Genomic DNA, 139094 nt, shown 5'->3' on the forward strand with positions numbered 1-139094 from the left:
AAAAGAGACTAGGAGAATTAAGAGGTTGGGTCAGGAAAGGAGAAAAAATAGTCCGGATAGTGGGTCTATATTCTAAGGTTTTCTGGTGGGCCCCTGAGGTCCCAGTCCAACACCGCCTGCAACCAAGGGCAACGTTGAATTTCTTATTACGGTGGCCTTGGGCCATGCAACAAATCCGGGCCTGACCGATGGGTCTGTTTCCTCTGTTGTTACACCACTGCCAAGGGGGCATATCACTATTGCAGAGAGCGCAATAACTTTTTGCCACCCCTGGTTACTTCAGGAGTGCTGCCACCTGAGGCAAGTTTCCCATGGCAGTAGCGCCCCTTAAGTAGGTGGGCAGTAAAACACTCCAAATTGCCCACTCATTGACCCAAATGGCAATTGCCTGGGCCCTGAAAGTGCCCCAGCGATGGTCCAGGCAGGGGTGCTGCTGCCATGGGGCGAGTTGAGAAACTGGCCTCAGGCAACTTACATGGGGCGGCAAAAAGCCACTCCTGGTAACTTAAAGAGTCGAAATTCAGATTTTTAAATGCGGGGACAGACCCATGTGCCACAGCCAGGGCCGGATTTGTTTTCCGGGCGCCCCGAGGCTGCCCCCTCTCTGTCACGCCCCCCCCCCCCTGCGCATGCGCGAAGGGCGAACCTCCCCCTGCGCATGCGCGAACTCGCGATCGCGCATGCGCGGGCCTTTTCAATCACATACGGAGCAGTGGGGGAGAGGTCCCCATTGCTCCGTATGCGCGAAAAACTTTAATATTTTGGTGCGGTGGGGCAGCATGCCGCCCCCCAATTTTTGCCGCCCTAGGCCAGGCCCTTTGTGGCCTTTCCACAAATCCGGGCCTGGCCACAGCTCTTTTTCTCACTGACTTGGAGAAATAATAAACAAGGATATATGGAGCAAATCAGAAATAAATTCCTGTCACAAAGTGCTTTGATATCTACCGAAGCCATTTTTAAAACAGCTTGAATTTTGCTGTGTCTGTGACAGGGCCACCATTTTGTCCTGCTTGTGTTTTAAGTTTATTTTTAATGTATCTTTGTTTCTGTATAAAACAGACCGAGGCACAGGGGGTGTGGGGGGCGTTCTTGTCCAACAACATCTGGAGAGTCAGAGCGTTTATCGCTCCGACCTGTGACAGCTCGCCCCCCACCCACCTCAAGCTGTAGCCCAGACTCTGCCCGCTGAGGGGCATGCTGGGAGTTGTAGTTTGCCCGCAGCTGGAGGGCCACAGGTTGGGAAGTTGTAGGTAGAGTAGGGAAGGAGAAAGAGGGAGGAGTGCGGGGGAGGGAGGAGGCAGTTACAGGGAGGTGCCGCCTTCTCCCACTCACCGGGCTTGGGACGTAGAACCTTAGTGTTGGGGGCTTCCTGAGTTCGAGCCCATGGATTAGCCGCAGGGGGAAGCGCCGGTTCCGAGTTGGTTCTGTGGCAGTGCGGGCACGGCACCAGGCACCATGAAGAAGCAGTTCAATCGCATGAAGGTTCTGGCGAACCAGACCGTAGGGAGGTGAGTGCGCGGCCGCAGCGGGACTTGGGCTCCGGCGGGGTAACTTACCGGCTGCTGTGCCTGCTGGGCACGTCGGGGGGGTCGCAGCGCAGGCCTGGGGCAACATGGACTCCCGGGACACTGAGTCTGGGGCAAGTTGGGGGCTTGGGGCACTGACTCTGGGGCAAGTTGGGGGCTTGGGGCACTGACTCTGGGGCAAGTTGGGGGCTTGAGGCACTGAGTCTGGGGCAAGTTGGGGGCTTGAGGCACTGAGTCTGGGGCAAGTTGGGGGCTTGAGGCACGGAGTCTGGGGCAAGTTGGGGGCTTGAGGCACTGACTTGGGAACAAGCCGGGGAGGGACCCTGACTCTGGGGGACTTTGAGGGGTTTGCCTGACTTACTTTGGGCCAAATGTGGGACCTGGGGGACTAAGTCCTGGGGCAAGTTTGAGTTCTAGGCTGGCCCCCGAACTCTGGGGCATGCTGGGGTCCCGAACCACGAACTCTGGAATATTTCAGGGTTCTAGGTCGCTGGTAATAAAGCAAATTGGGGGGCTTGGGATACTGCCTCTTGGGCATGCAGGGGCGTGTCTCCTTGGGCCCCTGGGCATGCAGGGGCGTGTCTCCTTGGGCCCCTGGGCATGTTGGGGCACAGTCTAGTTCCTAATTTGATAGCAAGGGGGGCTGTTTATTTTGAGGTGGGGATTAGTAGAGAGTGTAAAGCAGCAGGTATATGTTAGGGGTAGGGTGTCTGGGAGGCAGTACTGTGACTGTTTGCATGGGGCGGGGGGGTAACTGAATATAATGGGCCAGGCGGGAGTACACTGTATACTGCTGGAGGGGTGGGGCTAGTGCAAAGTATACTGTTTGGGGGGGGGGGGTATTAGGGTTCAGGTGTGGTGACTTTGATGTGGATGTATTGGAGTTGGAGATTGGACTCTAATGGGACCAAGGCCCATTAACTGAGTGTATAGGACCATTCAGGGCTCCGCACAGTATGTAGGGATGGTTAGGGCAGGGGCACAGACTGGGGCTTAGTGCTGGGATTTGGCCCACAGTATACAGGGCCTGGTGGGTTTCAGGCACAGAATTACAAGTGGGCTCTATATTTCTATCTTTAGAGCGATAATGAGATTTAATAGGGGCCTTGGTCAGTGTGTATATTACACACCGAGGCCCTCCCTTCATTCAGTTGCTGCCACATCTTCCTCATACCTCTATTAAGCTGAGGTCTTATGTTTGCTTTGTACCATCATTCTCTCTACATTGTATTAACATTTACCCATATGGCACCATCTCTACAGAGGGCAGCTCCTGGTCTTATGTGTTTAAAGTTCTGTATTCCTGCAATATTGCCCTGTCTGTGTATATTGGCTGCAACCTTTTAGCACTTTAGCTCTTTTTGATCATTTGCACTGTTTTGGCTTCTCTTGGTATTGATGCCCTGAGGGCTCATTGAGGGTCGTATACCTGTGAGCTGGCTTGCAGGCCATTCCTGCCTAAGGCAACGCTCGTCATTCCTAAACATTTGGGGAATGCTGCTGTCCAACTGTTTGCCTTTAGTGGTACAACCACAGCCCCCGGCATGCCCCTGTACAGAGGAACATCGGCCTCCAGCAGAATAAAGCTCAGCCAACCTCCGTGACCATTTGTAAATACCAAGAAACCCTGAGACTCTCATTAATGCTCCTGCCAGAATTCCAAGTAATAGCTGTATCCATAGAACTCAGACTGCATATTCCAAATATTTGGCTGGGCAGATCTACAGTGTTTTGAATTTTGTTGGTCATTTTTTTTAATGAGTTTGGCCTGTCATAGCTGCTGTTTTCATACCAAACATTAGGAAAAAGTTTAGTTCCCTAGCATTTTCTGCTGAGTTCCTAAAGATCCGGGATTTACTTCTTGCCAGAGTTTAGAAAAAAGTTTTATTCTAAAAAGTCCCAACATATCGAGCACAAACAGTACTCTTCCTCAGGGACAAACATAATATCTAATATATATAATGTGTGTATGTGTATAGATGGATCATATTCTGCGCTGTACACCTCAAACTATTGAATATAGAGATGATACAGTATCACATGGGCCCTGGCTATTTTGGATACAGAACAGAATTATTCCCAAGCAGTCTATGGCAAGACCAGGGGCAAAGAGGCAGTCAGAAATTGCGTCCACTCACTTGTGTCGAAGTCAGATGCTATTTGTGGTTGAGTGATTGGGAGTGTTTCTAGTTGGGTCAGTGGGCATTTACAGTGGGGATCCTGCTCCGATGTGTCATTACTTATCCAGTGGGCTGGTCCGATTGGCCTTTTGAAGTTATAAAACATTAAAGTTGATAGGTTTAAAAAAAGACAAGTCTATCTGCTATGTACAGGTTTGGGATCCGTTATCCAGAAACCTGCTATTCTGAAAGCTCTGAATTACGGGAAGGCCATCTCCCATGTAGTCCATTTTAAACAAATAATTCAAATTTTTAAAAATGATTTCCTGTTTCTCTGTAGTAAAACGGTGCCTTGAACTTGAGCCCAGCTAAGATATAATTAATCCTTATTGAAGGAAAAGCAATACTATTGTGTTTATTTAATGCTTAAGTTATATTTAGGAGACTTAAAGTATGGTCATCCAAATTATGGAAAGACCCCTTATCCAGTAAGCCCCATGTCCCGAGAGATTCTGGATAACCGGTCCAGTTTCTGTATTGTGTAACTCTTAAAGACAAGTATACCAGAGCTAGCAGATAATTCACCCTAATATATTTAGACTAGTGGGCCATCTTTGGTTTGGTTGTACACTGCCATCAGTAGTATGAATTGGATGTAGCCGCATAGGTTGATACTGGATAAAGTGTTCCTTTTTCTTTTATTGATGGTTTACTGATCAGGGTATATGACTGGACGGGCTCTTACCCGTGTCTGTCTCCTAGGGCTCCCCTGAGAGCCTGACACCCTGGGCCCACTCTTTTACAACAAATGGAGTAGATAGTGCAAGATATGGCATACACTTTATTTAGAGGGCAAAGCTTTTGGATGTGCCTGAACCCGGAGCCCCTGTGTCAGATGGGTGTTGGCACATTGGAGTGCATTTTGACGCTGAAATACACAAGTATGTAATTACAAGTATTTTGTCAATTGCACCGTATTGCTGAAGGCGTTCCGCAGGCGTAACGCTACACTTTGTACAGCTCTGTTGTTTATACCGCTTAGAGAGTGGCTTCCATGGAATCTGTGTGGGTTGCATTATTACATATTGCCTTTACCAGAATTGTTAAGGAATAGCCACCCGTAGTAACGTCTGTGCTCCAGCAGCTGCCCATGTACCACATGCCATTCTGGCAGCTGGAGAGTTAACTGGGCTTTCTATTGCACTTAAAGCTCATAAAAAAGGGCGTAAATATATATCTTCTCAGGCCTCTCCCTATTAACCCCAGAAGCACCTTCCTTATGGCAAGTGTTTTTAGGGCTGCAACCAATTTTCATTCTCCCATTCAGTTTAATAACCAATGAGTCTTAAGATCTCATTTAATTGGACACCTCAGTCCTGCCAGTAATTAATTAAAGAGCAACTATGCTATTGCTTTTTTTAAAAATTTTACATGTGTCTGGAAGCATTACAAAGGCAAATTGCTACCTGCCATTTGCTAAGGCAATGGGTTCTTGGTGGCACTCTCGGGTGGCCTCGAGTATATGCCCCCAATAACCTTTAATATACATATTTATCTGTGAAATAAAAGTTTGTTTAGACCCAGCCTTATGCCAGGCAGGCTTAAGCTGCTTATATGGCCCCTCAGACTTGAGTTGGCAGTTTTCTTGCCTGTGTGTGTGGGCCCTCCCTGAATAGTTATGTGGCCAGAAATCTATCAAGCAGGTTTAAAAATCTGGTCAGGTAAAGAATGCATTGTCAAGGTTATGTGATTATCGTCTGACTGCCTTCATTGGCGCTGACTATCATCCAGTTATTGACTCAGCCAAATGATCAGATTTGCCAGATATGGCCCAATACATAGGTTGCCACATCAGGCAAAGATCGTACAGTCAAAGATCACCTGACCACGCATGTCTTCGGGTACTATATTTGCGTATAAGTTGTATCTGCGTTGGAAAAGCTGTTTTGGGGCATCAGGTGGCTTTATATACTCTAAATAGTGTCTATAATGGGCAGCACATTGGCTTAGGGGTTATAGCAGCCTTGCAGCACTGAGGTCCTAGATTCATTCATAAAGTTAAGAATCCGTTAAATAATAAGGCACCGGGGGCATGTTGCAAACAAGGAAGGGAACGGTCTGTGTTGCCCTATCTATATACCCCTCTCAGGGTTTCTCTTCTGCACTGGAATGCAGGCTGCCTCATTAGCACTGGTATCTCCTCTGTCCGTGCCGGCCTGCCATCTGGTCACCACCATGTGAGGAATGTATGGATCCCCTCCCAGCAATTGGGATTTCTCGGAGTGGTTTCTAATACGATTCACATGACAGTGCAGGGTTAGGCACATGGCTTGCGCTCCAGATGATGCACAACTACAGCTGTCAGAAATCTTTTTTAACACAAACTTTAACAGTGCTTATAGTTTTGCACCATAGGTTTAGATTCCATGTTCATTTTAAAAGTTATGTGGCCTTATTTGCTTTACTTCCACTCACATAGTGGAAGGGAACGTCTATCCCATGTGAATAAGCCTTTCGGATAAAGGAAATTACGTGTGCAAAGGTGGCTTACACAGATCTTAACACTACTTGGCTGCAAACAGGATAAATGAAATCGAGAGGATCCAATAGTTTGGCCCCAAGCCAACAATCAGATCTTAATGGGGGCCTACAATGACCCGCCGCTCAAGTACCGGAAACAGTGTGCCGTTGCTGTCCTTGCCAGATGGGATTTTCAAATCTGCATGACACGTATGATATCGATCAGGCAGCAGCCAACGTCGACCTGTGCATGGCCAGTTTAATAGAGGAATATGCCGCATACCAGATCGATTCAGCTGCTTATCTGCCCATGTATGGGGCCCAGGGCTTATTCCATCAGACAGGTTTTGATTTTCCCGTAGCAGTTGGTGATGCAGTCCTCGCTCCGACGGCCTGTACCCCCCTAGGGCCAAATGATCCAATCAGCCCACTATCGGCTACCTTAGGTGAGCATATCGGGTTTTCCATGCTCGCCAAACAAGCAGATCTTATAAGGTATGGCAACCTTAAGCTGTTGGGGCTTTAGAAAGGATAATATTAATATAGAGTTTGATTATAAAGACACACGTTTCTCTGATCTTTTGCCTTCCAGATGGGTAAAGTATTGTGTGCCCATGAAGTTCCAGCAGCCTCGAAGTTAACCTTTGCACCACCACAGCTGCTGTGTCTGCAGTCTCTTTTCTAAAGGAATGTGCAGCATCCTAGAAAATATTCCAAATCTTTCCTCCCAAAAGGCTCATATAGCTGGGAGAACATATTGTTTTAACATTCAGAGATGAAACCATAAATTGCCAGTGAACATGGAAGCTTGCTTCCAAGCCTATAAAGTAGAAACTCCCTGCCAGTGGCTCACAAGCATTGTGGTTGTAGCTGCCTCTTTAAGTGTTGCACTTTTGGTAAGAAGAATGATTCCGGTTGTAGGCAAAGAAGAAAGTGATATCCGCCTGCGCCCGGGCCGATTCGATGATTCCGCGTACAGGCAGGAGAAGACTGATGACAGTGCAGGTGCTGATTCTTGGACTATGTTTTTCTGCAGGCCAAGAATCAGCCCCAGGTACTGTCAGCCTTACTGATGATGTCTTTATTCATTCCATTGTAGTCAGATGGTTAAAAAAAAAAAAAAAAGGTTACCTTCACAAAAAGTTGGCTAGATCCAAACCTTAATTTGTATATTAAAATTTGAGCAAAATCAAAAATTTGCATCAGCTGTTAATAAGAACATTGTCTCTTTTGGTTAGTTGCAGGTTTCAGATTCAGTTCCTTCAGGCCCTTATGATCTGAATACTGGCTGTGGTCGACCAGTACGAATTCATTTTCCTTGAGCCCTAGAAGGTTTTTACAGAATCCCAAGTCAGCACGCCATCTGCGAGGGCTAGGGTGGCCGGAGAAGTTGCAAACAGTTTGCTACCCAGAAATAAGTTTGGCTAGCTTTCTGTAGCTACAATCCTTGGGTGTCAAGTTGAACTGTGCACCCCTACATACTTCCCACAAGGGCTCTACAAGCATTCATACTGATTATGGATACAGTGAATCCAAACTGCTTGTGTATTTTGATTTCTAGAAAAAAAATTGGCTGTACCCCATCATTTTACTGCAATGAATGCCTACAGTAACATGACAGTTGGCACTGGCATCCTCATCGTCGCTGAATGCCAAAAATTTGCTTTGTTATTGTTATACGAGTAGAATAATTTGAAGACAATGCCGTCACACAGTGGCCACTACGAGCCTGCCCTATTAATAATACCAGCCTATCGCAGTCATTTCAAAAACTTACCGGCACGCATACACTTCCACTTCCTGCTGTTGCTGAACTTGAATAACAAGTTGTTAAGCAGTAACTAGATAGTCACAGTTTCGCAGACTCATGGCCTAAGGGCTTATTCACACTAGTGACAATATAGCTGCCCCCAGTGAGGCGTACTACACTGAGGGTTATGGCAAAACAGCATTGGAGCGGTTTCTTGGCCTGCGTTTTCTTGGTCTGTTCTCGCACCTACTGTGTTTCTCCGAAAATAAGACCTACCCAAAAAATAAGCCCTAGCAGGATTTCTATGCATTTGTTAAATATAAGCCCTACCCCAAAAATAAGACCTAGTGATGGACGTGGCTATGCAGCGTATCTGCCCCACCAACAAGGTCGGCTCCCCCTGTCAGGTCCCGGCCATCCTGTGCACGCTGAGGCTTCAGGTGAAGACGGATACATAGAGACTGGAGGTCTCCACAGTGAAATGAGGAGCAGGACGCTTTGCTTTTTTACCATATTGTGTGTTCCCAGGGGGAAGAAGGAAAGCTGTGGCTGCTATTTTACCCAGCACCAGTCCAGCAACAGTGTGTGGGCCTCTCTCACCCCCCCCCCCCCCCCCACAAACACTTCTTAATAAAAATAAGACATACCCTGAAAATAAGCCCTAGTGTGGCTTCTTAAGAAAAAATAAATATAAGACAGTGTCTTATTTTTGGGGAAACACGGTACATTCTTTCATTGTCAGGGCAGACTGGCTCTACACAATAGTTACAAAATTGCACCTATCCATGTGTTTGGCCCTGTGCCTTAAAGATGGTTGGTTTCAAATGAAGTATAGTTTTTAGAAACTGGTTGCTTCTTTTTAAACCACTATTCAAGTCCATTATCAAAATGTAACTTAACGCTACATATTAAAAGGTCTGCAAGAGGATCATAACATTAGGCAACATTTTGTAACCATTTATTGTCCATTAATAGAATTGCTGTACTCACTAGTATCCTGGTCAGGTAGACTTGTGCCCAACCGGGACCCACCAACCTATATATCCCCAGACCTGCTAGCTAACCCCGACAGCAAATAGGTAGCTTACCTTCCGACCCATTACCCGTGAAACCGGAAGTAACATCACATCCAGTCAATGGTCAGATCAAAAGGGTAATGGAAAAAAAACTTGCTGTATCCTCAGTGGAGGTTGGGAGGGATCACTCCCGCACCGTAGCTGGGTACCCAAGTGGATTACCCACAGACTGCCCACACAGTCAAGAGAAACACGGACTTTCTGCCCCATAGGCCCACATGTCATTCATGTCCCCAATTCTGCACCATGTTACCTGTATCGCCAATATATTAGGGAAGGTTTTACACCTATTCAATAACAGCCTTAAAATAAACATGGGTGCAAATTAAGGGAAGTTAAAGTCTGCAGTCTGGGTGACTCCTGAAACAGGAGAGTGAACGTGTCTGCCCATATGTGGCCCGAGATTGAGCGACACTTACTTATTAGCCTGGGGACCCTGCCAAATTCCACAGACACCTTTCTCACATACCTACTGGCCCTGCCTTTAAAACCTTCTCTCTGGCTTCCTCCTCCATAGGGTAATATCATTCCTTTCTATCTGTGGTGCAAATCCTCCTTATCTGTAATCAGATGAGTGCAAACATGGTGGTTTGTTTGACTGTTGCAGGTTTTGCCTGCTTAAAACAACACATTCTGGCTGCAACTGCTCTCGGCTGAAGTCAGCATGAAAGTGTCAGCACGGGCAAATTTTCACAAGATTCTCTCCTAAAAATACACTCTCGCCCGTGCTGCCATTCACGGTGGCTTCAATGGGAGCCACTTTGTGAGTTTTCTAGCCAGCAGTGATCTAAAATGCAATTTTGATGAAATACCTGGAAACCTTGTTTGCGACTAAAGGTGGCCATACACGGACCGATTTTTTACTTACAAACGACCGATTCCCGAACGATCCGATGCTATCGTTAAGTTATCGTATAGTTGGTGGTGTACGAACGATCGTCGGCCCACTAAACGAGCCGACATTATCGTCCCCAAAATCGATCGGCCAGGTTTAAAAATTTTGGTCGTTTAACGATAAAATCTGCCAGTTGGTGTGAGTGTCAGACATTTATCTTTCAACGATTGTTCTCTGCGCATGTCACGATTGCCAGCAGCAAAAGTCAACGACATCGATCGTACGTAGATGTACGATCGTAGGTATTTTACGATAATGATGCGACAAAATCTTTCCCGAATTATCGTTGCCCGTGGATGGCATATCGTATGGGAACTCGATCGCCATACGATCGTTTGTCGATATAATCGTTCATCGCACAACGAGCGAAATCGCCTCGTGTATGGCCACCTTAAGATACAATAATTTCCTTGCAAAAGACTAAATATTTACAGATGCACAGCTGGCCATTACCAAAGTCAGTAAATATATCTTGACCAATATGCTAAAAATATTCGTGATACATAAGGGCTCTAACTATACTATTAAATGAAGCTATTTTCTGTCATTTGAGGTATTAGTACATTTATACCTGTAATTGCAGCACCTTGAACACGCAGTCAGCGAGAAGGCTTTTCCTGAATGGGATGCACTTTGACCAGATTGTAGCCACAGCATAAACACTGGATAGGAGACGTACACACTCGGATGTGGAAGATTTTGTGTGCGTTTAAGGCGGTTTTGTAAAGTTTTTAAATAAATATAAAGGGCACATATTAGAGGAAAATGTTTTTCCCCTTCTCGAAGTGCAGGCTCGTAGAGACTGTGCTCTGGTTGGGGGAAACAATACTACTTATAATAGTAGGGCTGTTCTGGGGGAAGAAGATGAGGTCTCCTTTGTGCCATTGGGGAAGGGCAAGTGGGACTCTGTATGATTATAAGGATTCAGAGTCACCTTGGGGCTCTCCTTGATCTGTATTGAAAGATCTATTGCCATATAGTTGTACAGAGATGATACATCAGGCCCTGTCCCAATGGAGCTTACACTCCCAATCACATTCCTACTAAGAAGCCTGGTGACCTGCCTGTGGGTTTTTTTGAAGTGTGGAGAGGAAACCCAAACAGGTACAGGTGTTGCCTATGACGGCTGGAGAGCCACAGTGTTGGAAAATTGCTCTAGATCAGCGGTTCTCAACCTGTGGGTCAGGACCCCTTTGGGGGTCGAATAACCCTTTTACAGGGGTCACCTAAGACCAGCGGAAAACACATTTCCGATGGTCTTAGGAATAATTGTATGGTTGGGGGACACCACAACATGAGGAACTGTATTAAAGGGTCGCAGCATTAGGAAGGTTGAGAACAACTGCTCTAGATCATATCGTATGTGGCTGCCATACTGTTGCTTTATTAGGGATGGTTTAACAGCAAGAAGCTGTCGCACTTCCTTGGAAACCTCAGGGACCCCAGTGTTACTGCAGATGTACTACTTTTTGGAAAAGTCTGAAATCACAAAGTACCCCTCCCTCTGAACTTGCTCTCTCTGCTACTTTCACTTTTGCTTTCCTGTAAGTCACCTTGGTTCCATTGAATTATCTGAATATTTTTTTCTGGTGATGACCATTTTTAAACAATGGGAGAGCTGTATGGCTCCATGCCTGGCATTTCCAGGGTGGCTTTTAAGCACATGCCAGGGACCAGCGCCATTTGAAGTGCAATGTGTACACTAATTGGCTTCAAGCCTTGATTAACATTTTGTGTATTAGGCACTGTGATTACCTATTTGGTGACTGAAGCAACAAGGGAGTTGGAGTGACCTCTAGGCTCCCAAATGGGTAACATGGGAATTGAACACAGCCCTGAATCTTGGCCACAGATAGCCACTTGAGGAAACCAGCTGCGCTCCAGCTGCTTTTAGACTATCACTCCAGTTATCCTGTGGCAGGTGGGGCGGCCCAAGGACTCCAAGAAATTTATAGAATTAGAATAGCTTTCTAACACTTCAGGGAATACTGGGGCCTTCTAAGAATCCTACATCTGTATGGCTTGTTATGGGTATAGCAGGGCCTGATAACTATTAAAGCTGTATTTTCACAGCCACAAAATGCCTGTGTGCCGTGACTCTTAGAAAATGCTTGATAGTGGCCAAAAACTTCGGCCTAGAGCTTTGCCTTCTCTGTGACCTGCAGAGTGTCAGGGTGTGGGGCTTTCTCTGGACACTGAACTCTGGCAGCAAATAATCATCACTGTAGGTGGCATTTACTGTATAATCTTCCAATATAGTGTAGGGGGACTGATGTAAATGTATGTGTTTTCGGTCAGATCAAGGCACAAATATGTATGTTGTAAATATGCAAGATTTTAGTAATTTGGTTAGGAAAAAATAATGCCATCGCTTGGTGATAAAGCATTACACCGTAAGCCCAAAATTCTCCCCGAGGCTGCGGCTTTATGATGCTTAGTCACAGAACCCTCTTGAATGCCCAACAGCGTTTTTGTTTTTTTATTCTAATACAAAAGGACTCTTTAATGGACAAACAAGCTCGGCCTGTGTTTGTTGCCATTTCGGGAAAGTGCTGACTCGAGAAATTTTCTTCTAAAACAGTAACCAGAGAAGAGCTCCAGTCTATAGAGCTTGTTCCTGTTTCATCCCTCCGAGAAATGGGCCGCCCCGTGTTTTACCAAAGGGATGGGGGATATTTAGATTTAGCATTACCCATAATCCCTAGGAATTATTTTTTGCTAAAGAATTGCTTTTTATCCCATCAGAACTATGAATTATTGAGAGTGCTTCTAGTCATTTTTGAGAGTGATTGAATTCAGTGAAAACTTACTGTATATTGCTTTTTTCATTTATATGTAAGTGACTGACTTGTAGATGGGGCTCAGATGCAGCCAGATTAGTGCATTTTTGCTTAATTTTACCACCCAGTGGGCAGGGGGTCAAATTGGGCAGATCTGATCCTTTGGCCCTGTCACAATAAGCAAATGCAGACCTGTCGGAAAAGGACTGTATCAATGGCCAGATGCCACCTACTCAATAGATATCTAGGGGATCCCAGACAGGAAAGACATTTTTTAGCTTAAATGGCATTTATTGTTTTTGCTTGGGTGGGAATTTTATTTGCTTCTAGTGGAATTAGAGCTGGGCGGTATGACCAAAAATTTATATCGCGGTATTTTTCAAAATTATATCGGTATCACGGTATTTGACGGTATATAAATAAAAAATAAATAATAAATATTGGTGGCCAGGGCCCCCCCAACCCCAACCCCCCCCCCAACCAGAACTTCAGCAGAACTTACCCAACTTGTGGTTCCTCCAGCTCCAGTGATGCGTCCTAGCGACGTCGCGTGCGCGCTGACGGCACGTACGCACGTGTGCTGACATCACGTACACACGCGCGCAACCCGGAAATACTTAGAAAAATTGCCAGGAGGCGCGCACACCGGTATGGCGGTATGTTAAAAATTTATATCATTTTTTTAAAAAAAAAAAACGGTGTTCGGTTTTTATCGGTATACCGCCCAGCACTAAGTGGAATTATGGTAAAGCACCAAATGGCTCACTTAGGTGATAATGGGGCCCTGGCATTTAAAGTACACAGAGGCCCAAACAGTCCTAATAAATTCTGACTGTCTATGGCAGGGCTATCCAACCCACGGGCCAGATGTGGCCCTCCAAAGGATTTTTATGTCCCCCAGTCTGCTATAGGACTCCACAGACTTCATTTTAATATAATCTGTCCCTCAAACATGAGAATTAATCTGCCCCCTACATGTAATAAATTGGACAGCACAGATCTTATGGTATCTTAAAGCAACCCCTCTGGCATTTGCCACAATCTAGAGATTGCCAGATGAACCAGTAAGCGGCTTGTTCAATAAATGACCATTTTCTTCGCTTTGCAAGACCTGTGAGTGCAGTCTTATATGATCAGTTTGGTATCTATAATCTTTATAATGTGTGTGATTTAGAAGGCAGGGCAAAGAAAGGCAGAAACAAGCAGTTACTTCTGGCCCATAAATAACTGCTGAGCATACTATGTTCCGCCAAGTTATTTATACAGGGATATATACATATATATATATAAGCTTATTTTAAAGCAGGCCACTTAATGTTTGGCAATGAATGGCGGGACATGCTCAGTGATTTTAGAGAGAGGAATTTTATGTTAGTGCTTGTATTTAGTTACAGCCTAGCTTCCCAAACCCTAGAGGTGGCTCCCATGGGGGGGCTCAGGTTTGGCTCAATGACTTATTCCCTGTCCCGGATATTCCTGGATACAAATTCTGGGGTCTCTGATTTTTTTGTCCCCTTCGCAGTTGTCATAATAGTAACAGTGCTGGATATGGAAACTAGAATTCATATTGCTTATTTCCTGGCGTTGATTGCAGTGGAAAATACCGGAGCTTTGTTTAAAATAAAAATAAATACAATTACTGAGGAGGAAATAAGGAAAATCTGCAGAATGAAGTTTTGCTTAATATTATATTGAACTCACTCTCAGTGGGTGTTAGTTAAAGGAGTTGTTCACCTTCAAATGAACTTTTAATATGATGTAGAGCAGGGGTGGCCAATACGTCGATCGCGGTCCACCAGTTGATCCTGGTCCACCAGTCGATCCCCCGTGGATCACTGGTGGACCGTGATGAAGCCGGGGATGCAGAAGTGCTGCGTGAATGTGTACGTACGCTGAGCCGCGCTGCATACGTACACATTCATGCCGCATTTCCGCATTCCACATTGGTCACGGACGAAAAAAGTCTGCTCACCCCTGATGTAGAGGGTGATATTCTGAGACATTTTGCAGTTGGTCTTTATTTTTTATTTGTGATTTTTTAATTATTAAGCCTTTTGTTCAGCAGCTTTTCAATTTGAAATTTCAGCATGGCCCACCACTATGTATGTATAATCTCTCCATGGCCCACCACTATGTATGTATAATCTCCCCATGGCCCACCACTATGTATGTATAATCTCCCCATGGCCCACCACTATGTATGTATAATCTCCCCATGGCCCACCACTATGTATGTATAATCTCCCCATGGCCCACCACTATGTATGTATAATCTCCCCATGGCCCACCACTATGTATGTATAATCTCCCCATGGCCCACCACTATGTATGTATAATCTCCCCATGGCCCACCACTATGTATGTATAATCTCCCCATGGCCCACCACTATGTATGTATAATCTATCCATGGCCCACCACTATGTATGTATGTATGTATATCTTAATTTATAAAGCGCTACTTATGTACGCAGCGCTGTACAGTAGAATACATTAATAATACAAACGGGGTTATTAAGATAATAGATAAATACAAAGTATTACAACAAAGACAAATAAATAAAAGATACATTTGCAATAAGAGTCATAACACAAGAGGATGGAGGTCCCTGCCCCGTAGAGCTTACAGTCCCTGTGGGGGACTGAAACGTTGAGGTCTGTAATGTTCCTTTTTCATATTCTGTAATAAAATTTACCTTTTTTCAAATAATTTAAATCCTGTGAGTGCTTACCCTTTTTTTGTTTTATTGTACTATGTTTGCTCTTGCACCCAGGTGTGTATATATATATATATATATATATATATATATATATATATATATATATATATATATATATATATATATATATATATATATATATATATATATATATATATATATATATATATATATAATATAATCTCTCCATGGCCCACCACTTTTTCTGCAGAGAACAATGCATCTGTCAGGGCCGATTCTTCGCTCACTGCTTCAAGTCAACTTTTTAAGTTTCGTTATAGAATGGCCAGTTCTTAGCAACTTTTCAATTGGTCTTCATGTTTCTTTCTTTATTGTTTATTTAATTATTTGCTTTCCTCTTCCCACTTTTTCCAGCTTTATAAATAAACAATTTCATTGTTATTGTTACCTTTTATTACAGGTATGAGAACCCTTATCCAGAAACCTATTATCCAGAAAGTTCCAAATTAAGGAAAGGCCATCTCCCATACACTCCATTATAAGCAAATAATTCTATTTTTTAAAAATGATTTCCCTTTTCTCTGTAATAATAAAACAGAACCTTGTACTTGATCCCAACTGAGATATAATTACCCCTTATTGGGGGCAGAACAGCCCTATTGGGTTTATTTAATGGTTAAATGATTCCCTTTTCTCTGTAATAATAAAACATTACCTGTACTTGATCCCAACTAAGATATAATTACCCCTTATTGGGGGCAGAACAGCCCTATTGGGTTTATTTAATGGTTAAATGATTCCCTTTTCTCTGTAATAATAAAACAGTACCTGTACTTGATCCCAACTAAGATATAATTACCCCTTATTGGGGGCAGAACAGCCCTATTGGGTTTATTTAATGGTTAAATGATTCCCTTTTCTCTGTAATAATAAAACAGTACCTGTACTTGATCCCAACTAAGATATAATTACCCCTTATTGGGGGCAGAACAGCCCTATTGGGTTTATTTAATGGTTAAATGATTCCCTTTTCTCTGTAATAATAAAACAGTACCTGTACTTGATCCCAACTAAGATATAATTACCCCTTATTGGAGACAAAACACTATTGGGGTTATTCAATATTTAAATGATTTTTAGCAGACTTAAGTTTTTGGAAATCCAAATTACGTAAAGATTCCTTATTCGAAAAACCCCAGGTCCCGTGCATTCTGGATAACAGGTCCCATACCTGTACTTATCTTTCTAGTCAGACACACTCCTATTCATATTCCGGTTTCTCATTCAAACCACTGACCAGTTGCTGGCGTAATTTGGACCCTAGCAACAATATAGCCGCTAAAATGTCATTGTTTATAAATATGGTTGAAGGTTGCTTTGCATGCTAGCATCCGTTCATGTCATCTCCCCATTACTGGTTCCATTGTGTGCTGGCACCCGTTCATATCATCTCCCCATTATTGGTTCCATTGTGTGCTGGCACCCGTTCATATCACCCCTCTGTCACTGGTTCATGTCACTGTTCCATAACTCGTGCTTTATCAGTAGGGAAGGGGGCAGGCTCCACCGGCCCAGGATAAATGATGTGTGGGCTTCAGGAAAGGAAAGTAGCACTAAAGGAAAGGGTGTCAGTTCCTGGCCTTGTTGTACAGAGATTTCTAGGCTGTTGGCAAAAGAACATTGCTGAGCTTTATTGTACTTAAATACCTTGGAAATTAGAAATTTTAAGGGTAGGGAATTCTGAGAAAGGTCTTGTATTTTATATTGGTTCTCTGCATAGATTTAGGGTCTTTCCAATATTGTAGCTTATGATGTGTTTGGGGGTGTCTCTATAGAGGAAGCAGACCCTGTGTCTGACGCCTATTTCTTAAGCCTAAATTTAAGGTGGGCCCTAAAATGATTTTGCCAGGGGGTAGAGGGGTCCCTTGATGTGCTAGTAGCTTTCTGTCCAAGATGTTTACAGAGCTTGAGTAGTTTGTATGATTTCTATGTGTTGGAGTAATCAGACGGAGTTTTAAAAGGGGAATTTACTTGCACTCTATTTTTCAATTATAACACAAGAGGTAACATGAAGGTGTAACCATAGTTCATATAGACAAAAATACATCTTCAGCATATATTAAAGGCTATAATTAAAGCACACCTATCATAGAAAATTGGTTCCACCACTGAAAACCATACTATATTGGGCAGAAAATGCCCCTAGCGTGCGCAAATACTGTCCACACCAGGAGGATACTTCCAGGGCAGGAGGCCATGTTAAGTCACATGTATGTATATAAATCAGGGGAGGAGTCCCTACCGGCCCTACATCAAAAAATGTACATAATGAGACATCTGCTAAAAATGCTTTCATTATAGTGCCCAAAGTGCCCTAAAGTAAGGGAGAATAAGTAATAAGCATGATACAGTGATGTTTTGGTAAAAGATACTAGTTATTGCTGTCCATTAGAGAGAGGACTAGTTGCCCTGCTGGCTTTTAGGAGTGGGCAATCAGGTCTGGACTGGGATTCAAATAAGTCCTGGCATTTTAGGTAAACAGAGACCCAAACAACCACCCCCGCGCCGCCCAATAATAGTGACTGTCTATGGCATCTTACAGCAGCCCCTCTGGCATTTGCCAGAATCCACAGATTAGATTGTCAGTCCAGGCCTGATCCTATTCAATATAGGCAAAATGTAACTTGGCACCTTTACACAGCAATACATACATAATTGTGCCATTGGCTATATTACATATAGTAGCCTGTTTTTGTAAGAAATCTTATCTCCCTTCCCTTGCGCCATCCCAGCAGGGGATTTTATATCTGCAATGTTACAGTGGCTCTGTAACTCACTCGGCTGTGTTTATTTTAAGTGATCATGTGAATGGTTTTGCTTCCTCCTCCTGAAATAAACGGTTTTAAAATGGTGCATGGCAGATGTTTGCTCTGTTTAAAGGGGCAGTTACACCACAATAAGAAACGGCTTATCCCCTCATTGCCAAAGTCTTATATCCACACTTTAAATTTCAGGCTAATCCCCAAAAAAGTGCAGCATTTAGTTGTCCGGTGCTTTAAAGTATTTAGCTGAATAGGAATCCTGGAAAAAAATGCTGTGATTTGGGCAGATTCCAAAATTCTGAATTCTAAGCATTGCAGCATATAAGGCTGATGGCAAACAGGGCCTTACAGTGACAAATGCCCCAATTCACCATAACCCTAAGGAATGCAAAACAAACACTGAGGACTGTTAAAGGTTTAATGACACACTTCTACATTCATCAGGAACATGTCACTATCCCTGCAGAACTCATGCTATGTACCTTTGTGTATCACCGGCACGGCCTCTGTGCTTGGTCTTAGTAGTTAATGTTGCAATAGGCTGGGGACTGGCCTGTAACCAGCATCTGCAGAGAGACTAGGGTCCTGGGCCGTATTTTATATATGAGCACCCGAGGGTCTGTCCCTAGAGCGACAGCCTTAAGGGGGTGGCACTTGGGTGCCTATATAATCAATAACATTAAAAAAAATCTATATAAAAACACTCCCCAGCCGCTGTCAGACCTACAAGTGGCAAGGGGTCTGGCACATTCTCCCCCCCCACCTCCCCCAGTGACATCACCGTAAATGCTGTCACGTGCGTCACCTCAGCCTTTATGCTTAATTAAAAAAGAAAAAGTGGGCTTTCTCCTGGCATGTTGATCATGAGGCCTACAGAGGGCAATGTTTTGTGTTGTCTTTGGCTTTTCATTTCCAATCGCGGCACCCAGTTAAACCCTCCCTACGAGCCAGGGTGCGCCAAGGAGGTTGCAGTCACGAAGCCAGGATCAAGCTACTGGCTCTTGGTGAAAAACCTCAGTTTGAGGACATTTCGACATTGTTCACCTTAGACTTTAATTTCCTAAAGGTTCTGGATTCCGCAGCTTTTTTCGTTCCATAGGAGAGTCTAATTAATGGCCCATGACGGTAATGTGAACCATGTGGCTGTGTCCTTTTGGCATGTTTTTTAGGGAATCCCATTTTCCACTATGTGCTCAAGCAAACAGTAATACCATATTAGGCATTATAGTTTTCTCTAGTTATCCTCCTTGCAGATGTTCTCTATCCTGCAGAACAGGCCGTAGGGCACTCCCACCCCATTAAATCCCTGCCTTCTCCGCCATTCAAGGTCAGGCCATGTACTTGAGTTCCTTATGAACACCAAAGCCTGTAAACGCTCTAAAAGAGTTAGGAGCCCCAGGGCCAAGGGCTCTGACGTGCTTTGTGCTTTTTTTTCTTTCTTCCACCAAATATCTGAACTATGAGAGTAAAGAAGCCTTGAGAGGCCTGAGAATAACACACATGCTTGTGGTTGATGTTTCACTTTAGTAGAGGCAAATGTAATAATAAAAAAGCTCATAAAAGGGAGTATCTGCATGCTTCACTGAGATAATGACTTAAAGGGGAGGTAGGCATGGGGCAGATATTACTGGAGATATTTTTAGGTCTGCCCTTGGTAACTGGCCCCTTAAAACTCAGAGTTACAGATTTAGTTTAATACGTTTTTAGACTTTTTTTTGCCCCTTGCAAAGCCTGTGCCCACATTTGATGTTTTGGGTCTGTCACATAGTATGGAAAACTATAAAGCTGTTTGCTCACACAGTCTCTTGTATGTGATCCAGTGCTTAAATTAAATTCACATGGAAAGGGATGACTGCCGCAGTTTAACTTAACGGGAGATGTTTGGGCTGTGGAAGTAGTCCCTGGCTCGAGGCTCTGCACCAGTCCTCTCATAGGATAGGTCCTCTCACACGTTCACTAGTTCAGACTAGACCAGTTCAGTAGTGACCAGGAAAAACTTAACACACACTCAACCCTAACCCACAAAATGTTGCTATTATAGGACCTGCACCCAATCCATACCCATGTCTTTACACTCTGTAGGCTTTTTCTACGCATTAGGTTCCAAGAAAAACTTCAGGAGCAGAGGAAGAGTGCCCTTCCCCAGTCTGACTCGCGCCCAACCAGGATCTGCAATAGTTGCCCAATTTCCAACCCTAACACACCTAACCTAAGGGTAAACCCACGGGTTTCTGGTCAACCCGCTAATCTATTTACCATTATTCATCAGTTGGGCAATACACTGGGTCAGTCAGTGTGTGGCTGACCCAGTGGTGGCATCTCCTCTTCCTTGCTGCTTTTTTAGTAGTTTGGGCTGTAGAACATTGGAAGGTGGCCAAGCGCGTAGGGTATCTGTCCATTCAATCCATGTGCAATTGGTTGGATATTAAATGGTACTGGACAGTTTAGGGCCACCTTTAGTGTATATATTTTTTTTTTTTTTTTTTTTAAATAAAGTTAAATATTAATCATGGGACTTCCTAACCCCTGCTTCATGGCAGCCTGTATACAGAAAGCAGGATTTATCAGAGATGCTGTAGGAAAGCTAATAAACTTAGGGATCATTTATAAACACTGGGCAGTAACCCATAAAAATCAATCAGTGACTGGCTTTTTCAGGAAACTGCAGCTCGAACACTTGACGGATTGCCGTGGCCAGGTGCAAATTTGCCCAGTGTTTTATAAATGAGCCCCACTAGTGTATTTAAAATAGCACACTATAAAATATTCTAAGCCATACCTGGTAAGGGCCTTAAGGGGAGTTGGCTCATGAATTGTCAAATATTAACCTTTGTTCACAGTGTGAGGAAACTCACTTTTACAGTAGTTATAGGTTAGAAGAGGTAATGCAATAAAAGGTGCAAAGTTTGCAACTGCTCTGTAAATCAAGTCACATTCACTGGTCACCTGTTTTGAAACCAAACATCTGATAGGTTGCTATGGGTTACTAGACCTATGAAAACTATTACATTACCCTGTGAAAATGCTACAGCGTTATAAGTTGATATCAAGATTTCCTCCTATTAGACTTCATTAAACTGGATGCATGCTTTTATATGGTTTTGCTTTTGTCCCTGTGCTGGGGGTTAATGGTTGACCTACGCGGCAGAGTAGATTGCCAACACAAATACGCTACAGCTGTGACCTGTCGAACCTCAAACAAAATGTCTGTGCTGGAAGTGTCCTGCAAGATACAGTTAAAAATTCTTATCCTCCCTGTCTGTAGTATAGTTAGAATTAATGTAATGTGATGTTACCTCCTTTGGCTAAATTCCAGTAAAATATTTAGTGAATTAAGTACCCCCTGTTGTAAAACATAAGGATATTTCAAGTCACCAAGGACTTCATTGACCCTATAAAAGCATGAAAGGCCTTATACTGTATGATCATGGCAATGTAGCCCCTGCTTTCTGCCCCTCTCACTACTGCAGTTCATCCAGTGAAATACATAAAGCCCACAGAGACTTAGTAGCTGACTTTTAGTTGCGGTATCAGTTCCTCCAAGATATAGGGGCCCTGTAGGAAGCCTGTGTCCCTGCTTCATTGCTTTTGGTTACGGCTTTGGTTAGACAGACACTGTGAGAATTTTCAGCTTCTCCTTTCTTATTATGACTTTCTTGGTCCAAATCAGGAAATGCCTTGGAACTGAAAGCGCCCTAATCAGCTCCGAGGCTTTCCCATCAGCTGACTCATATATTAGCTGCTGGCGAGTGGAGTGGAAAATAGCCAGGGGAAACAAGCCTGTTTCAGAATACCAGTGCGGTTTGTCTGCCATACTGATTGCCGACCTCTTGTGTGGTCCTTGAAAGTGGAACTCCTGCTCTGACTGCGACACAAGACTTATTTCAGGGAACCCCAACCTTTTTTTTTTTTTTTTTTTTTAACCAGTGAGTCACATTGGTGCACAAGCATAAAAATGTCCCTGGGTGTGCAAAATAAAGGGCTATTTGGTAGCATATATTTGGACTGATGGCCTACAGGAGGGTCTGTTTGGCAGTACACCTGTGTTTATGCAAACAAAACTTGCTTCCAAGCCAGGTATTCCAAAATCAGTATCTCTTTAGGGTGAAGACACACGGAGCTACTAGTAGCAGCTACTTGTCATGGCTACAAAAATAGACAATGCTGATCGTTTACCGATCATTCTGGATAACAGGTCCCATACCTGTATCATAAATCATGAGCTGCTCTTGAAAGTGCAAAAAAGAGGATTTGTGGGGGAATGTAAATGTAGCCATTGAAAAAGTCATAACGACAACCGCAGCGGCCCATTTCTGGGCCAAGCGGTTACCGGGACATAGGGAGGTTAAGTGACTTCTGTCCAGGGGTCACAAGGGCGTAACCTGTGGTGAGACATATTTCTGGCTATGGGGGGATTAGAACTACTGGCTGGCTGGCTTAAGGCGGGTGTCTTGACCACTAGGCTACGCTTGCTCCTCCCGCTTGTAGGCTGTTTCTTTCGTCCTCTTGTCAGCGTCATATTGGCGGTTGGCCTATCCTAACCGCTCAATGGGGTAATACACAAAAGTGGAGATGGCCCTTTTTTTGGAGTAAAAGTGGTGGGAAAAAACTTTCTCCATATTCCCAAACAGAAATCCGCATAAATTCCATCTCATCTGCCACTTTTCTGTTTTTGGTGAAAGAAAGAAAGTTTACAGACACTGTTGTGAATTTGTCTTTTAAATGACATTTACACCACATTTTAACAAAATTTTCCCCCGCCATTTTCAAAATGGAGCAAAGCTCAGTGTAACTCTCTCTCAATTCTAAGCTCTGCTGTTTTGCTTTGTTTCACCCAGTCTCCATTTCACACCTATGGTAGGGGCCCCATTGGGGGATCATGAACATGTTAATGGGGATTAGCAGACTCATTGTTAGGGGACAAGTCTCTGTCTAACCCTGGAATATTAGGTGCAAAAAGCCCCATTAACATTTTCTAAACAAGTAAAACACTGATTAAAAAAAGTTTTAAAGTGAATATATTGTATACATTTTTATTTAAAGGAAAAGTAAAGCCTCCCAGGCAAATTTTTAGTTTCCCTGGGCAAACTAAAATTACCAAAATTAAAATTATTCAGGAAATACCCCCAAAGTGAAATGAGAAATGAAATGCTGGTAAAATCCTTATTTCGAGGCTCATGTAGATGTGGGGCCGGGTTTGATGGCACACTGACAGGTTTACTAAGAGCTAAAGGCAAATTCATTAAAAAAAAAAGTGGAGATAGGGGTTTGTGAATAAGGTGGAAAATCCAACAAATTTATCTCCACTTTTATTTTGTCTCAATATCAGCACTTTTGTGAATTCCCCCCTTTGTGACACTGCCTCTTCGCTAACATAACAGTGGTGTGTGTGTGGGGAGGATTGCCCAGCTATGCTGCCCAGACAGGATTGGCATGCCTTGGTTTCTCGGTTGCAACATGAGTCTCCTTCATTTCATCCCTCCTATTCCTTGACTAGAGTTGGCAGTGAGTCTGTACAAATATTTAACATACAGTCTTCCTTGGTTTGGTTCCAGTATCACATTAGGTCAGTGATATGGGCATCTCTAAGCAACCTCCTCAGACAGTTTTGTTCAGAATTATGGAACAGCCTGGTTGACATGCCGTTAAGTACTTTGGACTTTTTTTTTTGTTTTTTGTGCAGTCATCCGGTGCTAATGTTGTGTGCAAACGCGTTTTATGCATACCTGCTTGTAGGCTGCAACAGTGTTATTTGCAGTAATTGAGGTCAGCAGTGGAGACATGCCGGTAACATGTGAATAGCACAGCATTTTTTTCCCCTTTGGTGATGACTGATAGCAAGGCTTATATGAACAAAAATAGCCGTACACAAAACCCAGACTGGAGGAAGGGCCACGCTTAGAGCTTTTCACACAAAGAATATAATAGGGCCGGTGGAAAATGCGCTACTGGCTTTCAGGGATTTTTGCTTTGTAGACATTTACTGAAGGATCGATCTCTGTCTACACTGATGCAAGTTGCTAAACCAATTTTAAAACACATTAAGGATTATATTTTCTATCCGCATACAAGGACATTGGATTGTGTGCAGAGTGAATGTATGTTGGCTAATTAGACTGGATATTTGTAGGGCAGGGGTCCCCAACCTTTTTTTTTTTTTTTGAGCCACACTCAGATGTAAAATGTGTTGGGGAGCCACAAAATCATGAAAAATGTTATTTGGGGTGCCAAATATGGAATGTGATTGGCTATGTGGTAGCCGATATTGGCCTGTGCATGGATAATACCCTCTCAACAAGCAGGGGTTAAAAGGGATCCCTACACTAAGGATCTGTTCTGTGCCTTCCTAATGAACATGTTGAAGTCCAGCAGGGTTGGCCAACTGATGTACTTGGAGAAGACCTGGTGAACTCTGAGCACATTGGTGGCCTATCTGCTGCATTGCTTTATGTTTGGGGAGTAGTGCAGACCTGTTGTAGTGTGCTGGGGGCTAGAACGAGGTCTTTTGGAGGGCCCCATGTATGCCAGTCTGATACACCAGTACCACGCGTGTATACTGTTATAGAAGGATATGAATAAAGTGTTAGGGGTGTTTAGAGGCCTTGGGCCTGGGCTTGGGCTTATGATGAAATTCAGTAATTCTTTGTCTTTGCAAATATTATAGCAATATGGTTTGTAGAAATAGGTTAAACAATACATCTGCCATATTTATTCCCTAAAATAGACACAAGAACCTATAAAATACATCCAGCCAAGAAGAGGTCTGTACCTTTCATAGGTCCCAAAGTATATTTCCTTTATATTTGGCTTTTGTGTGGCCTGTGCCATTGCTCACAGACAGGCAAAGCAGTTAGAGACCATGTATATGAATAACTGCGGCCTGGCTACAAGCTGCTGCCTATATTTAGCATAATCCCCTTGGGTTGCTAGCAGAGATCATGGCTGAGAGCCTGAATCACAGCACACTACATGGATGGATCCAGGCGTGCCCTTAACAGCAGTTCCTCAAAACAAAAACATTACATCTGAGCACAGCTGCCCCTGCCTGAACGTTTTCGGCTACACACACATTTAGGATTTACATGAATTTTTGACTTCTCTGTGCCCCTTACAGCAGCTTATACACTATGGGCTAGAGATTAGTTTAACTGGCTCATAAAGTTCATAGTATACCTCTTACTGTACAACCATCTGAGTTTGTAATCAGCTGAGGCTCTGTGTGGTGTAATGGCAGGTGAAGTGAAGCCACCACCATTGGCCTGAATTATGGGACAATAGGAAGGTGACCATGACCATGGCTTTTGGCACACAGCCCAAGATACTGGTTAGAACTGGCAATTGTATTAGCCACCTTTAACCTTTATAAGCCTAACGATGCAGACTACTTCTTTTTCTGTAAAGTTGCTGGGTAATTTGCACCTTTTAACTGTTTTTCTCTATCAAGTAGTGATGCACCAAATCCAGGATTCGGTTTGGGATTTGGCAAAGATTCTGCCTTTTTCAGCTGGATTCGGATTTGGCTTTGCACGTGCTTTTATATAACCCTTCTGTATCCTCATTTGCACAGGCAAATTAGTATTTGGATTTGGTTCGATATTTGGCTGAATCTTTCATGAAGGATTTGGGGTTCGGCAGCAAATATAATGGTTTTGGTGCAACCCCTGCTATCAAGTGAGAGGGGCTTCTCAGTCTCCGCATTTCTGATATAGAAAGGAATGGAACCATGTGTCCAAAGCCTAGCCTGGCTCTCCAAGTCCCTTGCTGCCTGGCATTTACTCTATACTCTTTCGGGGGCATTGGGAAACAATGGCATTCTCACCATAATGCTTGATCTAAGTGCGAGATCTTCACTAGCGAAGCCCTCCACAATTTCTGTGAACAAATTTACTTTACTGATTCTTTTTGGGTGCTTGGGTCTAGTGCACCCCCAGGATATTGGCAGGGTCACTTTTACACTTGTTTTGCTATCGATTTCTGTTTTGGGCCTGTGCAGCCTCTTGTCAGGCCTCAGCAGTAAGCAAAAATAAAAACGTGTTTTTCCATAGGACTCTGAGATTTCTGCACCGTTGGTAGAGAAGAGTTCAGTACAAGGTGAACATTGCAAATTCAGGATCTCTGAAAGTAATCTTTCAAATCCAGACTCTCCTAAGTGTCAAGCAACTTCCTCCCAGGTCTGGCCAAAAGGGCCCGGCAACTTCACACACAAAATGAAAAAGGAAATATGTGTTTTGTTTCACATCCCCATTTTTTTTTTTTTTTTTTTTTTTTTCTAAGTGGGGGGAAAAAAGGATATTTATATTTTGTTTCAAAGTCTTGGTCCCAAGATTAAAGGATTCATAGCATTAAATGTGGCCAATCCAACGCACCAAGTGCTTTGAGCATATTTCCAGCAGATGTACAATATGGTTCATGTGTACAGTAATATACTATATGTCTCAAAAGTGTAGTTATGTGCAGATGTACAGAGATATACAGTATGGCTCAGATTTACAGGCATGTACAGATATATATATATATATATATATATATATATATATATATATGGCTCAGATGTACAATAATATACATAAATATACAGTCTTGGTGTACTGTAAATAGTATACAGTATGTCTGTCTCAGTTGTATAGTAATGAACAGATGTACAGAGATAAACAGTATGGCTCAGATGTGCAATATACAGATTTACAGTATGGATGTGTGTGTGTGTATATATATACACACACACACAGACACAGTATGGCTCTGATGTACTGTAATGTGCTAATATACTGTATGTTTTAGTTGTAAAGTAAAATACAGAAACAGTAATTATTATTATTATTATTATTAACATTTATTTATAAAGCGCCAACATATTCCACAGCGCTGTACAATAAGTGGGTTTCATACATTGGACATACAGAGTAACATATAAAGCAATCAATAACCGATAAAAGAGGTGAAGAGAGCTCTGCCCAAAAGAGCTTACAATCTACAAGGTATGTGCTGTTATATACAGATGTACAGTATGGCTCAGATGTATACTAATGTGCACTTGTACAGTAATATATAGTATGGTTCAGATGTACAACAAAATACAGAAAAATAATGTGCAGTTTACAGTTATATACAGATATACACTATTGCTCAGATAAGCAATGATTTAAAGTGTGGCTCAGATGTACAGTAATAGACAATAGTATGGCTCAGATAAAAACGATTTACAGTATGGCTCAGTAATGTGCAGATAAACAGTTATATACTGATACAGTATGACACAGATGAGCAATGATTTACTGTGTGGCTCATATCTAAAGATTTTTAGTAATATACATATATACAGTGTGGCACAGATGAGCAATGATTTACAGTATGGCTCAGATCTACAGATTTACAGTAATATACAGATATATAGTATGGACCATAAAAAATGACTGGCTCAGATATGCAGTAATATACAGATATACAGTATGGCCTATATAAATGACTTACTGTATGGTTTACATGTGCAGTATTATACAGATATACAGTATGGCCTATAGAAATGACTTACTGTATGGTTTACATGTGCAGTAATATACAGATATACAGTATGGCCTATATAAATGACTTACTGTATGGTTTAGATATGCAGTAATATACAGATATACAGTATGGCCTATATAAATGACTTACTGTATGGTTTAGATATGCAGTAATATACAGATATACAGTATGGCCTATATAAATGACTTACTGTATGGTTTAGATATGCAGTAATATACAGATATACAGTATGGCCTATATAAATGACTTACTGTATGGTTTAGATATGCAGTAATATACAGATATACAGTATGGCTCAGATGTGCAGTAATGTGCAGATGTGGTTTCATTTTGAGTAGGTAATGGGGCAATTTGCCACAATTTAATGCCCCCGCCACCAAAAAAGAATGGTTGGGCCAGAGCAAAATAAACAGTGGGGTATGCAGCATCCCTGGACAAGCTTTGGTAGTTGATGTAATGTAAATAGTCCCCAGTTGGAGACTGCAGGTTGAACCGCCCTTGTATAAAATGTTCCTGCAACACCATGTTGCAGCTGTGCGATCCAATGATGTTCCTTTACATTCCCTCGGGGGGCTAATGCTTCTTGGTGGGGCCCCATATTGAAATCGGATGCGAGTGCGACTGTGCACTTCAGTAATCTCAAACGGGCAGTTTAGTCAGTATTTATATGTTATCTACAATGTGTGGGCCCTTCTTTTGGGCAGCGCCACAACGTACAGTATGTTGGTGCTTTATAAATGTTTGTTAATAGTGATAACCAGTCGGAGTCTGTTTCCACTAGATCACATAGTCCAAACTGATGTTGCACATACTCCATTTGCTGTACGTCTTTGTACTTGACTGCCTGTATTCCATTGATAATAAATGGCAGCAAAAGCCTGCTTATAAAAAGGATACATTTTTCCCTTTAAGCAGCCATACAGAAGGTAGCTTTGAATGGGTAGCGGTGTCAGATTAAATTAAATACCAGAGACTAATTGGAAATGTAACAGAATCTAAGGCCTTGGCCTGAATGCGGCGCTTGTTCCTGACCTTGTACAGTGTTGACATACCGCTCTATAAACCTTTGCCCTATTAACCCTTCATGGTTCCTTCTGTGGGCATTTCCCTCTGTATATGTGTATGGGCATTCCTAGCCATTGCAAATGGGTTAAGTTTTCAGGGGTTGATGTTTTCACCTCTTAACTCTTTCCTTGGATTGTGATTTTAAACAACTTGGCATGTTGCCGCCTCACCTGTTTATTTAATCAGCTGCGTTAAAGGATTGGGTGACTGCCTGCCAAATGCCTGGTATTCCAGCAGAAAAGTATCAACACCTTAATGGGGTACTGCCGCTATTAAATCAGCTAAACTGGTATTTGACCGGCCAAGCCAACAAATAGCAGGCTGGTGCTGGTAGTTTTGTAAGGCCGGCAAACCTACCAATAGATCTCTTCCTTCCCTGACCCTCTCCATGGCAATTACCCCCTTGTAAGTAGAGGCCTGTCCCTGCCCCGCCCATTTCCCCACCCTATTGTGTCATCAACCTGCACCAAGTGACAGCACTGCCTGCCCCCTGACCCAAAGACATTGAATTAGAGCAGGTGAATTCTGCCAGAGACTCACAACAAGTTAGGCTGAGGAACTTAGCAAATAAATAGTTATATAAACATCTCTAAGAAAGAAATAATTCAGACAATACAGTAAGCATCCAGTGTATTGTTTGTTATACCGACAGATCCCCTTTAATTAAAACAGTAGGCATGGTCCTAATGGGTATTTGTGTTTACCTTTTCTTTGAGTTACTTGCATTTTTGCTGTTAAGGAACAGCCATGCAACTTGGGACCCACAGGGACCCCCAACCAGAGATACATGTAAATATGGCGGGCTGTTGGGAACAAGTCCTGACCAGGCTGCCTCTGAACAGTCCTCCACACTTGTGTACTGCCAATAAAAAAGTGTACCTTCTTGTAAAATCATGGTATTTACCTGGACTGACATGTCAACTCACAGATCTTCTTCAGGTGTCATCCTGATTTTCCCCCAACTACCCATTACCTGCAAGAACAGTTGCCCATTCCCTGTGACTTGCACTTGTATTTATTGGTGACTGGGGAATGTGTCCAGGGGTATAATTGGCTTGGACAAGACACACCTGAAATGGTTCAGGTTGGCATCTTTGCCTGCATGCAAATGTGACATTTATTAAGGCTAGCGAGCTGGCACCATATAGACGCTCAAGGCGCCAGGCTGAGAGAGTGGTTTTGCATAGGTCATGGAACTTTTTAATTAAAGTAGTGTGCACACTGTTTATTATACACAAGAATAAGTGGACCGTATTACCTGCTCTACATAAGCAGTGCTATAAATGTATACATACGTGCAAGTGAGGTCATGAAGTGTTATTTTTAACTGATGACTTTTTAACTGAGTATTTAAAAGAGAAGGAAAGGTAAAATCACTGAGGGGTGCCAAGATGTTAGGCAACCCCCAGTAATTGTAATCTCTTACTTTTCTTTCAGCTCTCTAACCTCTTAGTCAGTGGTTTTAGGGGGGCCACATGGGACATAACTGTTCAGTTAGTTTGTGAGCACACAGGTCAGATTCAATAGCAAACTAACTAAACAGTTATGTCCCATATGCTCCCCCCTCAAGTTACTGACTGGTAACAGCTTGGAAAGCTGTAAAGGAGGAAGTTGTGTTCAGGCCATTATGTTAGACATCTCCCCACTCCAGCCTTTATAGAACACATTTTTGGCTAACTAACTATATTGAAAACATATTTTATTTTGCGCAGTCTATCTATTGTACCCGGTTTCATTTTTACACTGAACTATTCTTTTAAAGGAACAGTAACACCAAAAAATGAAAGTGTATAAAAGTAATTACAATATAATGTACTGTTGCCCTGCATTGCTACAACTGGTGTGTTTGCCTCAGAAAGACTACTATAGTTTATATAAGTAAGCTGCTGTGTAGCCATAGGGGCAGCCATTCAAAGGAGAAAAGGCACAGGTAACTTAGCAGATAACAGATAAAGCCCCTGTATATGGGGCTTATCTACTAGTTATCTGCTATGTAACCTGTGCCTTTTCTCCTTTTTTCCTGCTTGAATGGCTGCCCCCATGGCTACACAGCAGCTTATTTATATAGTAGCTTTTCTATAGCAAAAACACCATTTTTTTGAAGAGCAACAGCACATTATATTTTAATTACTTTAAAACACTTTAATTTTTTGATGTTACTGTTCCTTTAAGGGTCCTGATTTGGCAGCATCAGGGGGCCCACAAAGGAAGACATGCACAAACCAGTCACTGCATTCACAACCTACCCAAAAGCATTTCTCATAAATGATGTATTTGCTTTGTCCAAAACTTTCCCAGATAGAAGAGATAATGTAGTCCTGGCAGGTAAATACTTGAATTACATCTTCCGGCGGTGGAAGGGGAAATGTTTGTTTTGGGAGGCAACCAACAGAAGGCTTTCCACTGGAGAACTTTTATATAGGGAAAAAAGTTTGTCCATGTGTAGAATATAAGGATATTAGAAGTCACCAAGCACATACTATGACTATTAAGGTACAAGGCCACAGACCATTTTACAGAACATTGTCTCCCTGGGTACCGGGTATTGAGGGGGGGGATTGCTAGTAAGGGTTGAAGTTAAGGATATTAATAAAGACCACCCCCATTCATTGGGTTTATTACATTACAAAGCCACAGACCATTTGTCTATACAGGCCATAGAACTCAGAGGTGACTTGTGATATCCTCATATTTTACTACAGGTAGTACATTATATATGACATTTTTTAACCATACAAGTTTCAGGGTTTTTTTGTGTGTTTTAGAATGTCCTATTATCAACTTCTATTTTTTTGTAAACCATGGCTGTGTAATTGGAGGACCATGGGCCGATGTGACCCCCCGAAAGGATTTGTATGGCCCCCCAGTCTGTTTAATGGCTCCTTAGATTTCACTGTATGACATAATCATTTTAATTGAATCTGACCCACCAGCATGCTGTATGAGAAATAACTTGCTCTCTGTTTGTAATAAGTTGGACAGCACTGCTTTTAAACTATTTGCCAATGCTTTCTACCTCTTTCCAAGTTTCAAATGGGGGAGTCACTGAAATGATTGCTGTTACTGTTAACTGTTAATTTTTATTACTTACCTTTCTATTTAGGTCCTCTGATATTCATCATCCAGTCTTTAATAACTGCTGCCTGGTTGCTAGAGTAAATTGAACCCTTTAATTTAAAGCTTGAGAGCTCCTGAACAAAAAACGAAATAATTAAAAATGCCTTAAAAAAAAAAAAGGTCCAGTTGCAAATTGCCTTAGCATATGACGGTTTATAACTGTAATTAAAATATATAGAATAATTGCTGATATAAAATACATGTCTGTATCTGCCTGCCATTGCTACGTATGCCCAGGGCCAGAAGAAGGGGGTGGCAGAGGAGAGTGCAATGGTGGGGATGGGGGCACTAGGCACATACATCTTGTCACCCTACCCCTAGTCCAGGCCCTCCAGTTCCACTCACAATCCCTGTGTTGCCCACTTGCCTGCTGGGTTGCCTATGGCAAGTGTCTATGCCCATGACCTGCTGTATGTGCACAAAGGTATATCAGAATGACTAGAAATCCCTCCCATAATCTCTGCTTCCCCCTCCCTCAGATCCTGCCCCCGATGTTATGACTTGTTATGACAGTGGCCTGAAATAGCTTTGAAACAGAGGAGGTACCATTGCCCTTATTTGCTTTGCTTTGTTGCTATGGTTACCTGCACGAGTTGCGGCCTAGTGCTACTCATGAAGCCTGAAAGCATTTCTCCACCCTTTATGTCAACATTTAGGAACACTGATGTCATTCTGGCTCATACCTTCTAAGGTGGAGCAGGGGGAAATGAAAGCTGAGGAGAGAGAAGCATGTTTGTATTTTGGGTATGTGCTGGATTGTTGTGTTCCAGTCTGTGGCATATCCTGCGCTACGGTATAATGTGAGTCACAGATTAATAAAATGACATCAATAGAAACATACCATACTTTGTATGTTTTCCTGGTTAGCCCATATTTTACTGTGTCCACCCTTGTTCTATTACCAAGCAGAGTAAGACATAATTTACTGAGGAAAAAAACATGTTTATCAGGGATAGACGATGACACCCATGGTGAGCAAAAGTACTTATCCAGTCATACAGTTGCTGGCTTCAGGAGTCACCCTGCTTCCCTCTCTTCCAACCAGTCACCCACTTCCTTTGATTTCTACCAGGGCTGTATCTACCACATAGGCACCCATGGGTGTCAGGCTGCACCTAGGGAGGCATTTTAAGGGGGGCTGACAGGTATTTATTAAAAAGAAATGACCCAACTTGTGAGAGAGGTGGGTGGCAACATGCGCAGAACAGATGGGCCTGCATGTGCCCCAATCAAAGAAAGCTAGGGTTAAAAGGGTAGGGGGGGTCACCTTTAAGTTAACTTTTAGTATGTTATGTATTGCCCAATTCTAAGCAACTTTTCAATTGGTCTTCATTATTTATTTGTTTGAATTATTTGCCTTTTTCCAACTCTTTGCAGGCTTTAAATGGGGGTCACTGACCCCAGCAGCCAAAAAACGATCTCCGCGAGGCTACAGTGTTATTGTTGTTCTTACTTTTTGTAACTTACTTTACTATTCAGGCCCTCTCCTATTCATATACCAGTCTCTCATACAAACCATTCCTTGGTTGCTAATGTAACTTGGACCCTAGCAACCAAATAGCTCCAATCTGGAGACTTGCTGAACTGAAAATGAAAAAACTAAAAAGTTATAAACAAATCGCAAATTTTACTCTCTACATCATACTAAAAATGAATTTAAACTTGAACAACACCTATAACACCCCCTAATTGAAAGGCACTAGAAAAGCACCCAAGTGTAGCGAGACCAGGGCCTGAATAGGCCGCGCTCAAGATACACCCAAAATTCAAAAACACTGTCATAGCATTCCTGCATCTTTTTTGCTGAAACACAAGCCTATGTTGTTCAGTGGTGGCTCTCATACACACGGTAAATCTGATCCTCTGTTGTTGTTTTTGTTTTGGGAAATCAAAGCTGACGGCATTCTAATGGAATCTGATGAGCCAGATCATTATGAGATTTTCCTAATCATACAGCCATTTCACAAATTTGTCAGCAGGATGCAGGTATATAATAAACAAAGAACATTAACAACCTGGCAGAGATCTCCTTTATAAATTGTGCTGAGTGATGTATACTAATCTATAATTAGTAGGTATTGGTATATATAGTTTATAGTTGTGAGCATATAGATAGGTTGGATGTATATATGAGTGGATGTATATATGTGCTCTGGGGTTCGGTTGGAGGGGTTGAACTTGATGGATTTTGGTCTTTTTTTTCAACCTAACTTAACTAACTATATGAGTTACAATTGGTGCTTAGTAATATCCTGCCTGCCATGAACTGCTGGAAATTGTGTATAATACTTATTCTTATGGAGAATATGTAATTATGAAAAGTTACCCTAGAGTTTTATAACCTGTGTATTGGTACTCGCCCTGCAGCCATGTGTTTTTTTATGTTTTGGAACTCCTCAGTGATTTTTTAATATCCTTATAGTGTACAAATGGGGTTTATTATTCCTTGTATATGTTTTGTGTACACCTAATCTGTAGTGTTTCCTTTCTGCCCAAACAGCTTTGAAAAGGAGGGTATTAAGCACTAGAAAGTATTAATTCCTGTGTAGGTCACTAAAAAAAGATGCTCTACTCCATGATCTACTTAAAGTAGACATATAGCATAAGTGAACCCCACTAATCTTTTGGGCAATAATGCATAATATATGGTGCTGGTTTCACTCTGGGTTAAAAATTATCATAATGGACGGGCATGTTCTAAAGGTACCTGCCAGAAGCACAGTAGGAAGGAGATAGCCAATCGCAGTCTAGCAATCATACAAGCAAAGGCAGGCTTCAGTTCCCTATCAGGTCAGCCTACCTGCTGATTGCTTCCTGTCCTACAGTGCTGACAGCCTTCTTGCACATCCTGGGAAAGGAGGCAGCAGAAAGTGGAACAGATGAGTGGGTTTTGTAAGGTATTTGGAGAAATTTTCAACAAATCAGCCCAAGACACAAAGACAAAACTTTCTAACGACATTCCTATATTTAAGTATAATGCACAGTATTTCTGCTTTAATGTTTTTGGGAAACTCTTGTATCTTACTAGAAGTGTAATGGGGGGGGTGGCTTGTGTTAATTCATGCTACAACTTTTGAGCTAACAGGGTGACATTTACACTCCCCACATACGTGTACATTTCTTATGCCAAGCTCACACCTCAGTGGCAGGTTTCGTTCTAGGGGGGTCATACATAAACCTTGGTTCTGCGGCTCTAGAACTACATAGTCATGTGACCAAAGCTACTTGATTTGTACAACCCAGCATAAGAAAAGATGCTGACGAGCCTTCAACCTCATTGAGCTTTCCCCATTCCCCCACACTCATTAGTGCAGGCATTTCAATAGGAATATGAATTTTTAAAGAGCTCCGATGCCAGCATAGCCTGCTGAATAGCAAGGCAGGGAAAATACAGGAACAATAGTCAGCAAGGCAGTGCGTAAACAGAAACAAAAGTGTCTTAAAGAGGTAATACACATCTAGATACATCAATTTTAAAAATATAGAAAGACAAGTCATAAAAAGTAAAATTGTAGGCTTATTAAGGTTGCCAGGGTCAGTGACCCTCATCTAAAAGCTGGAAAAAGCAAAGTGAGGAAATTTAATAATTCAATAATGATATCAAATGAAGATCAGTTGATTGGTTGATTAATAAGAACAGGCACAGACTGGAATATGAATAGGCCCTGGCGTTCCACACAGAGGCCCCAGCAGCCCAATAAGTAGTGACTGTCTATGGGGTCTTACAGCAGCCCCTCTGGCATTTGTCAGAACCCACAGATTGCCAGTCCGGGCCTAAGAACAGGCCCCCCCCCCCCTTTTTTTTTTCTTAAAAAAAGTGATTTTTGCCAGTTCAGATTGTGTTTATGTACCTTATTTTCCATAAACCCAACTGAATGAGCTTATGTAAAAAAGGGGGAATTTTTCCCTTAAGTCTGGGAACTAGGCATCTATATGAAATGATGAAAACAAGAATTTTTTTTAATTCTCATGTTGTGTGCTGGGAAAATGTGCTATTATTAATCTTTATAAGCATGGATTAGAGCCCTGCTCCCGTTTTTTTATTTTGTTTCCAAATGAATCATTGTAAAATAAAGATGATTAAAATGGATTAAGAAATTATGTAATATATGAAGAATGTCAGAAGGTATGGCAGTGAACCCCCCAGCACCCCGGTATCGTTTAAAAACTGCAAGCTGGAAAGAGGCCGAAGAGGAAGTTAAGACTTAACAAAATGAAGATCTATTGAAAAGCAGGACATTCTATAGCATATTAACAGTTAATTTAAAGGCAAATTGCACCTTTATGGGCAGTTAGATCCTGTTGAGTTGTACATATGCTCACAGTTGTGACATTTCAGGTTTTGAGCTAATTTTGACAGTGATGATCACATACCCCACGATAATCTAAAAAGAGTAGAGGGGATCCCCGATACCCTGGCTTCTGCTATTGCCTGTATTCTTGTAAGGAGATTTTGACACTACAGGATCTATGGTTATAAGGAAGTTTGTGGTCAGAAAACTATCAATAGTGGAGTTTTATGCAGAGCTGAAAGTGCAGGTGAAATTGGTAATGTTTTCCAGTGTTGTTGACACATTCCATCAAAATAGGGATTATTCTAGTATCCAGATACTGTAGCATTGTCATATTTTACTACTGCAGCCTGTGAAAGCATTGCAGAATCCCACCCAGGTCATTGTGATGGGGAGAAGTGGAGCTTCAGCAAATAGATACCCATTGTGTTGGGATGACAAAGTTATCTCAGGGGCTGGGGGGGGCAATAGCAAGGTAAGCATTGCCATTACCTCTTGTATTTCAATATCTTAATGAGCTTGACGCTCCATGTTAGAGACCCATTTTCTTCCTATTCCTCTAAATGGATAATGCGTGGTTCTGCAGCAGAAACTGGCAAATAATAAACTATGTTGGCAAATAAGGGGTTAAAGAGCAGTTATTAAACCATATGTAACCAAGGGTAAGTGATGTAGGGATTCCCTAGGGGACCTGGGACCTGTTGCTGAACTACAAGTCTCCCAGGGCTGGTGAATTCAACAAGCAACTGATAGACATGTCATCTATATGCTGCTAACGCTGCTTCATAGCACAATCTATAACCAGTCTGTTAAAGCTATTGCTGAACTACAGCTTTCAGCATCTTCCCACAATTGTTGCTTTGTTTAATGCATTTTTATTTTATTTATTTTGTTTTGCTTTTGTATAGCAGCAGGCACTGAAACAGCTCTTGTTCATATACAGTAATGCAGGAATCATTAGGGCCTGTGGGTAATACACAAAGCTCCCAGCTAGATACCCAAGCTGTAACATAGGAGGGTGTCAAGGGGTGTAACAGTAGGATACTTGGCTAATGGTGTTCCCAGGGGTACACGGTGGCATAGTTGTTAGCAATGAAGCCTCTGACGTGGGCTCAACTATGCATGTTCTACCTGTGATCCTAGTGTGTGTGAAATGGACCTTAGACTGTAAGCTCTGCAGGGGCAGTGACTGGTGTCAATGATGTATGGTTTCTGTAAAGCCCTATGGACTATGTTAGCTATGGACATGTCAGTTGATTCTAAATTGCACATTTTCCTAATAACCATAATTATCCTGCCAATTATATCCATATAAATGGACCTTAATGATGTCATCAATTAAGATTAGCACTTAGTGATGTAATTTGTATCCGATGACTCATTAAAATTTGTGTAGTCTATACCCCATCTTGTAAAATACGAGTCTGTTAAGTCACCTTGAAGTTCCATGACATGCAGGTCATCACATGACTTATACACTTGTACTTAGCACTGATTATAACTGATGGCATCATTAAGGTCTGTTTTATATGGATATAATTTGCAGAATAGTTATGGCTATCAGGACAGTATGGAATTTAAAATAAAAGCTTCTGGAAATCACCATGAATGCCCTTGCGTTAAGGGACTGTATATTACTAACGTCCCAACTGACGTTGGTGGCACCGTGATACCAATAACCTAAATTAGTGTTATTTATTGAGAAAACAATAGTCAGAAATCCCATTATGGATCCATTGTACTATGATTATTTAGGAAAAGAATACTGGTACTGTGCAAGTTTGACCATTTAATACTGTTTATTTGACTTCTTTGTGCTATGCAAGGCACAGACTAAACACGTATCCTTCCTCCTTCTAATCCAATAAGGATATACTCAATGTCTCGCCTTCAGTGCAATCAGATAAAGCAGTATAGTAACCTAATAACGCCTGGAGATGTCTCATCCCGAAAATGGCTTTGCCTTTCCATTTCATTAAGATGTTTATGCATTAAACATCTTGTGTTGTGATTTTATTTTTGGGGTTGGGGGGTAGTCCTTTCTCTTGTCTTTGGTTCGTAGTTATTAAATTTAAAAAAAAATCCAGAATTATTTTTTTGTGTGAACTGGATATTCTGCTCCTTTGCCAAGCTGTAGTTTGCAATAGGGGGCAGGAAAACTGTTCAATAAGCTAATCATCAATATTATTTAGCAATATGCCTACTTGCCTTGGACAACAAAAAGGCCTTGAAAAATGCCTTTATTTGAGCAATGTGTAGGGCCAAATTGGGTAATCAAGTTGTTGGCCCATATGCCAAGGATCTGATCATACTCCAGGCCTACTTGCTGATGTGATTCTCGTTACAACAGGATTTTCATACCTACCCGATAGATATTTAGCTGAATTTCAGTCATGCTGTGTCTTCTGATATTCTAAGTGCCCCAGAAATTGGCTACTAAGCTGCTGATTCAGTTTGAATGAATTTGGGAGTTGATGTGGCCAGTGTATTTAGAGTGCAGGTAAAGTTGGCCAGAAGTTGGCCCAGTAAAAGCTGACAATACTTCCTCATCAGTCCAAGTTGTCAGATAATGGATCATGTATGGGGCCCTACTTATGGCTGGCCCAATCAATATCTGGTTTAAATCATGCACCCTCACAATGGCTGCCATTATGATCTAGTCATTGACCAGAGACCTAACAAACCGCATCATCCCAATTTGGTGGCCAAATTGGATAAATATCTGCTCATTTGCTGAGAGGCTGACGGTGTATGGCACAGCTTTAGTGTCTCTGGGGAAAATTCTTAGGCTTGTGACACGGGCGTTTTTTTTCCTGCTCCCACCTGGTTTAAGATCTTTGCTTACCAGTCATTGCTCTATGTACCAGTGAATGAAAAATATACTGTCGGACAAGGAGTTGTGTAGTCATCCGCAATAGATCTCTGCAATGGCGGGCCTCACATTGCTCCGAAATGCCTTTCTACTAGCGACAATAGGAGTGGAAAGGCATTTCGAAGCAGTTAGTGGCCCGCAATAGACTTTATCACGGATGACTAAACCGCTCTGTGGCACACCAGCCTTAAAGTGAGAGGGGTGGGCCTTTGGATCATTCTGTCTGTCCCTTTTTGCACTTGGCAGCAGTGACGAAACAGTTGCCCCCTGTTCTATTAGCCTTATGCTCATGGGACTATTACCTTTGTTTTCCCATGGCAGGTAAATACCTTAATAAGTTGCCCTGCTAGGTACATGCAACAAATCCACTGCTGGTTTTATAAATATAAAATGTTACATGAACTGGAAATATTTAGTCATGGAACACTTCCCAGCATTGCTGACCTAAAAGTATTTTAAAATAGGGAAATTTGGGGCTGATGGTATCACTTCAAGTATTACTGGTTTAGATTGTGTAAGAACATAGAAAGAAACTATTCCAGGCCTTACTGGGGCTTCCCTCATGAACAGCTGGGGTTGTGCTGCCTGTAAGGCAGGCCATACACTCATTTGGTTTGACTGTCATATAAACAGATCTTTGCCCAGTTTGGTTACCCACATACCAAATCACACTGATCCCATTGTTGTCCCTGTGTTCTTTTGGTTCTTGCTTACTGCATAAACACATCACTTTATTGCTAACTGCTCAAAAGAAACAGAACACTGTGGATATAATAAAATATAATTTGTGCACAGAGAGGTTCCAGCTTTGCTTTTATGCCCGCCCTCTCTGGTGTTTTAGTTTTTTTCTTTTGGTTTAAAATTTCCAAAGTCAGACCCCCCCCAATGCCCCCTGAATCTTTTAAATACACCTCAGCCTGTGCCAGACTGGGGATGTATAACAGGTTCCCAGCCCTGGGCCGAGGAAGGATGGAATTCCTTACTAGTGAGTCACGGTGTGAAATTGGCAGGGGGGGCGGACGTTTATACTGTGTGTAAAACTTTACACAGGGAGACGAAAGGACAGGCTTAAAGGGCCAGCAACACACAAAAAAACAGACCTAGGAAGAAAGCGTTGGCCAGTTCCACTTAAACATACTTTTTAGCTTTATATCTTTCGGGCTTTGGGAGTTGAAGCTGCAAGACTGCAGGAAGCAATATTTGCAAGGGAAAATCTTCCCATCGTCCCACATTTATACCATGATATTTGCACAAGCTATCTATAATTACATTGGGACTTTTTATATATAAGGGTGAAGACACACGGAACTACTAGTAGCAGCTACTTGTCACGGCTGCAAAAACAGACAACGCTGTTCATTTACTGATAATTGTCTCTACGTGTGTTTTACCAGACACAATTCTCAGTATTGCCTATGGTAGGGGATTTTCTGGCGTTTAGTAGCCGTGACAAGTAGCTGCTACTAAGTAGCTCTAAGTCTTCACCCTAAGAAGTGTGTGATATTGGTGTTACTTTAACTTTCAAACTTGTCAGTGCTAGGACTTGCTGCTAGGCCTGGATCGTTTGGCAATGGGGCAGTCGGATCGGGGATCGCATCAACGAGCCGATGCGGTCCCCGATCCGACTGGATTTTCTAACCTGGCCAATCGATATCTGGCCAATTTCAGGCCAGATATCGGTCGGCCAGGCCCCTTGGTTCTGCCCCTAAACGGGCCGATAAGCTGCCAATATCGGCAGCTATAATCGGCTCGTGTATGGGGACCTTTAGTCGATAGATCTCTGCTACCGCGGGCAACTAACCACTCCAAAATGCCAGTAGCAATAGGACTCGCCGGTGGAAAGGCCTCCACACCACTTCGGCTTTCTGAAGGAGGAAACTTCAGGCAACTTCAGAAAGCCAAAGCGATGTGTAGGCCTTTCCACCAGCAACTTCTATTATTGCCGGGCGAAAGGCATTTTGGAGAGGTTAGTCGCCCTCAGTAGCAGAGCTCTATCGAGCTCCATGGGCCACCAGCCATAAGTGAGTTGTTGTGTTTGTGCAGATAATGAGCCTTGTTGCTGGGAATTAGTGTATATTGTTTGGGTGGTGGTGATCATATTGAGCTATGAGTCACCCAAGTTTTTTTTGTTAATTTTACATAATTATTTGCGGTAAAAATACAGTGATGTACTTATCATCTTGTTTCCAGCCATATTCACATTCAAATCACCCTCCTTGTACGTAGCTACTGGCTATCGCCATGTAGTAGTAGAAGAACACATATATACATTCCACTTTTACGCTTTAGATTATGTTCTCAACTCCAGTGAGTTCCAGTAAACCCTAACTGCTTATAAATACCCATCTTTTTTTTTAAAGGAGAACTACCCCCTCCCCACTACCCATTTCCAAAAAGTGTGCTGCCTCTTTACGACTGTCTCCCCCTCATGGATTTTACTGTAAGGGCAGTAGGGTTGGTGGCCACCATGTTTGGGCCTTGGAATCGCTTCAGAAAATCTATCGGGCTCTCTGTCGCTCTTTGCTAAATAGGAGCATGTAATGTTATGGCATCCAAGGCACATACTCTTAAGCGGCTGAACGTGGTGTCCACTGCGTGCAGATAATGTGGTTTTAGAAGAAGACCACATTAAAGTTAGGAGAGAGATAAACCTAAATCTCATTTGCTAGCCCAGTTGCCAAGGCTCAGATAGGGCTGGGGAACAAATCCGTCACATTATCGTTATTATGTGTATGGCCAGTTTCTGACTGGAAATTTGTATTTCTGAGAGAATTTTGTGCTCAGGTTGTTTATAGTAAGTGAAGGCGGCTGTCTGGGCTTGTTATCTGAACATGGGAATGGATGCCACACATTCCTGCCGGGTGTTCTCTGTGAGATTGGGAGAATGAAGGGAAAGATCACTCCCCTGTCACACCTGAGTTCCTCACAGACAGCTGGTTGCCCTGCCGTACAGCCAGTACATTATATATTAATGCCTCTCGGGCCCCCACACCCACAGCTTTGGAGAAACCCAATATCTGTGTGGGAATCACAAACTGGTCAGTCATTAGCCTTTTCGGCCTGCATTGTTAGTCAAGCGTCCCCAGTATAGAGACCGAAGGGCTGCCTTGAGAAACCATGTTTTTACTAAAGGGTCAACTACCAGCAAATCATTTGGGACATTTTAGTAACACTTATACCACTAAACTGTGGTCTTCAGGTTTTCTGTATATTTCTGTAAGCAGCAGAACCTGGATTTTTACTTTTCCCTTCAAATGTATGCAGTTTTGATGTGGTCCATTGGTGAATGTTTAATGTTCAAGATTCTGCTTTATATGTATCTTATGCTTTATAGAATGTTATTTCTGTATGAATTGTGGTGCTTTAAAATTTCAGATTAAGTGTTATGAGGAGAGATGAGGAAGGAGGTCCCTGCCCTGTAGAGCTTATAATTTAAGCATCCCTCTGATGGCTGCTGTGCAACCAGGTCATTCCATTTGGTCATTTGTAACCTAATTGGATAATTGTGTGGCTATGCCCAAGTCAGATGGTTGGCCACCATTTCATCATGCACGACTTTATTGCTCATTGACACAATGATTCAGCAGATCTGCTCATGAAGTCAGTGAGCTGGATCAGTGTAAATTGCAGTCCTCATGTGTGACCCAATTGAACGTCTAACCAGTACAAAAGAAAAACAATTAATTACTTTGTAATATATAACCAAATAAATGACTTTATGGTGTCATTTGTGTCACATGACTCATTGAAAATTGTATAAATTAAAAATATTGTACTATTGTAAAATAAAAACATCTTAGAATTCATGAATTTCCAAGACTATAAAGTTTTTAGCCTCCTGTTTACAAGTGGTCATGGAATTCTCTTGATAACTTATTACATTATATTTTGCAGTAGGGGTAAGGACTGTACACTATTCCCTAGCGCCATAGACTGTACAAATTCTTAAATTCCAGTCAGAGAAACATAGTATCAGTGTTACTGGGTCTCCTAAGGCCCACCAGAGAACCTAAAACCAAGGGCCCAACAAATAGATGGCGATAATGCCAAAAGGTATAGAGGTCATGTAGGCTTATGGTGGGAATAACAAAGGGCTAATGGGAATTTTCCCTGACTGTTTTTTTATTTATTTTCATTTCAACAGTTCAGTGTGTGCTCTTCATCTGCTGAATGAGCTCTGCAGCATACTGGCACTTATTTCTGAACACGAGGGCAAATATGCAACTGGGCAGTAACCCATAGCAACCAATCCGTGATTAGCATTTTTCAGCCAGCTGCACAGAGTGCAATGAAAACAAACACTTGATTGGTTGCCATGGGTTACTGCACAGGTGCAGCTTTGGCAAGGGTTCATAAATAATCTCCAGCATACAAGAGAAAATACATCCTTTATTTCGATATACACCATTGTGATTGAAGTTAAAGAGTTAACCTAACACCAATAAATTGGGAATTGAATAGGACTTGTGCTAAGCATACTTTTTGTCTTTTTTTTTTTAACAAAATGTAATTTAATATATTATTTAAGTTAAAGTTTAGGACTTGTAGTTCAGCACAAGTCCTATTTATTGTGCTTATGTTGAGAAAGGGTGTGTTTAGGTGTATATTTTGCCTTTCTAGAATGTTATCCTCATATTTTCCTCTGGCACCCTTTTTCGGTTTGTCACTTTTTCCCCAGTGTATCCTCCTTCCTCCCATTGTACAATTTCTTGTTTTTTTTATATCATTCATGTAACTTCTGAGTCATGTTAAATATATTTCAAATAAAACCTGACTGCCAATTATAGGTGCAAATGGACTTGTAAATTCTCTTTCCTAATGTTCAGGTTGCACAGTGTAGCATATGGGCTGGATATTATGTAAATAAACTCAGTATATTATTACCAGTGAATAGTACCAACTCTGGGATTCTAATTGTTTTTTTTAATTCTGTCTCTTACAGAGCAGAAAAGACTGAGGTACTAAGTGATGACCTACTGCAGGTAAGTTCTGAAACCTGGCATTATACAGCAGCTGTACATATGCAGAGTGCTCTTGGGCCGTTTGTGTGTGTGTGTAATATATGTGTATCAATATATATACTATCATAAATAAATGAAAATTATATATATATATATATAATATATATATATATATATATGTGTGTGTGTAAAAGCCCCTGCTCTTGACCAGATGCACAAGCAGTTGAAGTCAGAACCAGATCGGCTTTAGCTAACCGTGTTCTTGCTCTGCCATTGACAATCGAGAGCTAGGGAGCAGAAAGTCAACCTCACTGCACTAATCTGTTTTTGATAACTAGATATGAAAGGGCATGGCCATATTGGATGGGGGTTCAGTTTGGGGCAGGGGATCCATGTTGAATGGCTGAAAAGTAATTGGCCCAAAGGGATGGCAAAAGTGATGCAGCAGGTATCTGAGCTGACAATCAGCTATGCAATATGTGGAAATCACATGTTATTTATAGTCCTAAAAGGATGAGTCTGCATTCCTTCTAATTACTGCCATCACCGTTTGAAATCATAAGGTGCTGACAAAGGACCTAATCCCAAGCATCCCGGGAATCTTGCTTCTCAGTAGAACAAGGTTCATAGAACAGAACCATATTAGATTACTTGTGTAGCCTGGTCCTTACTAGGGAAAATGCTGTGTTCCATCTTCTATTGTTCCACTACACTCTATATGGATGGGTGGCATATACATAATACACTTTATATTTTATTAACATAACACCTTCTATTGTTCCACTACACTCTATATGGATGGGTGGCATATACACAATACACTTTATATCTTATTAACATAACTTGGATTGCTGCATATTGGCCTTTCCATTGCAGCATAATATACATTGCTGCCATACTGAGTAACCCTGAAGGTGACAGTGGGGCAATTATCACTGGGCCTGTTGAGAGCACTGAGGATTCATGTCTCCCTCTGTATATTTGGGGGCTTTATTTTGCTTCTGTGATGTTTTTGGTTAAGAGAGAGTTCTTTCCACTGATCTCTTTCCAAGCCGGTGACTAATAGGAGCAACATGAGAGCACGGAACAATAGCTAGACTTTCCTACAATTCATGGAGCAGGCAGGGAGTGGGGGGCAGCCACGGCTGTATCATCTTGTCCTTGGCATGGGTTTGGGATTTGCCAGCACATTTTGTGATTGTTTATCCACATTCAGCTTTGTTTTTTCTGTGCATGGCATTTTTTATACCTGCTGTTTCTGGCTAAGGCCCCTGGGAGTACTACCTTGCCGCTTTCTGTTAGGGCTGAGGCATTTTTCAAATTCAGGTTTCACCCCTTGGTGGGAGAAGGAGCCGTGGTAGCACTCCTACACAAGGTTACATTCCTGGCATAATAACATGGTACTGAATGTTACCTCGGCACATTGAGATAACATCACTGCTAAATGAGCTGCTGCGAATGGCAGGAATGTTCTTAAAGGGCATGTTAATCCAGCTATAACATTTTGCCTAATTAAGTAACACATAAGTCTAATCATCTTTTCCCATATACGTTCATAGGTTTTAAATTGATTTCTAAGTGTAATTGCTGTTGAAAATGATATTTCCGTTCACCTTCAAATAAACTTTTACCCCTATATGTAATAAAAGGAACTAAGGTTGCCCAGGAGCAGTAACCCATAGCAACCAACAAGATGTTTGCTTTTAAACAAGCGACCAGTAAAGCCTACCTGCTGATTGGTTGCTATGGATTACTGCTCCCTGGCAAACTTAGGGCATTTTATTGCATAACCCCCTTAGAATGTTATAGAGCCGTGATCCCCAATCAGTGGTTAGTAGTTGTCTTCTTCTAACTCTTCTCCAGCTTTTAAATGAGAGTCACTGACCCCAGAAGCCAACTCTTACTCTTTGTAGCTACAATTTTATTGATTCCTTTATTGTTATATTTTATTGCTTATATTTCTATTCACGCCCTATCCTTTTCACAGGGTTGGACTGGGGTGTGCAGGGCCCACGGGGTTGCCGCCCCAGCTGCAGCCCTCACACCCCCCAGTACAATAAAGATCAATTACAGATTGTCTCAGTATATCTCTCTCTACTAAAAGCTAAGGGCAGTGACACACGGGGAGATTAGTCGCTGCACGACAAATCTTCGTTGTTGCGGGTGACTAATCTCAAGGCAACTTTGGAAAATCGCGCTGACGCGTATGCCATCCCACCGGTGATTTACATTCTAGCCGGTGGTATGGCATTGCGGGGAGATTAGTTGCCCACGACAACGAAGATTTGTCGCGCGGCGACTAATCTTCCCGTGTCACTGCCCTAAAGGTAAACTAACCACAATGTAACAAATCAGCCTTGTGTGCATTCTCACAGGCCTGTTAAATGGCTGGATTCTGCTACATAGTTTCAAAGTTCAGCTCCAGACAATAGACAGACACTGCTTCCAATAGCAATTACTTTTACAAATAACTTTAAAACCATTGAATGTTTTTAACAAATGTATATGGCAAAGCTGCTTAGAATGACTGTTTTTGGGGGGGTTTACATGCCCAGAGAATCAGATTGGAACCACATGCAGACATTTTGTCTTTCCTTACGGACATATACACTGCTGCTAAGAACAATACAGCTCACTGGATGAGAACAGACCGTGGAAAGTCAAAACATTTGTCTTTAGATCAATATCAGGGCAAGAAATGTACTGAAGATGAAGCTTTTATTTAGGGACGATGTGCATTATACATTGCTATATTCATTATTCCCTCAGACAATAGCATATGGAGGCTTTGTCTTGGATGAATTAAAGTAATACTGTCACCCAATGACTGTAGAGGCCAAAGTTCTGCTGCTTTTGGAAGTCTTTTAGTTTCATATTTACTTACTTTCTTTGTACTTAGAGAAAGTGCTATATAATACATACAGGTGTGTAATGCATTCATTTCCAAGAGGCTGGGCCTTGTGTAACATTTTTCCGCCTGAGTTTTGATTGCCTTAAATGCATTACAAGGAGCAAAGAAGTATATTCCATTTACTTCAAACCTGTATTTATATATATATATAGGATCTATACCTCCACTGTGATATATGCTGGCGCTGCAGTTTCTAGTTAAGGCTGATGGGGATCTAGGCTGCATTTTGCAGATTCATCTTCCTTTATTGGCCTGTGTGGATAATGCGTTGGCAAAATGGCAGTAAATAACTGTAAAGAATGACAGAAAAAATGTTCCTAGCTCCATAGCCATGTGTGCCCTTAAAGCAGGAATCCCCAACCTTTTTTTTACCCCTGAGCCACATTGAAATGTAAAAAGACTTGGGGAGCAACACAAGCATAAAACATTTTCCTGGGGGTGCCAAATAAGGGCTGGTATTGGCTATTTAGTAGCCCCTATATGGACTAGAAGCCTACAGGATGTTCCGTTTGGCAGTACATCTGGTTTTTATGCAACCAAAACTTGCCTACAAGTCAAGAATTAAAAAATATGCACCTGCTTTGAGGCCACTGGGAGCAACATCCAAGTGGTTGGAGAGCAACATGTTACTCACGAGCCACTGGTTGAGGATCACTGCCTTAAAGTATTGGAGCATAGAAGGATAAATCTGAATTATTAATAGGGCATGTTTGGTTCAAGAGAGGGCATAACAATTGAAGAAACTGGGGGTACACTGGAGCTGTAACCCATAGCAACAAATCAGAAAGTTGTTTTCACTAATTTTATTGCATTTGAATAGTCGGTGCTAATTGCTGATTAGTTGCTGTGGGTTACAGATAAAATACCTGTTTTTGTAAATCTCTGCCCTACACTGCACTTTCCAGCATCCTCAGCCCTGCTTTCAAGCAATAGTGTCAAACCGAAGCTATCTCAGTTTTTGTTAGTCTTATTCTTAGCATCCTTTGCCAAATGCCGTTTTTCAAGGTAGACCTTACCCCTTTAAACAGGATACAAAATCCACATCCACATCAGCAGTTGATTTAGATGCACTTGTGGCTAAGCAGAAAGCAGTGCAGGCTGCAGCATATATCAGCAAAGTCTTTGGATTTATTTTTAGTGGGTTTTTACGGCTAATGTCACACTGAGCAGATCCCAATGCTAGGAAAGGAACAGCCATGCCCACTGATGCTTGACGTTGTCTTTTAAGGGGAGTGGAAGCCATAGATAAAACATAGCGGAGAGGCCTCTCTTTCTAGTGTGCCCCCCCACCCCCCTGCAACTGGGGCTCATTTATAAACACTGGGTTAATATGCACCTGGGCAGAAACCCATAGCAACCAATGGTTGGCTTTTTTCAGCAGGTGCAGATTGAACATTGAAAGCAATAATCTGATTGGTTGTTATAGGTTCCTGTCCAGGTGTAAATTTGCCCAGTGTTATAAATTACCCCCAATGAGTCTTCCCAATTGAAACTGACCCTGCCAAGTAGATTCTGTTTTCTGGGTCATCCCTGACGTTGTATGTAAGGCGCTTGCCTGTACGCAAGGGATCTGTTCAGATGGCTGGCTACCGCTCATTCTCACAGTGCCGCTGCCAAGTCTGACTCACTATCCCCGGGTGGCACGAGTAGAATCGGCCGGCAGGTGTAGCTGAAGAGCTGACTCACATTATAGAGCTTTTCCCAGGCTAGCAAAGAATGCCCTTTTGCTTGGCCTCTCTTATTGACCACTGGCTTCTTCATTTTATTCGGCTTCCATAAATAGGGGGCAGCCACCAGCACAGAGAAGTACAAATGACTCGAGTTAAAACAGGAGACCCCCCTGGAAAAGAAATAGGAGAGTGCTGAGAAACAAAGCAAGTCTCTCCAGGTCTGCATCTGCCTGGAATCCCAGGGATTTAGCTGAGGTTTTGGGCCCCCAAGCCGTGTGATCTGCATTAGTGGCAAAAAAGGAATGTTCCAGGCTTCCTTCCTACCAAATGTATTTCGTACAGAATATATTATTTAAAACACTACAGGGTCTCATTAATCTGACACATAGCAACTGTTTTAGAAAACTGTATAAAAAAAAAACTCTATGCTTTGTGTGTTGGTGGGTGTGAGAAAGTTAAAGGGAAACTCCAACCAAATGCAATTCTTAACTTCTATATATGCGCCTTTCTTTTTTCAGGTTCTGACTCTTAAAACAACGCGGCAGAATTAGCCGCTCTGTGATTAATCTCTTCTGGCGGTGCTGACTAATCTGCCCTAAATGCATTCCTACCTGTGACAATCTAAATCACCAGTAGGAAAACATATGCGTCTCTTTAGAAGTCGCCCGAAGTTTCCTCGCCAGGCAAGTTTGGCCAACTTCAGGAAGCCAAAGCGACGCGTATGTTTGCCTACTGGCCATTTAGATTGTTGCCAGTAGGAAAACATTCTGGAAGATTAGTCGTCACTGCTGGAGGAGATTAATCGCAAGGCAACTAATCTCCCCATGAATCATTTTGCGATGTTGTGTCAGGAGTCAGAGCCTGCAGTGCAGAGACTATACAGCCAGAGAGATCCTACATTTACAAATACTTTTAAAACCAGTGAATAAGGTATATTGCTCAGTTTTCTTTATTTGTCTGTGAAGACACACTTCACTCATCATGGTGTCATTGTAGTGCCCCAAACCTCAGCTGCACCAATGGTGGCATAAGATGGATGTGTATATATAAATATATATATATATATATATATATATATATATATATATATATAATACTTTATATACCAAGACTATAGTTGACTCAAATAATGTTCTTGTCTTTTTAAAGATTGAAAGACGGCTTGACACCGTACGGCTGATCTGTCACAATGCACATAAGAAGCTGCTGGGTTGCTTGCAGGGACAGCCGGGAACAGAGGCGGAAAAGAGATATGTAAGTTGTTGGGCGAGCTCGATGGATCACCATGGAGCAATGTGTGCTTTGGTGCAAAGCTCTCCTGTGGCATCAAGAATGTATCCTGGAAGCAATACACGGGGGAGACCCCAGGCTTTTGCATCCTTAGGAGCAATTAAAGGCACCTGCCAATATGAAGGATGTTACAAATGGAGCTGTGTGCCAAATATATGCTGGTACTGCTCAGATTATATTAAGGATGTGTAATCTTTGCTTGGTGAGTGGTAAAAACAAATGCACAGATGCATAACCCTTGGCAACAAGCAGTGAGGTTGCTGTGAGGTACTAGGTTACTTAGTAAATGTGAATGGGAAATTTCAAAGCATGGAGCCCTTTCATGTACCTTGGAACCTGTGGCCCAGGTTTTATGGGCTCTAAATGCAGCTCCTCCTGCCTTATAAACTTTTTTACGCCTTGTTACTTGAGTTATCGGTTTTATATTTTATTTTTAGAAAATTAAATTACAAATTGGGATAATATGCATGGACCTATGCTGGTATTGGAATTTGTAAACCATTTATATACTGGAAGGTTTCTTCAAGTGAGTGTGAGCCCATTTCTTAACATAACTCTGTATCCTTGTATGTGTGTGTGGGTTTCCTCCTGGTACTCTGCTTTCCTCCCCACACTCCAAACACCTACAGCAGAGTTGTACTGGGCCAGAAAAACTGGATGGAAAAAACTTTTTGTGGTGGGCCCTTGTGGACCCAGCAAACTGAGGCCCACCCCTAATTGCGGATGCAAGGAAGAAGTAAGGGGTACGCAGGGTGGGGCGGAGGCTGGAGGCAGTGGAAGAGTTGACATCTAGGGTGGGGTCCCCTGAGTCTGACACCGACATACAAGCAGGTTACTTGGCTCCTGATAAAACTGACCCTAATGTGTATGAACCTTAGATTGTAAGCTTTGCTGGGGCTGGGACTGATGCCAATGATGTATAATATCTGTCATTTTTAATCCTTTTGTAGAAAAAACTCTCTCTAATGGGCGTGTCACAATCCATGGTGGAGGGGTGCTCGCTGCTTGGTGACGATACTCTATTGGCGTAAGTCCATGGCATTTTAGTTGTGGTTTTTTTACATAGTTCCACAGGGTTGAAAAAATCCGTCCGTCAAGTTCAACCCTTCCAAGTAAACCCAGCACACACAAACCTATACTGACCTATCTATACACTCACATACATAAAACATATACACCAACATCAATACTAACTGTAGATATTAGTATCACAATAGCCTTGGATACTATGCTTGTTCAAGAACTCATCCAGGCCCCTCTTAAAGGCATTAACAGAATCTGCCATCACAACATCACTAGGAAGGGCATTCCCCAACCTCACTGCCCTCACCGTAAAAAACCCGTACGCTACTTTAAATGAAAGTTCTGGGTTTTTTGTTTTTTTAAGAATTTGTATTTCTTATGTTATATTATATATGGTTACTGTCTTTTTTTCAAGGTTAGAGCAAACGTACTTGAGTGTGAAAATGGTATGCATCATGTTGCCCACCAGTGATGTTTGCCCTACCCCAGTATTAATGTTATCCATCCATTTCCATTGCAGGAAAACGTTGTACTCGTGTTCAGATGCAGAGCAGCAGCTGGCCATGGAGCTGTCTATGCACGAGATAGCAATAGAGAAGGATATCATGGAACCTTTAAACCAGCTGGCAGAGGTAAGGTTGAGAATATTCTGCTAAAATAGAAGGTGCGTGAGGGAAATTGGCCAAGGATGCCCAACATGTGCATGGAGTGTTGTTTTGGCCTTGCAGGCTGGTGTGGCATACCAGCAAGCAAGCCAGAAACACAGAGCTACTTAGTAGCAGCTACTTGTCACGGCTACTAGACTCCAGGGAATACCCTGCCATAGACAATACTGACAACAGCCTCTGCTAATTGGTCGCGATTTTTAAAAATCCGATCTCAACAACTAATTGTCACAGCAAAAACAATAGCAGTTTGTCCCAGATTTTTTAAAATCGCAGAGAATAATAGCTCTGTCTGTCTTTGCTCTAAGTGTCTGGAACTGTTCAGCAATAACAAAGGCCATTTAGCATTGAATGGGATTGTTTAAATTACAGATAAAGCCTCTGCTTTTAAAGGAACAGTAACAACAAAAAATTAAAGAGTTTTAAAGTAAAAGAAATATAATGTACTGTTGCCCTGCACTGGTAAAAGTTGTGTGTTTGCTACAGTAACTCTACTATAGTTTATATAAATAAGCTGCTGTGTAGCCCTGGGGGCAGCCATTCAAGCTGGTAAAAAGGAGAAAAGGCACAGGTTACATAGCAGATAACGGATAAGCTCTGTAGAATACAATAGTGTTTTATCTGTTATCTGCTAAGTAACCTGTGCCTTTTCTCCTTTGAATGGCTGCCCCCATGGCTACACAGCTGCATTCTTTATATAAACCATAGTAGTATTTCTGAGGCAAACAACCCAGTTGTACCAGTGCAGGGCAACAGTACATTATATTGGAATTTCCTTTATACACTTTCATTTTTTGGTGTTACTTTTCCTTTAATATTTGCCTGGAGCTGCTGCTTATACACCTGTGTCCTACACCTGATCCATTCTGTTTGCCTTTGCACTCTTTCATAAATACACGCATAGGCATCCAGGATCTTTGTAGTCTTTTATGTTACATTAGTATTTGCTTGGTTGCAGCTTTTCCTACAGCTGTACCATATGACCATGGTAGTCACGTCACTGGTTATATTTAAGTTTTCCTGCTCTTATCAATCATTGTTGTGTTAGTTGTGTAAGGCTAGTGCCACACTTGGTGGATTCCAGGCCAAGAATCCATCCTTACACTTGAAAAATCTGAGAGTTGTGGCTGCACCCGTGATCCCGCAGTGGCTAGTGTGGCACTAGTCTTAGTGTGCAAGCAGGGCTGGCTGTAGGAAGGGGAGTGAGACCGCATAACTGCATTTGGGGAGGCTTTATCATGGGGTTTCTCTGCCATTTTGAATTTACAGCATCCTTGTGTCATGGTTAAGCCTTAGGCTTGATTTAATTCTGAATCGTTGTTTGCCCTTTAAATGAAGAGGATTTGTTTGAATCCATTTTAATCCTACTAGACGTTGCAACACATGTATTTGGTCCCTGTCTGGGTCGGACTGAGCCCCGATCTCCACCTGTTGCTCCCCTGTTGCTGCAGCCCTCCCTCGATTGCGCTGAACAGTATTACATGGGCTGGAGGTGGGTGACTGGCAGCGAGGGGCCCTGAGAGGGTGTGTGAGGGCCCATGGTGTAGCAGCTCCACTGCCTCGCACACCCCAGTCCACCGCTGGTCCCTTTTAAACCCTAAGCCTGATTGGCCACTGCTCCATGTAGAAATCTGGCTAACTGTATTAGCTCATCTAAATGTTTATTTACGATTTACTGATTATTTGTCCCATTACCCTGCAAGTTGCTTGGTCAAGTAATACAGAAATAAACCCATGTTTGCCAGCATAAAACAATGTTTGATGCATTATACCTCTAAAGTTTTCCAGTATGCATTCTCTTACTAACCACAACTATATCATCTTCCTCCATTAAATTCATCTGCAGGTGGAGATCCCCAACATCCAGAAGCAGAGGAAGCAGTTGACTAAACTGGTGTTGGACTGGGATTCGGCACGTGCCAGGTAAGACCTGCAGAGGGGTGAGGCATGATTAGGGGGCGGTCATTATCCGCATAGGCACCGACAGCAGCTCCCAACACGAGAAAAGCAGAATAAATATATTCCTTGGGGCAAATGATCCCTCTAAGCTACACACAGAAGTATAGACACCAGTGCGGATGGCAAATTGTAAAGCGTGCAAAAATATTTATGCACACTTTATAATTCACTAGTTGGTGGGACCAGTCTTTGTTTTTTTGTTTTGTATTTTTTTTAAAAATGAACATAATTTTACCTTGTACAGTATTCATTTCCATCTAATCAGATAGCTGTAGATACAATGCATATGACTGGCTACTGGTAAATCTGACTGCTCATAAGTGGCAGATATTATTTAATCCCAATAGGGCTGTTTCCAGAAATAGAACTAGAACTAAACAATTACTTATTAACACAATATATTTATTTTTTATGCAGTGTAATAATGTGAGTGAAGTTACTGTGGATCAAAGCCAGGGAAGAAAGACAGTTAAACCTGTTTTATGTTTGGAAATAGGCTGACTAGTGTCATTATATAGATATAATTTTAGCATATTGTTATATGTATGTCGGCAATATACTGAGCCTTTACTACAGGGAACCGCAAAGCAAATGACTTGCCTTGACTTCAAGAAATTTTTTACGGGTAACATCTGGTCATTACTTAAATGATTCTCCTTGGTTACGACTCCCAGCAACCTGTGCCAGGCAAGTGGCTAAAGATGCCGAATGCTATGTTGGTGGTGCACTTTATGGGTGTCGCTGTATCATCTTAATGAGCCATAAAGCACTCACGAGGCTGCTCCTATAAGGAAGAAATAAATTGAAGTACCACAGTAAATAGCCATCTTAGCAGAAGAATCAGTGGTTGTAATGTAAAGGGTTGGTTCACCTTGAAGTTAAATTTTAGTAGATTATAGAATGGCAAGTTTCAGTTGGTCTTCATTATCTATTTTTTTTATTATTTATTATTATTAAATTACTTGCCTCACTGACCCAAGCAGCCAAAATATACTATTGCTCTGTGAGGCTACAACTGTATGGTTATTGTTACTTTTTTTTATAGTTCTATTTAGGCCCTCAACTAATCATATTCCAGTCTCTTTTCCAATCCACTCTTTGGTTTCTAAGGTCATTTGGACCCTAGCAACCTGATAGCATATTAAATTCCAAACTAGAGAGTTGCTGAACAAAAAGTAAAATAATTCATAAACCACAAATAATACAAATGAAGACAAATTGCAACTTTTTTCGGAATACAACTCTCAGCATCACTAAAAACCTACAGATGAACAACTATAAGTCATTTTTATTTATCTTATAACACTCCTGCTTTAGGTTTAACCAGGCACAAAAGTCCGGGGCTAACTTTCAGATGCAGCCTGGGAAGATGGACTCACTGAAGGAGGACATGGATGAAGCTATGAACAAAGTGGAACAGTGCAGGGTACGTGAGACAAGGACACTATAATAAAAGACACTCAGTTTTCCCAGGAGTAGGAACCCATAGCAACCAATCGGCAAGTAGAATTTACTGGTCATCTTATTATGGGTTACTGCTCCTGGGCAAACCTAGTGCCTTTTATTACATGTGGGGGTAAGGATGCAGCATGTCTGCAGTGTTCACCCGTGTCCCTAACTTCTCTAAAGCATATGCTCTCCATTGCACTTTGATAATGTGTGGGAAAAGCATTTATTTCCATGAACTTGAGTTCACTAGCTGTGCGTCTGTGTGTGTGCTGGGGTAGTTATGTTTATATACACACTTGTGTTTGTGTCAGCGGTTGTGCTGAGGCTTCTATAAATATTTACTTGGAATCTAAATAAATGTGCTGCAGCTGCGTTGTGCATCAAGCACTAAAGGGACTATGTTAAGATGAACGTTTCCCACCGAGTGTCCCCTTAACCAATTCTTATGTTACTAAATCACAAATCATGCAGTGAAATTGACCAGAGTATGAATGTAAGAGAGTATAAATGTCTTAAATTGTAAGCTTCTCTGGGACTGGAGTGATGGGCATTCTTTGTAAAGTGCTGAAGAATATAGCTTTATAAATTAACCTTTATAAATAAGGGTTAATAAGAATAACAGATATGTTATTCAGTAATATGTAGGAAGGGAAAGGGTGTGAATGCTTTACCAAGGCCCCTGTATGTAACTAAACTGACATAAACATGTTAAAGTAATGTTTAATGGATCGCTGATGGGCTTTTTATTGTTCATTGCAGGACCAGCTTGTAGCCGACATGTACAACTTTGTCTCGAAGGAAGGAGAATATGGAAAATATTTTGTAACAGTAAGTGTTCTTTTTTTGGTCAATAACCTTTTTTTATTCTCTGGGTGAACCCCAGGTTGTGAACATTTGCTACCACCTTTATTTCATTCCATCTGGAAGCCTGGTGTAAGGTGCTGGCTAGGATAGATAAAAGCATCAAGACAAAAGGAGGGGTTAGTGATCTCTATTGAGGCTAGGGTTGTCACCCGGCTTGTCATTTATCAGTCTAGTCGGTAATTCACCTACTTTTACTTTTTTTACACTTACATTTTTCACCAGGACCTCCCCACAGACCCAATGTGCATATTTCCCGCCTCCCAACATGCCAATTCCCGGCCCCCCTGATATCACCACCCCCCCTCTCTCAACACAGGCCAGTATACTAGGGGGAGGGGGAGGTGGCAACCCTAAAGGTGGTCCATCTATGACTGAACTTCCTTGCCTTCTACATCTTGTCTTTCACCTAGGCATGCACCAAATCCAGGATTCTATTTAGCCAAGTCCCACTGCTTCTGTGATTTTGGTGAATGTTAATAGCCTGGTTTTATAAAGTAAAGTGGTTTGTGAAAAGTGGTGACAAATAAATGATGTATTCATGAACTGCTAATTTCCACAGATTTTTGGGGGAATCAGCTCCTTTTTACAGTGGACTTTGCTTGTCCAAAAAACCAATACACATCTAAATATGCCATAATCAACCCTGTTTGACTGCCAAGGAGATAAGTTGCCCATGACAAATCTCCTGTACCATGGAGAAGAAACTTTGGGCCTTTTGAGGAAACGGCGCGTATATTTTCCCACTGCCGATTTACATTTTCACCAGTGGGAAAACATACTCGTACGTCATTGCCCTAAAGCTCAACAGTTGAATTATGACCCACTTTTCTTCCCAAATGATGATATTTTTTTGATTGTGCTTTTCAGTCAGCAAAATAAGTTTTGGATTCGGTCCGGATTTTGGCTGAAACTATTGTGGGCGAATCAGTATTCTGCCGAAATTCAAATACTTTGGATTCTGTGCATCCCTGCTTTTTGCCATCCTTGTGTTTCTCATTGAGTGTTGTCCTCTGTGTACATTCTGTCTGCAGTTGTTAGAGACACAAGCCGAATATCATAGGAAAGCACTAGCTGCCTTAGAAAAGGCCCTTCCTGAAATCCAAGCCCAGCAAGGTAACACTTCCCTGCTCCTCCTGCACCCTACCAACTCCTTCCTGCCTCTGTCTGTCTGGTTTCAATCTGTGCTTCCATCTGGAAATAAACTGGAGATAACGTTGAATCAGAGCTTCTGTATTCTCTGATCATTTCAGAGCTGCTGTTATTAACTGACTCTTCTTCTGTTATCTTTCACTTCTCATCTCCTCATCGTACATCCCTTTAACTTTTCCGTTGGTCTTGCACTCTGTTTTTATTCTCCTTTAAGGCTCATGGCACACATGGTGTATTCTCACCCAGTGGAGAAGCACCCTAACCCAGTTCTGCAGTTTGTCCTTTGTGTTAATGGAAACCACCAATCAGTGCTGGTTTCATCAGATTACAGCCCTAAAATATGCATTTTTGGGCTTTGAGTGATGTTGCACAACAGGGATTAGGAGCTTCTTTGCAAGGGAAAATATTCTGCCTGTGCCACAAGCCGATATTCCTTTCTTATTTCCTACCCTTGCATCAGTCATCTGACTTCTGCCATTGTATGTACTTTCCCTGCAATACAATGTTTTTCATCTCCTTACATCTGTCTCACCCCACCCACAAAACCACCATGGTGTTTCGTGTGTGGATGAATTCCCTACCCTTCAGATAAGTGGACAGAAAAGCCCGCATTTGGCACACCACTAGAGGAGCACTTGAAACGAAGTGGGAGAGAGATAGCTCTACCCATTGAAGCCTGTGTAATGATGCTGCTGGAGACCGGCATGAAAGAAGAGGTATGTAGGCAAGGCAATAAAACATGTTAAATTTAGCTAATTAGCAATATTTTCACTTTGCTGTTGTGGGGCTGTGGTTCGGGTACAACCCAAAGCATAAACCATAGTGACTGATTTGGAGAGCTATGCATTGAAGGTGTTCTCACATAAAGCTGAGGTTGTGCTTGTTCCATATACTGACTTTGTTACCTGGCTCCCTAATGTGCTTTGCAGGGCTTGTTCAGGATTGCAGCAGGAGCCTCCAAACTCAAGAAGCTTAAAGCTGCACTGGACTGTTCCACATCTCAGCTAGAGGAGTTCTACTCAGACCCACATGCGGTGGCAGGTATGGTCTTTAACTGTGGGCTGGAACCTTTAAATGCATCCTTCTGCTGTTAAGAGTGAGTCACCGTGATCCCTATGTTTAGTGTTGCAAAGATTCTTCAAATAGAAAAAAAATCTGTGATTTGAAAAAATATATATATAATGATTGTCCAAGGGAAAATTCCTTTGAAACTAAACATTATAGGCTGGATGCAAAGATCGTTCTTTAATTCTACATAAATGGCATCTGCTTGACTGTCATTCTCCCTAAACTTCAATATAGTAGAGAAGGGGACCCCAACCTTTTTTACCTGTGAACCACATTCAAATGTAAAAAGAGTTGGAGAGCAACACAAGCATGAAAAATGTTCCTGGGGTTACAAATGGGGGCTCTGATTGGCTATTTTGCAGTCCCTATGTGGACTGGCAGCCTACAGGAGGCTCCGGTTGGCAGTACGGATGGTTTTTATGCAGCCAAAACTTGCCCAAATGGCAGGAATTCAAAAATAAGCATCTGTTTGGGCCACTGGGAACAACATCGAAGGGACTGGTGAGCAACATGTTGCTTACAAGCCACTGGTTGGGGATCACTGCCCTAGAGACTGTTGTTATTTATTTCATTTTTATGTAATATATTTATAAAGCAGCAACGTATTCAGCATTGCACAATTGTGGAGTGTATATATACACAACAAACAAATACAAAACAAACGGCATACAAATTCCTTACACATACTTATAGAAAGTTACACAGCGCAACACACACATTCCTGCCTGGTTTCTTGCATTGATTGAAAACATTTGCTAATAGATTTTTATCTATCTGCTTTGTAATTATATTGTTTTTTGATCTCGGTTCAGTCATAAATATTTGTCAAAATTCTACTCCGTAGGGGCACTAAAATCGTATCTGCGTGAACTGCCGGAACCTCTGATGACCTTTAACTTGTATGAGGAATGGAACCATGCTGGAAAGTAAGGGCAAGGGGGACTGTGAAATTGTGTGCTAAGACTGATAATAATTAGTCACTAATTCATTGGGAATTCCAAAATTAGTTAGAAGCCTTCATAGCAAGGAATGGCATAAACGTAATATGTCTTCCTCTCCATGGCATTGACAGTTCTAGTTTTCTCATAACCTGCACTGAGAGATAACCAGAAATCTAAGCCACTATATGGCTCGTGGCTTTGTTCATATTTTCATTTCTAGAGGTTTCTTTTTGTAATAAAGTAGACTGGCAGCTACCCAACGCAGTATTATTATTAACATTTATTTATAAAGCACCAACATATTCCGCGGCGCTGTACAATAAGTGGGTTTCATACATTGGACATACAGAGTAACATATAAAACAATCAATAACCGATACAAGAGGTGAAGAGAGCCCTGCCCAAAAGAGCTTACAGTATAAAATTATATAAGTGATATGAATAAGTGCATCTGACTTTGTACCTCTTTTTCTCCCCTGAAGCATTCCAGACCAGAACACAAAGCTGCAGGCCTTATGGGTGGTATGCCAGAAACTTCCCAAACCAAATCTGGAAAACTTCAGGTACAGTTAATCTGGAAGTGCTTAAGCTGGTGTCTATTTTTATTTCTATTGTGACAATTACAAATATAGGGGAAAATACAGACATAGGGTGTAACAGGTAGAATAGGAAATTGAGGCAGACAGGTAAAACCAAGGGGGGAAGGAATAGTATATCTGCTACATCTAGTATAAGTAAATCTAAAGCAACTGGACTTGATTAGTATCGAGTCATTGAATACATTTCACTACTCGTCCGAGCAGCTTCCTCAGTTCATTTGAACTGAGAAACGCCTTCAGTGATTATTTAGCAAGTCCAGTTTGATTTACTTATACTAGAAATACCATGACCTGGATGAATGAAAATCTTCATAGTCCTATATCTGCTATAGTTGTAGGAGGCCAGGAGCACCATCCCAGGGTTATAAGGTAAGCGACTCCAATCACTGGGGGTGATTTTTACACCCCCCCCCCCAAGTAATTGTACCTTTCTTTCTTCTTGAAACTCAGTATAACATGATTCTATTTACAGCCAATGAGGGCAAATATTGCTGCTCTCCTGTTTGCCACAAACCAATAGTGTTATCATTGAGCCACAACAATGCGTCCACTGAGACACAGCCTCCTTTTGTCTTTCAGGTATCTTGTGAAATTCTTGGCCAAGCTGAGTCACCACAGTGACATCAACAAGATGACTCCCAGCAACATTGCAATTGTTTTGGGTCCCAACCTTCTGTGGGCAAGGCATGAAGGGTGAGTTTGATACTGATATGAGATACACAAGGTATCTTATTGGGCTATACCAATGGATCAGTGGAGTCCTTGCCCAATGGTATTTTTAAACCTGCTTGTCAAGCGAGAACTGTATCAGTCTGATAGTTTGTTTTTCTCCAAAGGGTCTGCATAGTCTGTTAAATCATTAAATCAACCCAAATTTGGCCTACAGTGCAGTGACTGACTTCATGTGTGACCAGCTTAAGTCTTTTAATAAAAGTGTAGCTGATCCCACTCTTTGCCTTGGACATGTACTGAGAGTAAATCTAGTATCCCTGCTGTATATGAAGGTAGGACCGGCTTTTCTTTGCAGAAAAGGCAATTGAAATAGCCGCGTGTTTACCACATATTGCAACTGTCTTTTCCACAGCACAGTGCAATATCCTTTATCTGAGACGCTTATTTATTTTACTGCCTTGCAAAGACTTTGGCTTTAAGAAAAGACAGCATAAGATCCCTAGGTAAATGCCTGAAGTACTAATATGACAGAAAATCAAGAGGAGTAGCTAGTGCCTTTTTTTATCACTGACTTGTAAAGGTTTAAGGGTTTAAAGTGGAGTCAGTCATTTTTATTAAAAAAAAAATGCAGATGCAGCTCATCTAAACCGAAGATCCTTATCCCAAGATTTTGAGAGACATTCTCATGGTTTCTGCATGAGAGTAGTGTGGTTTGGGGAGGAATGTGTGGTGCTGCGGTTACCCTCTTTTAGACTTCCCAAGCTTGAGCCTTTCATGTTCTCCTCCACTCCGTATTCTCTCTAATTGTGAGCAAGCCTTCCAGCTTCCCTGTGTATCAAGTTACCCCCAAAGCGCTCTGTTAATTATAATCCACTTCCTTGACTTGCGAGGGCCCACCGCAGCTCTTTCATGGGTTGTGTTCACTGCGTGGCTGGCCGCAAAGGAGATACTGCTTTTTAAAGAACAAATAAACCTTCTAATGTTTTAGTTTTATATGATGTTAATTAGTGAGTTAGTAAACTGTTTTCTTTGTTTCAAACTATTGTACTGTTAAAGGGGAACTCTAGACCAAGATGGCAGCTTAATGGCTCGTGTATGAGGGCCTTTACCCTTAAAACTACATTTGCATTTATATTAGGACTTATTGGCAGTCATGTAACCAAATAAGGTTTATGTTTTCCCAGAACCCTCGCAGAAATAGCAGCTGCAACATCTGTCCACGTAATGACAATCATCGAACCAATCATTCAGCACGCGGACTGGTTCTTTCCAGATGGTAAGAGAGCTTCCTGTTAAGGTCCCCTATACATGAGCCGATTCTATCTGCCGATATCGGTCCCTCAGACCGATTCAGCAGCTAATCGGCCTGAAATCCGCCAGATCTCGATTGGGCAGATTAAAAAAAATCTAGTTGGATTGGGGACTGCATTGGCTCGTTGATGCGGTCCCCAGACCGACTTTGCCTATACCTGTCGTAATAATTCGATTGTCATTTGGCCCCAGGACCAAATGATCGAATTAGCCGGGATTCTCCCGATATCCCCCACCAGTAGGTGGGGGATATTGGGAGAAAATCCGCTCACTTGGCGACATCGCCAAGCGAGCGGATCATTAGGTGTATGGGGACCTTTAGAAAGGGTATTGGCCTGTGTTGTATCTTTGGGGCTGGGAGGGTTGTTGTTATTTCATGTTGAGCTGACCTGATTATTTAGTGGCCTTTAACTTGCTGTAAGGATTTATATGCATCTCTGTTTAAACTTCCCTTTCTCTTCCTTCAGAATTGGATTTTAATGTTTCTGGTGCCTTTGTTCCGGTTGCACCCACAACACATTCCAACAATGTGCCTTACACCGGCAATGATATGTCATATGAGTTTGGGCCACTGGAGAAGAAAAGGCCTTTCAGTATGGTGATGGATGGAGAGTTAAAGAGGGACAGGTAGGTGTTAGAACAGCTTAATATGTATTAAAGTGATAGTTTTCTGATCTAAAGGCAGAAGTGTCCCTGCAATCCCCTAAACACACTTCTATATCATAAATTTATTGCAAACACTTCGATTTGGATGTATTTGACAGAGACATGACCGTATCAGGCAGGGTCCCAGTAGAATGATTTCAGGTCATAGAAAACCATGGAACTGGGAGGGCAAGGAAAGACCAAATAATAAACTAGGAGTTCATCAGACAAAGGTAATTGGAGTGGGAGGTAATGTGGGACTAAATCATAAAACTAAGAGGAGTTTTTTATGGAAGCAATCAAATTTGGAGGCAAGGTGATTCAAAATCTTCAACTAAAAGGAGTTCATTATATAGAGGCACAGTGAGACTAAACTATACATTTGAACGATTTCATTATATAGAGGTTAGGGAACTGGGAGGTGCAATGAGAAAAAAATCAGACTTAAAAGCATTCTTTATACAGAAAAAAATGGAATGGGAGGCAGTGTGTGACTAAATCATCAAACTAGAGTTCATTATACATAGGTAATGAAACAAGTATGCTCAGTGATTCCCAACCACCTTTCCTCACCACCCCCTTTGATGTTGCTGCCAGTGGCCCCCAAAGTAGGTGCCGAGTTTTAAATCTCTGGCTTGGAAACAAGTTTTGGAGACACAGTTATACTACAAGCAGAGCCTACTGCAGGCTAGCAGTCCACATGGGGCTACCAACTAGCCAAACACAGCCCTTTTGGCATCCCCAAAGAATTGTTTTCATACTTATGTGGCTCACCAATACTTTTTACATCAGAGTGTGGCTCACAAGTATAAAAGGTTTGGGATCCCTGCTATAAATCATTCTCCTGTCAGAAGAAGGGAATCAGTGTAATGGGACTGAATTAACACTGACGTTTCTCCCTACAGCTCAGGTCTGAAAGTGATGGACTACTATCTGAACACTCGCAGAGGGGGCACCTTAAACCGAAAACATGGTGCACCAACTGTCCAACCTCCGCTCCCGCCCACTGAAAGCGGTAACCAGTCAGATCATTCGGCATCCTCGTTAGATGTTGGTCCCACAGTGGCTACATCAGTGCAGCCCACGGCTTCTGCAGACCCTGTGCTAACCCACAGCAATGATGAAACTAGGTACTTTCTTTTTCTATACATTTCCCCTTTCTTTGCCCTTATGCAAGGCAGAAATTCCAAATTAAACCAGCAATATTAACCAGAGAAAAGAGAGTATCTATGTATTCACGACTTAATTTTTTCTTTAGCCAAATAAAACTTAGATATATTTTGCTTTTACATTTAAATTACTGCACCCCATAACCTCTTTCTCTCTTCCTCCCTTCCTCTCTCTCTTCCTTCCCCCTCCTCCTCTCTCTCTCTCTCTGTACTTATGATGCCCCTTTTTGTTGCACCCTAGGTACATGGCTGTGCCCTTCTTTATATGCTTAACAAGGCCAGCCCCATTACATAAGATCCTCTTCTCTGAAAAGGTCATGCATACATGTTTCTAAAAAGAAAAATTATGAAGGTGTAGTGGGCCTGTTCCCTATTTGCTAAAAAGGTTTATCGAAATATTTTTTTCTATTAAATAAAAAAAATGATGAGGACATAGCCCTGTGCATAAGCAAAAGCTGCTATTTATATTCTTTCTTTTGTTCAGTCATGTATGGGAGTTGCCTAGCTATTTCTCTTAGTAGAGGCATCCTCCATATGCATCAGTAGAATATCCCCCATGCTGTACTGTCTATTAAGAGAATAAACTGGAAGATAAACATTGTTAAACAGATACCCTCTCCCCCTTTCTCTTTTTTGTTCTTAACTCCACAGTACGTTCAAGACTAAAGATCTGACACCTGCAACCACCCCGCCATCACTACGGAACGGAACTCATCAACCCCCTGGTGGTGGAAATGCAGTGGTTCCTGCACAGGGCAATGCCAACCCAAGTCCCATCTCCTCCAGGCGAGGTAAATGCTTTTCCTCTTACCAAAAAGCAGGGACAACAGAAACCTTTGAATATTATTTGCATTTGTATGAGTGAATGCTTCCATACTAAATGCCATGTAGGTAACGTCCTATATTTTGGATAAATAATGGGTGGCAATACAAAACAGGATATTATATGTCCAAGGCAAGCAATATGGCTTCTTTTTCTTGTATGGATGTAGTTGTCATCTGTAAAATATTTGCACACAGGAGCATTGCTCTGTGCACCTAATCTATGTCTACCCACTATATTACAGTTAATAATACAGTATAATATTATAGTTAATAATATAGTATAATAATAATACAGTTAAGCTCTACTTATTAAATGTAAAATTCCATAATAATAGTCTGCATATAATATGTTTTCTTTCAGGTACAAAAAAACCTGCACCAGCTCCTCCAAAGCCAGTTGTACCCCATTCAGGGCAACTTGCTAATTCAGGTTCATCCATTTCTGCAAATGTCCCACCCTCCATCTCACCCAAGCCCTCCAATACTGCCCATAATCCTTCTCCACCAAGTAGTATTACCAGCCAGGGAGTCGCTCCGGCCACCTCTACACACTCACATGGCACCCTGCCTCGTAGGCATTCAGGCAGCCAGCCATTCATCCAAGCACCCAGTCATCCTCCTCCCCAGCCACCCACTCAGTCAGCAACTCTGTCACTGTCTAAAGCTAATGCCCAACCAGTGGCGTTCCCCACCGAATCCTCAACAGATCAGTCCTCCAGTCCTCCACACACACCAACACCTCCAGATACTCCCCCCCTGGGTGTAGAACATCCAGGATCCCAGCCAGCTGCCCCTGAAGCTACCCAGACGCAGCCATCACCCCCACAGACTGGGACTCTACCCAGACCTCGACCTGTCCCCAAGCCACGCGTTCGGCCTACAGTCCCTCCTCCGCCTCAGCCCCCAGCCTCTCCAACAGCCCTGGAGCACCCACAGCCATCATCAGCTTCAAAGATCATCACTGGTGAGTGTGGGAATGGGACTCAATTGTATTAAGAGCCCCAGTTGTGTGGAATAATGACTTGGTACACTCACAACCTTTCAGTGAGCTGGCTGTTATTTAACAGATTGTGCAGAGCTCTTTAGATGGAGTATGGTGATATGTACGCTTTCACCATCTGGGCGAAGGCTGTTGATCGCCTTCCAATGCCAACCCATAAGGCTTTGTTCTCATGAAGCATTTGTTATAGTACTGCATCTTGGCTTTGCTTGCCATTTGCCTTCAATTAATAAGTGTTACTGGTTTGGCATTTCTCATTGGCTGCCACTTAAAACCAACATTCACTGCCGCCTTAAGAATGGCACTAAGTACACTAGGAATGGGCTATAGGAATGTGTGTGTAATGCTGCCTAATATCAATCAGAAGCAGCCTTTGTCCTGCTGCCTAATAGATTTTGTCTTGTGATGCCTTCAACAGGTTGGGAAAGTTACCGATTCTAAGGTTTGTAAACTGCTGATACGTGCACTTACCTCTGTTGTATTAATGGCTTTGCCTGGCGCACCATATGGTCTCTGCCCATCACACTCCATTCCATGCCCTGCCATATTATCCAATACCCCCCATCTCTCTGACAACAGAATCTGTTCCACACCCTCTCACAGAATCACTCACTCCATCACTTCTCTAACAAGGCACTCACACCCGGTGTGGCTCGTGGTCTCGCAGTGATGCCAGGTTTCCCTGGCTAAAATTTGTTTTTTGCCTCCATCATGAATCAAAGAGTTGAAACTTATCAGTCCCCCAATGTTAACCTTGAGTTCCCCAAATGTCCATAGACTGCAACTCGCAGCATGCTCTGCTTTTTGGTTATATGGTTAAGAATGCTATAAGTTGTAGTCTAGGGACAGCTGGGGACCCAAAGTCACATTTGCTCTGTGACTTGTCAGCCTCCTCTGTTGTCTTGGACATGAATGGCAGTGGTCCAATCAGTTCATTTTAAAATCCACAGGTAAATACATGGCACTACATAATGTTTGCATGGCTAAAAAATGATCTGCTTCTTTTTTAAATTAAATATTATAACTGCACCCAATACTTGCCCTCAATAGAAAGTGCACACTAAAGGAGTGACCAAACCCTTTTACCTCCTCTTGGTTAGTTTAGATCACATTAAATGCAGAGTTTGCCAGTTCAAACACACTGGAGAAAGAAGGGGCAATTTCAGACGCTGGTACTTTAGGCACTTTCAACACTTTATTTTTTTATTTTTCAGTAGCCAAAAATGTGGCACCAAAGCACTTGAAGCAGGCCTCCATAAGTTTTAATGTACACGGTTGAACTGGGCTGTCCGGGGCTGCTGCCTGGGGGCCCCCCACTCCAATTGCAAGCTTCTGCTCCTCCGACACCAACCCCCTCCCCTGGAGCATATACCGCACTTCCTTCTAGTGTGCTATTGCCTACAGTTCCTGTTGTGGGGGAGCGGGTCTGGGTCGCCAAGGGCCAACCCCGGGTTTTTTCTGGTGTCCCACTGGCCTACAAGTATCCAGGCTTCTACCTGACTTCCAGGCTGCTTTGGGCATCCCAAAAATGCAGCATTTAATGAGGTGGATCACCTTTTACTATGTTATAAAATGTCCTATTCCTAGCAACTTTGCAATTGGTGTTAGTTATTTTTTTTTAATAGTTTTTGAATAATTCTTCTTTCTCTTCTACATATTTCCTGAAATTCCAAACTGGAGAGCTGCAGAACAAAAAGCAAAAGCTGAACAACCATAAAAATGAAAACCAAGTATCTATGTCATATTAAAAGGTGCACAACCCCCTATAAGGGTGCCTGAGGTAGCCCCGTCTGCAATTGCCCCTACTGAGTTTAGGTTAATGCTTTCCATTTGAAGTTACAGCTTTACTGCAGCATTACTGTAGTTCCTTATATCTTAATCTTGGGAACCCAGCTGTTGCTGGACTAGAACTCCCAGCATTCTTCAAATTATCAGGCATTAAAGCCTGCAGGGAGCTATAGTCTAAGATCTGTGGACCCAACAGGGTTACTAGTGCACTGCCTTGGATTTGTCGGAACTAGGAGCATGTCGTGTTCTGCACCTGATACCCTCCCCTTGTTTGTGAGCAGCTGCCTGTAGAACCACCGGCTCATTTAGTTTCGCCTTATTATCTATTGCATGGCAGAGCCATTGTCTGTAGCTGCCAGTGTCCCGCTCCGGTGCATGTTTATGCTGCATATCCTGAAAATATATTATTCATGGCATTTACATGTGTTGAAAAATTGCACCATCGATTCCCCACAATTTCTAGCACTAAACCCATAGCCACAGTGCATGAATTCAGCTTTGCAAGCCCCGAGACATGGTTTAACTCAGCCGCCATATTGACTCCTGGTTAATTAATGAGATTTGCTTCTGTAATTTGTAATGTGCCTTCTTGCAGCGAGATTCTAATTGTAAATAATTTCATTAAACAATTCAGATGTATGATGTGCCTTTATTGGTAGCCACTGAATCTTCAAGGTTTTATGGTAAGAATCCGGGCATTTGATTGGCCAAAACGAAAAAACAAGCACACTGACTCATTTCCCCCTCCAATCATGTTCTTGTTCACGTGTGCCGGTTACTAACTGTGTGTGTGTGTGTGACTCTAACCAGGCTTCTGTTTGCACTCACTAACACAGCATGTGGGCTGTGGGGTTCTAAGGGGGTGGCTTGCTTCTGTTTAACAGATTGTTGAACACGACTGCACAACCAGTGCTGTTGCTTAAAAGTTCCCGAGTTTGGGTAAGAAAGTAAAATTACGTAGTTTGCCTGGCCAGTGCCATGCCCAATGTAATGGTTCCCCCACTCGAATTATAGTGTAATAGTTCCCCCTCTTGGATTATAGTATATAACTCCCGGGACCTCCAGCATGCTGTTTACCCCTATTGAATACAGTAGCTGCACTCACTCGGTGGCTGTCAATGGATATCAACCAACTGTAGCGCCTATTCTGTCCCTCTTACAGCCCTAGAAATAAGAGCATTACCATATAAGAATAATAGGTATATATATTCTACTGCTACATGTCTTAAAGCAGCATTAAAATATGGCTTACTGTGTCTTCTGTAGATACTGTCATTGTTTATTACTTATGCGTGCTGTCCTCCCCTATTATTGTCACAGACAGACTGCAAGTGAGCCTGAATAGCTTGTTAGGTAGACTTTACAGCAGGGGTCCTAAAACTACGGCCCCCCAAGGTCATTTACTTGGCCCCGTGCTACTACCAGTCTGCCTCAGTGTGGCCCTGTGCCCTAGCGCGTCTCATTACCACAACCTACCGACAGCGCTGAGGCAGACAGATAGTAGCCAGGATGGGGCCGAAGTTTGAGGACTAACTATAGTCTGGCCCCCCAACAGTTTGAGGACCCCTGCTTTAAAGCATGGATATGGAAAACAATAAAAGGAAATTAAGGGAAACCTGTACCCCAAACAATGTAGGTCTCTATAAAATTATATTGCATAAAATGGCTTATTTAATCTAAATAAACCATTTTCATAAAAATATCCTTTTTTTTTAGTAGTATGTGCCATTGGATCATCCTAAATAAAACAAATTTAAAAAAAAAAAAAAAAAAAAAAAGTAATTTTAAGAACTAAGGGCCGTCTCCTGGGATCAGAGGATTCACAGAGCTCACAAACAAGCCAAGGCACACATACATGTTAGGTCACATCAGCCAATTAAACTGTCAACAGATATCTGTTGGGTATGTATTCATTCTGGGGTTATAGTTTTCCTTTAAACATAATTTCATTCCTGCATTGGTAAGTAGGATGTGTTAGACCAGGCCCCCAATCTGCTATGGTTATTTCCCAATGCAGAATCCCCTGCTCTTGTACAGTGTTACAGTGCAATCATTCATAGAGATACAATTAGGCTTTTTCTGTGTGGTTTTATCCTGGCACACAGGACTATCGCCAGCATGTTGTGGTGACCCCCAACCATAAAATGATTCCTAAGACCATCAGAAATATGTGTTTTGCGATGGTCTTAGGTGACCCCTCGTTCGACCCCCAAAGGGGTCCCGACCCACAGGTTGAGAACTGCTGCCCTACCACTTTTTTGTCTGTGTGCCCTCTGCTTCAAGGTGGGCAGGGCTACAGGAAACCTGTATCCAATCAGAGCATTATACAGGCACAATATTAGAGCAAGCAGCCTATAGGAACGTACGCATGTTCACCATTCTCCAGCCTTGCCAGTTGCTAGCTTCATTAGGAACAGCAATAAAAAGTTATTTGAATGAAACAAAACTCATACATGAATTTGTTCCCCCCTACCATCTGACTTTTCAGATCCTCAAGGTCGTTCTGTGGTAGAATCAGCGACTCCGGCTCCTTTCACAGAGCCTTCCCCACCATCCTCGGTCAACTCAGAAACTGACATTGAGAGCACGGCTCTGTGACGTGGTCAAGGAACCTGCACTATGGACTTCCCACTCTGCAACCCGATCCAGGTGCCCTGTGTCAAGACTCAGCAGTGAAAAGCTTTGTACTCCTTTCATATATATATATATATAAATATATGAATATTTTCCCTCACGAGGGAAGGACTTTGAGGTTTGAATGACCTGGTGTGTCTTGCCATTATAATATGGACGTGGCCTTAGGCTTGGGATGCAGTTCCTGGACTTGTAGGGAATATATCAAGCTGCTGTTTCCTCTCTCCTTTGTACCAAGCCCTCTGCATTTGGTGGGGCAGAGGTAGAACACTCTGAAGACATTCCATTGCAGTCCCTTTTATTGCCCCCTCTGTATCACGTGGCTGCCAGCTAAACCAGCAGCCGTCAGTGACCCATATTGCTTTGATGCATCCTTTTGAAGTGTACAAACACATCTAACAGCCCATATTTTAGGATTATGGATAAATAAAGATGCATTTTTTGGCACTTTACCTGAACCATAGGAATGAGTGAGTGGGTGATACTGCTGCATTGAGGGTATAATCTGTGTATATAGAAACCTCTAGCAGAGGCTAAATATATATTTATATACACACAATGCTGTTTGGAAACTGCAGGATTTCAGTTACTCTGTGTTTGTACAGCTATACTATTGCATTTGTGCATCTGTGTGTATATTGCATTTGCCATATGCATATACAGCACCAGGTATACCCACAAGCAAAGTGGACTAAGGCTAAATGTGTTTCACTGGTGCATTCTTGTGTCCCATGGCTTGGATCAGTGTGTGGCTGTAATGCTTCGCAAAGCTTCATTTGTAGGGCCAAACAGTAACTATATAAAGTACTACTGTCCCATCCTCAACAACTAAAGGGCTGCCAGTTGGGCAGTATTTCTAATGACATTCTCTAGCCCCTGCTCTTTACATATACCTGTCCTCTCACTCTTTCTAGTCACCATCTTACCCTACTGTCTCTACCCTTTCCTACTGTACCTCTCCCCTGACCCTTCCTAGTCACCATCTTACCCTACTGTCTCCATCCTTTCCTACTGTACCTCTCCCCTGACTCTTCCTAGTCACCATCTTACCCTACTGTCTCCATCCTTTCCTACTGTACCTCTCCCCTGACCCTTCCTAGTCACCATCTTACCCTACTGTCTCCATCCTTTCCTACTGTACCTCTCCCCTGACCCTTCCTAGTCACCATCTTACCCTACTGGCTCCATCCTTTCCTACTGTACCTCTCCCCTGACCCTTCCTAGTCACCATCTTACCCTACTGGCTCCATCCTTTCCTACTATACCTCCCCCCTGACCCTTCCTAGTCACCATCTTACCCTACTGGCTCCATCCTTTCCTACTGTACCTCTCCCCTGACCCTTCCTAGTCACCATCTTACCCTACTGTCTCCGTCCTTTCCTACTATACCTCTCCCCTGACCCTTCCTAGTCACCATCTTACCCTACTGTCTCCACCCTTTCCTACTGTACCTCTCCCCTGACTCTTCCTAGTCACCATCTTACCCTACTGTCTCCATCCTTTCCAACTATATGTAGCCCATATAAGCACCTGATCAGTAAATATCCCATTTTACTAGGTAGCTTTGGGTGCCAACTCTGCCCCCCAGCCCTGGCTATAGGCACAGCGATACAGCACAAGGATATGTACAGCCTGAGCAGGGAGAGACACTGTCTCACTCTCTGGAGAAGGCTGGAAATGCACAATGGGTTTCTAATTCACCTGCTCTTCACTTTTAGTGACATCATACTGTATTAATATAGTAACTATTTGACCTACAGTGCCTCATGGAAGCTTAATGCTGATTGGTTACTGCCCTGATGCAAATTGCCCCTGTGTTAATAAATGACCAACACTATGTCTGCTCTGGTTAATGATTGGATGCATTTCCCCAGCAAGCAGTAAGAATATCCCATCAGAACAAAAATGTCTTCTGTGCTACAGATTCCATTTACAGCTTATATCTGTGGAGTAGTTTTATTACACCTGCTATACTCCCACTGCTGTTTAACTACATTTCCCATCATCCTGACCTAGCCACTGGCTAATGGGAGATACAAGACCAAGGTCTCACAAAAGCAGTTTCCCCCCAGTTTGTCTGTAAGTTTATACAAGTGAAGTGCTGACTGTTCTGTAAGATTTTCTTTCCCTGACCGGGCCGCGGGTGCAAGGCAGATGGATCTGCTGTGGATAAAGCTCAGCAACGGGACTTAAATTATATATTTTTGCCACACATAAGAAAATAAGGTTGATGTATATTTCCTCTTCCCACGGAAATAAAAAAAAAAGTTATGAGGTTTGTTTTGTTGTGTATTTGTAGAAACCTGGGTCTCCAGCATTTTACCATCCCTTTACAAAACAAACCCCCTAAACACACCAGAAAATCCTATATATATTATAGGCAGCAGTAAATGTAAGCAACTGCAACAACAATTGTGCACAATTAATGTTTTTTAATTTACAGTGCAGAGAAATTCATCAGCCATCGCATGGCAGGGGCATGTAATTAATAGTACAATATGGCCAACTTGGGGATTATAGCTTCTCTTGCTGCTACAGATGAGTATGTTGGGCCATTGGCCACACTTGATCTAGAAAGAGAGAGAGGGAATTATTTATTATAACATAAAGCACGTGCTTAAGTGGGGGTACCCTTTTGTTAACCTATGGCCAGATCTCTAATTGGTCAGTTTGGTGTCCCTTTAAGAGGCCAGCACTTGGGCGGGCTTATGGCCAGAGCCAGAAAATTCACTTTTCCCAGTATAACAGGAGGCAGTGGGATTGGTGGCTGTTTCCATAGTACTTGAAGGCAAATGTGGTTTGCAGCTGCTGAGCAACAATGGCCGCCTCCCAGTGAAGAGCTGTGCCAGCAGGGCACCAGAGCACTAGAGGAAACACATGGCTTCCTCTGCTACAATCTGCCTTCCATACTACTTTGTACGATTGTTTGAGCCAGTGGGAGAGAAATGGACTCCACCTGTCTGCTTGTTACCCCCTGGGGCCACTTAGTTTATCCATTGGGTTTATTATAGAACAGAGCCTTCTTTGCTGAAAGTAGGCATTGGTGCATGATCCTGCTGATCCATTTACAGCACCTATGTGTCTCAGAGATGTCTATATTGGAGGTTCTTGAAGTGCACGGAAGCCCCTGCCCTCACCCAAATAAGGGGCTTATTCTAAACAGCAGTTAATAGTGGCCAGGTGCCCAGTGAAGGAGCCCATATATGGGACCTGCCATCGGGCCTGCCTTACCGGCATCTTGGCAAAAAGTGGCCCTCCAGCTAAGCGATTAGATCAGCCTGACACTGCCCAGCTCAGTTCAGGGGATATCGGGGTAAGATCTACTTGTTTGGAGACTTCACCAATGTGTATGGCCAGCTTTAAGGTCCCCATACACTGGCCGATTATAGCTGCCGATATCGGTCCCTTGGACCGATTCGGCAGCTTATCGGCCTGTGTAGGGGCAGAACCGAGGGGCCTGGCCGACCGATATCTGGCCTGAAATTGGCCAGATATCGATCGGCCAGGTTAGAAAATCCAGTCGGATCGGTGACCGCATCGGCTTGTTGATGCGGCCCCCGAACCAACTGCCCCATTGCCGCGTGCAGAATTCGATCGTTTGGCCAAACGATAGAATTCGCCTACATGCCTCCCCGATATCCCCACCCGTAGGTGGGGATATCGGGTGATCCGCTCGCTTGGCGACATCGCAGCAGCTTATTTGTCCATGTATGGGGCCTCCCCGATCGATATGTGGGCAAAAATCAGACAGGTGTTGATAGTGCAGGTTTGATTTTCCTTTCGGATCGTAGACCGCAACAACTCTCTGATGCAGTCCACGCCCAAATGATGCCTATGCCCACCATAGTAATTCAGTTGTTCAAATGATTGTATTAGCAAAATATCGCTCACTTTAGGTGGGTAAATCAAGAAATGATCTGCTCGTTTGGTGACCTTGCCTAAGGAGCGAATTTCAGCTTGTATGGCCACTGTTACAGAGCCCCAAATGTCCAGAAACCTCTGGCTTTTGTGATAATATACATAACAATACCATAGGGCTGCCGAATTCTTCTAAACAGAGATATATTTTTTTTTGTGATATTCATGCTATTGGCAGTTTTTTCCCCATGCTGCTCCCTACAGCCAGCCAGACAAATATCCAGAAGTGTAAGTTACTTATGATGGAGGCATCCCCTGCTGCTTCTCTGTTCAGTTCTATTTCTTAGTGTCTCCTGCATCAATAACAGCAGGGGGCGCTCATGTTAAAGGTAAACACAGTGGTGTTAAAATTCTGTAAAGTGTTTAGCTAAGAACTGAGCTCAAAGAACATTCTTACCTGATTCGCTGGAGATATGGAAAGGGCTGCTGTACATCTGGAGGAACTCTGCTGGAGTCTGCAGGTCAGGAGAATGGAGGAGGGCACTGACTATTTCCTCCCTGACTAAAAGTCGCTGCAGGTCGCTGTTCAGATCTTGGCTTGTGTTATTGTTCTATGAAGAGAGATATAATGGCTGTCATGTAATAAAATGTGCAATGAGCCTAGTAACCCAGAGCATACAATCAGCTGTCTGAATTTACTAGTTACCTGTTTAAAAGCAAAAAGTGGTTGCTATGGGTTACTAGACCCAGGCAAAATGCTCTTTGTAGTATATTTCCCCATTTTAGGCAGCCACCCACCCTTGTCCATTATTAAATGGATTCATCACTATGGCCTACGCCTAGCTGAACTGCCGATTGTGGCGCCACAAAGAAATGAGAGCGATTATGGATCTCACCGTCTGTGCATCAGACCAATACACTGCCAGTTTCAGCAGTTGCGCCAGGCATTCCTCCAGCAGGGTTAGTAGCGTTTTATTCAGCACAATGTTGTCCAGGTAAGTCATGGGCAGGCTGACAAGGAGAAATTGCCATTGCAGGAAAAGCCTGGCGGGGATGTAACGTGACATGACAAGGATCTTGGGGTCCTGCAGCAGCGAGCTAGAGAGTCCGGAGAAAGTATTTAGGGTAATAACAGCAACAATTAAATAAATGCTCCTTTCCATTAGGTGATGATAGGGATGTAATTTAGCCCTCCATGACCCCGCATTTACACCTACTGCCTGTGCATTGGCTTGTGACTGTGGGCCCCATGTTGCCTCTGTATTTTTAAAGATGCCCCTGTGATCCAACAGGCTCCAAACTGACCTACAACCTGGCACACATGCCCAGATGGACAGGGAATATGATTGAAAAGGACTGGACCTCCCAACCAAATCTTGGCACATATAGGGCTGCCATAGGGGGATCAGAGAAGTAGAGAAAGGAATAGGAAGGGTAAGTTTGGGGCGGGTTCTGTGGGCATTGAAAGCTTAAGGGGTCTCTGGGATTTACAAGAAATTGCATTGCTGCTAAATTTGTCATTCTGGCCCTGACATGTATTTTACGCCTAGGCCTAGGGGACCTGTCAACCGTAAACATATATGACCAGCTTTAGGGTAATGAAAAGTGTGGGGATTTCAATGGCAAATACCATAGAAATGAATTGGGGGGGGGGTGCAATTTAGAACATCTTGTCTTGTGACTAGTGATTAAACTCCCTCAACTGCCCAGTTTGTCATTATTTATATCTATACCCATGCAAATACCAATAATCGTATTTTGTACCTTATTATTCGTAAGAGTATGGCCAATTTTAAAGAGCCATTCAAATAAAAGGGTAACTGATCCTACTTTCTCTGGCAGGACACAGACTAACCGTTAGTGTATATCTACCGTCCCTGCCATAAAGCAAGACTGTGCTGTTGTTGGTTTGCTAAAAATGTGTATTGCCTACACTTAGCTTTAGGCCCTGCGCCTAGTAACTGTTAGGGGCCACAGGTCTTCAAGCACAACCTTAGTGCTAAGTGCTGCCTTTGATTCACTATAGGGTGAATATGGCCTGAGGCATGACACTGAGCCTTCCATGTTATCTGCACTGGGAAAGGTATTGGTCAAACCCTGAGGTACAAGGTAGAAGGAGACCTACTGAGCTCCAGGCTGCTCCATTTGCACAAGGTCTTGGATAATGGCGTACAGGGCTTCACCAGACGACTGCAGGCAAGAGAGAGACAGACAGAATGATGGGTTAGTGCAAGCACTGAAGAGTCAGAGTTTGGCCAAAGATCATTAATAAGATCCTATCTGTCAGTTTCTTTCTGCACTGCTGGGTCTGACTCATGAAACAATGTACTAGCAGTTGTTTATAGGTCTTTTAATCAGCTGCCTTCTGCCAGGAGCCAAAACCAGCAGTGGGTAGGATACTCACAGCTAGACAGATGACTGCTACTAATAGCTATTATGTACAAATACATTAAAATGAGTAATGAATATATATCAGGAGGTTGCTTAGAATGGCATTTTCTTTTATAAGGCAACAGTTTTGGGGACTAGTTTCCCTATAAATATCTCGGCACTGCCACCTACCTCTAGAATATGAACGGTGCAGTGTGGGTAAATCAGCAGCAAGCCCGAGACTGGTTCTCCAAGGCGGGATTTTGCCATGGTATGGAACAGGCCTTCATAGTGTTCTTAATGCATATTAACAAAGGGAAAGTATGTCAGTTCTGGTCTGTTAATGGAAATTAGAATAAGATAGAAATAGGGATGCACCAGATTTGAAGGATTTGGATTCAGTTCGGCCAAGCACTTGGATTCGCCCAAATTCAAATTCTGCTGAAACTGACTGAATCCTGCACAAATCCTGATCCAATTCCTATATTAGGTGCATCCCTACTATCAACCCCATGCGGGGCAACGGCTCCACCTTATGGAGAAGTAGCAGCACTGCAGCATTGTGAAATTCACCAGCAGCACAGAGAGCATTTCCCAAGTTTCTCTCTTACAGCGTCTGAGCAAATAGTTTCCATGGTTGGGGTTTTACCTGTTATATCCTTAGGATCGGCTCGCTCTGGGGACCTTTTTGCTATTAAAAAGAGTCTGTGAAGGACAAATTTCTGTGATTGGAAAAAAAACAAAGGTCATTAAAAAATAAACATGAAGTTGGTCAGACTGGCCTGCCAGGGTACAGAACATTCCCATCAGCCCTTACTAGGGTAGCCACTTTTTTTCTGTCAATAATTCCCCTCAACACTAACACACCCTCTCCTAACCCACATCATCCCAGGCTATGGTGCCATCATGATTTATAAACCCCCAACCTACCTTCCCATTTCTGGAGGGGGCGGGGCTGGTTTATCAATCATGTGGCAGGAATTACAGATGTAACACCAGAGGGGTTGGGTCTTGAGGGGGCAAACATCATTCACAAAGGGGCTTATGTCACCAGTGGAGAAGACCCTGAGAATAGTTAAACCCTTTGCCCGGAGTTCCCCTTGGCTTACAAATTATTTTTTAAAAAACTGCCACTGGAATATTATCCCAAGAAGCACATTACCACCAAGAGCCCCCTTAGGAGTCCCACCTTGTGCTGTATGTCCATGAGAAGCGTCAGTGCGTTAGTATGGAGGAGATCAGGGGCTGGGGAGCAGGATCTGTGTGATGCCATGTCTGCCGCCGGATCTCAGGAGCCTGAGGGAAGATGCTGCCTGTACCACATGTAGCTCTATGGCAACCAAGGAAGGAGGGGCCATAACACAACAGGAAGAAACAAGGGAAAGATAGAGAAGAAGAAAAAGTGATACCTCTATATTGATGTTTATTGCTCCTTAATATCTGGTGGATAGTATAGTAGGTTGAGGTATTTAAAATAGAAAGAGATGTACTCATTGTAAAGCAATTCGGCTACCCTTGGTAATGGTTTATTCCAAAGGACTAGGACAGTACAGGTACCGCAGTGGAATTGGATCTACAATATAAAATACTGTTATAGATGCCTCTCAGCCAACAGTAGCACTCACACTTGGGTGCTGCCACCCTCAGCCTAACAGTACCTCCATGGTGGAGGAATAGCTTCAGACTACAGTATAAGTCCATCCTTCACTTCCAGAGTGATGGCACATAGGATCTATTCCTTCCTTAACTAATCCTTATTCATGTGGTCCCATCTTACCAACTCCTTCTGAGGTATTCTCTTTTACCCAAGTGCCTGCAATCCAGGCACTGGGCATCCAACCATTGTCCTCCATGAGGCAGATTCCAGAAAGCACATATGGATTCTCACCTAACTTTTATACCACTAGTGGAAACCACCTATTGATACCTTGTACCAATGGAAACTCACCCACATTTTACACCTTCGCTAGATGAAGCTTAACCAGTGTGTGCATTTTAGAGGGTCATTATCTTAGAACTGTAGTGAGTTTCACAGTGGCCACAGTAAGTGCCAGGTTCCACACAAATGAAAGTACTCCAGTGGATACAATGCTGTATTTAGTTCAGGTGCCCCTCCGCCAGCTCCCCCGCTGGATTTACACAGCAAGTCTCCAGCAGAGAACTTATCATATTGGCACCCCAGAGCTGCACCCTCTGAAGCTGCCACCCTAGGCCCTTGGGTGCCTATATATAAATATTTACAATCTGGACAAAAACAATAGAACTATGGGTCATAATCAATAAAAATAAAACAAGTCTTCACATTAATTTTGGACTGAGTCTCTAGGGCCCACCAGAGAACCTGACACCCTTTGATCACTTTGACAGCAATTACATATGGAAAGTGCCAGGTGGTTTTTATAAAGGCCCCCAGTTGAAATAAGAATGGGCTGATGAGAATTGTCCTAGGCTGGGATCCACTAGGGTCTGTTGGGAGATTCTCTGATATTCAGGTAGGGCAGCCCATCCCTTTATTGGAGGGGATGGTTGGTAAATGGGGTTGGAATTGCTAATGTAAATGAAACAAGTAATTAGAGAGGCCTGAATTAGCAGAAAGGAATGGGCTCTTCTGAAGACTGCAAATAATATGTAAGCTGAAACACCGGATTGCCACCTAGGATCCAGTGTCTCATTTGGGCTCAGTCCTCTTGCCATGCAAAAAGTAAAACACCCGGAGTTCATCAATATTTGACTTCCTTACACCAGTCGAGCAGCATTGTATCAGCCCAAAGAGTTCAGTAAAATTAGGTGGCCCAAATGATTCTGTAATAATGGGAAGCCATGAAAAATGCATGCCACAGGTATTCACATAATAATAGTCTCACTGCTTCATGCATTCTTCATAAGCTCCCTGTACTACAGGTATGTACTTGTATAAGAGTATAGCAGAGGCTATAGATAATGTTGTGTTCCTGCTTATGCCCCTGGCACACTGGGCTGCCCAAAATGAAATGCACTCCCAAGGGAGAATTTTGGTACAGGGGTCTTTTATGTAATATAAAGGGGAGATTGGTATAGTTCAGTGTTACTCTCAGAATAACAAACTAAAATAAACCCTCGGATACTGTCCCTTTAAATCCCCATTTAGCCCAACTCTATAACATGCTACCATGTTTTAAAGTCAGGGTAACCACTCCATGCTAAACTGCATAATAAACCTTTAGATACTCTTAGAGATAAATGGGAAAGGGACATTGGGCATTGTGCTGATGAGGAATGGGATCAGATGCTGGAATCCCCTGTTATGGTATCTTTAAACTACGGAGACTGTATGATCCAACTATATTTCTTACACAAAGCCTACTACTACCCGGCCAAACTACACTATTCCCAGAATCCCCTTCTGAATGCCCTAGATGCAGTATGCAACATGCCACATTCATATGTTCTGGGAATGCACTGCACTAGTATCATACTGGAAGGAGGTGTTTGACACGCTGAATGCTGCCTTAGGCATACAGCTTTCCAGAACTCCACGCGTATCATTATTTGGTATAGGAATACAAGACTCATATACACGGTATCAAAGTATTTTTATTAATGAAACATTATTTTTAGCAAAGAAACTCATTACAAGAAAGTGCAAACAGTCTGTTCCCCCAATCCCTCCCAATGGGTTTTAGAAACCAAATGTACATCTACACTTGAAAACCTTATCTATCAGAAAAGGGGACACCACAAAAAGTACCACAAAATATGGGATAAATGGCTTGACTACTTAAGATATACAGTAACTATACAATGCATAGGGATGAACCTGTTAATGGCTCAAGTACTTACTCATATAAGTACTTACTCATATATAAACGCTTGTCTATTAATTACATACAAGATACTGTTACTAAGTACTCAATATTGTAATCAATAGAAGTAAATAATGCATTGAATTTACCGATGTTGTGAAATTTAAATTTTTAATAAACGTCTGAAGTTAAAAAAAAAGTCAGGGAAACCACAGGCTGACAGGGTCCCTTACAGCCAAGGGTGGAAGAGGCTTATTCCCTATTATATAATAATCACCCCCTACAAAGAAAATGATAAGGGTCATGGATAGTGATGGAAGAAATTTTCTGCCAGGCATGGATTCGCGGTGAATTTCCGTGTTTCGCCATTGGTGGATTGTTTCGCGAAACAGATGAAAAAATTTGCCGCGGAAAAATTTGCTGCACGTCCAAAAATTGTCGCCGGCGTCAAAAAAGAATAGCTGCGGGCTACAAAAGAATAGCCGCGGGCGACAAAATAATAGCCGCAGGCTACAAAAGAATAGCTGTGGGCGTCAAAATAATAGCCGCGGGCTACAAAAGAATAGCCGCGGGCGACAAAATAATAGCCGTGGGCTACAAAAGAATAGCCGTGGGCGACAAAATAATAGCCGCGGGCTACAAAAGAATAGCCGTGGGCGACAAAAGAATAGTCACGGGCGACAATTTTTGTTGCACGACATTTTCGCCACTTCGCAAATTTTTCACCGTTTCGCGGATCTTTTGAAATATTCGCGAATTTTTCGCCGAAACGGAACAGATTCGCTCATCACTAGTCATGGCTAAAAATATCCTGATTTGTTTCTATGTTCAGTTGTTGGTCATTCTAAATATGTGATAATGAAGGGGTGGTGCACCAAATCCACTATTTTCCATAGATTCAGCCGAATCCTGCTGAAAAAGGCTGAATCATGGCCAAATCCCAAAGCAAATCCTGGATTCGGTGCATCCCTACTTTTAAGTTAACTTTTAGTATGTTATTAGTATGTTATCAAATCAAACCATTTTATTGCATTTATAGTTGCTTAGTGATCAGGGCCATATTTCCCATAGAGGCTCCCAAGCCCCATGCCTAGGGAATCAGGTTTAGCAGGGACTGCCTATATGGTAAATAAATAATTGTTTACAATTCAAAATAGCAACACAAAACACCACACAGGAATTTCAATTTGTCAAATTTTATTAATTGTATCCAATTTACAGTAGTATCCCTTTATAACATAGGTCAGTCAGATCATATTGCTAGAGCCTGATGTGTGACTTGTTAGGCCTTCTGCTGAACACTTAGCACTGTATATGATCTGCCACTAAGGCCCAAAACAACTACAATCGCAGTGGGGATTCGGGTTGGTTGATACTGAGGCAGCGACTTCAATTTCGCGCTAACTTTCTTTCCCACAATCCCCCGCGCCCCATTCTGCGCCGAAATACGTGTGACGTCAGTACGCTGCCCCTGCTCGGAAACCCCAGTTTCGGGGAGATGGTCACTCGCTCCGCCATTAGAACTGCGAAGAGGAAGCGGTTACGCCGCCATTAGAAGAAGAAGAAGAAGCAGTAGTGATTAGGAGGCGGAAGAGAGCGGAACGGGCGGCAGCCCCGGGATTTCCTAGCGCGGTGCTTAATGTTGGAACGTATCCCTATCTAAAGCGACGTGAGGGCTTCGATTTAATCTGCTGTGAAGTGCTTGTGGCGCTAGGCCTTGTGCTTCCATTGTGTGCGCTGTTGCCCGGCCTGGGTGCCATAAGCTAGTTCGGCGGATAGAACTACAAAGGCACGGACATTGCTGAGGGAGTGCGGAGGGACGGACTGAACCATCTGGAACACGAACACTTCTAGGGACGGACTGAACCATCTGGGACACGGACAGGGCTCTCCTGGACACGGACTGAACCATCTGGGACACGGACAGGGCTCTCCTGGACACGGACTGAACCATCTGGGACACGGACTGAACCACCTTGTGCGCTGATTGGGAACGGGTTGAAACATTTTGGGACACGAACTGTGCTCCCCATTGGGGCCCTGAGGGGAACCTTCTGGGACACGGACTTATTTTCTTGGGGACAAGGACTGAGCAGGGACTTGCCACCTGGATAGGTCTGGACTATTGAACTGTTCATTCTCCACAAAGAATTCCCAACCCTTGGACTTTATAGAAGAGCAGGCGATTGGCCTGGAGTGTGGGGGGAGGGCAGGGGGCCATGCTGCCCGCCTGATGGGCTCCTCTGGTGCCTGTGTGGTGCCCTGGCATTGCACATTGGTGTGACCTATGCTGAGCCTCTCCTGTGTGCCTGTGTGTGTGTTGTGCTGAGTGCGTGCGTCCGATCCCTTTTGTCTCTGTATCTGTAGGTATAGAAAGGCCGCTAACATGTCGTGTGTGCATTATAAGTTTTCCTCCAAACTCAACTATGACACGGTGACCTTTGATGGCCTGCACATCTCCCTGTGCGACCTGAAGAAACAGATCATGGGCCGAGAGCGACTAAAGGCCACCGACTGCGACCTGCAGATCACCAATGCCCAGACACAGGAAGGTACGGACAGCAGTGGCGCTAACACATATTAAAGGCCTAGACAAAATAATAGAACGTTGAGATTGTATTACTTAATGGCTGGTTTGCAGCAGCAGCAGATTGCGTTTTAGCAGCAATTGGCTGTTGTGTTAAAGGGCACCTATTGTAGGGAAACAAATGTTTACCTGTAGGTGCCCTGTAAGGAGCTACCTTGCTTGTTGGCACTGTTCCCTAGCCATGACAGAGCGAAACGGACTGTATAGGTTCTAATTGCCCTGACACAGGTGAGAATGGTTAAATTAAAAAAGATAGGGGTGCCAGTTACTTAGCCCCCTAGTGATTTTAATAGTAAATTAGCTACTTTAATCTGAACGCTCTCATCGTTAAAGCCAGGCACACAGTACATTATTGTCAGAGATATTCATTACTGTGCATGGGTAAATCAAGGAATGAAAAACATGGTAACTTTTAGTACCCAGGGTTGGTGACCAAGATGAGTTCCAGGGTAGCAAATTAAGCGATTAAATGGGTAGAGATCTTGGGCCTTTGTCCTGCAAAAGATTTGGTGCCAAATTGCTTGAAGTCCCCAACATTGTCTAATACAGCAACTAGCTGGAATCACTTACACTTGCAAGCTACTGTTGTTAGAAGAGGTTTAATTATATTATCATTTCATGCCTTATGGCAGGGTCACATTGGCTACCAATCACTTTATTACTGGTATTTTGGAGAGAAGCCATATGTCGCTTTGTTTTCCAAAGTTGAGCCAAGTTTTCTGCAGAAGGAAACTTTGCGTGAAAACTAAGCGACTTTTGTGCCTTCCCACCAGGGATTCTCTTTATTGCCAGTGGGAGGGCAATTCTGGAAGCTTAGTTGGCCATGGTAGCCCTGTGTGCCCCTGCGCTTATAGACAGGCACCAGAAAGGTGCCCACCCCCTCACTATTTCCTGTGGCATTTGCTGATAATTTGGACAGTTAACCTTTGCATTATACTTTTATCTCAGGGGAGAGAAAGATACAGGGTTGGATGACCTGGTTTCAGATTTTGCAAGGCAACACTCTCATCTTGATATTCTGGTGGTTGTAGTAGCAGGTGTTGTGCTAGATGTTGCCGATTCCTTCTGTGCTTTTTCCATTGGTTTATTCATCAGTCTTTGCATGGCCTGGATTTGGTAGCCATTGAAACTGTACAAGAGACACAGCTGTGTTCCTCAGCCCCAATAATAGGTAGTTGACAGCAAATGCAGCTTTTCAAACAGAATAAAGGGACATTCTAATAATTTAAGGAAACAATGTTATGCTAATGTCACCCTAGGTATCGGGGAAACAAAAGTGCTTGCTCTGCTGTCTTTTGTGCAGGTCTGGGCATTGGCTCGCAGTTTTCTCTGTAATGTTTTGATGGCTGTTAAAAAGAATAGTCTGGAAGCACCCAGACATGAAACAACGCTGATTGCATTGGGCTTTCTGGACAGAATTGCTTATGGCAGTGTCTGACGGGGCATGAATATAATATGAATATTAGAGTTTAGGAAAACCCTTCATACATCACTTTAGTTTATCCCCTAGCATATGCACAGAGCTGTATCTACACACGCACGCTCTCATAAATGCACATAACTGTAACACTGGGTATTACTCTGGCGCTGGATATTCTGTCTGGTGGATTAATTTGCCCTCTGAGATTGAGCCCACATGGAAGTGATTTATTACACTTAATTGATCTACCATACTCAAGATTGTCCTTTAGACCAATATGCCAGCTTATCTGTCCGTGTATGGGCACCCTGGACGTGCCTACTCAACTGTTATCTTGCCTAAAATTGGCCAGATCTTGATCAGGCAGGTTTGATTTTCTCTTGGATTTGCATTGTCTCATTGATGCGGTCCCATGGAGCCTGTGCCCGCTATTGTAATTCAGTTGTTTGGCCCTGGGGCCAAATGATTGAATTAGCCCGAGATCGCCCACCTTAGGTGGACAGATTGGTAGAAGATGCCAATTGTGTGGATCTTGCCGTGTATGGATACCTTAAGACAGGAAGCCCAGAAAACTTGCACGTAAGACTTGGCTGCCATAGCACTTCTGCTGGGGCAACACAGATTTAAATTACAAATAAAACCCCATAGTAACTTGTCTATATAAGCTGCCTTTGTTTGTAGGGTTTCTGCAGGAATTTTACATAGGATCCCCAATGGTTTTTTTTGACCGCTGGCCCTCCTGTTACCACTCTGTGCTTCTGATTCAGTAACATTAGTGTGGTTGGCAGGTAGGGCCATTTTGACTGCGTTTGTTCCTTGCCAGTGAACGTCAATGGTTAAAACACCCACTTCCTATTAAACGAATCCTTTAGAGGTGTAACAAGTGAGCGAGTAGAGAGGCAGTTCCGGTGCTTGGTTCTCATTCTTGAGTTCCGAACAGAATGTTTGTGACTTCAGTAGCATAGGGTTCCAGCTCATTGAAGAAGGTGTAGTGGCTCTGTGTGCGTGTTTGCACAACGGTGGGTGTCTTTAGCTGACTCTTGTACAGTCATGTATTTGTTTAGATCATTGTTTTACAGCCTTTTCAGTTATACTGTTTTATTGGAGAAACAATTTGTGTGTATCTATATATAATTTTATATATAGTGTTTAATTTCCTACGGAAAAGAAGAATGTACAGTTCTGCACAAGCATTGCTTACTGAGCACTGAATATTGATCTGTGTATTTTAGGCTAATGGTACATGAGTCTGTGCATTGACTTTTCTCCACCTGTGCCTGCTGCCATTCTATCAGGCCCAGACTGGCAATCTGTGGGTCCTGGCAAATACCAGAGGGGCTGCTGTAAGATGCAATAGACAGTCACTATTTATTGGGCTCTGTGTTCTTTAAATGGAAGGGCCTATTTTGCATCCTAGTCCAGTCTGTCAGTACGGATATAGGACGGAGTGGATGGGAGTGCATTGGCTTTTATCCGATTGTGGAGAAAGTGCTGGCAAAGAAAAGCAGATACACAGCCCGTTTGCCATTAGTCTTAAAGTTGTAGATACATTAGTGCATCTGAGATATTCACTGAGGCTTGAATGAATTCTTGTTGATGTTTTCAGCTTTAAAAGCATTGATAAAACAGTACCCTCTTGGTGGGAAAGACAGAAAAAAAACTAACACTGCAAATATAAACCATGAAGGTAACTTCCTAGTCGCTGCTCTGAAAAGCAGGTGGCAAAAATGAAGATATTTTATGCAGAGTGTGCTCAATATTTTGGAAGCAGAGCACCCTTCCTTTATAGATATTTGTGCTTGGGATATCACATGATCAGTAGCACGTTTCTTTAGCAACTTTAGGACTGACATCCTTTCCCTTAGCTTTAGCACCACCCTTGATTAGCATATTGTCTTCTCAGTTATAAAATGGCAGGACAGTAGCCACCAAATGTGCTCCCCTGTGCCCTTTCTACTGTGACTGTGTCCAGGTGTTTGAGCCATATTGGATGGAGTCCTGCCAGAAATAACAGGGGGGTGAGTGTACATGAATAATTCCTTTCTCTGTATGTTGCTTTCTGGCATAATAGATTGCTGGTATTGATATTTTTATGCACAAACCTGATATTTTGTTGCGTTTGTTTCTGACTCCTTATAGAATACACAGATGAGACTGTACTTATTCCTAAGAACTCATCTGTCATTGTTCGAAGAATTCCCATCGGGGGTGTAAAGACAGCAAGCAAAAGTTATGTCATGTAAGTATCACTGTAACATGTTACTGCTTTGGGTAGATTTCCTTGGTTTTCATGCCTCAAGTTCTCCAATTTTTTTTTCTCCTCAAGTCTCAAGTTCTTTTAGCGACAAGTAAGCCTTAGTTTAATGGCTATAATGTGACAGTGATGATTTCCAAAGCAGTGCACTATTCCTTTCTCCTGCTCAGTTGATGTATGGGATCTGTTATTCAGAAACCCATTATACAAAAAGTTCCATATGACAGAAAGGCCATCTCCATAGATTCCATTATAAGCAAATAATTCAAACAATCCTATTGGGTTCATTCAATGCTATTTTTTTTTTTTAGTAAAAGAGCCCTTATCCAGAACGCTTGCGACCTGAGTTTTTTGAGGATAACAGTCCCCATACCTGTTCTAACTTTGTATTAACCAGTCGCTAATGGAAGTTATCCATGGCTTTTCTTTCTCAAAAAAGGTGCAAGTATGTACATGACATTTGTCCCTTCTTAACTAAGATGAGTATAAATTTTAGGGATGCACTGAATCCAGGAATCGGTTCAGTATTAGGCCAGCCTTTTTTGAGAGAATTCAAATTCAGCCAAATCCACGGTCCTGGCCAAACTGAATCTGAATCCTAAAATTCACTTGACTTTTTGTCATTTTAACACGGAAGTGAAAATCTGCTAATAATAATATGCATATGCTAACTAGGATACGGCTTCGGCATTCGAGCGAAAGCCTTACGATCGATCCGGGGTTCGGCCGAACCCAAAAAAAAACTGGATTCGGTGCATCCCTAGTACATTTTCTTGAAAGTGTTTCGCCGACATCTAGTTGCTTTAGACACTGTGATATAGTGAGCAGTGATATATGTGTATGTATGTATGTATCAGTATATACATAGAGATATAGATAGATAGCACCCAGGCAGTATCTGGGTCACTGGCCTAGAAATACTAGTGATGTGGCTGCTCCAGAAAGGATGGCGTTCCAACCAAAACAGCGGCGCTTGCAATAAAGCCCTTGATTGTGTAATCTATAAGCCCTGTAAAACGTAAATTCATCATAATATAGCAAATTATGTAACTTTTTCCTTGGAAATACTAATTACTTTCCCCTTCCTCTTCTTGCTTTGTAGAAGCCGTACAGAACCACAGAGTGGAACATCAAAATCAGTATGTAAACACAGAATCGCATTTTTCCTTTTACATTTTTTTCAGATATTTTAAGCTTAAAAAAAATGGGTTCCTAGTTTTGTGGGTTTCAGAACAATATTTGTGTAAATGCAATGTATTAATGATATTATAAAAATCTGCGTTATTTGCACTGTGTGCCACCCAAGCACTGTATTTCCTACTGAATGCACGGTTATATCCTGTATAAACAGGAAGTAGTACGGTCTATGATCGGTCGCTAGTCACCCTTGTGAACATGATGTCATGTTCTGTTTGAGTTCTGTTCTGTATAGGTCTGTTGTATTGTTTCCTGCAATAAAATGTTTTGCCGGTTTTCACCTTATTTTATACAATGACCTCCTGTTAGATTCCTATTGGCAGCATTTTTAAGATTGCAATGTTTCAAATGTTTGCGCAAATGCACACAAACTGTATGAATATTATTGTATAATGTATGTACATTTCCTGGTTCTCTTCTACCGAAACGTTCTAGTGATTTACAGTCAATGAAATGTGCTGCTCAAATCTCAATGTGAAAAATTTGCTCATTTAACAGAATTTATTTCTCTTGCTTCATACATTGAAAAGTCGTTAAAAAAAAATAATTAAGTGCTGTTATAAAATTTGTAGTAAGATTTGGGCGTCTCTCCAACAAGGGTAAATGGTCACTTTCTGTAGCCACACATATTCTGGGTGTGGGCAACGAGCCGGGGAACCATGACATTATCCCATTGAAATGAGGGCAACCTGTTTAGCTGGAAGAGCTCTCTAATCTGTTTCTGTGGGAGGAAAATGTGATTGAGCCAGCCATCCTTGGCACTTGTTAATGTGAGGGCATGTTTGGTTTCTAAAGGGTATTTACCCACAGGCTTGGCCATATGTACAATGGGACCTGAAAAATCAATTTTTTTTTTTTCCTGCGTTCGGCATTTGCACCTTTCCCTGTGGGTATATACTTTCTAAATATAATCAACAAAAAAACTTATCGTCCTCCTCAATATTTTTCCTTACATGCAGACTATGGGGCATATTTACCAAAGTGTGAAAACATAGCTCACTCCAAGAGGGAGAATTCACTGCTTGTGTGTAGGATTTTTTTAGGGTCATATTTATTAATGGATGAAAGTTAACCCTTTTCAAGGAATGCACCAAATCCACTATTTTTGGGTTCGGCTGAACCCCCGAACCCTTCACAGAAGATTTGGATGAATACCAAACTGAATCCTAATTCGCATGTGCAACTGTAGCAACTGAAGCATTATACAGAAGCAGGCGCTTAATTTTTTTGGTTAGGCCAGGCTTTTGGCTTTGGCTGGGTCTAAATCCTGCTGAAAAATCTTGGCCGAATCCTGGATTTGCTGCATCCCTACCTTTTTCTAAATATCCAGGTATTGGTGATATGTGGGTCAGGCTGAAACCTACAGGTTTCTCGTGGGTTGGGTGGGTTCAGGCAGACATCCACACACATTTGCGGGTCATGAGCAGGTTTGGGCCAAACCCCTCCTTGTGCCCACCCCACCTTAATATGCCATGCTTCTACCTAAGGCTGCCTCTATTTTTATGTGTGTGCTCTGCCCGGCCCCTTTATGGCATCAGGGTTGAAGCAGGACAGTAAATAGAGGTGGATTGTCGGGTTGGACGAGGGTCAACTTTTTGCCGACCTGCACATCACTAACATGGCATAGGATGTATTATCCAGAATGCTTGGGACCTGGGGTTTTCCCTTTTGTATTTGGATCACCATACCTTATGTCCGCAAAAAATAATTAATTTACATTTTAAATAAGTAATATTGCCACCAATATGGATTCATGCAGCTTAGTTACCATTGAGTACAAGCTACTGTTTTATTATTACAGAGAAAAAGGTCATTTTTAAAAAAATGATTAAAACTGACCCTATGGGAGATGGACTTCCTGTAATACAGAACTTTCTGCATAAGGGATCCCATGCCTGTACTTCTAAAAATCCCATACAATTAGTAGCAGTTGAAATTCCCTCTGACAGGCTTGTATTTCACCTATGGTGTATATATGACCCTGTGTGTCAGTTTGTTTTAAAGGAGTATTTCAGTAACATTAAATAAGGGAGATTTGTAGCTAATTGTGTTTAGAAAGTTTATTTCAATGAGAAAGCAAATAGTACAGTTTTCTTAATAATTTCCCTTTAGCTCCCATGGTGTACAAACACAAATGGGTTTGTGTCCAAATAACTTCATTTTCCAGGTACCAGGTACCATTACTCCTTTCTGTAACCAGCAGCATTCTGTTACTGTAGAAAAACATTACTACTGAACATCCTTCATATTTTTTTTTTATACTCCACCATATTCTTTGGTGTCTTCTGCTTGTAGCCACCCTTGCCACGACTGGACTTTCTCTTCCTTTGTTCTCGATGGATTTTTCTCCCGCAAGTCTGTGACCCTTCCAGTACCCATGTAACAAAGATTGAATAGACCTGATTAATCATGGCTCAGTGGCTGTGTAGGCTCATGAAGATTCTTTGTATCTTTAAATCTTACATGACTTGGCGTTCTTTCCATCAGCAGAAAAAAACCCAATGCATTCCTACCCAACCTGTGGTCAGTGTTCACTAACAGGAAAGCTATTGGTCTGTATGTACAAACGTGGGCTCTTTTTGCCCGGAAAACGTACATTCCGTGTATATGAGCCCAATGCACTGTGCATGTACACGGGTGCCTTCGCTGTCAGTGGCTTCTGTCCATGGTCTGAGTATGGGGGTTGGCATTTTCTCCATTTTTTTTTTTTCTATCAGCAGAGAAGCCTTTTGATAGGAAGGCTTTGTGATGAGTTAAAGAAGAACACCGCTTCTCTAGGCCCCTATGAGTTTTTCTTTATACGTGCGGCACATACATGCCTAGTCATTCCTGCACACACAGCATTTGCATAGCCCTTCAATTTAACTTTATGCTTTGCCTGTTGCTGCCATCCTGAAACTCGCTTCATTCAATATTACTATTCATCATTCATTTATTTTCTCTACAAATATGTAAGGCATTACACTAACCAGTGGTGTCCATTTGGCCTTTCCGCAATCCCCCTGATTATTGAAAACGTATTATAAAAATGCAAATTCTAATTCTATTGGTGCCTGAGTAGTTACTGTTATGCGATTATTGTGCAAGAATTTGAACATTACAATTTCCGTTTCATTTTGCACTAATTGCCATTTATTTTGTGTTCATTGGCATGTGTATAAACAGAGAAGTCACACAAATAAAATTAACATTTATTTTAGCCATTTGTGTTCCCTGTAATGTCTATTACATGTGTTCATTTAAAGACATAGCTGCAACAAATGTTTATTGTGTTGGTGCTGCTTCTATGGAGTCAATTGGAATAAGCCTTTTAGCCTTGTGTGTAAATGAACATGTAAATACAAGAATATAGGAATTTAATGCCTAGCTCTTTATTCAAAATAGAAACCTAGCATGGATCCCAGCATAAATGATGTATGAGCGTGGATTGAGTGTAAATACATAATTGTGCCATTAGTGCTTAGTAACATAACTTTATTTTCTTTTTGTGTGTTTTGGTATAATATGGTGATGCACAGAATCCATCATTTTATTCGGCGGAACAATGAATCCTCCCCAAGGTTCAGCCAAATCTAAATTGTAAAAATACAATATACATTCTGTAATGTGTAAAGGAAAGATTCAATCATTGTGTTAATGTAATGTGGCTTTTAGGGTTTGGCTTTGCTGAACGCTCAGAATTTGGCTAAGCTCGTTCATCCATATTGGGGATTTGTTGCATTGCTAGTATCATTTGATCATACAGAAGTATTGAGTGAAGGAAGTTTAGCTGGAGTATGGACATCACTTTCACCATTTGGTCAATTCTCTTAGAACAGCAGTCTGGCCAAACCGGATGGATACGTGCCCCTTTAGGCCAGGGGTCTCAAACTCGCGGGCCATTTGCGGCCCTCGGTACAATATTTTGTGGCCCGCACCAACGCCTTCTCAAATGCAATGAATGGATCGCGATTTTTATTGCGATTCAAAGGATAATGCAAGGCACGGTGGGCGGGAGCTGCTGATTGCGGAAATGACGTTATGCCATCATAACAGTTATTATGGGAAGACGTTTTGTTTGCACAATTAGCTGCTAAGGAGCTAATTGTGCACATAGAACGTCTTCCCATAATAACTGTTATGATGGCATAACGTCATTTCCGCAATCAGCAGCTCCCGCCCGCCGTGCCTTGCATTATCCCTTGAAAGCCAATTTTTTGTGAAATCCCTTATGCGGCCCAGCCTCATCCTGACTTTGCCTCCTGCGGCCCCCAGGTAAATTGAGTTTGAGCCCCCTGCTTTAGGCCTATGGCACAGGAAACGTTTTGTTGCCCATGGTGAATCTTCAATGCCATGGGCAACAAAACATCCCTGGTTTCCTTCCCATTGGCCAACATGTTGCCCGCCATAACAAAAGTAAGGGAAGTTTTTTTTTTTTTTTTTTTTTTTTTTTTGAGTTTTATTTAACATAAAGAGAAGAAGGAAGAAGCAAAAGAAGATAGGAAAGATTAGGGAAGTTTTCTTCACAGCCATCCTATGTGCCTTCACCTTAAGACATGAAATGTGTAATGCACATTTCATCTCATATTGAGGTTTTTTCTTTAAATACATTTTTATCAGCATTGGTTCACATAGTGATGGTCCGGTTTGTAGCTGCTGCTCCATAAGAGACTTATGATTTCCCTTCCATAAGCTGTTGGGCTGGGGCATGTGTACCTGTACCCCATGGTTTCACCAAGGACTACTTTTTATATTGTATAAAGTGATTTTTTTAGGTTCATTTGTTAGGTAGGTAAATTGCATGCTCCTGTGCTATTCAATAGACCAGTGGTCAACAGACAATGAAGAGGAGTCTCTGCTCCTCTTCACTTCCCGCTTTTCCGATGGTTCGGGCCAGCCCAAGTGATCAGGCCAGTAGAAAGGTAGCCCTATGTCGGCCTGCAGCCTGATCAGTGGGATACTGTTTGGGACTGGCCTCCATTAGGGTGAGTCTTTAACATTTCTTTTTAATGCAGTAATTTTTTTTTTTTCTATGATTGTATCATAAGTCATTGTATCAATTTGTATGGAAGATGATTTCTATTATGAATCCCTGTTTTAAATTACCTATAACATGATGAAATGAATTCATATGCTTAAAGGGGAAGGAAAGGCAAAGTCACTTGGGGGTGCCAAAATGTTAAGCACCCCCAAGTGACTTTAACCGCTTACCTTGTACCCCGGGCTGGTGCCCCTGTTAGGAGAAAATAGCACCAGCCCGGGGCACCTGGAGCGCAGCACTTCCTCCTTCCGCCTTCCACTTCCTAAACTGCCGGTGGCCGGGCATGCACAGTAGAGCGAAAAAGCCGACTTAAATGTTTAAGTTCGGCTTTTCACTCTACTGCGCATGCGCGCGCAGCGAAGCCGGAAGGAGGAAGCGCCGGCAGCTACCCCAGGCTGGTGCTGTTTTCTCCTGACAGCGGCACCAGCCCGGGGTAAAAGGTAGGCGGTTAAAGTCACTTGGGGGTGCCTAACATTTTGGCACCCCAAGTAACTTTACCTTTCTTTTTCCTTTAATTCTAGTATGTGTATTTCTTTAATACTGTTTGCTGCTTTTCTGATGTGTATCTCTGTTGCCTAATCAAAATCCCCACCCAATATCTTATTCTAATGGACAGGGCCCAATCTGTACCTAAGGGCTCTGGCACACGAGGGAGATTAGTAGCCTGCAACAAATCTCCCTTGTTGCGGGCAACAAATCTCCCCGATAAGACTTCCCACTGGCGAAAAAGTAAATCGCCGGTGGGATAGCATACACGGCGGCGCGAATTGCAACTTTGGCGATCGCGTCGCCGTGTATGCCATCCCACCGGCATTTTACATTTTCGCCAGTGGGATGTCATATCGGGGAGATTAGTCGCCCGCATCAAGGGAGATTTGTCGCAGGCGATTAATCTCCCTCGTGTGCCAGAGCCCTAAAGAAAGGCAGACTTGCGCTGCATTGTTTGTGGCTGCCATATCTCGCCAATAAACACTGCATTTACTTTGACTTCAAAGTTCAGCTGAATAACTTTAAACTTGAAAGCTAAACTAAAAACTGAAAAAAAATGTTAGTAATAGATGTTGTCTAGTTCATTGGGTAACCCTAAAGGTTGGCCATACATGGGCTGATTCTAGCTTCTGATATTGGTCCTTTAGACCAATTTGGCAGCTTATCTGCCCCTGTATGGGCACTAACGATGGGCCTCCCCAACAGTCATCTAGCCCAAAATTGTCCAGATCTCGATCGGGCAGGTTCGATGTTTCCATCTGATCTGACAGTGCCTATGCCCGCCATTCTAATTTGGTTGTTTGGCCCTGGGACCGAATTTGCCCAATATCACCTATATCGGGAGAAGATCTTCCCTTTTGTATGCATTGTAATTGCCACATATTTACACACACCAATCCAGAATAATCACAGGAAAATCTCCTTTTCCACTGAGTGCATACAAAAGGGAAGGTAATTTCAAGGCAATAAATCCAAGGTGTGTGTCATTGCCCTAAGGTTTACATGGGGCAAATTTAGTTACTGTTATGTTGTCACCAGTGACTATATTAAAGTAGGTAAAATGTATATGCATTACTGTAAGAGTGACTTCAACCAAAATGGTGAACAGGTCAGTAGCTTGCTGTGCAGCAGATTTTAAAAATTAGGTTGAAAAATTTTTTTTTTAATTGTTTGGCTGTATTGTAAGAAACTGTAACATTTTCAAATGTATAAAGTGCATTTTAATATTGGACCAATTTGCTTAGGTTTGAAGCAGACACCAGGATGTTCTAAAGTATCCCAAATTCTAAGGGGTGATTTATTATCTCTTTCTATACTATAAACCATTGTTACACAGATTAAAGTGTTCAGGAGGTTTTTGATAAATGGGGGAAAATATCCTTTAGGGCTCTGGTGCACGGGGAGATTAGTCGCCCGTGACAAATCTCCCTTTTTGCGGGTGACTAATCTCCCCGAATTGCCATCCCACCGGTGATTTACATTTTCGGCGGTGGGATGGTAGTTCGGGGTGATTAGTCGCCCACGAAAAGGGAGATTTGTCACGGGCGACTAATCTCCCCTTGTGCCAGAGCCCTTAGCGTCCCCAGCTCAATGTTTGTTAAACCTACCCCTAATTATTTATGGATTTTGTCATTATGTACTGACCACAACGCCACAGCCTCTCATTTCCCTCATTTGGTGAGGTCCCCAAACGAGTAGATCTTTTCCCAAAGTGCCCATTTTGAGGTGGGCGATACCAGGTCAGGCCAAATGATCAGATCATAATTGCCGCTATGTAGGCCTTTGGGTTGAGGACACCATTAGTGAGGAGGTCTGCCCCTTGATCCAATGGAGAATCAAACTGCCCTATCAGCAAGACCCAGTGGCCATTGGAGGGCCCCAGCTTTTATCAGCTGTGTATAGCTAAGACAAAAGAGGTGAATGAGTTTCCTTTCAAACATGAAGGGACACCATTGGCAGTAGCGCACAACTTGCTGGCAGCAGGGAATAAATTGGGCACATGGAGAATTGGCTCTGCTGGTTTCAGCCTGAGAGAAGCGGATCTGCTCTTGTACACCACTCCATTGATCTGCATAGCATCGACTTGCAGGCACAGGCAGCGGATCGGGGGTCAGCCCCCCAACGTGAAAGCAGGCCTCTGATCCACTTCGCTGTGTGGGCTTGCAAGCGAGCGGATGCTGTACAAATCAATGGAGTGGCATACAAGAGCGGATTTCCTTCTCTCAGGCTGGAAGGATACACCAGGCTGAGCTTTGAAATGCTGGAGTAGCTGCGCATAGAAACTAGCGGCATTGGTACAATTGCACAAGGAACTTGCACGGGTCATACCATCTTAGTAAATACACTAGCTCTTCTCAACCATTCATTTTAGTAGAGTTTGCAAATGATTACATTTCTTAGCACTGCCGGCTTCATCAAGGACACCCAGTTAAAAATGTTTGAATTGTAACATTATGTGCAGTCTCCATCTGTTCTAATCTGGGCTCCACCTTGCCTCTGACTTCATGGGATTGGTTATAGAGCTCAACTAATACCTGAGGTAAAAGTACTGTGACTTTACAAACAGATAATCCATCTTTGTTTCTGTATTGTTCATTGCTTTTTATGGAAAGTATTTTCTGCAGCAATCTTCTTTCCTCTATAGATTAAGTAACTGCAATGGGGTGGGAAGGTTTGGGTTATGGGGAATATCTGCCAACTCATTGAACGTGTTTTTTAATTTCCCATGAACAGATTGAGGACGCTTCATCTATTTCTCTGGCCCAGCTAACTAAGGTATATATATTACACATTGGCAACTACCTGTGTCATAATGTACTTCTATAAACATAATCCTTCTGTACAATTGGCCTGAATATTCTCCTTCGGTCATACATGGTGTGTGTAGTAGTGTCCTGTAAAGAGTAGCAGCCAGTCTCAGAACCGAAAGGAAAAATGGAGCCCCCCCCACCAGGCACCATAATCCATTTTCACAGCAAAGAAAATAAAATGCTGAAGCTGTCGGCACCAAGAAATCTACTCCTTAACCCTTTGGTGGGTTTTTTTTTCCTACCCCCAAGAATTTTTTCCATCCATTTTAAGAAGAATGGCATTTTACATTATATAACCTATGGACTAGTCTGGTTCAATCCAGGATGATGGAGTTACCGCATTTAATTCTTCAGCAGCTCTAAATGTCAACTCTTCGTTTTATAGATATGTTCCTCGGAACTATTGTTTTGCTGGCGTGACGTGGATTATTGCTAAAACGTCACACTAAATTGCCAGCGCACACCTCAGTTCTTAAGGGTTTGCTTCCCCTTTACTTTATGGACAATTGAAGTTGATTTCATTGTGACAATTAAAACGTCATGCCTGAAACTGAGCGTACTTTAGTGCTGTTAGACTTTTATATGCACTTTTTCTCACCATTTTTACCTTTTTACCGGGTTTATCGCAGCTTTATGATCTGTAAATGGTTTAATAGTGAATTCCTGTCTGTAATAATGACGTCTGTAATAAAATCTTCAACCTGTGAGCCTGTTCTTTGAATGAATGCGGAGCTCATCCACAATGCCACCAGTCTCACAGATGCCACTGTTTAGGCCATGTTTATACATGTCATTTTTAACTACTGAAATTCTCCATAGGGATTTCCTTTTGCTTGATCTACAGTTTAACGCGACAAATTTTGTGTATGAAATTATGTTGGTACCTGAGCATGTTTTAATTTAGCCCCAAATTATACAATGAAAGTTTAATACAGTTCAACGTAATTGCCCTCGTGGGCTTATTGGATTAAAGTAGAACTGGGAATTTTACAAATTGCTTAAGTATAGTAGTAATGTTTAAAGGGCAAGGGAAGGCCTTTCTCTTTGATCTAGGATGGCAATTCTCTGGTGAAAACGTACTGGTTTGGAGTAATTCTAAGGGATAACTGCACCACTGTCTATACACCATTTACCAATTGTTCCCTCTGTCACCCCAGGGTGGCACATTCCCTCTATAGTGAATATTGTAACATAACTTAATAGCGAGCATCCATTGGCCAGGGAGGCACAAACAATCATGGGAAATGAGTAAAGATGCCACTACAGGCTGAAAAGTAAACATTATATTTACTGGGGGGATGCATTAATAATGGACGCCTTTAATGATTATGCAGTGCCTTTTCTATTCTATAACGATTTAAGAGATTTATTTTATAGTTTATATAGTTCGTGATTGTAGGGTTTCTCAGCCTAGCCTGTTTTTTTCCACTTGCAACTGACACTGTGGTGCTGGGAGTCACTGACCAATTTCAGCTGCTCTGATTGGCTCATTCCAGCAGTTTGCAGGGTTTGTAGTAAAAAACAATGTTTAATAACCCCTTGATATAAAAAGCTAAGAGAAATGAATACTTTATTAATATTAAGCATCTACTGTTGGAATATATATGTTGAAATCAGTTTCTGTTTTAATTTGTTTTTGGAAATACATTTGCTTTTACAATTCGCAAACTGCAACTCTTTACAGTTTACTCTTTTACTATTTTTTAAGGGTAAGGTCGGACTAAGGAATTTTCTGTAAGTAAGCTTGCATTCCTTTTGTCTTTGGTTTAGGCTTAGTTTTGCCATCATGGCAGAGGGCACGTCATTTGTATGGCTTGTTACTGATCTTTGTATGTTTTGCTCTGTGATTGCTATATAACTTGTACAACTGAAATGTTAGGAAGCAGGTTCTTTTAGGAACCTTACATAATAAATTGTGCTTTTTTTTCCCCCCGATCTTCCCATTTAATGTGCTTGGCAGTTTATACACATGTTCAACCTTTAAAAGCAGATGAGAAACAAGAGCCTTGCCTTGTCTTTGTATTCACTCTACACCACGTGGTATAGTGGAACCAATTATTTGTTGGGTTGGGCTTGTACTTCAAAGCCACTCACTAGTACCTGCAGAGCAGCTTTCAGAATTGCCCGTTTCTAGTCCCAACATTTAGGTGCTCACTCCCACCTATCTCCATAACATGGTTCTGACCATATGATTTGGCCACAAGTACTGTACAGCACCTGGGATATCTAAGAGTAAATATGCACCCATCATAGAAGGAAAGCCACTTTTGGCCCTTATTTGCTGATTTTCAATCACTGAATGAGAGATCTGCATATTGGATGCGGATATGGGCTTAGTAGTATGGCTTTTACTTGAGGGCGACTGTGCTGATCTACTGACAACTCATAATTGTTTTACCCTATTCTGACCTTGGTTGGAACCTTCCAGTTCCCGTGGGACCACATCTAACTGTTGGACATACCCATATTAAGCTTTTTTTACTATGCAGAGAAAAATGATTTAGTGACTACCCATCCAGACATCCAGAAATATTTTAGGCAATTCAGCAAACATTTGATCTTCAAGGGGAACCTGTCAAGCCAAATTTACACTGCTCACACCTTGTAAAGATGGAATTTAATGTTACGCCAGAGTTGGGGGGGCATTCCCGAGGTTGGGTAATACTGCCCTAAGCAACACAATAGCAACATCTAAATCCAACTACTTTACCTTTTGATCAAAACAAACCTGACTGGAATGTGTGTCCCTCTTTTCTACCTAGAAAACAGCTAAAGGTTCACTTATTTTCCATCACTGGCTAGTCTGACCCATATTAGTAGTTCTGTTGTTAGAATTGTATAAACATGGCCTAAAACATTTCAGGTTTAATCCTCACTGGGCTAAGTTCCCATATCCCTGGCACCGAGAGGTTAAACAGTGGCTCGTTAATCAGAAGACTCCAAAATCTGATTGTATGGCCCAAGGAGACTCCATTTTCTCTCCTGCCTCATTCTCCATCCTGGACAGTTCTGTGGAACAGCAGAAAGTTGGTGCTAATGCTGCTCTTTACAGGACTAAGTGTGTGAGTGCTTGTGTCTGGAGGCTTCCAAAGCCACTCTTCTATCTACTAACATTTCTTTTCCAAAAAAATTACCTGTCAAACAGACGGCAAATCTGGTCGAAGCCAATGCTTCTGAAGAGGATAAAATCAAAGCAATGATGTCCCAGTCTGGTCACGAATATGATCCCATCAAGTAAGTTCTCATGATAGTGTTTCCCAAAGACTTTGCAGCTCATCAGGGGTAGCAATGCTGCAATAAAGCCAATTTTTCTTATTTCTCTCAGCTATATGAAAAAGCCGCTAGGACCACCCCCACCGTCCTACACTTGTTTCCGATGTTTGAAGCCTGGGCATTACATCAAGAACTGTCCTACAAATGGGGTAAGTCTACTACCTACCTATTGCCCAAAGAATTCTGATATTCATGCAGACGTACAAGGCCAAACTCTATGGTGTCTGACCCATATGATCAATACAGTATGTAGAGCCATCCACAGTATGGCTGCCTTTCTATCATTCTGTTTGTTTAATCTTTGGCAGCACAAACAGTTCGAACATTATGTAGGGAAGAGGAGCTATGACTTCTCTTCATCTCATCTGTCAATGCTTCATGCAGTGTCCATACACTGAAAGATCTGCTCGTTTGGCAAGGTTGCCAAACAGCAAGCATATCTTTCCCCCCAATATACCAACCTTGAGGCGGGCGATATTAGATTGATCCAATTTCTTGAAAGATAATATCATATTGAGGGTATGTAGGCCATCTAGGCATCAATAAGCCAATGTGCTTCTTCCCCTAAAAGGATTTTTAAACCTGCCAGATAAACCTGGATGCTTCTTGGCCAGATTTTAGTCAGGTAGGCCCATATGAGGGCCCTAGATGTGGGGCTGTAAGTGTATGTATAGCTTTTATTGGCCTGTGTATGACCACCTTTAAACATTAAGTCATCATCTTTAGGCCACCATAGACTCATTTTTATTTTATTGGTAGCATGTATGCCTAATGCATGTAATTCTCTCATGGCATAGGGAAGAAAATAGCTTTAAAGGAACAGTAACACCAAAAAATTAAAGTGTATAAAAATAATATATTATGTACTATTGCCCTGCACTGGTAAAAGTTGTGCGTTTGCTTCATAAACACTACTACAGTTTATATAAATACCCTGGTGTGTAGCCATAGGGGCAGCCATTTAAATTGAAAAAAGGAGAAAAGGCACAGGTTACTAAGCAGATAACCGATAAGTAGCAGATTCCCATTGTATTCTACACAGTTATCTGTTATCTTCTTATGTAACCTGTGCCTTTTCTCCTTTTTTCAATTTACATGGCTGCCCCCATGGCTACACAGCAGCTATTTCTATTAACTACAGTAGTCTTTCTGAAGCAAACACACAACTTTTACCAGTGCAGGGCAACAGTACATTATATTTTAATTATTTTAAAGCATTTTTATTTTTTAGTGTTACTGTTCCTTTAAAGGAACAGTAACACCAAAAAAATTAAGTGTAGTTTTAATATAATGTACTGATGCCCTGCACTGGTAACAGTTGTGTATTTGCTAAAGAAACCCTACTATAGTTTATATAAATAAGCTGCTGTGTGGGGGCAGCCATTCAAGCCAGAAATAAAGGAGAAAAGGGACAGGTTCCATAGCAGATAACTGATAAATCACTATTGTTTTCTACTGAGGTTATCTGCTATGTAACTTGCCCCCATGGATACACATCAGTGTTGTTCATATAAACTATAGTAATGTTTCTGAGGCAAACACACCAATTGTACCAGGGCAGGGCACCATATTGCAATTACATTTATACACATTTTGTTACTGTTCCTTTAGCTACTTCAGGTATCCCCAACCTTTTTTACTTGTGAGCCACAATTAAATATAAAGAGAATTAGGGAGTAACACAAGCATGCAAAAGGTTCATGGGGATGCAAAATGTGGGCAGTGATTAGCTACTGGTAGCCTATGTGTGAACTAATAGCCTCTAGAAAGCTCTATTTGGTAGTACATCTGGTTTTGATGCAACTAAAACTTGCCTCCAAGCCAGTAATTAAAAAAAAAAAAAAAAAAAAAAAAAAAAACACCTGCTTTGAGGCCACTGGGAGCAACATCCAATGTGTTGGTAAGTAACATGTTGCTTGCCAGCCAATGGTTGGGGATCACTGAGCTACTGTGTATATATGTGCATTTGGTTCATTTGGAGATGTAACTTCATGCACTTTGGCCTTTTTTCAACACATCTTAACTATCTTGTTTTGTGTAACCGTGCTCATTTATGTGAACAGCTATTGTGTATTGTTTCAGGACAAAAATTTTGAATCTGTTCCTCGAATCAAAAAGAGCACTGGGATTCCTCGTAGCTTTATGGTCGAGGTGGAGGACCCTAATATGAAGGGAGCCATGCTTACAAACACTGGGAAATATGCTATACCAACCATAGATGCGTAAGTAAAACATTCTGAATGTGCCATTGGGATCTCTTTGAGGCTGTGGGCTGGGGGATATTGAGCATCATTTCCTTTCTTTGTAACCTTATTCCATCCCCCTGCTTCTAATGTGACTTTTCATTGCCCTCCACATTCTTTACTTACAACTAGGGGGATATTGGGCATGTAAACAGTAGCATTTTATTTTTCTGAAAGTTTTATCTCAAAGGCATGAGATGGCCTCGGTGTGCTCCTGTTCATCTATTCTTTAACTACATGCTGGCGTGAAACAAGAATGCAATATAAGCCAACAAAACATTTTAATATTCTCGTACAGAGTGGCGTATGCTATAGGGAAGAAGGAAAAACCTCCTTTCCTTCCGGAGGAACCCGCTTCTTCTTCCGAAGATGAAGACCCTATTCCTGATGAATTGCTGTGTCTTATCTGTAAAGATATGATGAGTGATGCCGTTGTTATCCCTTGCTGTGGGAATAGTTACTGTGATGAATGTAAGTATTGATGAACATTCCTTTTTGATATTTTTAATGTATAACACCACCATATACCTCAAATATATAGATTACATAAATATAGTGACTGATACAGAGTGTAAAGAGGGCCATGCTCTTAGAAGCAAGGGCACTGGCATAGAGGGTGGATTGTCAGCTTGCAGTAACCTGGCCATACATAGGCTGATACTAATTGTATACTTGGCCGCTCATGACTTAGCTGGCAGCATGTTGGTCCATGTATGGGGCTTGGATAGATATCAGTGTGATATTGCATATCATGTGAGGGCTGCATCAGGCCATTGATACTCTCCTCTGCTGATGGGCAGGCCCAGATTTGTGGAGAGGCCACAAAGGCCCGGGCCTAGGGCGGCAGAAACCTGGGGGCGGCATGCCGCCCAGCCGCACAATAATCTCAAAATTTCTGCTCCCGTACGGAGCAATGGGGACTTCTCCCCACTGCTCCGTATGCACTTTGGCCCACGGCGCATGCGCACTTGCTTGCCCCCCCGCTGTTTGCGCATGCGCGCACCAACCCGCCTGCGCACTACCGCTGGTCAGGCACGACGCACGCATGCGCACTGGGGGGGGTGGGGGGGAGGCCTCGGACCTGGGGGTGGGGGACGGGACCTGTGACCGGGGGCGGCCTGGGGACGGGGAGTTTTGAAATCCGGCCCTGCTGATGGGGTCCATGTGTGATCCAACCAGTAGTTTAGGGACTGGATTAACAGATCAGTCCAATTTGATCCATTCTAATTTGGTGAGGTTTATGGCCAACTTTAGATGTGTTCATCTTTTGCTAATTGAAGTATAAGAAATTCTTGACAAAGTCAGCTCAGAGTTATAGCAAAACTATCAGGGCAAATCCATGCAGATGATACTGAAAATCATAGCGTGTTGCTCTCTTGTTCTGATCAGGGATTCTTCCCTGTCGGGGGCCTTATGTACATACAGTGCATTGCAACCATCCTGTGTTCTTGGGCCTTTACTTGCCCCTTAAGCGGCTTGGAAATGTAGCTGTGTTTCCAGTGCAGAATTCTATGAGGAAAAGCAAAATAGAAACAGTGTAGAGAGAGAGTGCTGCCCATGATATATGTATTACACTATCACTCCCTTGTGATAAATGTGTATAAATCTGAAGGTACCACGTGCAGATTCTATATATCATTCTTACTTCAACTGTTTTTCATGCAGGTATACGCACTGCACTACTGGAATCTGAGGATCATATCTGCCCCACGTGTCACCAGCCAGATGTGTCTCCAGATGCATTGATTGCCAACAAATTCTTACGCCAGGTACCATAGGAATTCTAATTCTCATTTTATGATTGGCTCTTTATCCTAACCAAAGAGTGTGTGTATGTTAAAGTGGCTGTAGGACTGGCCAGACCAGGGATGACTTGCTTAAAGGGGAGGGCATTGCTTGGTATTTTAATGCATAGAATGTCTTAATTTTTTATATATAATATTATAAAAAAAAAAAAATCTTGCTAATGGATATAGGTCTGTGCTTTTAACTATTTATAGCTTTATTGGTTTTTAATTTCAAGCACAAACAGTTCTCCAGGGACAAACCTGAAAAATAGCACTGTTTGTGCTCGAAATGTTGAATTTCTTTCAATAAAACTTTTGTTTTTTACATAGTCCCAGCGAGTGTAGTACACCCAGGCAGCTGACTAGTATATTTTGATGGGTTGTGCTCCTCTCTGCTCCTGTATATAGATCTGTTATAATAAGAGACAGAGGGTATATGTGTATATGTTATAATTAGAGCTTGTGTATGTATGGACATGTATGTGTATATATAATATGTTATAAGGGGAGAGAGAGTGAGTATGGAGCCATTATAATATTTATAGTGCTTGAACTGGAATTGCTTCATCATGGCTGCACCATGCAGACCAACCATATTTAATCTGTTTTTTTTATTTATTTATTTATTTTTTGTCCTCTTTGATTTAGGCTGTGAACAACTTTAAAAATGAAACTGGTTACACAAAAAGAATCCGCAAACAGCAGTCTGCTTCATCTCAGCGTCAGCCATTGCCAGCCGCGTCTTCAAGCAAAGCATTGCCTCCTTCACGTCCACTGACCTCTCGCCAGCAGGACCCTCTCATAGCTCCTGCTGCATCCACACCTGCTGCCAATCCGGCTCCTGCTAGCACTGCCCCAAGCCAGCCAACAGCAACTGCTGCAACTCAAGCCAATCCTGCTGCTGCTGCTCCTCCTGCTGCTCCTCTTCCTGCTGCTTCTGTGCCTCCCCGGGCTGTCTCTCCAACAGACCCACCTCCTGCACTGCCGTTACCTGCCCCCAAAGAGAGAGAGAAACCAGAACCTTTATTTCAGTAAGTTTCTCGTTGCACCGCCATGTATCATGTAATCTAAGAATGCACTGGTCCCACTGCATTTCAGCCCCACATATCGCAACTCTAAATGTCATGTAAGCTACATATTCCTCACACTAACTTGGCTACCACTAAGATTTAATAGATGGCCTTGATAAAGCAACCTGCAATTCTTTGTAGACTAGTCCCATTCTCATTGAATTCTGTCAATTGTACATTCTCTCCTTACAGAACAGTCCTTAATTTTTCCTTTTTCCCCACATTTTAATTTCCACACAGCAGTCATGAAAAGGTTAACGCTCGGTCCAATTCTTCCTCGTCTGCCCCTGTCACTACAGCAAGTTGCTTGCCCTTATCAAACGCATCTCATCTGGGAGAGAAGGTAAGTGTCTTGCAGAACTGTTATTGGTCAGTTTATAGTTACAGAACCCTTGCACCCACTCCCCCCACCCTCCTGATAAATGTAGGGTTAAAACAGCAGTTCCCAAACTCTGAGCTTGGCATCCATCGCAGGCCTGGAGCAGTGGCAGTGTGTGCTCAGGTTAAAGCCCACTTAGGAATAAATACTATTTGCTCCCCTAAAACACTTAAAGACCCAAATTAAAGACTTGGCTTAGGTGAGAGAAGGGGTGAAAACTTATTTTATGTCCTAGATATTCCCAGAGCTGTGGCTTAATGACTGATGCACCCATGTTTTCCTATATCTGTAACCTTGTTCTGAGCTTAACAATGCCCTTTACCCTTCCTAAGATGCCTGAGCAGAGAAGTCCAGTAAACGCTGGTTTAAAAGAATTGGGGTGGTAGTGTGTGAATTGCCTAATTTGTTTCTGGAAACTCTTGATGTTTGCTGCGAATTATATTCAAAATTGTATTTTTCAGGGCTTCCATGTTCCTGTGCTTGGCCAGTTACCATCCCTAGTGCATTCTCACCCAGCACTACGTAAGTATTGAGATCCAATAAAACAGCAATGTATCATAATGTATGGGCACTTGGCACCGCCTTGCAAAGTTGTGATTGTGCCTTTATTCCATCTGCACTCCATGCCTTCATAAGCAATGCTATAAATTGTCACTTTAGATCAGCTTGTAGATTAAAACCCATGGTTTCTTAAATTCAATACTTAGTATTTTGAATTGGCTTATAACTAAAAAAGTGTTGGACAGAAAGTCACCAAGTCATAAATGCAGGTTTCACCACTTTGGGTACAAACAATTCTATATATATATTTTTATTGGATGAAGACCTGATCCCATATCCTCTAGGCAGCTGAATAGTATCATTGGTTTAAAAGCATAGATATCCATTTCATATAGGAGCTTTTGGAGGCTCTGGAGTGTGCTCCATGTATGGCTTTGTACATTCTTGTCACAAAATGTGCTTATGTCTTTGTTGCCTTGTTCTTATGAATTGCTTACCTTCCCCTTTCTTTCACACAGCGCCACTTTTGAGAACCAATATTCACAGACTTTCTGCACCAAGACCACTCTTGGGATGGGATAGGTAAGTATTCACATATCCAAGCATCATCTTTCTATGCAATTGAGTCCATAACACATTGCTTTGCCGAGAAACATTTATTGGCAGGTAAAGCCCTAAAGCCGGCCATACACACACACCGCTAATCTTGTACGAAACCTCGTTTGTACGATGTTCGGTGCGTGTATGGCAGCTCGTTGGGGCGACCAATATCCCAAAAGGCTGCAGACATCGGTCGACTTGTTGATCGGCCAGATTAAAAGATTTTGATGGCACCCAAGCAAAATGTTCAGGGCTGAATCAGCAGGAGGTAGAAATCCTGTTGTTTCTACCTCGATATCTGACGATTCAGCCCTGAACGTCAGTGGAGGGTGGGAAAGATTGAAATTGCTATGTGAATAGCCACCTTAAGGCTGTTTCCAGTTTTTGGTCATGGGCTCATGGGATTTTGTGTTGGAGCAGACAATCGTGAGAGATTACTGTAGGTGTATAACATTGTTTACTAGTTCTTAAAACCTATTCAAGGCTAGTATCATATTGAGACTTTGATTCCAGTATTCAGAAAGTGCTACAAATTATTCTACCATGCCAGAATGTAGCGTCTCGTTGCTAATAAATGCATTTTTCTGCATATTGCTTAATGTTTGTCATATTAAAAAGGGCTAAACCTAATTATGGATGTTATATCTGTATTTCCTTTCTTAACCAAAATATTGGACAGTCTTAATCGGGGCCGGCATCCACACAATGATCGTCCGCCTAGAAACCAGAATCCCTCCCTTGGATCATCAGGACCTGCTTACGTTCATACGCCTCCACCTCCTTTGTTTCCACCACCGCCCCCCCATGGGCTGTCGCTGCCACCTGGAGTACCACCGCCGCAGTTCCCACCACAGTTTCCACCTGGTCAGCCTCCAACTGCTGGTTATAGTGTTCCACCTCCGGGCTTCCCTTCTGCTCCTGCTACTCTGTCTGCTCCATGGGTGGCTCCAGCAGTGCAAAGTGCACACACCGGAGCCTTACAGACGCCTTCATTGGCACCCCCATTGTCAAAAGAAGAGTTCTACAGAGAGCAGCGTCGGCTAAAAGAAGAGTGAGTAGGGGGCCTTCCCTTTATTTCCTACAAATATCTGTTAAACAAGCCCATTCTTGGGCCTACTTTCATTTCATTTTTACTTGCCACAATTTACTAACAAACCCCATAAAATTCAGCTTGGTTTAATTTTCTGTTTGATTTTCTAGAGAAAAAAAGAAATCGAAGCTCGACGAGTTTACCAATGATTTTGCCAAGGAACTTCTAGAATATAAAAAGATTCAGAAAGAGCGCAGACGGTCCTATTCCAGGTCAGGCATTTTACATAAGCTGCTACCAGTTACAAGTAATGTTTAACCCCTCTGTATGTATAAATTCCACTGACTGTTGGAGGTGCTGAGAGTTGGCTCCTAACATCTTAACAGTTGCTGATTTTTAACCCCAGTCGTGTTATGTTTTATTTTTAATCGGAATGTGCTTTTCCCTCTAGATCGAAATCTCCATTCTCTGGATCATCATATTCTAAAAGTTCCTACTCTTATTCAAAATCAAGATCATGCTCTTCACGTTCACGATCCTACTCTCGATCCTTCAGCCGTTCTCGCTCCCGCTCTTTTTCTCGATCCCCTTCCTATCAGAGGAAACCTCATTCAAAAGGCCGCCCCCGTTCTAGAAGTAGATCTCATGGATACCCTCGCTCCAGATCTAGATCTCCATCATACAGACGTTATCACTCTCGTTCTAAGTCCCCAGTATACAGACTTCCTTCCCCAACCAAGAGGGTGGTGCCTCAGACGGAGGGTGAACGTAGCTACTTCAACAGATATCGTGACATACCTCCCTATGACATCAAAGCAATGTATGGAAGGCAACCTAACGTTCGAGATACTTATGATAAAGATCAATACAGAGAGTGGGAAAAGTACAGGGACTGGTATGAAAAATATTATAAAGACTGTGCAATTAATGCAATGCCAAGACAGAGATCTCCCATGAACAGAGATAATTTCTCTCCTAGCCGATATGTTATTCCCCCACAAGCTCGAAGGGACAATTCTCCATACAATAGAGGTCGCAGAGAAGAATATACAACATTTACACACAGAGGTCGTACTTTAGGTGGCAGTTACCAAGAAAAACTACTGCCCCGTGACGCTCATATTGTAAAGGATGTTAGAAGATCCAAAGAAAAAGAGAGTGCTAGTCTTATTGGAGACTCCAAAGGAAATAAGCACAAAAAACATCGAAAGAGAAGAAAGGGGGATGAAAATGAAGGGTTTTCAAAAGTTGAGGCACTTTCTTCCAGAAGGACTCGAGATCTGCATGGAGACGATATAAAAAGAGCAGAACCAGTGTTTGTACCCTCAAGCAAAGATGATGCCACACCAGTGAGAGATGAACCAATGGATGCAGAGTCCATTGCTCTCAAACCCCTGTTGGAAAAGGATAAACGAGAGAGACCAAAAGTAAAACAAGAGAAGACCAAGCGCAAGCCTGATGGAAACCAGTCCAAAAAGGAGAGCACCTCCAAGGTAGTCAAAGTTGAGAGGGGAGCTGGGGATGGAGATAAGGATAAGTCTACAGTGAATGAGCCACCAGCCAAGAAGATCAAAGAGGAGTCTCAAAAGGGTGAAAGCACCAAAAACCCATTACCACAGAAGGACGATAAAGCAGCTTTGCTACCACGGAAGGTGCATCTAAAGATGATCAAGGAAAACCAGGATGGCAAACAAGCAAAAGAAGACAAACCCAAGAAAGACCATACAAAACAAGACAAAGCTCCTAGCAAAGATGAGAAAACCAAAAAACCTACAGAGAAACCCAAGCCCACTGAGCCCAAATCGGAGAAACGCAAGAGGAAACCAGATGACAAACTCTCAGATAAGGAGCAAGAAAAGACCACTTTGAAAAACTCCAAACCCCAGCCTGCTGAGGCTGCAAAGCCTTCAACCTCCAAAATTAAGTCTGAGGTAGAAGTACAGAAACCTGAAAAAATCCCCGAAAAAGAAAAGGACAGAGAAAACAAGGAAAAAGAAAAGGACAGAGAAAACAAGGAAAAAGAAAAGGACAGAGAAAACAAGGAAAACAAGGAAAAAGAAAAGGACAGAGAAAACAAGGAAAAAGAAAAGGACAGAGAAAACAAGGAAAAAGAAAAGGACAGAGAAAACAAGGAAAACAAGGAAAAAGAAAAGGACAAGGAAAAAGAAAAGGACAAGGAAAAAGAAAAGGACAAGGAAAAAGAAAAGGACAAGGAAAAAGAAAAGGACAGAGAGAACAAGGAAAAGGACAAGGAAAACAAGGAAAAGGACAAGGAAAAAGAAAAGGACAAAGAGAACAAGGAAAAAGAAAAAAACAAAGAGAACAAGGACAAAGAAAGCAAGGAGAAAGAAAAGGACAAGGAAAAAGACAAAGAAAACAAGGACAAAGAGAAGGACAAAGAAAACAAGGAAAAGGAGAAGGCAGTGTCCACAACTGGCAAAAAAATTAAACTGAACCGAGAAACTGGGAAGAAAATAGCAAGCACTGAACCCAGTGGCCCCCCAGATGATAAGGATAAAGCTGAACCCGCGACTGCAGTAAAATCCAAAGCAGACCGTGTGAAGGGGAAGATTAGAAAGAAAGTCCCAGCTCCAGATGGTTCTGGCTCCACTTTAGTAGATTATACTAGGTAAGTCACTAGCACATTTTTTTGAAGAGAAAAGTATTTATCTTGGGGCACATGGAGCAGATGATCTGCTCTTCTAGTTATTGAACGTCTATGAATATTGCTTTTATTTAAGATAAAAGATGGTCTTCCTGTTATAGTTAGGGCAGGTGGTCTGATATAGACAGAATAAAAACCATGTGACCTCTCAACCTCGACAATGGGGAAACCACAGTTTGGAAAACCCAAAAAGATATTTATTTTTAAAAATATAGTATAGTTACCATGACAAAGGGAATGTTTATAGCAACTTTAAAGGGATTAATGTCATAAAAGGTGCAAAGTTTGCTCCTGGTCTGATAAGCCATAGCAACCACCAGATGTTGACTTTCAGACAGCAGACAAAGAGCAGATTGGTTGCTATGGATTACAGTAACTGGAGTAAACTTTGCACCTTTTTATTATGCCCTAAAATGTCAGTGTTCTTGCTTGCACAGATACAATCATAACTGTGTTTTTTTTTTGTTTTCTTTTGCCTGTGTCGTGCAGTACAAGTTCCACTGGAGGAAGCCCTGTGCGGAAGGGAGCAGAAAAAGTGGACACGAAGAGAACCGTTATAAAGACAATGGAGGAATACAATAATGACAATACTACTCCAGCGGAAGATGTGATCATTATGATTCAGGTTCCCCAGTCCAAGTGGGATAAGGATGACTATGAGTCTGAAGAGGATGAAGCCAAGGGTTCACAAGATGCTTCAAGCACTGGGAAGCCCATAAGTAGTGTAGTGACAAATGTTAGTGCTAAACCTTTATCCATTACTACCCCAGCTGACAAAGACACATTGCCTACGGAAAAGCTCAAGTCGTCCCGGGACCAGACTAATGAAACTCATCCCCAAGATACCAAACCTTCAAAAGAGCTTTCAACATCTAGCACCAGGAGTAAAGCCAAGGAAAAGGACAGCCCTGCTGCTTCTGAGAAAGAATCATCTGAAAAAAGGAAGGTAGAAGGCAGCTCTGAACGCAGTAGCCGTCAGTCTTCTAAAGAGAGGCAGTCAGAAAAGCAAGAATCAAGTCGTAGCTCCTCCAGCAAGGACTTCACCCCCAACCGTGAGAAGAAGTCAGAGCATTCTGACAGCAAGGACAGGAAGCTGGAGCATGAAACCAGAGAAAAGGATAAGAAATCAGAGCATGACAGCAGAGATCGAAAGCAAGAGCACGACGGCAGGGATCGAAAGCAAGAGCACGACGGCAGGGATCGAAAGCAAGAGCACGACAGCAGAGATCAAAAGCAAGAGCATGACAGCAGGGATCGAAAGCAAGAGCATGACAGCAGGGATCGAAAGCAAGAGCATGACAGCAGGGATCGAAAGCAAGAGCGTGACAGCAGGGATCGAAAGCAAGAGCAGGACAGCAGGGATCGAAAGCAAGAACATGACGGCAGAGACAAAAAGACAGAGCATGACGGCAGAGACAAAAAGACAGAGCATGACGGCAGAGACAAAAAGACAGAGCATGACGGCAGAGACAAAAAGACAGAGCATGACGGCAGAGACAAAAAGACAGAGCATGACGGCAGGGAAAAGGACAAAAAGCAAGAACATGATAGCAGGGATAAAAAACCAGAGTATGATGCAAAGGACAAGAAGCCAGAGCATGAAAGCAAAGATAGGGAAAAGAAAGCCGAGCACGAGAGCAAGGATAGGGATAGTCGGCAGGAGCACGACAGCCGGGATCACAGCAGCTCTAAGAGGCGAGAAGAGAAGAAAAGGGAGTCTTCCCCAAAAGGAAAAGATTCATCCTCCTCCAGTTCCCAAAAGGTCAAAGCCAAAGACACTCCGACAGAAACCTCTAGGAAACGTACAGTCGATGCCCGGCGGGGCAACTCCAGCCCACCTCGAGAGCGCAAGCCACGGGCAGAGCAAAAGGCCTCTGACACCAAACACTCTCCTGGTGAGCAGAAATCTGCTGAGAAAAGCAAAGAAGTAAGTAAAGAGAAAATATCCAAGGCAAAAAGTACAGAAGAATTGAGTGAGAGTAAAGCTTCTCACTCTAAACGCACGTCACCAGAGACCAAGACAGACAAGGACATGAGTGACAGGGACACTAAAGGAAAGGTCCCTCAAAACCGCTCCTCTCGACTCTCCTCTGACCTTACGAGAGAGACTGACGAGGCCTCCTTTGTACCAGATTACAATGAGAGTGACAGCGAGGGGTCGGTAAAGCAGGAAGATGCTTCTGTGCCCCCAAGCAAAGTCAATGACAAACCTGCAGCGGAAAGTACAGAACCAGTCGACTCCAGTTTACCTGCCACTGCCCACAGCAGCCCAAGCGGCAGTCGCAGCCACAGCCCGGCAGAGTCGCTCACGCATAGCCGCAGCAGCAGCCCCAGCTCTGCAGGCAGCCCGGACCGGAAACGGAGGAAAAAGGAGAAGAAAAAACACAAGAAGCATAAGAAACACAAGAAGCATAAGAAGCACACGGGCAACGACTCTGAGACTGAAAAGGGCCAGAAACACAAACACAAAAAGAAAAAGTCCAAGAAGAGCAAAGACAAGGAGGTGGAGAAAGAGGAAGCCAAACCCCCTGCGTGATTTCAAGCCCCACCCCTGGGGCGGGAACCTTTGCAGAGACACTTGTATCGGCCTTTTTTTTTTTGTTTTGCATTCAACAAATACAATCTCTTCTCTGTAAATAATGGAAAAAAAACGGTGCCACACTTAATATATTAAGGATTATTTGACTTTACTGCAGAGCTTTATCAAGTGAACCTTTCCTTCTTTTTTTCTTTTTGTACAGAGGTTTACATATTGTGACCATATTAGGACATAACTTGGCTTTCATTCACATTTTGTTTCCATCTTGGGCATTCTGTGTTTGCCCATGAAATGGGCGGAAATCACTGTACTGTGAAAAAAAAAATCCTCACTCGCTTTTTCTTATGCCGAACTGCCTGGTCAATTGGAACGGGTGCTGCTGTACATGGGAAGCGTTTTATAGAAACTGTTATAGGAGAACGGAAAGTTAGAAATGGACTGATTCTCTACAGGGGCTGATTGGATCATTTATTGGGGGGGCTCCTGAAATCCTGTCCTACCGAATATCCACCAGGCATGTTAGTAATTAGTAAATCCCATTGGATAAAGACCACAGTGCCACGTTGATGTGGTCCTTTTAGCTCTGCATAGGCCCATTGAGATCCAAAACTTGTCACCATATGAGTGGATCTTAGTTTATTGCCAGCTCAAGCGGCATTTTGATTGCTCTTCATTTTTATGGTTTTTGAATTCTTGGCTTTCAGATTCTAGCTGTAATTTAAAATGCTTTCTGGTTGCCAGGGGTCTCAGACCCTAGTAACCTATTCAATGGATTGACTGTAAAGCTTTATTGCTTATTTGTTCATGATAAATTACACCCCAGCAACCTGAAAGCAGTGTAAATCCAAACCCCAGAGAGGCAAAAGGTTAAAGGGGAACTTTATGAAACAGATTATGCCCTCTAGAGTTTGGGGTATTTTTATAATAGTAACAGTTCCTCTTTAATTGAAAAAAACTGTTGAAAATGAGGACCAGGAGCAGATCTTTAGGGCAATCGCCACCATATTATAAATGTGAGCTGCCCCTTTAAAAGCAAATGTTTCTGTTAAGGATGACTGACATTTCTTGAAATGTTGCTCATTTTTATGCCACGCCCCTGCGGAGCTGATGAGCACTAAATGGCGCTTCTCCGTCCATCCCCAGCATGCCCTTATAGTAAAGTGCTGATACCTATGAGATGGAAGTAGGAAACCAGCTTGCTGTCATTAGGAACACATATAGGCATCCACTATGTACTGTTGTACATTTACAGCAGCTTGGTTTTACATTTTAACCACCCACTGCTTTGCCTGTCCCTTAGTGGCTATGCGGGCAAGGAGGATATCCAGCCTATCACCTTTCAGCTGTACAGACATCTGCCAGTAGCTGAAAGCCTGCCGATAGCTCGCGGCGTAGCTCCCATTTTGACCGTTTTCACTGCTGTAGCAGGTGTATTTACAATCGGGGCTGGGGTGGCCCCTATGCGCTAAGCTCAGCTGGTTTCCCTAGTTGCCCTGCTAGTGTGCATGGTGTATATTGAATGCAGAATAGCCTTATATATAATCAGTATAGGGTTAGCATAACCAACAACAGGGAAATATCAGGTTGGTGAGGAATATTGGGGGGGTAGGTACTACCCTGGACCTGAGCGTTCTAACCCAGAGATACCATTGTTTGCCCTGGTGAGTTGTGATTGGCTTAGATGCAATGTGGTGGCACCTATTGAAAGGGGTACCTGTATGTTGGTGTCCTTCACGGCTCAAATCTTGGCATCGTTTGTCTTAGTTGGTGCCTCCTGGAGACCAGAGAACCCGACGCCAAGGGCCTATTCTCACAAAATGTAAATGTTGTTCTGTGGTGGAAATGAGAAAGGGCTGATGGGAATTGCCCTCGGCTGGGGCCAACATGGGCGTCCTCGGGTACTCTGGCGGCCGGTCCAACTCTGCTTGTAGACTGGGCCCCCCGATGGTGCTCATAGAGGCAGCCAGACTCTGAGATGCAGGAATAAAGGCAAACCGTGATACATACTATTCCCATGACTACTGTAAGGGAGTGTTTTATAGAGCGGCAGAATAATAAAGGGGCAGATTGGCGGCAAACACTAATCAATAATCAAGCGCCCTGTTCCTTCCTTTGCACTTTTTATCAGCGGGTTTTTGTTTATTTTAGTTACCAATTAGAATTGTCACTATGCAGCGAGAGGAAATTACCGAGCGAATGTCCCATTGGTTGGAATATTTCTTGTGTTACAATAAATCTTGTGTAAAAGTTAAAGGCAACCCTACCTCAAAAGTGTTTGTAAATATTTCTTTTGTGAATAAATCAGAATGAACTTAATGACGCTGTGGTTGCAATGGTGAAAACTGAACAAGACATTAAAATTGCAATTTCTTATGCTTTTTTTAAACCTTTTGTTGGCGTTTTTATTTTGGCGCTTGCATGAACGTGGTGGGGTCGGTAAGCAGCGAATGGCACCGGTTGGGTTTACCCACGGCACAGAATAGATCAGAAGGAAACGTGGATAAGTAGAATGGACAGTGGTAGCCTGGTGGTCCTTTTATGGCAGATTCTACGTTTGCCAGATATTATTTTATTAATACCGAAGAATTAAACCAGTTCTGAACTTACTGCATCATCTTACAGAATCTTCTTTATAACAGTAATGATCCAGGCTTTAAAAATTGTGCACGGGGGGGATCTTGGATCATGTTGGGAGTGTCAGTGGCACCGCACATGCTCAGTGTGCTCTGAGCAGCTAAGCGTAGGGGTAGTGGGAAATCATCAAGCAGAAAATAAGGTCCGTCTATCATACAAACTAAAGCTACAGGGCTGATTATTCCATTGTGAGGCTAATTGCACTGGTTTCTGAGCTCCATGTAAGAATCTGAATTACTAATCAGCCTTGTTTTATATTTGATTTATACTGAATGTTGTCAGTTCCTTCAGGACAGCAGGGTCAGAACGTGTGCTGTGAATTGGCAGAAATAATGGGGGGGAGGGAACTAGGGGGCAAATTTTGACCTGCACATCACTAGTGTGGTGGCCTTTGGCTGGTACAGCGCCCTCACAACTTATTGTGCAGCATTTCTGCTCCGCTTTAGGGGCCTAGATCTGCTCGTTTGGTGGCCCTGCCTAATGTGTGGATCTGGCTGTGTATGGCCATCTTTAGAAAGGACTAGCCCTATAGAAATCAGTGGAACCTAACCCTAATAGGGCTTCATGGACACTGAGGTCCACTGTTGAGTGATCATTGAGGAGACAATGTCTGTTCTAGCTGGTTACAAGGTTTAGAAGCAAGAGATTGAGGCTCTGTTGTATGATGGCAGGGAATGCAACAGTTTCTGTAATTGTTTCATGGAGACACCTTCCTGACGCACATAGTGAGGTGTCTGTGTTGGGTTTGTGAAGGGTCCAAAGAATCTCTTTACATTTGGAGAATAAAAAGTCAAAACTCTATTGGGTGAAGAGACCTGAGTCTCAAGCAGGTGGGTGGGAGGCATCTAGAGAGCATAGACTGCGTGGCAGGAACTATTGGGGTCACGGCGTTCCCCCTGGAGATGCCACACTCTTCTTTCTGGTAGCTCAGGTCACGGTTTCATCCCCTGGCTGACAAGGGAAAAGGTGATAAGCCTGACTGTCTCATTATCAACAGAGACGTCTGACCATACTGCACATGGCACGGTGCCAAACTCTTCTGTGCCATCTGCCAACTTCTAATGGGGTTCCCAGGGTGGAGACTGAGATGGTCGTGGATGCTGCAGAGGATTCACTGTCCTGTACAACAATGGGGTCCCTTTGCCATGGAAACCCTTGGTTACAGTACCCCCTGAATCCCCCCTGGTGGTGCCGCGGTATGGACTGGTGCCTGAATGGTTTGGTCTATAGCAAACTGAGCAACTCACCCTAAAATATGAGTGAATACTGCAACGATTCCACTTGAGTTGTTTTCTGCTAAAAATCACATGAAATGTACCTTTTTGCCATTTTCTTTTATACAATATGCATTCACAAAAAAAATGAACAAAACAGTCACAACAAAGCATGAAGGGAGAGGATTGTGTATCAGGAATTTAATTATGTACCTCACAAGGACCAAACATGGAGGAGCTTCAGTGTCCCTGTTTAGCGCCTATGAATACAACAACAGGTCTGTGCAGCCCGAACTGTACTCATTGTACTCTTGCTGACCCGGGAGGTATACTGTTTCTTTAAGCCTTTAAATGGGGTCATGTACATGGAAAACAAAGTGAGGGCAATGTCAATGATTCTCCTGGTTTCCATTGCCGGGGCCATGCGTCACTGCTGCAGACAGATGGAATGTTTCCATTGCGCATATTAATAGTGTTGCACACCTGCACAGGTGTATAGTGCCACCTCGGCCCCAATGCCGCTCAGTCTGTCCCTAAGGGCAGTGTCTGTCATTAAACTATGTCAAAAGAGAAGCCACCTTCAAGCAGGGGACGTGCGCTATAAACATCTCAGTGTTGGGCACAATGGCCGCAGCATGATTTAAGGGAGGGCACAAAAGGTATTTGTCCCGGTGCCCTGGCTTCACAGGCCTCATTGGCTGGCAGAGCTGTATTTATGTCTGATGCTGCCCTAGGCACCAGCCCTGCCCCTCCCACTCAGTAGAGTGTTCTTTGCAAATATATATGTATATATCCCCCTCTGTGCCACTGCCAGAAGTGTGGGGTGCCAGGTTGGAGTGTATAGGGCCAATATACAGACTCCATGCAGCAGCCCACAGTCATTCATTGCCACCAGTGAGCTATACTGGGCCGCTGCCCAGAGCATGCCAGCCTCCCCAGGGATTCTCTGAGAGCCTTCCGCCTTTCTCCCAAACAGGGGCCACTAACACTGAAGCATTCCAGCACTGTGCCCCCCCCCCCCCATGTGAATTCTCAGAGTGGTACAGTCTGGCTTCTGTCTAGGACTCAGCAGGTTTTATTATCAGCGGAGGTGAGAGATGGGTCGTGCCAACGAATTAGGATTAAACAAATGCAGATTTTCCTCGTTCCTGTGGAGCTGTGAGGGGTTGGCCACGCTGGGGGATAGCTGGTTCTGAGCCACAGGAATGAATAATCATACGGCTGTCGGTTCCTTTCTGCACCTTGGCAGTTTCTGTTCCAGTTGGGTGCTGTCCAATGAGACCTTGTGTTTTCTTTCTGTTGTGAGCAATGACGGACACCTTTACAACACAAGCCTACTGGAGCTTCTCACTCCCTTTCCCCCTAATCCCTTAATTCTCTTTCCTTATTGCACCTACAACATTCCCTTCTCCTGTTTGCTCTACACATTCTTTCCTGTGGGCCTTCAGGGGAATCTAATGAGTTTTCCAGCAGCCTGCCCAACCTCTATGTGGCTGAAAATCGTCCCGATACCTATTGGCCAGGTTAGAATCCCCATCAGACGAAGATCCCACCCTAACGCTCCCTAAATGGGTCTTCCTAGGCCCCAGTATTACACAGTTGTTGGCCTGGGGTCCTAAAGTCATGGACCCTGCCCTGCTTTCTATTTCTAAATGTATCTGTAGAACTGGACATTTGTGCACATTGCAGAGCCAATGCAGGGGTAATATAAGCAATCAAGGGACACACACTACTAATTTAGCAGCTTTCCCCATTTAGGGGGCCTTTAGTGGTTATTCCATTGGTGACCGGATCCCCTGGGTGGACGGACCCTGCCAACAGGTAGACACACCTGATATGTCAAATCCCCACCCATGATTTACCCCCGAAATCCTGTCCACTCTACCCAGAAGCCCTGTCCCCTTTTACAGCCCTTAGATCACACTTGTATACCTGGTGGGGACCCCCTAACAGCAATACCCCCTGTAGCCCCCCCTGATGGTGGATCTGATGGGCATTGCTTCATGGTGTTGCATGAGAAGGTCTAGTCTTAAGCAGACTGGCACCATCCTGCTCAAAAGCTTCTGCAACAATGAGTCAATGGTAGAACAGTGTGAAATGTTTTCACCACTTCTGGAAGAACAAGAAGAGAAGCTGAGAATAGGCCCAAAGGCCACTTTATCTCTGCAAAATGTGAAATAAGGTCCTTCCAGTTGCACTTCCATAGAATGCTGAGGATCCATTGGGTTGAAGGACAAAAAATAAGCTACTTTTACACCTTTATCCCTTCCTCCTGCCATGGACGGATGGACTTCACTTCCTGTGTATAATGACATCACTTCTGGTTAAATGGCGGCAGGTCAGTTTAATGATAGACCGTATCTGTAGATAGTTCAAGTGGGTAAAATGCAGGTTAAGGGTCCAAGTGTAAGCAGCAGGTCAGTGCGGGTGTTATCTCCATTGAGAGAGGAATTAAGATGCATTTTTATTGGCTAGACTGACTTGTACTCCTAAATCATCATATGGAGCATCAGCGTGTGATTCTATTGGCCAAGTCTGTTGCAGCTACTTACACGATCTGCAGTGGATTTACCACTACGTAGCCCCAGGGATCCCCAGAATTAATAGGTGCACTTACCCCTAATTCATCAGAACAGACATGATAGACAAAATGGTCCTGTTGGCATACTGTATGTTTGGCACATAGGGTCGAAAGTCCTGTTAGCCAAGGACTGGGTTGCCGGATTCCATGGGTTGGTCACCATTGCAAGGGAAGCCCAGCACGGCAACTAAAACAAGGAAGGGTGTCCATATCATGTGACTGATGCCCATTTCCAAAAGATCCAGAAAGATTCCACTTTGTTTCTTTTCAGTAGAGAGTGTTGCCTGTCTGACCCGACAAGAAATAACTGCTAATAACATAAAGGAAACAAACAGAATTAAAACCCAGAGCAGAAATGGGCTTACTGGAAAGGGCACCCAGGGGAGCGCCAGCAATACCACTCTCTGCTGGATACAATAATAACTGCACAAACACCCCGCCTGGAGACCAGTGTTCTAATCCCCCTGCCCCCGGGAGCTTGCAGTCTGCTCCAGTTTAGCTTTCTCTTTTGAAATCCTCATTCACTGCTCTCCATTAAGATGTGATGCCCCGTGGTGGTACTAAGGCCAAAACAGCCTAGCCCTGGGGTGTGTGTATATTATGCCTATGGCTGCGCCAACAGGTACATCATTCACTTACCTAGATTCTGTGTGCAAAGGGCAATTTCTGATGCCTCTATATTAGGAAAAGGAGAGGAGTAGGTATCCTGATGTCTTTGTATCTGAGACATAAGTGCCCTGTGTCTGTGTATTAGGAGGAGGTAAGTCCCCATCTGTCTGTGTATGACAAGGAAGGGTAGGAAATGCATTGATATCTATGTATTAGAAGGTGTCTGGTGTCTGTGTATTAGGAGAAAGGAAAGGCCAGTGTTCTGGTGTCTGTGTGTTAGCAGAAGGCAAGTATTAGGTGCCCTGATGTCTGTGTAACAGGAGGAGGAAAGAGATACCTTGATATCTGGAGTGAGATTTATACCCTGGGAACTACACAGTGCCCATAGCCCAAACAGCTCCGCTCAGGCCCAAACAGCTCCGCTCAGGCCCAAACAGCTCCGCTCAGGCCCAAACAGCTCCGCTCAGGCCCAAACAGCTCCGCTCAGGCCCAAACAGCTCCGCTCAGGCCCAAACAGCTCCGCTCAGGCCCAAAGCAATAAAGCGCTGGTCTATGGCAGCTTACAGCAGCCCCCAGATTGCCAGTCTGATCCTTCCCAGATATGTGTGTTCTGAGAGGACAGGAGAGGTAGGTGCTCCTATGTCTGTGTATTAGGAGAAAGGGAGAGGTAGGTGCTCCTATGTCTGTGTATTAGGAGAAAGGGAGAGGTAGGTGCTCCTATGTCTGTGTATTAGAGGGATAGAGGTAGCGCCCCTGGAGCCCATGTATTAGGAGAAAGGGAGAGGTAGGTGCTCCTATGTCTGTGTATTGGGAGAAAGTGAGAGGTAGGTACTCCTATGTCTGTGTATTGGGAGAAAGTGAGAGGTAGGTGCTCCTATGTCTGTGTATTAGAGGGATAGAGGTAGCGCCCCTGGAGCCCATGTATTAGGAGAAAGGGAGAGGTAGGTGCTCCTATGTCTGTGTATTAGGAGAAAGGGAGAGGTAGGTGCTCCTATGTCTGTGTATTAGGAGAAAGGGAGAGGTAGGTGCTCCTATGTCTGTGTATTAGAGGGATAGGGGTAGCGCCCCTGGAGCCCATGTATTAGGAGAAAGGGAGAGGTAGGTGCTCCTATGTCTTTATATAGAAGCAAGAAGAGGTAAGAGTCCTGGTGTCCCTGTATTAGGAGCAGGTATGTTGCCACTTAGCCAGAATATTACAGGCCTTCCCAGTACAAATGCTGCATGATGGCAATAATAATAGGGCAGAGAGGTAACTATAGGTAGGTGGGTGATGAGAGGTAGGTGCCCTGATGTCGGTGTATTAGGGGGAGGGACCTATTTCCCATGGCTCCGGGACAGAAACCTGACTGAGACACATATGGGACAGCACTAAATCGACACTCCCCTCGCATCCCCCCCGCAGTCTGGCCAAATCTGTCCTAAAACAATTCAGTGTCTTACCCAAAAGCCCGCGATAGGTGGCGCTGTGCTGCAGATTTAGCTGTCGCTCTGCAGGTGACATTTAGTCTGAGGGTGGCGGCAGGGCTTTTGTACATGAGAGAAAATAAACACATTGGGCTCAGTCACTGCAGAACTGCTATGAATATATATCAGGGGGCTGCCCCAGGGCCCCCATACATTTCCTACTGTCTCCCTCACTGCCTGGGCCCCTCCCTGGTGCATTAGCAGGGCAAGTAGGGACAATGTGCCCCCCCCAGCCTATAATATCCCGTATGTACAGGTTAATGATTAGGGAGCAGTTGAGCTGCAATGCCAGGGAGGGGTGCAGTGCATCCTGGGATATGGGTGCAACTCTGCTCAAGGCCATGAGCTCAAATCTTCTCAATGAAGGATAAATATATTAATTATATCCAATGAATGACTGGAATTATTCTTTCCATGGAATCCTAATTGTAGCTGTGGGTGAAAAAAGACAACCAATCCTTTCTGGGTTCGGCCGAAACCCCCGAATCCACCATCAGGGATTCGACCGAATACCGACCTAATTAGCATATGCGCGCCAAAAATGTTTTCACTTCAGTGTTTACACAGACATTTAACCCTTCCAACCCCTAATTACTATATGTTAATTAGGATTTGATTGGGCCGAATCCAAACCCTGCCACAAAAGGCCGAATCCCAAACCAAATCCTGGGTTCGGTGCATCCCTACTAGCTCTGCTACTGATACAGGTGTTTGGGTGCAGGCATTTTGACCTCCCTCCCATGATCTGCTCCATGGTATCCTATCCCCACCCCCATTGTATCCTATCCCCACCCCCATTGTATCCTATCCCCACCCCCATTGTATCCTATCCCCACCCCCATTGTATCCTATCCCCACCCCCATTGTATCCTATCCCCCCCACCCCCATTCTATCCTATCCACACCCCTATTGTATCCTATCCCCACCCCCATTGTATCCTATCCCCACCCCCATTGTATCCTATCCCCACCCCCATTGTATCCTATCCCCACCCCCATTGTATCCTATCCCCACCCCCATTGTATCCTATCCCCACCCCCATTGTATCCTATCCCCGCCCCCATTGTATCCTATCCCCGCCCCCATTGTATCCTATCCCCCCCACCCCCATTCTATCCTATCCACACCCCTATTGTATCCTATCCCCACCCCCATTGTATCCTATCCCCACCCCCATTGTATCCTATCCCCACCCCCATTGTATCCTATCCCCACCCCCATTGTATCCTATCCCCACCCCTATTGTATCCTATCCCCACCCCCATTGTATCCTATCCCCACCCCCATTGTATCCTATCTCCACCCCTATTGTATCCTATCCCCACCCCCATTGTATCCTATCCCCACCCCCATTGTATCCTATCCCCACCCCTATTGTATCCTATCCCCACCCCCATTGTATCCTATGCACACCCCCATTGTATCCTATCCCCACCCCCATTGTATCCTATCCCCACCCCCATTGTATCCTATCCCCACCCCCATTGTATCCTATCCCCACCCCCATTGTATCCTATCCCCACCCCCATTGTATCCTATCCCCACCCCCATTATGCCATAGCCCCGCCCTCATATCTCTGACATCTTATAAGATCTTCCAGGCCGCTAAAAAATTTTTTTAAAAGTTGGCAATCCTAACGGAAGGTCATGCCTAATAAGCAGAATGGGGCCCCAACCTGGACTGGGAGTCAAACTAGGCCCTGGCATGTTAAGTACACAGAGCCCCAAACAGCCCCCCCAGCCCAATAAATAGTGACTGTCTGTGGCACGTGTCAAACACTCGGCCCGAGGGCCGAATACGGCCAGCATGGTTGTTTTATGTGGCCCGTGGTGACTCTGTCTGACCGTGCAGCACCAATCGCCTGACTGCATACCCCCCAACTGTTCCGCTTTTCGCATTGCGGGACATTTATTGAACTATCCAGCACAGTGGGATGCGCTGGCTGGAGCCGGACGTTCCGACTTCTCCTGCGGCTTCTCTCCTTATGCGGCTCCTTGTGCGGCGGCGACGACAGGCCCTTTTATAAGGTTCCGCCCCTGGGTACTTGTGACATCATTACGCACGGGCGCAACCTTATAAAAGGGCCTGTCGTCGCCGCCGCACAAGGAGCCGCATAAGGAGAGAAGCCGCAGACGAAGGCGGAGCCCTATGGGGGGTACTGTGTATAGGGGGCTACTGTGTATGGGGGGCTACTGTGTGTGGGGGGGCTACTGTGTATGGGGGACACTGTGTATGGGGGCTACTGCGTGTGGGGGGCACTGTGTATGGGGGGGCTACTGTGTATGGGGGGCTACTGTGTATGGGGGGGCTACTGTGTATGGGGGGTTACTGTGTATTGGGGGCTACTGTGTATGAGGGTTACTGTGTATGGGGGGCTACTGTGCATGGGGGGCACTGTATATGGGGGATACTGTGTATGGGGGGCACTGTGTATGGGGGCACTGTGTATGGGGGTACTGTGTATGGGGGGCTACTGTGTATGGGGGCACTGTGTATGGGGGGTACTGTGTATGGGGGGGCTACTGTGTATGGGGGGCTACTGTGTATGGGGGGGCTACTGTGTATGGGGGGCTACTGTGTATGGGGGCACTGTGTATGGGGGGGCTACTGTGTATGGGGGGGTACTGTGTATGGGGGCACTGTGTATGGGGGTACTGTGTACTGTGTATGGGGGCACATGTGTATGGGGGGCACTGTGTATGGTGGGGGCAAAACTGGTACATAGTTATAACTCACTTATAACTGACTGCCTTCTCTCTATATTTGTATTTATATGTAGGAGTTGCTATATTGTTTTCCTTAGGTAGTACAGTATGAGCGTATAGCACATTTGCGTCTGATCCCGCCATTTCATCTATATAAAAGGAGTATTTTTTTTTAATGGGGTGTGGTAATTGGGGCGTGACCACAAAAGTGGGCGTGGCCAAAAAAATTGCCACACTGCGCGCGCCAAATCTTTTTGTCCCTCTTTTCAATTTTCAATTGTTGGGAGGTATGTGACTGCGCTGTGACTGTGCCTGACCATGTGGGTCTATCCTTCTACTACTAAGTATCTTAATAAAAAATTCGGCCCCCGACTTTTTTAGATTTCGGTCCCCTTATGTTATTGTGTTTGACACCCCTGGTCTATGGCATCTTCTTACAGCAGCCCCTCTGGCAGTTAGCAGAATCAGAGCTGTCATCTTTTCTTAACAGTTACCTTGGGGGATCCAATGCTGGAAGTGAGGTCACGTGCAGGCGCATTTGCTAAAGCCACTAGCCCAGCGCATACACACACGCGCCACATGATGGCCACTAACCGCTCCCAGCGCATACACACACACGCCACATGATTGCCACTGAGTGCTCCCAGCGCATACACACACGTGCCACATGATGGCCACTAACCACTCCCAGCGCATACACACACACGCCACATGATTGCCACTAACCGCTCCCAGCGCATACACACACGTGCCACATGATGGCCACTAACCGCTCCCAGCGCATACACACACGTGCCACATGATGGCCACTAACCGCTCCCAGCGCATACACACACGTGCCACATGATGGCCACTAACCGCTCCCAGCGCATACACACACGTGCCACATGATTGCCACTAACCGCTCCCAGCACATACACACACACGCCACATAATGGCCACTGAGTGCTTCCAGCACATACACACACGCCACATGATTGCCACTAACCGCTCCCAGCGCATACACACATGCGCCACATGATGGCCACTAACCGCTCCCAGCGCATACAAACACGTGCCACATGATTGCCACTAACCGCTCCCAGCGCATACACACACACGCCACATGATTGCCACTAACCGCTCCCAGCGCATACACACATGCGCCACATGATGGCCACTAACCGCTCCCAGCGCATACACACACACGCCACATGATTGCCACTAACCGCTCCCAGCGCATACACACATGCGCCACATGATGGCCACTAACCGCTCCCAGCGCATACACACATGCGCCACATCATGGCCACTAAGCGCTCCCAGGGCATACACACACACGCCACATGATGGCCACTAACCGCTTCCAGCGCATACACACACGTGCCACATGATTGCCACTAACCGCTCCCAGCGCATACACACACACGCCACATAATGGCCACTGAGTGCTTCCAGCACATACACACACGCCACATGATGGCCACTAACCGCTCCCAGCGCATACACACACACGCCACATGATTGCCACTAACCGCTCCCAGCGCATACACACATGCGCCACATGATGGCCACTAAGCGCTCCCAGGGCATACACACACACGCCACATGATGGCCACTAACCGCTCCCAGCGCATACACACACGCGCCACATGATGGCCACTAACCGCTCCCAGCGCATACACACACGCGCCACATGATGGCCACTAACCGCTCCCAGCGCATACACACACGCGCCACATGATGGCCACTAACCGCTCCCAGCGCATACACACACACACGCCACATGATGGCCACTAACCGCTCCCAGCGCATACACACACACACGCCACATGATGGCCACTAACCGCTCCCAGCGCATACACACACATGCGCCACATGATGGCCACTAACCGCTCCCAGCGCATACACACGCGCCACATGATGGCCACTAACCGCTCCCAGCGCATACACACGCGCCACATGATGGCCACTGAGCGCTTACTGCACATGTGCACCCAGAATTAAAGGAAAAGTCCCAGAGGAGGTGCCAGAATAGGGTAAGTCCCGAATAAATAGGGTGGGTTGGCAGTTGTGCAGAATCCACAGGTTGCCAGTCCAGGCAGTTTAGTGCAGCGAGACCAGCCCTGATCAGCCCAAGCCTGCCTGTTTCAGCCACAAACCCCTCCTCCTTTCTGGCTGCTAGTCCAACTACTCAACCGCGCCAACCTGACAGGCCCCACCTGTTGTCAGCCCCCATTCCCCCCCCAATGGCAGCCCTGTAATCATTCTGGAAATACTGACACATTGCTGTGGAACATATCCGTATGAGTGGAAGACATAAGGAAGCTTAGCTGATGCAAAGTAAACAGAAGCAATTAACACATATACCCCCCCAGGCTGTATTTCAGGTGGCGGAAAACCCTGCCCATTACCTACAGTCTATGATATGAGCGTTGTTGCCAGTAACCATTCGTGTAAATGGCAGAAAGCACTCGGCACTGGTTCTCATACCAGGAAAGTATCCCTTTAAGATTTCCACAGAGACATCTACATGAGACAGTGGGCGTGTGTAAAGACAATAGACGGGAGAATTAGCGTTATCACGTACAGGGGGGGATTACAGGCTTAATGCAAATGGATTCCGGATTCAGGCACCAACAGGCTCTGCTAGAGAACTGGTTTTTAAAGGGAAACTCCACCCCAAAACATGTCTCATTCTAAGCAGCGTTCCCGTATACATTCATTCATGGATTTGTTTAAACGTCATTTGCTGTTGAAAGCAGTGCTGGTTTATCCCCTGGCTGCTGCTATAGTGTTTCAGGAGTCAGAACCAGCAGTGCAGGGAATATAAACCGACGCTGTTTCAAAAACTTGAAAATGAATTACATTTTTCAAATTAATTTCTATAGGATTTTTGCTTAGAATGTTTCGGGGTCTAGTTGCCCTTTATCATACAGCACTGCAGATTTGCGTATAGAGACGCAGACACAGCTGCTCAGCCTGACTCCCCTCTCCCTATTCCCCTGCCTTCTGCTTATCCTGAGATCACCTAACAGGGCCGCCGACAAGCGGCGACTGTGTCTCCGCAGTTTATCTTCGTGCTCAGAAGAGGAATAAAGAAATGACTTTGCTCCCAAGATACAATGCAGCAGGTTTAATTGCCATGGCAACAGGGCCCCTCAGAATTCCCTTTTCTACATTGCTGCGTTTATTTTTTGCATGGAAACAGGATTGGAGACCACATCGCAGGGACTGAGCGCAAGGGCCAGACATGTACGCCATATTTACATCAACAGTGGCCTGTCGCTTAATGCCGGCAGATTGCAAGGTTATGGGATCAATGGATGGTAATTCATATATTAAACTATTACTGCCATCGTTAGTAGCGCTCGGTATTCTGTGCCTCCTGGGGGTTATTCACCAGCTCTGTACTGACCCCAGTGTATAATTAATATCTTCTCCTGAAGGCAGATGGGACTGTGAGGGTAAATACAGCTATTAGGAAATAGAATTCATATATATATATATATATATATATATATATATATGTCCATGCAAAAGGAATATGTGCAAAGCAAAAGCTGCTGTAATGGATGGGGACAGTGAAGACCCCCTGCACCACTATATAAAGCAAGTTTAAACTTATGTTTAAGCAGTATGGCAGCTCTCATCAGGGTCGGACTGGGGGGTGCAGGGCCCACCGTGTCCCCTAACCCCACACAACCCCACAGAGCAATGGGAGCCGATGCGGTCCCTGATCCGACTAAAACTTTTAACCTGTCCGATCGATATCTGCCCAATTTCAGGCCAGATATCGGTCGGCAGGCCCCTCGTTCCTGCCCCTACACAGGGCAATAAACTGCCAAATTGACCGATATCGGCAGCTACAATTGGCCCGTGTATGGCCTACACTGTGCTCCCTCCAGCCTGCCCGCGGCACATGTAATGACCCCATGCGGTGGCAGACAGGAGATTAGAATGATTTGCTGCAATGTGGAAAGACTCTGCAGAAATAGAAACTTGCAGGGGGGCCACACCTGCTGAACTTTGTATCTGTCTCTTTCTCCCATGGACTGCGGAGCCAAGGACCACGCGTCAGCGGCAGAAGCTGAACACTGCTTAAAGGGCCCCCTCCTGTTGAAATCAAAGGAATGGAAGCTTGGAACATTCACATTCATAAATATATGTATATATATTAACTGTTTAGCACACATGCACCTACGGATACTGTGTATAAGTCCGGGCCCCCTATGCTTTTCTTTTTTTTCCCCTCCAGCAGCTAATGGGTCTGCTGACTGTATTGTTATTCAGCGTATCAGTATTGCTTTACATCCTCACATATTGCTTAACCACACCAAAACCACTCCGGGGGGGGGGGGCGGGGCCACAAGTTCCATGTTCTTAAGTAGCTCAAGCTTCGCTTATAGCAGCCCTTGTCTGGCAACTGCTGCACTCTAAATCTATAGCTGATATGAGTTTTAATGGCTACTTTTTGGGTTGCTTAAGAACTAAGTGTTTAACAGGGCAGTAAACCCTAAAACCATTAAAAAAAACTTACATATTTTCCTATTTTTTGTCATTAAAAAGCATTTGGATATTTGCTTATCTTAACTAAACGTACCCCTGCTCTCAGCTCTCAGTTGTTCAGAGCTTCCTAGCTACCGCTAACAAACAAACCCCATTTTTCTCTAAGCAGCAGCAGCCTTTGAGCAACCCATTATCAAGGGCTTCTCCGTGGACTGGTAATGCATTTTATCAGCTCTCCCTGTACTCTGTAGGACAGGAAGTACTAAAGTGAAAATGTCTTTATATTTTTGTTTAGTGCTAGAAATAACAGAAGCCATAAGTACAAAGTAGTTTAGCACAAGTCCCTTTTAAACTGCTCCATGTGCCATGATAAGTGTTATGCTGTTGTTTATAATCATGCAATAAATATGAGATATCTGACTGTGAAGCATTAGTAGCCTTGCTTTGTGTTTTGCATTGAGGAAGCACCAAGATAATGGAGTTATGCTATGTAAATCTCACTTGGCCAGGGCCAGTGTTTTGGTAGTATTTACTTAAAACCGCAAGTGAAAGCAGAAATTTCAAGGGTAAAGCAAACCACAATGCGTTCAGAAAGCGGAAGAAAACAAAGCAACTCCCTTGGCAAGCTCTAAGAATAATAGAAAGATCTGCAGCAGCCGCAGCAAAAGCTTAGGGGGCCACTTACTAACACTGATTTTTTTTAGCGCTAAAAGTCGCAGCTTTTTTAAAAGCAACAAAACAGCTAAAAATCCAAATATGACAATTCGCCAGCTAAAACTTGTCAAGATCATATAGAAGTCAATGGCAGAAGTCTCTTCCCTTCCCTGGAGGATCCTTCTTTGCTTTGAAACTATTGACTATTGACACTGGTTTTTTTTCTGTGACAATTCAAAAAAGTAGAGGTTTCGGTGCAAAAATTTTCCTGTTTTGTGACTTTTCTGCGCATATTTTTTTTCCGGCGCATACTTTTTCAGCTGAGACTTTTAAGTAAATGTCAGACATTCGTGGAAATTAATTCATTAGAATTTTTAAAAAGAAAAAAAATTAGAAATATTAGGGTGAAGACACACGGAGCTAATTCATTAGAATTTTTAAAAAGAAAAAAAATTAGAAATATTAGGGTGAAGACACACGGAGCTACTAGTAGCAGCTACTTGTTACGGCTACAAAAATAGACAATGCTGATCATTTACTGATAATTGTCTCTATGTGTGTTTTAGCAGAGGCAATTCTCACTATTGTCTATGGCAGGGGATTTTCTGGCATTTAGTAGCTGTGACAAGTAGCCGGAGCATAACTGTGGTTGCAGGGGGGCCTGGATTGTAGGGGGCCCTGTAAAGCCCTAATTAATGAGCAACATCAATATATCTTGTAGAATACCTCAACTTACCAATGTTTTGGGGCCCTAAATTGAATTTGTTGTGAGGCCCAGTAACTTCTAGTTACACCACTGCAAGTAGCTGCAACTAAGTAACTCTGTGTGTCTTCATTCTGAAGGTGGCCATACACGCTAAGACCCGCTCGCTTGGCGAGGTTGCCAAGCAAGCGGATCTTCTCCCGATATCCCCACCTACGGGTGGGCAATATCCAGCGAGTTCAGGCTAATTCGGTCCCCGATCCGTCTAAATTTTTTAACCTGCCCAATCGATATCTGCCTGGGCCAGATGTCGGGCAGGCCTGTCGTTTGTGCCCTTATTTAGCTGCCGAATCGGTCAAAATTTTTTATGTACGTGTCGATATGTAAGTGTGGGTATGTATGTGTGGGTATGTAAGTGTGGGTTTGTATGTTTGGGTATATAAGTGTGGGTATGTGGGGGTATGTAGGTGTGTGTATGTAAGTGTGGGTATGTGTGTGTCGGTATGTACAGTATGTGTGGGTATATAAGTGTGGGTATGTATGTGTGGGTATGTACAGTATGTGTGGATATGTGTGGGTATGTACAGTATGTGTGGGTATGTGTGGGTAAGTGTGGGTATGTGTGGATATATAAGTGTGGGTAAGTGTGGGTAAGTGTGGGTATGTGTGGGTATATAAGTGTGGGTATGTGTGGGTAAGTGTGGGTATATAAGTGTGGGTATGTGTGGGTATATAAGTGTGGGTATGTGTGGGTAAGTGTGGGTATATAAGTGTGGGTATATAAGTGTGGGTATGTGTGGGTATATAAGTGTGGGTATGTGTGGGTATATAAGTGTGGGTATGTGTGGGTATATAAGTGTGGGTAAGTGTGGGTATGTGTGGGTATAAAAGTGTGGGTATATAAGTGTGGGTATGTGTGGGTATATAAGTGTGGGTATGTGTGGGTATATAAGTGTGGGTATGTGTGGGTATATAAGTGTGGGTATGTGTGGGTAAGTGTGGGTATATAAGTGTGGGTATATAAGTGTGGGTATGTGTGGGTATATAAGTGTGGGTATGTGTGGGTATATAAGTGTGGGTATGTGTGGGTATATAAGTGTGGGTATGTGTGGGTATATAAGTGTGGGTAAGTGTGGGTATGTGTGGGTATAAAAGTGTGGGTATATAAGTGTGGGTATGTGTGGGTATATAAGTGTGGGTATGTGTGGGTATATAAGTGTGGGTATGTGTGGGTATATAAGTGTGGGTAAGTGTGGGTATGTGTGGGTATATAAGTGTGGGTATGTGTGGGTATATAAGTGTGGGTATATAAGTGTGGGTATGTGTGGGTATATAAGTGTGGGTATGTGTGGGTATATAAGTGTGGGTATGTGTGGGTATATAAGTGTGGGTATATAAGTGTGGGTATGTGTGGGTATATAAGTGTGGGTATGTGTGGGTATATAAGTGTGGGTATGTGTGGGTATATAAGTGTGGGTATATAAGTGTGGGTATATAAGTGTGGGTATGTGTGGGTATATAAGTGTGGGTATGTGTGGGTATATAAGTGTGGGTATGTGTGGGTATATAAGTGTGGGTATGTGCGGGTATATAAGTGTGGGTATGTGTGGGTATATAAGTGTGGGTATATAAGTGTGGGTATGTGTGGGTATATAAGTGTGGGTATGTGTGGGTATATAAGTGTGGGTATATAAGTGTGGGTAAGTGTGGGTATATAAGTGTGGGTATGTGTGGGTAAGTGTGGGTATGTGTGGGTATATAAGTGTGGGTATGTGTGGGTATATAAGTGTGGGTATGTGTGGGTAAGTGTGGGTATATAAGTGTGGGTATATAAGTGTGGGTATATAAGTGTGGGTATGTGTGGGTATATAAGTGTGTGTATGCGTGGGTATGCGTGGGTATGCGTGCTGCCCATTGCTGTATCCTGTCCCCCTGAGCGCTGGCTGCCTCCATGAGCTTGGAGTTTGCTGTCACTTGCTGTGTGCCTGACTGGAATACACATTCACACACATTCAGCTCTGACAGACAGTGGCCCCCCCGCACACTGAGCCCAGCATTTTCTAGCAGCCAAATGTACCAGGGGCAAAATCAGCTGAGAGACTAAAGAGGTTTGGGGTTTGGTCATTTCAGCCCAATTTAGTCTGGAATAAAAAGAAGAAAAACAGACTGTGTTTATCAGAGACAGACGTACCGGCTGACCCTTAAAGGGATTCTGTCATGATTTTTATGGTATACTTTTTATTTCTAAATAACACTGTTTACATAGCAAATAATTCACTTTGCCATTTTATATTTTATTCTTAAACCAACAAATGTATTTTTAGCTGTAATATTGGTGTGTAGGCGCCATCTCAGTGCATTGTGCCTGAGTCTGAGCTTTCAGAAGGAGCCAGCGCTACACATTAGAACTGCTTTCAGCTAACCTATTGTTTCTCCTACTCCCATGTAACTGGAGGAGTCCCAAGCCGGACTTGTATTCCTTACTATTGAGTGCTATTCTGATACCTACTGGGAGCTGCTATCTAGCTCCCTTCCCATTGTTCTGCTGATGGGCTGCTGGGAGGGAGGGGCTATCACTCCAACTTGCAGCGCAGCAATAAAGTGTGACTGAAGTTTATCAGAGCACAGGTGACATGGCTGTGGCACCCTGGGAAATGAAGAATATGGCTAGCCCCATGGGAAATTAAATATGAATAAATCTGTTTGTGTTTTTGAATAACAGATTACAATGCAGGATTCTGCTGGAGAAGTTCTATTAACTGATGGGTTTTGAAATAAACATGTTTTCTCATGACAGTATTCCTTTAAAATTGATTTTAATATAATGCTGAATCAAGTGGGTGCAGTCACCTGTGCAGTATAATAAGGCCGAGGGGACTGTAGCCACAAGCCCGGAGTGCTCCATCTACAGAACTGTAGAGAGCCATGAATGGCTTTTGTCCTGTAGGGAGTGATGAATGGCTTTTGACCCCTGTTTATCTCCCTGGTTCCGCACTAAAGCCATAGCTTATCTGTTATCTGCTATGTACACATGTGCCCTATTGCCCTCTTTCAATCTAAATGGCAGCAGCCATGGCTACACAGAAGCTTATTTATATAAACTATACTTAAGCCTATGAAGCAAGCACACAGTTTGTGCCAGTGAATGGTAACAGAACATGTTTAAATTCTCAGTTCATCATTTTCAGTGCAGATTTATGTGTCAGTTTGGCAGGATGTGTTTGACTCCTATGTGAGGTGTTAGAGTTCCGAGCTACAGAACTCTAACACACAGTAATGTAACTATAGCTTTAGCAAACTCCCCTGCCCACCATTCTCCTACCTGAGAGCTGGAGTGTGCGGTGGGGGGGATGTAAGAAAGGGGTGGGCAAGGAGCTGGGAAATGAGGGGGGGTGAGGAGGGAGATGTGAGGGTGTGGAATGGGAGGGGCAGGTAATGCCTCAATAATAACTAAGGTGGGTTGTGTCCCTCCTAAGTTTTTTTTAGCGGGGGGCCCGGCGTGGTCTAGGAACACACTTGCTAGCACACTCTCTCTCAGAATGCTTAATCCCTGATGACAAGAACAAGAAATGAAGGAACCAGGGAATCTAGAATAAGCAATATTTTTTACCAAGGGGGTAATACTAATTTGCAGGGTCACTAGTAGGGAGACTGCTGCTGGAGGGCCTCCGAGGCCAGGTTACAATCATGATTAAAATGTTTGTTTAAGGAAAGATAAATGGAAGTTAATGATTTGTTATAAAGAGGATTTTTATTTAATGTTTGCTTTCAGCTCCTGTCCTGGTTAATGGATTAACAATGCCAGTTCAAGCACCGTCTTGCGGGAAATTCCACAAGCTGTCAGTGAATAAAATCCCATTAGCAGATTACACTGGTTCTCCGGTTTATCAGGAAGCTCAAAAGTGGAGATGGAAAAAAAAAAAAAACATAGAGGCTTGGCCGGCAGCTCTGATTGTGTTGTGGTGGAGAATGCGGCCTCTAGAGAAGAGCTAGTGCAAACCTCAGCAGTGCCCCAAGCACTGGCATTCCAGTCTGCAGCTGGCAAATTGCCCAAATAAGGCTCAGAACAAGCATGAAATGAGCGCCACGGCTGCAGACCAGCGTCTCGGGATTACTGGGAAAGCCTCTACAGCACAGGCCTCTTGAAACAGTGGCTTTCCTGTCTTATTAAAAGAATATTGTAAGGATCATTTACAGAACTAGTGCAGAATGTAAGCACAGAAAGTGCATGCAGCACAACCTAAGGCAGATTAGTAAATGGGGTACTAGTTGCATTTACAATAGTCTGAAAAATAACCTGTGTTTCAGCCTATTATTATCCTTTATATTCCATAGGGCTTTATTCAGATTATAGGGTTCATTTATTCACTGCTCTGCCGTGTGCAAAGTGTAATTTTGTCTATAAGTAGCTTCCTATCCACAATGCAGAATGTTCTGCCAGCTGTGCATACGCTTTGATGTACTGAAAATTCAAGATGGTGTCACTTTCTGGCACTCAGCATCAAAACGATGTCTTAATCTTTATGCACTATTTCACAGGCTGTTATGGGAACCCTGGAGCTGCTGTCGCCTTCAGAGGTGGCTGTAGCTTCAGGGTTCACCTGCATCAATAGGCACTCTGCACACAGGGAGGTGGGACGGACCAATCAGCTTTTAACGCAAGCACCTTTAATGGATGCCTGACGGAGGGCAACTTGAGTGATTGTGGATTACCTCGTAAGTGAACCCTTTTACATCATACACATTAGTCCCTGCCCCAGTGAAGTTTACAATCTAAGGCCCCTATCACATTCATACACACTAGGGTCAGGTTTATTAGGAGCCAATTAACCTACCTAAGGCACTATAGGCAACTTGGTGCCTAAACTTGGCGGTTTACCTAAACCCCAACCCTTCCATTTGCACGTGCATGGACGACCAACAAGACCTGGACTGGAATTCAAAATTAGTCCTGGCATTCTAGGTAAAGAGTGGTTCATACAGCCCCCCCACTGGCCCACTAAACAGCGACTAAACAGTCTATGGCATACAGCAGCCCCTCTGGCACTTGCCAGAATCCACAGATTGCCAGTCCGGGCCTGGTGTAGTGCCCCAGTTCCCAAACTTACTGCTTACTCCTTTAGGGCTCTGGCACACGGGGGAGATTAGTCGCCCGCGATTAACTCCCTGTTCGCGGGCGACTAATCTCCCCGAGTTGCCTACCTCTGCCATCCCACCGGCGAACATGTAAGTCGCCGGCGGGATGGCAGACGCGGCGGCGCGATTTCGCGCAAATCGCCCCGCCGCGTCTGCCATCCCGCCGGCGACTTACATGTTCGCCGGTGGGATGGCAGAGGTAGGCAACTCGGGGAGATTAGTCGCCCGCGAACAGGGAGTTAATCGCGGGCGACTAATCTCCCCCGTGTGCCAGAGCCCTTAGGCTAATGTCCCACGGGGAGATTTAGTTGCTGCGATTTTTAAAAAGCGAGTTCCAGCGACAAGTCGCTCGTCTTTTCCAACAAGCAATTACTAGAGATTTCAACAACGGAGCGATTCTATCTCCCACAAATCCAGGTGCCATATTCCCCGCCCACAATTAGAAATTACATTCAGTGCAATGGGAATATTGCAGCGACTTCCCGCTCAGTGGGTTTTACTCTCAGCAATTCCAATAGTTTTGAATGGCAGTGCTTTCTTTGTAAAATCGCTCGAAAAAGGGTCTCATAGCGATTCGAAGTGATAAACGATTTGAAGTATTATCATCGGTTTAGGTACCGGCGATTTATATTCTATATGCTTGCTTTTTAAAAATTGCAGTGACTAAATCTCCCTGTGGGACATTAGCCTTAAATGTAGGCTTAAATTTTGCGTTCCCTTTAAATCAATGCTGGGAATGAGCAGAGACGTTTCTTTTCTCATATACAAGCCTTACTCCGTCTGGCTGCTGGATTTCTGGAATGAAGCTGTGATCTGATTACATAATGTAAAATGAACACCATGATAGCCACTTGTGTTTACATACAACACGCTGCGCCTAATTGCTACAAATGAACTTAGCATCTCTTGCGAGCTGCGTTCATATGAAATTATTATTCTTCGCCGCCGAACATTTGTTGTGCATAATGTGTCTGGTTGTATTAATATGCGCTAGGCTCGCCTGCCAAGGGGACCTTCCCACAAATTAGATCAAGAACTGGCAGACAACAAGACAATGCGATGCATTCGGGACTGATGGGGGGGGCGGTGGACCATGCACAGTATTTGGAACCCATGAGGTCTTTTTTAATTCGACTGACGGGGGTGGGGGAAGCTACTTTGTCTGCTCCCAGAGTAACGTCATGCTGTGTTTTACAATAGCTGTACAACAAAAGGCAAGGGGAGATTTCCTGTTCTGCTGAACAGGAAGTGAGATGTGTACAAAGGGACTCTGTCTTCCAGCCAGCAGATAAACTTCAGGTTTACTTTAAAACTACTCAGCCCCTCCGGCATTTGCCACAAACCACAGATTGCCAGTACAGGTCTGCATAGAGCTTTTCATGGCTCTAGAGGAGGTTACAGGCTAAAGTCCCTATAACACCCATACACATTATCAGGCATTATCAGGTATGGAGGGAAACCATAGCACCCACACAGTAACGCAACTAAACCTGGCTGGGCCTAGGTGTGGTCATACATTTATTCTTCTCCAGTGGACCCAGAGGGGATGTGGGCCCGGGTGCAGTTTCACACCCCTGGTAGTTACGCCTCTGCACCCACAGGAAACTCACAAAAGCATGGAGAGAACATACCATCTCCATGTCCTGTGGTAATCAAACCTAGGACCCCACCACCACATGAAAGCACTGCTAACACAGTCATTGATAGAGTTCTGTACATAAATAAGTTCTGCTTACAGCTTGTTAGTATAATGTATATGTTGTCCCTATGTTTGAGGAGCTTTCCTCTGAAATTGACCTCTGTGTTTGTGTGTGTTCCTGAGATAGAGATCAGATAGGGTAAGTAGCAGACTTGCAGGGACCCATGTGAATCATTAAACCAGCAGTGCCCAAAAGGTAGATCGTAATATGCTAATAGATCTCAGCAGATCTCACAAAGCATTGTCCAGATACAATAGATTATCCGCTGGGATGTTTCTGTTGTTCAGATCTTTCAACATAAGAAATAACTGAGGGGTGTATGTTGTTCATTTACCTGCAGCAATTTCTGTTTTGATTGATCATTAAATGTAGTTAAAGGAGAAGATAAATTCACTGGGGGGTGGTAAGTTGTTCCCTTCAACTTGCTCCACTTTTTTTTTGGGTGCCGTGTGTCATTTTCTTACATGGGCAGTACAGAAATCTTAGAACAAGTCCATGTCCTTGGAGATTGTAAGCTCTTTTGGGCAGGGCTCTCTTCACCTCTTGTATCGGTTATTGATTGCTTTATATGTTACTCTGTATGTCCAATGTATGAAACCCACTTATTGTACAGCGCTGCGGAATATGTTGGCGCTTTATAAATGGATGTTTATAATAATGTCCAATGGGGAATGTCTGGTAGACCAGAAAAAAATACTGTGGCATGCCTTATTGGAGTGGTAGATGTTGATGGAATAGAATAGAGTGTGTCACATTTAGTGGAACTATTGCTGTTGTACCTACTCTTTTAATCAATACACCTATTAAATTGTTGTTTGTCAAAGACTTGCTTGGCCAATACACACAACATATCACATCCTTATTGACCAATCTCATTGTAGCCCAACATTATTTATTAAAGCCCGAGCAGTGCTTCAAAATCAAAATCACTCAGTGCAAACAGTGTCGCACACAAAGTACAAACACTAAAGTGCAAGAATGCAATGGACAAAGTCTTAAAAAAGATAAAGTCCCATACCCCTCATTCACCTGGACAAAAGTCGCAAAATAACCAAAAGAGTCTTCACACTCACCCTCACCTGAGGGCTAGGGTGAACTCCTTTATCCCCAATCTCCATGGCCTATGGCTCAAAGGAGGCAAGGGCCTTCAGACCCCCTTCACCGCAAGGCTAGGGGGTCCCTTTATCCAAACCCCTAGAGCCCCATGGCTTTTAGGGCTCTGGCACACGGGGAAATTAGTCGCCCGCGACAAAACTCCATGTTCGCGGGCGACTCCACGGGGAGATTAGTCACCCGCGACAAATCTCCCTTGTCACGGGCGACTAATCGCCCCGAGTTGCCATGACCCGCCATCCCACCGGCGAACATGTAAGTCGCCAGCGGGATGGCACACACGGCGGCGCGATTTCCCGAAATCGCCGAAAAAGACTCGCAACCCTTAGGGCTGTGGCACACGGGAAAATTAGTCGCCCGCGACAAAACTCCATGTTCGCGGGCGACTAATTGGCCGGATTTTACAAATTCTCAGACATCCGCTGCCAAAAGGTCTGGGGTATAAGAGCAGTGTTTTGCAGTAAAGTGCCTTAGCAATAAAGTGCATAGTGCCATATTAACGGAAAAAGTGTAGGTTTGTGAGATCAGGCACCCCAGGGGTGCAAATTCTGGGGCACAAAAAACCTTGGGTCCATCGCAAAAAACACCCGGCCCCTGGCCAAGATCAAGTAGTTCACTGTTCCATCAGTGGCGTTGGCGTCTCCCCCAATGGTAAACTGATAAGAACAGATACTTAACTTAGCCAAAAGGCCGAGAAGCAATCATTTTTTCACTTAAAGCTTATATGGCTTAATGGATAATCTGAGTGGCTGTTAACTGCCTCTGCAGTTATATGGAAACGTAGGCTGGTCAGTCTGCCTTGGCTTGCCTACCATCATTATGGCTGACTGCAGGCCTATCAGGTCTCTCCATTCAGTTGCTAGTTAGGCTCACAACCAATGTGGCCAAGTTGACTACTGGTAGTCCGACGGAATGACCAAATCTAATAACATGGGAGCAGTATTCTGTACTGGGCTTTGATGCAACTCCATGAGACTGAGGCTACAATGAAAAGAAAGACATATTAGTGGTACTGCCAGCACACAAATGTAAAGCAATTGACTTATGATAACACACCAGGCCATACGTGAAATATCTTTAAGAGGGACCATTTCAGGTGTGACTAATGATCTGGGGGCCAGAAAAAAGAGTATTCTCTTTTCAACTGGATCTCCTGCAGAGGAACCATCTATACACCAGGATAACAGTCTCAAGAATAAATAGCGACCTGTGGTGGTAATTATAAGGGCTGATGATTAGCAGCTATCAGGATCATGGTCATCTGCTTTTTCCCCCAGTGCATTGCTTTCATGTTCAGCAAATTGCTTTCCACTTTCCCTGTTTTCATCCCCTGCACACGTTATGCAGGCACCCTGCAAGGCTGAGAATGTCCCATGGAGAAGTGAAAAGAGCAACAAAGGTTAGAATTACTTTGCCTTTGATACACACACACATATATATTTACTGTATATATTTGTGAGATTAGGCACAAGACAGGTGAAAGGGATCCATCCAACATGCATGCTTGCTCTGCAGAGCAGTTCTATGTGCTCTATGTGTCTGTACTATGGGAAGGGAGACTGATGCTGAATGCAATAAAAGCATTAAGTGTTGATCTCTGTGCCACAAGGCCAGATGCACTGGTAAAAATGAGAGCAAGTAGCTTATGTGTTCCCATGTTGTGAGCAAAAAGAAATTCATACACATAAGGATCCTGAGCATGGTATGGGTTGCAGGTAGAAGACGGTTATTTTAGTTAGGGTTGTATTCTCCAATACCGTACTGCATGTGTTGGCCCAAATCATCCTACAGCTCTCTACATAGGGCAGTGGTTCCTTAAACTGTGGGGCTAGCCATCCTGGAGGGTGGGGGCAGCCTGATGGGCAAGTTAAGGATATATTTGGGTGAAATGCCTATTTGTTGCACCTGTCTTAGATTCTACCAGAAGCCATTATTGAAGGTAAATTAAAGCCAGGCCTGGACTGGCAAATGCCAGAGTGGCTGCTGTAAGATGCCATAGACCTATTTACTGGTGGGGGGCTGTTTGGGCCTCTGTGTAGTTGAAATGCCAGGATGTCTTTTGAATCCCCGTTTGGCCTGATTAGAGCAAGATTTGGGTAAACACTTATTTGGATAGATGTATAAATTTATTGATTAGATATTTTGCAGCTATGTCTGAATGTTGCATATAGCCCTGGCATTTTCAGTATACACAGGCCAAGCCCCACTAGCCCAATATTGACTGGAATTCTGGATACAGCAATGTTTCTAACCTTCTTAGCATTTAAGGAGCCCCATGTCAAATACTGGGCTGGAACTAGGGGTAGGCAGAAACTTAATAAAAATCTACAAGTCTACAGGGTAATGACCAAATTATTATACATGCTGCCACTAACCACAAAATGCTAGCAGTCTCTCTAAAGGAGCTGTGTTTAACTCACCTGTAATAATTTTGCACTTCTTCGTTTTAACCATATCTGACATGAGGGCATGGACAATACTCTCAGACTTAAGCTTTGGTGAGAGGAGAAATGCCGATGACCCTATATTTAGAAAACCAAAGGAAAAATTGGTTGACCTCTATTCGCAGCTTCATTCAAAAGTAA

General features: G+C 43.3%; 3 protein-coding genes across 7 annotated transcripts; 2 read left to right on the forward strand and 1 right to left on the reverse strand.

Annotated features, from left to right (window-relative positions):
* Positions 1-1276: 1276 nt before the first annotated feature.
* arhgap17 (Rho GTPase activating protein 17) lies at positions 1277-71910 on the forward strand. Of its 4 annotated transcripts, XR_209038.4 has the most exons (22): positions 1277-1508; positions 43982-44021; positions 49731-49835; positions 50822-50898; positions 51415-51526; positions 53406-53482; positions 54836-54944; positions 55727-55795; positions 56863-56944; positions 57569-57696; positions 57910-58021; positions 58893-58974; positions 59472-59552; positions 60168-60281; positions 61445-61536; positions 62039-62198; positions 63122-63346; positions 64037-64176; positions 64572-65174; positions 65629-65652; positions 67633-67681; positions 69487-71910. XR_209038.4 is itself a non-coding variant. In XM_004918036.4 (21 exons), exons 1-20 carry the CDS (start codon positions 1456-1458, stop codon positions 67638-67640), a joined length of 2469 nt encoding a protein of 822 aa, XP_004918093.1. In that variant the 5' UTR covers positions 1277-1455; the 3' UTR covers positions 67641-67681; positions 69487-71910. The 4 variants fall into 4 exon arrangements, 3 of the variants coding, with proteins under 3 accessions (XP_004918093.1, XP_004918091.1, XP_002932512.1); XM_004918036.4 differs by lacking the exon at positions 65629-65652; XM_004918034.4 differs by lacking the exon at positions 67633-67681 and having other exon boundaries at positions 69487-69574.
* Positions 71911-72044: 134 nt separating this feature from the next.
* tex47 (testis expressed 47) lies at positions 72045-77193 on the reverse strand. The gene is made up of 7 exons (XM_031893680.1): positions 77050-77193; positions 76510-76582; positions 76053-76156; positions 75616-75680; positions 74387-74588; positions 73948-74101; positions 72045-72202 (listed from the first exon to the last, which is right to left on the reverse strand). Exons 1-7 carry the CDS (start codon positions 77131-77133, stop codon positions 72165-72167), a joined length of 720 nt encoding a protein of 239 aa, XP_031749540.1. The 5' UTR covers positions 77134-77193; the 3' UTR covers positions 72045-72164.
* Positions 77194-81068: 3875 nt separating this feature from the next.
* Positions 81069-113892, forward strand: rbbp6 (RB binding protein 6, ubiquitin ligase). 2 transcript variants are annotated; one of them, XM_031892789.1, is made up of 17 exons: positions 81069-82194; positions 85789-85888; positions 87006-87042; positions 95343-95384; positions 98565-98653; positions 98745-98841; positions 100775-100914; positions 101234-101406; positions 102601-102704; positions 103371-103753; positions 104033-104135; positions 104633-104693; positions 105191-105254; positions 105952-106323; positions 106473-106574; positions 106754-108931; positions 109457-113892. In XM_031892789.1, exons 1-17 carry the CDS (start codon positions 82029-82031, stop codon positions 111501-111503), a joined length of 6258 nt encoding a protein of 2085 aa, XP_031748649.1. In that variant the 5' UTR covers positions 81069-82028; the 3' UTR covers positions 111504-113892. The 2 variants fall into 2 exon arrangements, with proteins under 2 accessions (XP_031748649.1, XP_031748650.1); XM_031892790.1 differs by having other exon boundaries at positions 104036-104135.
* Positions 113893-139094: the final 25202 nt, after the last annotated feature.

The sequence above is a fragment of the Xenopus tropicalis genome, chromosome 9 (genome assembly GCF_000004195.4).
Source record: "Xenopus tropicalis strain Nigerian chromosome 9, UCB_Xtro_10.0, whole genome shotgun sequence".
Classification (NCBI taxonomy): Eukaryota; Metazoa; Chordata; class Amphibia; order Anura; family Pipidae; genus Xenopus; species Xenopus tropicalis.

Excerpts from the sequence above, each read along its gene's own strand:
- arhgap17 (XM_002932466.5), top strand. The coding sequence starts at position 1,456 with ATGAAGAAGCAGTTCAATCGCATGAAGGTTCTGGCGAACCAGACCGTA. Across the intron at positions 49,836-50,821 it reads CAGAGGCGGAAAAGAGATAT|AAAAAACTCTCTCTAATGGG; the intron begins GTAAGTTGTTGG and ends ATCCTTTTGTAG. Across the intron at positions 60,282-61,444 it reads CTGTGGGCAAGGCATGAAGG|AACCCTCGCAGAAATAGCAG; the intron begins GTGAGTTTGATA and ends ATGTTTTCCCAG.
- tex47 (XM_031893680.1), bottom strand. The coding sequence starts at position 77,133 with ATGGCATCACACAGATCCTGCTCCCCAGCCCCTGATCTCCTCCATACT. Across the intron at positions 75,681-76,052 it reads GCACCGTTCATATTCTAGAG|TCGTCTGGTGAAGCCCTGTA; the intron begins GTAGGTGGCAGT and ends TCTTGCCTGCAG. Across the intron at positions 74,589-75,615 it reads ATGGAGCAGCCTGGAGCTCA|CTCGCTGCTGCAGGACCCCA; the intron begins GTAGGTCTCCTT and ends CGGACTCTCTAG.
- rbbp6 (XM_031892789.1), top strand. The coding sequence starts at position 82,029 with ATGTCGTGTGTGCATTATAAGTTTTCCTCCAAACTCAACTATGACACG. Across the intron at positions 104,136-104,632 it reads CATCTCATCTGGGAGAGAAG|GGCTTCCATGTTCCTGTGCT; the intron begins GTAAGTGTCTTG and ends TGTATTTTTCAG. Across the intron at positions 104,694-105,190 it reads GCATTCTCACCCAGCACTAC|CGCCACTTTTGAGAACCAAT; the intron begins GTAAGTATTGAG and ends TCTTTCACACAG.